Genomic DNA, 106,564 nt, shown 5'->3' with positions numbered 1-106,564 from the left:
ATACAAATATATAGAAAAGACTTGACAAATTCAAAACTCAAATATTCTTAAATTTAATTTAAAAAATATTTACCACACACACACACACTTAAAAAATCTTACTTTCCTTGCAAGGGCCAGTGCTACATATTCCCCTTTTGTAAAAACTTGGGAGAGATAGTGATTTTCAAATCCTCTTTCAACGTAGTCTAGCTATTACACTTACTACTTTTGTGCCACAATTAGTATAAAAGTATGTGTATTTTTAAAAATTTGAAAATGTACTGTACTTTAAATATGGCCACCAGTGCAACAGACTTTTCAAATTTGTAGATACTTCTTTCCATTCTTTATTCTAAAATGTGAATTACCATATATCATGTATAGGTTGGTGTCATGTATGTCAAGGGTATTTTTTGGGCTCCAAAATCAAGATGTATCTGTCACCCATGGATAAAACCTAGGGTGCTTATGAAATGGTTCAATCCTTCCCTCCCTCCTTCCCTGTTAGTCCTGTACTAGCAGCAGCAGGGTGACTTGTGAAACAACAACATTTTATCAATTAACAAGATGGATTGTTCCAGGGAGAGCTGATGAGGTTTTTTCAGCCAGTGTTTCACTTTCCTTTAAATGAGTTGTTTTTAAAGGTTTATATACAATAATTCAAGCTTAAATTAAAGCAGCTCAAAGTACTTTGGACAATTTCAATTCATTTTCCCCAAAGCATTTGAATTCAGAAGAGAAATTTATTAGTTCAAGTATAGGCTGCTAGTTTTAAGATATGTTTATAGGCTCAGATTTCCTCAGGCATCTTCCCCATTCTGGGGGCAATTTTTAACCAGAGAGTTTGCAGATTTTCACATCCGCAGACCTGAGACATGCGACAGTGCCCTTAGGGCAATGCACTTGCTTTTGCACAGGCAAAAAGTCCATATAGGAAAGTCCGCCTGGAGATTTGAGAATGAGATCTCCATAAGCAACTTTCCCTTCCCTAACCCCACCCCTTCCAGCCAGCATCTAAAAGTATGCTCGCTGTTAAATTGCGAGCTGAGGGGAGGGCAGTTCTCCCTCAGGAGGCTTTGCCTGGGTAACTCCTCTGATAACTGCACTCCCTGTTCAATCCCTCCCTCCCTCCCTCCCGACCCCCCTGACTCACATTTAAGACTAATCGGAGAAAATTCTTTTTCACTCAACGCACAATTAAGCTCTGGAATTTGTTGCCAGAGGATGTGGTTAGTGCAGTTAGTGTAGCTGGGTTCAAAAAAGGTTTGGATAGGTTCTTGGAGGAGAAGTCCATTCACTGCTTTTAGGGAATGGCCTCTGCTATTACTGGCATCAGTAGCATGGGATCTTCTTGGTGTTTTGGTGCTTGCCAGATTCTTGTGGCCTGGTTTGGCCTCTGTTGGAAACAGGATGCTGGGCTTGATGGACCCTTGGTCTGACCCAACATGGCAATTTCTTATGTTCTTAAAGTTCCTGGTGGTCCAGCAGGGGCCCAGGAGCGATCTCTTGCTCCCAGGCCATCAATAATGAAAATGGCACCGGCAGCCAGGCACTGGAAGCCCTTGTCACATGGTAAGGGCAAAGAGCTGCCGGTGCCATTTTGATTACTGACAGTGTTGGCCCAGGAGCAGGAGATCGCTCCCAGGCCCCCCGCTGGACCACCAGGAACTTTCAGTGAGTCTTGGGGGTGTAAGAAGGAAGGAATTGAACAGGGAGGGCAGCCATTAGGGGGAGGGAGGGATTTATTGACAACCGACGGCCCAGGAGCATGAGATCGCTCCCAGGTCCTCTGCTGGATGACCATGGAATTTAAGTGAGTTTTGAGAGCATCGGAAGGGTGGAGGCTATGCACAACACACGTATAGTTTGTATGTATAGTCGAGCCAGCTAATTTATGCCGATTTTTTAGCATTAATTTCTTGACTTATACACGAGTATATATGGTACTCTTTGCTAAGTAGCAAAGCCGATTTGAAAAGTCTAGGTGTAACCCCATTCTTGGAATAGATCCATATGAGAGCTGTAGGGTTCATATAGTAAATGGTCAGTTATATATTATATTGAACCAGGGGGTGAAACAACCTGATGCTTTAAGGCTGACCAGATCCCTCTGGGGGTGGTTAACTGTCTTCTGGGTGGTACAGACTACACTTAGATGAAGTGAAACTGCTATTAATCTTCTACAGGAATGCTGTGTCTACGTAATGAATTCAGAATATTCATTAAGCTGTAATTCCAAATAGGTTTATTTTATTTACAAAAAGATTATATTTACAAGTCCAATCCAAAGGTAACTTCACAGTAGATGCTTTGAGACATATGTACAAACAATAACCAGAATCTTCAACACATATGTTTTGGGTGACATATTGCCAAATAGAAGTTGACTCACAGGCCAATACATGGTAATTACAGCAGTAGCTGTGTCACTGCTTTCCTGAGCTGATGGAGTTGATCCACATTACTTATATCCCAGAACAATTTGGAGTCCCAACAAGGTTAAGGGATTTCCGTTAAGGGAAATCCCTTAACCTTGTTAAGTCCTAATGAGGGTCATTTTCAAACATCTTGCTTAGCTGTAAATTCTCTTGTGTACATTATACATGCAGACATTACTAAGTATTTCTAAAGCAAACGTATGCACATAAGTTTGCTTTGAAAGCACTTGGGTAATTGGCCGATCACAGGCACACATTCTCATACTTAGTTAATCTCTTTAGAGGTCGTAACTTACACAAGTACTTAATACACTATCAGGTGAATTTTAGAAAGAGTTACTTGGGTAGATGTAACATACTATCGTTGCAATTTAAAAAAATCATTTATGTGCATAAAGTTCACTTACATGGGAACATCCTATGGACAATTCAATGGCATATATTGTAGAAATTTTCAAAAGCTCATTTACACAGGTAGTGCATTTACATGTATAAAATCCAGCTTTCCAAAATTGTTACAATACTATGTTACATTTACATTTATCTCCCTACTTTTTAAAATCAGAAAGTATGGGCATGAGTGCTGACTTTGCCTCTCAGTGCATGTAAAAGTATGGAGGAATCTGGGTTATGCACTTTCTTTTACACTGACCCAAGATCAGTTTTTGAATAGCCATTTATGCGCATAGAACAAGGCATTGAACACGCGGATGGCTTTACAAATTATCCCCAATTCGGAAAAGTTATTACAGTGACTTGAAAGACGTTTTACTGGGTGTGCTGTATTGACCTCCTATGGACATTAATGAAACTCAGCCTAGGAATTAACCAAATGGTTGGAATTCTCCATACTGACCTAGGAACTGTCTGTTAAGAGCTCCATTCTTTAGCTCTCTTCCTGTGGTCTGATTGGTGCTATGTGATTTCGTTTCTCAGGACTTAGTTTGCAGGAGCTTCCAAATTAGAGGTTTCATGCACTCGTAGGCAAGGATTTTGTCACTAACAGCAAACAAAGGGCCTCAAATATATACATGTAGTTCTAATGCATAGGGGCTACACGGGTATAGTATATTACAGATCACAGTGAGCAGAAACAAAATAATAAGACAGGAAGATCCAGATCATAGTAGAACAGACCTGGAAAAAGAGCATGCTCCATAATTTAAAAAAAAAAGAATCAATACATTTCAGAAATAAAAATAGCTTCTTTGATAAGGAATGTCTTTTAAACAACTTTCTTGGATATGTCTGTAGGGGGCACTGCTGCTTAAAAAAATAACCTTTAGCTCTTCCATTTACATTTTGAGTTCAGTAATCTAATATATATTCTCTTTTTCAGTATTTGGTTAACAGGATGCATTTGATTTCAATGTTATTTCTAGGAAAACAATTCAAAAGAAAAAATTTAAAATTTTAATCCAGATGAAGGCATCACACACATAGTATGGAGCCATATAAAAACTCAGGATAACCAATAATCAAGAAAACAGTCAAGTTATATAAACCTACTAGTCTTGGTTGGTCTACTATATTTTTAAAGATGCCCATGATTCATTTCAAACCAGTTGAAAATGCTTTTGCATTATTAGTAGATACACTTTTGAAACAGAACCAAAGGACTGCTGAACAGAAACATGCTGTGCCTTGACTTGGCAGGCTTTGCTGGCATTAAATATCGTACATTCTTCCAGAATCTAGAGTTAGGAGGAAGAGACTTTTTTGCTTTCCACTTCACTGTCCTCTTGGATTTTAGTAGGTACAGAGATTCTGGCATGAACTTGAAATCACGCAGGGGTTTATGTTCAATTAATATCACTTGAATCTTCTTTTCAACCAATGCTTTATGCAGACCACTTTCAAGTTCATACATAGCTTTATCGGACATGTAGTTTCTGGTTAGTATTATGATTAGTCTTCTGCTTTTTTCAATAAACGAATGGATGTCATCAATAATGGCTGTAAAATATAAAGATATTTTGAAGTTAAAATCAGTGAGACATTATGTAAAAAAAATGTAATTAAGAACCAAAACTTAACATGCTGTTTATCTTACATCTATTGCCCTGAGGCAAGGTTGGGAAGTAATCAATAAATGCTAAGGTATTTTAAACTTAGGGGGATAGGGATGGCGTGGTAAGGGTGCCTTATTATTTTAAGTTAGCAGAGATACCTTGCTTCCAAATATTATTTGGGCAATTCAAGAGGGGCAAGGCAATGGATTTAAATGGCCATTTATCAGGTGTAATGTTTGTTTTCTGTGATTGCTCTGTTTTTATAATTAAGAGCTGGGAGGGAGAGTTTTATATGAAAGGGAATCTGTTTTTAAGCTGGTTAGCATAGCCTGTGGTTAGATTTCAACAAGATTGCACTTGTATAGAATATACGCAGTGCTTTACAATTTTCATGTTTTATATCATGTTTGCAAATTGCCTTGAGATCCATACATTTAAAACCAAATAAATACATGTCATCTTCCTATTAAAAGACTGCTGGGGTGTTTTAATTCTACGAATGATAGTTATGTACTTGGAAGTTTAATCACATTTTTAGAATTGTACAGGCCCTTACAGTGGCAGTGTATGAGAAAGGCTGTATAAATTAGAAGCACTCTTTTATAGAACTGTGCATTAACCTAAGTACTGGCATTTCTTTTTCATTGTATGGATGAATGCTGGTGTTTTCCTAATAACAGCTATAGAACTAGGGTAAATAGTGTTGCAGAAAATTGGCAAATGAGATGATGGTGAAATTGGAACGCAGGCAGATCCTTTTGGCTTCTTGCCCTTAGTTTGGGCCGATGTTGTCCCATATGTGTTCAGTTTGGTTTCCCTGCCTTTGTCCATCAGAAACCAGTGTCACCCAGTCAATGTTGCATGACATAAAAGGGATAAGGGTCATGCAGCATACTGTAATTAGGTTGATAATGAATTACCTAGTTCAAAGCCGCAGAAGCTCAACTTATGCTTCAACATGCATTTACCAGTGCCCAATTTGCTGCTCTTCGGACTCCTGTATAAACTGATCGAGCTTTGAACAGTGATTATTTTTAATTTGCTGGCCTTGTTGAATAACTGTTCATCATGGTCTCCTTTCAAGGTTCAAAGTGGGTGAAACAACTTCTTAATTTATAGTTCTTATAGAATCAATTATCACAGGATTCAGGTGGCCAACTTTCAGGCCGATACAGTACAGTGCGCTCCAGCGGAGCACACTGTTACCCCGTGATTGGACGCGTGTTTTCGACGTGCTAGCTTTACCCCTTATTCAGTAAGGGGTAATAGCGCGTTTTCGACGCGCTAGCTTTACCCCTTATTCAGTAAGGAGGAGTAATAGCGCGTCAAAAACGCACGTCCAACCTCCCCGAACCTAATAGCGCCTGCAACATGCAAATGCACGTTGATGGCCCTATTAGGTATTCCCGCATGATACAGTAAGTAAAATGTGCAGCCAAGCCGCACATTTTACATTAAGAAATTAGTGCCTACACAAAGATAGGCGTTAATTTCTGCCGGCGCCAGGGAAGTGCACAAAAAAGCAGTAAAAACTGCTTTTCTGTGCACCCTCTGACTTAATATCTTGGTGATATTAGGTCAGAGGCCCCAAAAGTTAAAAAAAAATAAAAAAAAAATTTAAAATGGGCCAGTGGCTCGCGGGTTGAAAACTGGATGCTCAATTTTGCCGGCGTCTGGTTTCCAAACCCTTGGCTGTCAGCGGGTTTGAGAACCGATGCCGGCAAAATTGAGCGTCGGCCTTCAAACTCGTTGACAGCTGCCGCTCCTGTCCAAAAAGAGGCGCTAGGGATGCGCTAGTGGGGAGAGCGGAGGATCTCCTCTCCCCCTGCATCCAGCCCTACACTGGAGCGTGGTGGAGGCAAAATGGCCGCCGTTCCCATGCTAGACAGGGATGGGGCAGGCCGAGACTGGCAGAGGCGCAAATTCCTCCCTGTGCCACGGGAGCGAGCTGAAAACGACCCACTGCTGCTCCCCGTTGGTCCTTCCCCTCCCGGGAGGCACCGTGTACAAAGGCCATTGTGGGAGAGCCGCACCACCGGCTCCCTGCATGCTGAACACGCCGAACCCCACGGCACACCAGTGGAGAGGGAACAAGCATGAGGTCGAAAAAATTGGTGAAAATCACCCCTCCGGAGCCCCGGGAAACCTGTGCGCACGGTAGAAAAATAACTCAATTTTTTTTTTTTTTTTTTTAAAACGCTGACACGCAGCCACCCAGGGGGGAAAAACGCCCCTGGGACCTCAATCGCGGCACAGGCAGCCCCCCCCCCCCCCCCCCCCCCCGGAAGAATTATGCCGTCTCAGGGTGCAAGGGGGAGGGACGGCCCACCGGTAAATCCCCCTACTCACCGGTAGAAGAAGCGGCTCCGGGAAAATGGATAACGGGGTATCTAACCCCAGCAGTGCCTCAACCAAGGCCACAGCCTCGGGAGGACTGAGTCTGCTCACCTCCAGAAAGAAAACTACTTTTAAACAGCTTGATTTAGCCACTGGTAGAAACAAATACCATTAGGTCTTATAATTTCTAGTTTGCTTTGTTTTCCTTCTTTTCTTTTTTTTTCAAGGATCAGGACTGCAGGTTCTGCCACCCTCATCTGCTGGAGTCAGAGAAATACTGAAGGATCGCAGGTGGCACTCCAGTGTAAGAGGGGTGCCTTTCAGCTTTTTTCTCTGACTCCATCTGCTGGAAGGGAGACACAACCCAGCGGTCTGGACTGATCCTGGTACATAGAAGGAAAGATAGATTTTTAAGTCTGATACCCTTTCGGGGCAAAAGGACTCTCACCAGGGGACCAAAGACCTGTGAGCCTACTGTAAACCCTAGGTGGGTGATGGATCCTGCTGCGAGAGACAGTGAGGGCAGAAGATGGATCCAGTTTAACTCTTGAAAAATGTTTTTGGACTTGAGCAGAGTGGGGAGGCTTTTGGATGCCCCCTTCCCATTGGGATAGCAGTGCTAAGAATGTGCCTGATCCCAATGATTTCTCCCCAAGAGGAGTCCCCCAGAAAGTAAAGTTGGGGATGCCTCCACTACGATTCCCAGACAGCCGCTGGGTGAGTTAACGCATGAAAGATCACCATGAGCTCTACCCAGACATCTGAATAAAGGACACCTACGTACAGAGTTAAAAACATGCATGTACCTTCATTCAGATATAAATTCACACTTCTGGGCAATGGTCTTTAATTTATGATTACCAATCAGGAAACTTATTTAATAACCAGGGCCTGACCATGTCTATTCATTACAGCCTCTCACCTCCTGAGAAGCACCTACAGTATTATACACACACTGGGAGCCTTTCAACATCGTCTGGGCCACAAGCGAGAGCTTACCCCTGTAAAAAGAATACCCCCCTCCCCACCTAGGGATTGAGAGTCAAGCGTGGGATGGAATTGCTAGCCGGAGCAGCCCCTGAAGATATAAATTAGTTGTGTGCCCTGAAGGGAGTAACTGCATCTAAAAAAGGGGTTGCAAATATAAGACGATAAGTCAATGAAAACAAAAATCAAAAATAATTCTCATCAGATAACAGAAAATCAAAGTAGCAAAATCAGGATACGCTATCCCCTTAACCTTCAGGAATATAGAGGTCAATATTCAAAAGCCATTTAGACAGATAACTGAAATGGCAATATTGCCATATTTAGAGACTTATCCAGTTAAATTGTAGCCGGCTAACTAGTTACCTGGCTAGAATTTAGCCTGATAAGAGACAGGGGCATTCTGGAGGTGGGCAGGAGGAGTTTCAGGAAGGAGCAGAGTTCGACAATAAATTATCCAGCTAACTCCAATATTCAGAGTTAGCCGTATTACGTATCCTGCTAACTCTGATCTGGCCGCTGACCTGGCCTAAACATAGTAGAGGCAATATTTAGCCTCTGAGCGGTCACTAACTAGTTGAACCTTTCATTCTAAATCTTTCCCCCATTATGTTTTGGCCTTCTAAAACAGGTTGCAGTAAGAAAGATCCTGCTCCATACATTGCTATGAATATGAACAAGAATGCTTTTAACAGACCTTTAAAAGTTTTTGAAGTCAATTAGTCATATATTCTCTGAAAGTAAGTTTCACAGGCCTGGAGCGACTACAGAAAAAGCCCTTTCTCAGTTTTCAGACAGTTTTTAGGGGAGGAAATGTTTAGCAAGCCTCTCTGAGAAGAATAGAGAACTTGAGTAGGGTTATATACCCTTAACACAGCATTCGCCCAAAGAAAGGATTTAAGTTGCAATAAATTATGTACCAGCAGTGTAGTTAATGATTTGGCAGCCAATATTAATATTATAGAACCGTAGTAATATGGTCTCCAGCATTCCTCCCTGAAATAAGCCGTGCTGCAGACTTCTGTAATAATTTTTAAGGTCTTTAAGGAAGAGGCTGGGAGACCAATGCAAATTGCATTACACTAGTCAGGGGGAGGATCATGGCCTGCATAACTGAGCAAAATTCATCAGGATCCAAAGATATTTCAGTCCACAGAGACCCCCAAAGTTTAAAAAATCCAGATCTAACAACTGATTTAATATGCTGCTGAAAGTCAGACCAGAATCAATTCAAACCCACAAGGCTCTTAACAGAGGGAATAAGCAATTGCCATCAAAATATTATCAATGGTAATGGATAGCAGTAAGAGACCAACATTAAGGGCTCTGAATTACAGTAACCCCTGATTTTGTGATATTCAGTAAAAGCTTATTGTGATAAAACCAAAGTTTAATAGGAGATAAACAGAGTGCTACTACATTCACAGTATCTGACCAAGTAGGCCGAACATGAACAAAGACTTTTATGTTATCCATGTAGATTCTGTAACCCACACAGGGCCTTGTCAGCACCGTATAGATGTTGAAAAGCAGGCTGATAATTCAGAGCCTAGAGGGAAGACAGAATGCTCTTCACCAATCCTCATCTGGTGTGAGCACCCCAAAAGAAAGGACCTAAACCAGTCCAAAATGGTTCCAGATATGTCGCATTCCCTTAGACGGTATAAAAGAATTTGGTGGTCTAGAGTGTCAAATGGGAATGATATGTCCATTAACACCAGCATGTATCTTTTACCACTGACAAGACCACACCTGAAGGTGTCCAAAAGAGAAACAATTAATGTTTCTGTATTCAGGGACTTTCTGAAGCTGAATTGAAAGGGATCCAGAAGATGATGTTCATTCAGGAAGTCTTTCAATTGCTGCAGCATCAGATGTTCTAGCAGTTATGCAGTAAAAGGCAGAGAAGAGGTGGACCTGTAATTTGCCAGCTCTATAGAACTCACAGATTTGTTTTAATAGAGGTCTAACTCAAGCCTTCTTAAGTGATGGTGGCACTAGGCCCTCAGTCAATAACAGATTTATAATAGTTGCTAATGATGATGTTACTTAATCCCCCAGGATTTTTAAGACTGCCACAGTGCAGATGTTTAATGGGCAGAATGAGAGATTAATAGAATTAATACTTCTCCATATTCAAAAGCCATTTAGACGGTTAACGTAATAGTTATATGTCTAAATGGATTACCCGGCTATATTAATCCCTTATCCAGCTAAATTCTAGCTGGGTAACTAGAATAGAGCCAGATAAATTTGGGGCGTTTCGGGGTGGGCGGAAGGCAGTCTGAGAAAAAGTGGAGTTAACTGGATAAATTAACCAGCTAACTCCAATATTCAGAGTTGGCTGGGCCTTAGGGCTGTCCTTTCTTTAAGCTATGGAGGCAACAATACAGAATTAGAAGCCAATTGTCCGATCTGGATTCTTTATTAGACAGAGACAAAAATCTTTAGACAAGCCTGACTCAGGCCGAGTTTCGCCCTCTTACAATGGGGCTGCATCAGGGGCTCAGCTTTTTCATTTTAGAATTTCTGAGTGTTCGGGGTGAAAATTCTAATTGTGCATCAAATGGTCTCTGGCAGATAGTATTATCCTGTGCCGCAGTGTTATTAGAAAAAACCAATGCTCGCCACTAGATCACTGCCGGCTAGCACAGCACCAACCCCCCCCCCCCCCCTGTTTCACCCCCGCCCTCTGCTACCGTGGGATTCACTATGCCTTGCGGCATTAGTGAATCCAGCCCTTAGGCTCCTATGTTTTAAATACCTTAGGATGTTTTTCAGTTAAGAGCTTATTTTCCTTAAATTTGACAGAAATGTGAAACTCAGCGGCCTATATGAAGCGCTGAGCATTTTTTTGCAAATAGAACCCCATAGTATATGGCAGCCTATAAGACAGATTGGTCCCTCCAGTCTGGATTCCTTCTTTCGATTCTCTACTTTGGGTAGATAAGTATATAAATTTGCATGCTTGAACCAACATCAGCATACCCTTCTTCTCCCACCCCTACTACCACCACGTCTTTTCACTATGACTCTCAACCTTGTTTCTACCACTGCCCTCTATCTAGGTACAGACCATGTCCAAATTCTGGCTTCTACTCTCACTGGGAGGCTGTTTCACTCATTCTCATCTTTGGCTCTTACAAGATCAGTACTTATTCCATGTCCTACTGCCAACTTTTGTAACAGTCCACCCAGCCACCCAAATTGTCTAAAAGTCATTCAACTTCCCCATTCTCATTGATATTTGATTTTAACCATGGTCATTGCTGTTTGGGTTGTAACCGCTACTCTGTGTGGGCTTACCCCAGTCTCTTTGTAACCACCACCCAAAGAAGGTTGCCCCAGCCTTCCTTCACATTCTCTTACCGCCTCCTGGAGTAACGTCTCGCTCAAATATACACAATTTGTATCCAAAATGATTTTCCAGTATACTGGGTAAAGTCTGCAAAACAAATTCTCTCTCTTCTTCTGAAGCAAGCATATATTCATTCAGGTACGATATATAAGCATCATACTCTTTCCCATCTGTAATTAGAAATGAAACAAACGTGGTCCTGTTATTGCAGAAAATTACGCTGTGCTTCAAGGTGAATTATTTGTCACATTCATACAAATTTACTGCCCAATAGTTTTATACCATACGTATTTAAATAAAATCATACATTATTTTACCATCTCTAGATAACTTCATTGGCATTGCTACCAGGAAGTCTTTCAGCAAGGTTCTCACCTAGACTCTTATTGGTTTCAGGAATTTGGATGTTCTTTTCTCATTGATACTTTTGCTTTCCTTCCTTCTTTATGATTATTATTGGTGGAGCTGGATATCCTAGAAATATATTTTAGAGGTAAATTTTCAAAGCCATTTACACGCATAAAACCCAGTGTTATGTGCTTAAATGACTCTTACGAAATAGACAGGGACTCAGTGCATGTAAATGTATGCCCATAACCCAGTTATATGTGTAACTTTATGTGAACTGTAGAGAGCTGTTCTGGGGAGCAGAGGCTGAATTTAGGTGCATACTTTTTGATTTTAAAAATATGTGCCGGTTAACTCATATAACTTGCATCCTCTGAAAAGGAGGTGGAACTTTACACAAGTTAATCTAGGCACGTAGCAGGCCAATTACCCACGTGTCCAAAGCAAAAACTGCTGGCTAACATTTGCTTGTACAAATGCAAACTTTAGCCCTAACCACGCAGTTATTAAATTACCCTGCCTTGCAGCTTCTTCCTGTTTCTTTGGGCTTCCATGCTCAATCAAAACCATCCACTATTACTAATGGGGTTACAGTACCAAGAATCTTCATTCTTAGCTACTGTTGGTTTTCCCCATTTCACAATACTCTCCTCACTCCCATCCAGCCCAGACACTGCAGTATTGATTTGTGGCCTGGGGCTAAGGAGCAGAAACTGCACGACACATCTGGTCGGTCGATGCCAACACCACGTGCCCCGATGCAGGTGCCTTGTAAAAAGAGTGAGAAGTCCATGATGCAAGGGCACTCTTCACACGCCTTACACATCCACACATAACGCACACAACACACACATGCATCGGCCCCAATGCAGACTTTTTATAAGCACAAGCTTCCCAAAAACAAAGTTTACAGGGATCAGGGGCACAAGAGCATGACCCTCAAGTAGTGTTCCTGCCCGAAGAATGTCTGAATTCTGAGATGTCTGAAGCGATAACTGTTAGGGTTTAGACTACGGAGTTAGCAATCTGTTATGAGTGAGCTCCTCTGGAGGGAGGAGCTAGCAATCTGTTATGGTTATACTCCTATGAAGGGGAGGAGTTAGCAAGCTGTTAGGAATCTGCTCCTGTGGTAAGAGGAGATAGCAATCTGTTATGAATCTCCATACGGTGTTAGCAATCTGTTATAATCTATTCCTGAGGAAGGAGAAGTTAGTAAACTGATATGCTCAGCTCCTGTAGAGGTAGTAGTAACAAGCTGTAATGAATCTGTTGCTGTAAACTCCTGTAACCAGCGGAGTGCTTGGAGAGGACACTCAGCTGTAGAGGAATGTAGATAGGTGAATCCTTGGGCCGATGGCAGATGACTGCGCCCCCAGGAGGATATCCTGAGAGGGACCACTGGCTAGGCTTGAGTACGGAGACAGACACAGATAATTCTTTTATTAGACAGGTTAGTAGAACCACCAGAGGTGGCAGTAGTGAGCTGATATGTCCGGCAGGGCTGAAGTCCATCAGGTACTGGAACAGCGATCCCAGGGTTGTTGAGCTGTAGAGAAACTATAGTGAATAGACAGGGTATGCTGTGTTCATAGCCAGAACTGGATGATAGATCTCACATAAGGTCTTTAGAAAGCTCAGTAGCTGGAAAGGGTTAGGCCCTCGAGGAGCGAGTACCTGTTTCCAGGGAAAGCTCTGAGAGAGTGTTGGTAACTCACAATTGTCTGTATCTGTGATACAGGTACCAGGGGTACCTGCTCCTCGGGGGCCCTCACTCTCTTTTCTCTATTTCAGATTGCCGACAGGAACCGGTACTCTCTCCTCGAGGGCCCATGTTCCTGAACACTCCGAAGATTCTCTACTATCTTCGGAGTGTTCAGGAACATGGGCCCTCGAGGAGAGAGTACTGGTTCCTGTCGGCAATCTGAAATAGAGAAAAGAGAGTGAGGGCCCCCGAGGAGCAGGTACCCCTGGTAAGTCCAAGGAGGCAGAGTAGCTTGGATGAATCCGTAGCGAGTTCGTATGCTTGCCCTTGCTAACTCAATTCGTTAGCAAATACTGAGACCTTTTATATTGGAAGCGGATGACGTCAGTTCATGGGGACGACCCTGAGGTTCGCGCCCTTGCTAGTACATATTTCGGAGCGCGCGCTCGCACCCTACTTCATCAGAAACATGGTGGATCCACAGCATCGTGCCACTCAGTGGATGCTGGAGGAAGACGGCAAGAAGACGCCGCAGCAGTAACCCGTCCATCAGGCCCGGAGGGAGTCACCATAGTGGTAAGGAGGGCGGAGTGAGGGCATGGAGCAGTGATGGATGCAACAATAACACTCTTCCTGGATGACCAACTGAGCATCTTAGGGTTCCTGATTCTGCCATTCTACTGGCGGCTGTATCACCAGAGAGGAAGACGGCTACAACCCATATTCCTTAGGATATGGGGTTAGCCCCTCATGCAATTTTACAGATATCAGCCATTCTTCAAACATTTTTTAAATCTTTGGATGGTGACTGGCATGCCCATCCACTTCCTAGTCCTTCCTTAGGTGATATCTCCACACAGAGTACTCCCCCGTCCCTAATCCAGGACAATAACAGTTCTCAAGATGAAGCAGAAAAATCATTCCCACAATTCTCTCCGCAGCCAGATATGGAACCCCATGACTCTCCAACAACTTCTCCAGGATCTTTGACAGGAATCCCATCAGACCCCCAGAAGACCCATCTGAACCTTCCTTGCCCCCAAAAAACCTATTCAAAGTTTATTGAAATGGTAGGATCAATTCTCAAGATTGAAACCAGATCCTAGGTCAGAGGTGTTAGGAATATTGAAAATCTTTGATGTTCCCTCTGAGCCCATAGCCTTGCCCTCTCAGTCAGTTCTCAATACTGTAATGGATAAAACCTGAGAGTCCCCCTTCTCAGGGCCATCAACACCTTGAAAAACTGACTTCATAGGGAAGTCATAAGAACATAAGAACATGCCATACTGGGTCAGACCAAGGGTCCATCAAGCCCAGCATCCTGTTTCCAACAGTGGCCAATCCAGGCCATAAGAACCTGGCAAGTACCCAAAAACTAAGTCTATTCCATGTTACCGTTGCTAGTAATACATATTTATTTCAATTAGCATTTAATATCCATCCACAACACACTACTTCAAATAATCAACACTCAGTAACCTAACAACCTCTTCCACATCCTCAACATCACTCATGTTTCCACCTTATGCCTTCCCTCCTCCCCATTCATTTTTTCCTACCTTTTCCCTCCCATAAAACATGTTTTTTGGCCCAGCTCCACTTTTTACTTTATTTAATTAGATTTTTTGTTACCATGAGGTATATACCAGTTATTGTATTTTAATTTTATTTTATTTTTATCTTTAATTTTTAACTCTATTTATTTTATTTTCATTTTACAATGTAAACCGTTTTGACAAAAAAACCTTGTTTTGAAAAACGGTATATAAATACTTTTAAATAAAATAAATAAATAAATAATAGCAGTGGCTCATTTCTAAGTCAACTTAGACCGCAACTTAGACCGCTCTTACACTTCAAGGATTTCCGTTCGGTGCTTCAAACCATACTGTTTTCAAAGATCGACTATTGTAATGCTCTATTACTTGGTCTGCCCGCTTCGTCCACCAAACCTCTTCAGATGCTGCAAAACGCAGCGGCCAGGATCCTTACAAACACTCGTCGCAAGGACCATATCACACCAATACTAAAAATTCTACACTGGCTGCCCATCCAATATAGAATACTTTTCAAGGCTCTCACCATCATCCACAAATCAGTCTACCAGCAATCCACTCTCCAACTCACCTTCCCACTTGAATTACATACTTCCGCAAGACCGATCAGAACCGCCTACAAAGGTTCGCTCAAGGCCCCCCCCAACAAATCATCGGTCCACAACACTATTCACAAGCGAGCTCTTTCAACAGCAGGTCCACTACATTGGAATTCACTTCCACAAGACTTACGCCAAGAACAATGCCATTCAACTTTCAGAAAGAAATTGAAAACCTGGCTTTTCGCAGAAGCCTACCGCTGAAGGATCTCCTCAACCATCACTGACTCTCACTCCCCCACCCCTCCCCAATCCCTTCCCCCCACCCAACCTCACCCTTTCCTTCTCCCTCTGGACATACCAGGCTAATAACTGCCTAGGATAAACCTATGTTTTTGTATCTTACAGTTTTTGTTGATTTATATATTTTTCTCTCTCTAATTGTTTCTTAGTTTAAACTCTGTACTGTCTTCCATTGCCCAGGTTTTATGCTCCCTGTTTAATGTAACTTTACTTTCTACCTTGATGTTAATTGGTTTCCCCTCAGTTACATTGTAAACCGGTACGATAAGACCTAGTCTTGAGCATCGGTATAGGAAAAGAAATTAAATAAATAAATAAATAACTTAATTAATAGCAGGTAATGGACTTCTCCAAGAACTTATGCAATCCTTTTTTAAACACAGCTATACTAACTGTACTAACCACATCCTCTGGCAACAAATTCCAGAGTTTAATTGTGTGTTGAGTGAAAAAGAACTTTCTCCAATTAGTTTTAAATGTGCCACATGCTAACTTCATAGAGTGCCCCATAGTCTTTCTATTATCCGAAAACGTAAATAACCGATTCACATCTACCCGTTCTAGACCTCTCATGATTTTAAACACCTCTATCATATCCCCCCTCAGCCGTCTCTTCTCCAAGCTGAAAAGTCCTAACCTCTTTAGTCTTTCCTCATAGGGGAACTGTCCATTCCATGAGAAGCTGGCAGATCTGCCATGTAAAGGAGATAAACTTTGTGAGACTGCATCTCAACTTAAGGCCATAATGTAATGGTCTTTTCCCTTGCTTCTCCATCAGAACAGCAGTCTTCATCAAGGAGATATTACTCTGGCTACATGAGACCTTACTACCCTGGTGTTCCTATAGCCATATACAAGCTATCAGCCAGCTGCATATCAACCTCCCAAGTTGTCACATTATGATGCCGTGCAGCGTTCCCACGTGTCGGTAGTCATTGAATCAGCAATGAAAAAGTAAAAAAAATCACGGCTACATTCTAATATCTCTTTAGATAAAGATAACAGATACCTGGATGAATTCAAATACAAGACCTTCCAAGCAGCAATGCTTAATGCAAAAATTCAACAACACCAGTTTTATGTCACACAGTATTTGTATAAGTGTTTGCAATTCCTCAAGCCACACATTTCACCTGCAGCAGGAGATCACACTATACGTCAGTCATTCACAGATTTAGAGGAAAGCTTATGCCACCTTCTTTGGATGATTTACGAGGCCTTTTAAACCTCAGCCCGTACATCGGCTATGTCCATAGTGGCCCGAAGGATAGCCTAGCTACAAGCCAGTGCAATAGGGGTGTGCATCCGTTTTCCACGTATTTGTGATCTGCAACGTATTTTGTCCTATCTGTTAAATACGTGGGGAGGCGAAACGCATTTAAATTTAAATTTAAATAAAAATGTAAACAAATCCTCCTGAACCCCCCACAAGACTTACCAAAACTCCCTGGTGGTCCAGCGGGGGGTCCGGGAACTATCCCCTGCACTCACACCTTCGGTGCTGGTTTCATCATGGCGCCAATAGCCTTTGTCACAGGGGCTACCGGTGCCATTGGTCAGCCCCTGTCACATGGCCATTGGCGCCATCTTGTGCTCCTACCATGTGACAGGGGCTGACCAATGGCACCAGTAGCCCCTGTGACATAGTATGGGCAAAGGCTATCGGCGCCTTTTTGAGTCCTGGCATCGGACGGCTGGCGTGCAGGAGGTCGCTCCGGGACCCCCGTTGGACCCACAGGGACTTTTGGCCAGCTTGGGGGGGCCTCCTGAACCCCCACAAGACTTGCCAAAAGTCCAGTGGGGGTCCGGGAGCGACCTCCTGCACGCCGGCCGGCCGATGCCAATACTCAAAATGGCGCCAATCGCCTTTGCCCTCACTATGTCACAGGTACTGATGGTCGGCCCCTGTGACATAGTGAGGGCAGAGGCGATCGGCGCCATTTTGAACACTGGCAGCAGATCGCCTTTGCCCTCACTATGTCACAGGGGCCGACCGTCGGTACCTGTGACATAGTGAGGGCAAAGGCGATCGGCGCCATTTTGAGTCCTGGAATCGGACGGCCGGCGAGCAGGAGGTCGCTCCCAGACCCCTGATGGACTTTTGGCAAGTCTTGTGGGGGTCAGGAGGCCCTCCCAAGCTGGCCAAAAGTCCCTGGGGGTCCAACGGGGGTCCCGGAGCGACCTCCTGCATTCCGGCCATCCGATGCCAGGACTCAAAATGGCGCCGATAGCCTTTGCCCATACTATGTCACAGGGGCTACCAGTGCCATTGGTCAGCCCCTGTCACATGGTAGGAGCATAAGATGGCGCTGGTGACCATGTGACAGGGGCTGACCAATGGCACCGGTAGCCCCTGTGACACAGGCTATTGGCGCCATGATGAAACCGGCAAACGAGGGTGTGAGAGTGCAGGGGATGGCTTCTGGACTCCCCGCTAGACCACCAGGGAGTTTTGGTAAGTCTTGGGGGGGGGGGGGGGTCAGGAGGATGGGGGGTTGTAGTTAATTTTAATTTTAGCTGGGACACGAATATAACTCGCCGTAGTAAAGTATTTACAGATCGACAACTTATGCAATTCTCCATACTTCCTCATGAAACGGAATTGACCCCGCACGAATACGTATGACGTCGGCCTGTATGACATAGTGAGGGCAAAGGTAGCGTCGGCGCCATTTTGAATATTGGCAATACGGCCCGCGTGCAGGAAGTCGCTCCCGGACCCCCGCTGGACTTTTGGCAAGTCTTGTGGGGGTCAGGAGGCCCCCCCTAAGCTGGCCAAAAGTCCCTGGGAGTCCAGCGGGGGTCCGGGAGCGATCTCTTGCACTCGTGACGTCGGGAGCCAGGAACCAAAATGGCTACCTTTGCCCTGTCACATGATAAGGGCAAAGGGCCACCGGCGCCATTTCTATTAATGCAACCATGGCCAGAGAGCGGGAGATCGCGCCGGGACCCCCCCCACTGGACCCCAGGTAATTTAAAACATTTTGGGGGGGGTTCGGGAGGGTGGGGGATTTGTTTTAAAGGGTCGGGGTGGGTTTTAGGGTTGTTTTGGTGTGCCGGTTTTCCCGCCCTCCCCCCTCCCCCGATAAAACGATTTTTTAACCAAAAAAACTAAGACGATCAGATTTCCCCCCCCCCCCCCCTCAGCCAAAATCGATCGTTATGACGATCGATCACACGATTCACATCCCTAGTATTTACTGAGTAATGGAGTTTAGCAAAGATAAAGTTTATCATGTTAAGGTAAGGTCTGAAGAGTCGGTTAATGGTGAGTTAAAGGTTCAGTTGGGGTCTGGGAAGGCTTTCTTAAATAGCCACGTTTTGAGTCTTTTCCTGAATGTTGGAAGGCAGGGTTCCTGTCGCAGATCCGGTGGAATGGAGTTCCATAGAGGTGGTCCTGCTGTGGAGAATGCTTTGTCTCTGAAAGTTATATGCTGAGAGGTTTTGGGGTGTGGTACCTGTAGAGATTCTCTATAGGACTCTCTGATGGGTCTTGAGGAGGTATGTTTTCTTAATGGAATTTGTAGGTTAAGCGGAGAGTGTTGATGGATGGCTTTGTAGATCAAGGTGATGGCCTTATATATGATTCTATAGTGAATTGGCAGCCAATGTAGGTCTTTGAGAATTGGGGATATGTGATCTCTTCTCCTTGTGTTTGTCAATATTCTAGCTGCCGTGTTTTGAACCATCTGAAGAGGTTTAGTGTGAGATGCGGGGAGACCTAACAATACAGAGTTGCAATAATCTAACTTATAGGTCAATACAGTAAGTGCGGCTGTGGTTACCCCGCTCCAAACCCGCTTTCTACTCACTTTCCGGCTGCGTTATCCCTTCCTGTGATACACAATCCCCTTTAACCGATTCTTACCGCCTCTTTAAATCACCGGGTAACCCCTTCCGCCCGCGGCATGTATATTAGATGTAAACGATCGAATTAGCTATTCCCTCCCATACAGTAATGCGCGCCCCGACTATCGCTATTTTACCCTGCCGTTTTGCCACGCGTTTAACCTGCTAACTTACTGCCTACCCTTACCCCTGCGTTAGAGGCAGGGGTAATGGTAGACGGCAAACTTTCCCCCAAAAGGAAACCTAAAAACCTAAAATTCCCTCCTCCCCTCCTCCCGAAGCGACTCGACATTTATTTTTTGTTGCTTTCTTACTTTTTGTTGTTTTCAGCCCCTTCCCTTCTCTGCCGTCCTCCGGAGGGGGCAGCCGGCGGCGAAAGCGGCTTGCAGCAGTCCCCCCCCCCCCGCGCAGGTCCCGGTTCTCCTGGCTCGGCCCTCATCTGCTTAAGGAAAATTGTGGTCAGGTGAGGTGTGCCCTCTCCAGTCACGGCGCGAGCGGAGCGTACTTTTATTGGCCTGAGCGCCCGTCAATTTGGGCACTCCAGCCAATGAAAGCACATAGAGGGGCATGCGTGACACACGCCGTGACGTCACGCGCGCCCATCCATTTGCGCTCAAATTGACGGGCGCTCCATCCAATGAAAGCACATAGATGGGCGTGCTTTCATTGGCTGGAGCGCCCGTCAATTTGGGCGCACATGGGCGCCCAAATTGACGTCACGCGCGCCCAAATTTGGGCGCGCGTGACGTCACGGCGTGCGTCACGCACGCCCGTCTATGTGCTTTCATTGGCTGGAGCGCCCAAATTGACGGGAGCTCAGGCCAATGAAAGTATGCATCGCTCCGCTCGCGCTGTGACTGGAGAGGGCACAGAACAGTGGGCTCTTACCTGACTTCACAATCTTCCTTAAGCAGATGAGGGCTGAGCCAGGAGAACCGGGACCTGCACGGGGGGGACCGCTGCAAGCCGCTTTCGCCGCCGGCTGCCCCCTCTGGAGGACGTCAGAGAAGGTTGAAAGGACTGAAAAGCAACAAATGGTAAGTTGGCACATGTCGAGCCGCTTCGGGAGGAAGAGATTTTAGGTTTTCATGGGTTAAAGTTGGAATCCACTTCCTGGTGCCTGTCATTTCAAATGTCATTTGAAATGACAGGTACCAGCGCACCCAGGATACTGTATAGGCGCTGTATTAAGCGCCTATACAGTAAAATGGGTTGCGCAGGCCTAACACTTCACAGACACTTCTTGGACGAGGCTTGCATTTGCAAGCTATTTAAATACAGTATCGAGCAGGACTGAGCGTGCGGCAAACGCGGGTGAGCCCGCCACTAACAGAGCTCTTCCTCCCGCTCCTTACTGTATCGGCCCGTTAGAGAAGATTATTGCTTGCAGAAATGTATGTATGCTGAAAGCACTTGCACTCTTTGTATCTGCTATTTCTGCAAGTATTTGATTGGTGGTAAAATAATGTACATATGTTTGAAAATGGAATGTACTCACATTTTCTCCCCTAGTCCCTTGAATTCCCCCCTGCCTTAGTATAAAGTATGTTCACTATGGAAGCCTGCATATATTTTTAGCCGGATAGAGAAGGACAGTTTTCAGCTAGGCCAACTTACACAGGTAAATCACTATTTATTAGAGATATGTAGAGAACCCTACTGGGTTTCTACTAGAAGGAATGTACATTACATATTTTGATCCAAGATAGCTTTAAATTTTCTTTATAATGTCTGGACAACCTATGGACAGTATGAATACATTTATAGGTTCAGCATTGATTATATTACGTGAGAATGGACAGAAACCTATATTAAAGAAACTCAGTGCAATAATAAAATAAAATATTGACCAACTGGAGAATAAACTACATTGGTTTAGACTGATTAAAAGATAAAGAAACAAGATTGCTCTGCTTTGCTAAGTAACATTAAAGGACATTAAATTTGAATCTATTTCTAGTAATTTTGGAGACCCAAGCTAATATGACACCCAAGCTCTGAACATGAAGCTGATTAAATGTGATTTGTTTTAATCAACAAACTGTCATAGTTTTGCCTGTTGTGCAGCTTCAATACTTGACTGCAATGATGCTTCCCTACCAGCAAGTCTTTAGTAGGAATGGGCAAGAAGCCGATTGGTGACCCAAGCGTCAGGCCTAGGCCTTATAGCAATGGGACCAAGCCTTGTGCTAGGCACCTATGTCTAGGCCTCAGTGATTGGACCTGCCCTTGAGCTGACATAGGCTGGAGTGATGAGACCCAGCATTAGTCCAAGGCCCAGTTTCAGGCCTAGGCTTAGGGCTAAGTACCAGGGCCTGGCCTCAGACCTAGAATTCAGCATTAGGAACTGGCTTAGAGACAGGCTCCAGCACCATGCTAGAACTAGTCACCAGGCCTAGACCATAGCGATGGAACCAGGCACTGGGCCTAGATCTCAGTACCAGGGCTACACTTTGGACCAGGCCTAACTCATGATGCTGGGACCCAGCCTCAGGCTGGGCCACGAACTGGGCCTAGACCTTGGTTCTGGGACTCGGTCTCAGGCCTCTGGGCTTGGCCCCAGACCTGGCCCATTTTTTATTTTCTATTTAAGTCAATGGGACCTAGGGATTTCTTCTTCCATTGATTTGAATGGAAAATAAGGGACAGTAATTTCAAACTGGTGTGCAAATGCACTTTGGCATGTATGCATTGGTGCGCACCAGGATACATGGATATTTTATAACTTGCACGCACATATGTTATCACATTATAAAATAGCCTGGCTATGTACTCACGCGTACCCAGTTTTAAGTGGGCACATATCCCGATTCTATCTCATAAGTCACGGTATTTTAAAACAGGCACGAATCCACACTATTGCCAGTTTCACCAGTTCATCCACCAGTTCACCCAGTTACGAGCTAGGTCCTCCACATTCCAGGTCCTACTTTGATAGCCTGCACGACCCCCAGTTACCCCAGACCCTTTAAATCCTGTAGAAATGGCTAGTTTTAAAACTTACATCTCTTCCCTAGTAGAAGCAAACTTACACGGTAGTGGACTTAAGAACATAAGAACATAGGAACTTGCCATGCTGGGTCAGACCAAGGGTCCATCAAGCCCAGCATCCTATTTCCAAAAGAGGCCAAAACCAGGCCACAAGAACCTGGCAATTACAAAACACTAAGAAGATCCCATGCTACTGATGCAATTAATAGCAGTGGCTATTCCCTAAGTAAAATTGATTAATAGCCATTAATGGATTTCTCCTCCAAGAACGTATCCAAACCTTTTCTGAACCCAGCTACACTAACTGCACTAACCATATCCTCTGGCAACAAATTCCAGAGCTTTATTGTGTGTTGAGTGAAAAAGAATTTTCTCCGATTAGTCTTAAATGTGCTACTTGCTAACATCATGGAATGCCCCCTAGTCCTTCTATTATTCGAAAGTGAAAATAACCGAGTCACATCTACTCGTTCAAGACCTCTCATGATCTTAAAGACCTCTATCGTATCCCACCTCAGCCGTCTCTTCTCCAAGCTGAAAAGCCCTAACCTCTTCAGCCTTTCCTCATAGGGAAGCTGAAGAGGTTAGGGCTGTAACAAGGGTGTGTAAGTATTTATGCGAATATCTCTTGGACATGCTCAGAAATACCCACACCACGCCTTTTTTTTTTTTTTTTTTTTAAATTAAATCAAGTGTGATATGCACATAGCTGGGGATATATATGCATCTGGGTGGCTTTTAAAATTCGGTCAGCACATGTAAAGCCACTTAAGCACGTATCTCCTAATTTATGCACATGCTGGGCTTTTAAAATTCATCTTACAATGAATGGAATGTTTATTGCAAACCAAACAAAGAGAGGCTACCTATGAAACAAATGGAGGAAACTCGATGAAAATTTGGTCTCTGCACAATCCAAATTTTTAGTTGGTATACAGCTCCCCCATGACAGCTGCTGTATTGGTTTTTCCTTTTTACTATAAAAAGGAGAAACATCTAGAGAAGGTGTGGATCTTTGTATTGACCTTTGAGGAGGCAGGTTGAAGTTTTCCTGCACTTCTTTGGTTCCGTTTTGTTTCAGAAGGGAGTAATAAGGTCTGGGTTGGAAAGAAGAAAGGATAGCTCATCTTCTCTTTTGAGAAATTGTTTAACTTCCTTTTTTGGTCTAGAGGAAGTTCATCCCCCTTTCCTTCATCTTTTTGTTATTTTTTGAAGTCTGGATTGTTATTTTTTTAACTGGCAGCTACATTTCTTAAAGTCTAAGGAATTAAGTGATTGTCCAGAAGAAAGAAGTTTTTCTAAGAGTCTTTCACCCATAGAGATCCAAGGACCCTTCAAAGGTCAACAGTAAGATTGGATTCACATCCATTCCTGGAGGAAGGAGAGACAATGAAGGAAAGAATTGTGGTACCTTTCCAGTTTTAACTACCAAATATCATCAGGTTCAAGGTAGGACAATTGGGATTGTATTGTATGCCATCTAAATTTTAAAAAGAATCCTATTCCACCAATTCTGGGAGGAAGCTCCAAAATTACTGCTGCAACTGGAAAGGGATGTGGAAACAGAGGAGTAAATTTAAACAGCATTAAAGAGTCACAGATTTATTGGAACGGAATTATGTAATGGGTTTCAGGGAACAAAAAGCAAATGTTGCTTACCTGTAACAGGTGTTCTCACAGGACAGCAGGATGTTAGTCCTCACATAAGGGTGACATCACAGGAAGGAGCCCTGTACGGAAAACTTTGACTGACACTGGCACACTGAGTGCTCTGAGCATGCTCAGCCTGCAATTATCCCTGTGACCACAGGTGTCTCCCTCACTCTCATCTTATAGCAAAAAGCGCAAGCGGAACTATATAAAACTATCGCTCCATGGTGAGACTGCACCTTGAATACTGTGTACAATACGGGTTGCCACATGTCAAAAAAGATATAATTGCGGTGGAGAAGGTACAGAGTGATAAAGGGAATGGAACAGCTCCCCTATGAAGAAAGACAAGAGATTAGGACTTTTCAGCTTGAAGAAGAGATGGCTGAGGGGGGATATGATAGAGGTGTTTAAAATCATGAGAGGACTAGAACAGGTAGATGTGAATCGGTTTTTTACTCTTTCGGATAATAGAAAGACTAGAGGGCACTCCATGAAGTTAGCATGTGGCACATTTAAAACTAATCGGAGAAAGTTCTTTTTCACTCAACGCACAATTAAACTCTGGAATTTGTTGCCAGAAGATGCGGTTAGTGCAGTTAGTATAGCTGTGTTTAAAAAAGGATTGGATAAGTTCTTGGAGGAGAAGTCCATTACCTGCTATTAAGTTCACTTAGAGAATAGCCACTGCCATTAGCAATGGTTACATGGAATAGACTTAGTTTTGGGGTACTTGCCAGGTTCTTATGGCCTGGATTGGCCACTGTTGGAAACAGGATGCTGGGCTTGATGGACTCTTGGTCTGACCCAGTATGGCATGTTCTTATGTATGCAGACCCAACTCTGCGGGGTGGTGGGTGGGTTTTGTAAGGACTAACATCCTGCTGTCCTGTGAGAACACCTGTTACAGGTAAGCAACATTTGCTTTCTCACAGGACAAGCAGGGTGGTAGTCCTCACATATGGGTGAGTACTGAGCTGAGGATGCCCGAGAGTGCACCAAATGCACCCAAGACGCGCAAAAAGCGCAATGACGGGGTGGAATTTGGAATGGAGGGCATCCTGAAACTCTTAACGGGTTGGTGGAAGGATGTTGGGTAGTTAAACTGAAAAGAATAGGGGTAGATGGACTGGCCAAATATGGAGCATGCCGGCTAGTAGTATCTAAGCAATAATGGCTGCAAAGATATGGAGAGAGCTCCAGGTCGCAGCCTGATAAATATGTATAAGCAGCACCGGCCGAAGGTAAGCTATTGAGCCTGGGATGGACAGAACAGAGTGTGGTTACACACAGTGTTGTAGTGAAATGCTTGCTTGTAGGAAAAGAGATACAGTCCGTCAATTCGGAGGAATAGGTCTGTTTGCCTACTGGAACTCGCAGTTTGGCTCTTGCCACAGAAGGAAAGAGTTAGGTGGAATTCCTATGGAGTGTAGTGCAGTCTAGATAGAATGCGTGCATTATTACAGTCCAAGGAGTGGAAAAACCCTCTTGCTTTGGTGAGAGAGAGGTGTTGGGAAAGTGGGCAGAGTATATTCTGAGTAAGGTGAGATGCAACGTCTACCTTAAGAAGGATATGAAGTTGAAAACGTAAAACCACTCAGTCACGGAGGAACGCAGGGTCGGGTGAGTATGTAACATGTTGGTAGAAGTGATGTCTATGAGGGAAAGAGTTCCCCATGGCAGACTGTTAAGTGAGAGGAATGGAAAGGCTCAAATAGAGAACGTATGAGTCTTGTAAGCACGAATTACATGTCCCATTCCGTGACTAGTGAAAACAGAGGCAGCTTGATCAGTGGATAATCCATGGTAAGCTGACTTAGAAGGGGTTGACTGTTAAACGGGTATCCCCACTCCCAATTGGAACCAAGGTGTACCCATGTGAAGGATATCTGGGGAGCAGAATCCGAGGGAGTAAGAAAAAAGAGTGGTGTAGAAAAAAGAAAAAGGGTAAAACCCTTTTGTAAGCGTCATGTGGTAAATCATGCCATTTTGAATGGTAGGATTTGGGTGTGGAAGGGTTTTTGTGATGCTACCAGTATCTGAGAACATCAGTGAGTCTATGATATGAGACTGACTTGTGAGAAGGTGAATTGGTTACTGGTATGATAGACCAAGAAGTATGGGAAGCATACTGGTCTCGGCCAAGACGTGGGTCTGAGGAACAGTGAACCCCGTCCCGTTTCAGCATTAGAAGAGTGCTGGCTATGAGAGGCAGCGGAAGAGACACATATAATAGGGCTTTGATGGAACAAAGGCGCCTATGGGAACGCATTGGAAATATGTGTAGGGAGGAGAATCCATGCACCGTATTGGTTCAATGTGGACACAGAGGGCAAGTTAGGTTGACCTCGGTGCTAGAAGATTTCTCTCGCTACACATGTAGTCCGAGACCATTCAAGAAGATGGAAACCTATATGGAGATGGTCTGTTAGTGCATTCAGTAAGTCTGTCAGATAAGTGGCCCGAGGACGCATGGAGCGAGCAAGGGCCAAGGGTAGATCTGCGGAGCTTCCTAGCAGAGCAGCTAAGAGGTTATCCATGCTTGTGTGTTGGAAAAGCACATTGTCCCCATGCTGTATGTCTGTATGCACAAAGATTTGTTGCAGAGGCAGTATTGGAAGGCATAAGGGCATAACTCATGGCTACAAACTTCAGGAAGTTCATGTGAAACTGTGACTGGAGCGGAATAGATGCATATTGGGTTGAGAAGATGTTAGGTCAAACTTTACAACCCTGAGTAAATGCGAGCATTAGCAGGAGCAGACTAGGTTTTGGTTCTAGATCGGCAATGTGGATGAGGGATGAAAGCGGTTGAACAGCTTAGACCCACTGATAATAAAATTTCACTGAACCTAACCCATAACAATTTTGGATCTATGAGGAAAGTACATAGTGAAAAGACCCCATGGCCTGACAATGAAAGAATTGAGGGGGCTGAAGGTATGGAATATGCACGCAGGGACATATAGGAATTTGTTTTAATGTCTGCGCGGTTGCTGGACAGGAAGGTTGTTGTGACTGTGATGTGCAGAAGTGTTCTATAAGGGATTTATGGCAGTGACAGCAATTCCAGGTAGTAGATTTATAGCGAGTCATGAAGAAGTTAGAGCTCCTTGCTTGGATTGACTGTGGTTATGCAGCTGTCCATGCAAGGAAAAGCGTGAATGATGTTGTAGTCTGTAGAGAAACAGCAGTCACCGATAGTGATTTAATGAAATACCCCAGTTGCCGGAGCTGGTGCAACCAGCAGAGCTTGGGAATGTAATATTGTTGACTCACCATGAAGCACATAGAAAGATTAGAGGCAATCTACTTACTGCAATATGGAAGCATGGTGACGAGGGATACCATTTTACCTGTGCCTTCTGAAGAAAGTTGGTATTTCTGAGGCCCAGGATGGGCGGAGAGTAACTACTTTCTGTTGAAAGAAAGAATAGTGAAATTAAAACTCCCCAACCCCCTCCCTCCTGTGCTTTGTAGCGTCCGGGGGAGTGTACCGTGAATCTTGGTACAGAGTGGGGTGGCCGCTCTGACATCTGGCAAGTTGAGAGGCCCGGAGGTGTCCAACTGGTGGGGCTGATGTAACCTGGATATCATGTAACCTCCCAAGGGAGCATGAGCGGTAAAGTCTTACCCGCATTTCTGTGGTCTGTACAAGAAAACGTCGAGACCTGTCACCAGGTTTCGAGGTTGACTTGCACTTGAGGCAGTATTTGCTTGATCTTGTATTTAGCAGATCAGTGAATCCATCTGGAACTTCGGTCCTGAATCAGGAACCAGAAGCCAGAGTATTAATCAGTACAGGGTCCCGTTGCTGACAACGGGAGGATGTCCTGATGCAGTCCCAAATAAATGGTAGAGAGGTTCTCTTGGTATGGTGTCTGACAAAGCTGGCAATAGCGATATGTGAAGACAGGCGACCTAGAACTTTTCGAACCATGAGGCCCAAATTAGAGAACAGATCTCAATGGGAATGCCGCTGAAGCAGGATTAGACTACTTACTATCTGACATGGATCGCCGAAGGACGAGCCGGTGAAGATTGATGGCTCCGTGGATTTCAGGAGTCATCGAGGGGAAGCCTGTCGGACGTAACATCCATCTCAACTCTGAAACCTGGTATGGTAGCACAGGTATAGAGGAGACAGGCTGAGCGTGGCTGGCGCTACCACAGTAATTTGTGGAGGGCCACAATCCCACACCGATGTTGGTGGGGCATGCCTTGGGTACAGGGGAGCCATTATGACTCGTGAACCCGGCCCTCGTTGCAGCGGCTCGATGTGTCGTGACACCAGTCCAGAATTCTTCGGAATTCATTCCAGTGTTTCTTGAGCACCAAGGACTGCCAGCACTGTGTGGAACAGTGGCAATGGCAGTGGTGATGTTGCTCGGCCCGGGCATTCTCCAGCACCAAGGATAGCATCAATGTGCTGGATGGCGTCGGTGGCAGACGGTCACCGTGCCAGTGACAATGAGTGCCACGGTGCTCGGCCCGGTCTTTCCCCAGTGCCGAGTTGGATGACATTGCTGTCTTGGATGGTGAATGTTGATGGACTGTCAGCATGCCTGCACTGCTCCTGGCACTATGTAGTGTTGTAGGCTAATACGGGGCTTTAAGAAAAAACCAAAGCATGGAGCACTGTGTTTAGGTGAGGGCATTATGTGGAGGTGCTATATCGGTATTGACAGTGTCGATGGCGGCCAAAGCAGCCTCGAGGGCATTGTCAAAAATATATATATGAAAAAACATCGATGACCCGGGCAGAGCAAGGATAACAGTGACGAAAGCACTGATGGCATCGGCATAGGTATCTATGGAAACAATGTGGCATCGAAAAATCGAAAAACATCGTTGGCATCGGAAAAAAATGATGCCGGCATCAACGGAGTCAATGATCGCATCGATAGGAATGTTGAAGACATTGATGGAAATGATGTGGGTGTTGACAGCATCGATGTATGGAGGCAGGCGCCAATGGCATTGGTGGCATGGCCACGGGTGTTGACGGCATTGATGATATTGACTTGGGCACCAATGGCATTGATGGCATCAATGGTACCAGTATGGGCATCAATGGCACCAACATGGGCACTGATGACATCGACATTGGCATCGATGCCATCAATGGAATTGACCTTGGCATCAATGGAATCATCATTGGTATCGATGCCATCGATGGAATCGACCTACCAATGGCATCGACCTGGGCATTGATGGCATTGATCCAGGCATCAATGCCGATGGAATCGACCTGGGCATCGATGTAATCGACGATGGCACTGATTGAATCGATCTGGGCATCGATGGCACCAATGGAATAGACGATGGCATCGATGGAAATTATCCTGGCATCGATGGAAGTGCCCTGGGCGACAATGGCTTCGACCCGGGTAACGATGGAATCAATGACACAAGGGTGTGCAGCGATGGCATCATTCTGAGCAATGATGGCATCAATGAAACCCAGGGAAAAATCAGTGCCATGGATGAAAAACATGGATGGCACTGATAGAATCGATGCAGGGAATGATGGCATCAATGTACCACGGGGGAGGGGTACCGATGGCATCGAAGAATGCAGGACGGTCTGGAAGGGGGATACCGACGGTAGCAAAGGGAGCATCAACTGCATGAGGGTACCGAGGAAATCGAAGGACCTGGATTCGACAGAGGCCCTGGCGGCAACGGAAACCGTGGAAGTCACTGTCCCACTAGCGCTAATAACCAGGCAGAGTGTCGCAGAGGGACACTCGCAGGCTATGTGTGGCTAACTATGAAAACATAGGGCGAGGGAAGGCCGCAGTCGGTTGGCAGGCCAGGGAGGTGACAGGAACCGACCAAAAAAACAGGGCATAGTACTCACCGAGCATTGAATAAATGTACGCGAAGGGAGACCCATGCAGACAAAAAGTGTTTGTGAAGTAAAAGTTTAAGTGTTTCCGTGTGGAAAAAGTGTTAGAATTTCTCACAGAGCTCCTAACCGCTATGCTTACTGCAGAGTGAAAAAAAGAAGACTGAGGGAGACACCTGTGGTCACAGGGATAATTGCAGGCTGAGCATGCTCAGTGCACTCAGTGTGCCAGTGTCAGTCAAAGCTTTATAGAAACTTTAACAGAAACGTTTTCCATACAGGGCTCCATCCTGTGATGTCACCCATATGTGAGGACTACCATCCTGCTTGTCCTGTGAGAAACTTGTTTACTGGCATCATTTCATATCTTCATTAATTATCAGTAATGTTACATTGGAACTGTATTCAACTTCTAATAATTACTGTGCATGTTAAAGACTTGTATACAATGCTCAGTGCTTTAGAGATCACTTTCTCCTGACAGAGAATCCTGGAAAACAGAGGGACAAGGACAGCATAAAAAGTTTGGACGTCTTATGCCCTTGGAATTTTTGATTGCCTGTGGACTCCCTCAGTGAGGATCTCAGCCCAGGGGTTAAAAATGAAACAAAAGAAAAATGAACACAATCTTGTGCCTTTTCATTTTCTTGCATTTTTACAAATTCTGTCCCAATCATAAAAAAAAAACCCCAAAAAACACTTAGGCCTTCCCATCTCCCAGAAACTGCCCTGGTAAGTCTCTTATTCTATTGTGAATTAAAAGGAGTAGAGGAATGATCTCCAATAGTTTCTTCCCCATTGGTGCCGAGTTCCAAAATGGCGCTGGCTGACCTATCATCACTATTTTGAATTACTGCTGTACTCCAAAACAGAGCCAGCTTCAGATCAGCTGGCAGCATATTGGAATACAACAGTGGCAGGGCAGAAGTGACTGGTAATTGTTCTGCTCCTCTATGGACCCTAGGCTTCACGGGTGAACTTGGGGTAAGCCTAGGGGGTCTGGGGTGATGGCAGAAAGTCTGGGGACTTTACGCTGGATATGGATGTCGTATGTGCTATTTTAAAATTGCACATACCAAAATCAAAACTGAGTGAAATAAATAAAAGGACATGAAACTGAACCCACACTGCCAATAAAACAAAATGAAATTAAAAAAATAAACGAGTGATATGAAGTTATTTTATTTTGATTCATTTCTATGTGCATGTAAAATTTTACATATATATATATATATATAAATATATATATATAAATATTCCAGTGCATAAAAATCGATTTTATGCATTAACAGGTGTAAAGTAAAAAAAATATATAAGAAAACCCACACACAAAAAAAGGCCAGTAGAAAGCACTTACCTGCAAGTGTTTCATCCTTTCCTGTTAGATCCCTGTATAATAAGATTAGGTCCACTCTGAATATCAAACACACAACTATCACAGCGACGGTTATTGCTGAAAACAGTACTGCAATCATCATTCCAGCAGTGAAGGCATGCTTGGGAATATCTGCAGTTTTCTCTGGAAAATAAAATCACCCGTAGAAATGTTGTTACTGTTAGTTCAGAGTAAAATGCACGTTTTGAAGGTGTAGAAATTCATCAGTGCAGATTCAGGTGGATGCATTATCGGCGCGTGAAAAACGGGCACTCATGATTGAGTGCCTGCTTTCCCAACGTGCGCCCACCCGCCTCTCCCGGGCGCGCGACGCAGTAGGCTAATGAGCTGCGGCACAAAAAAACGAGGCGCTAGGGAGAAATTGTGCATCCCTAGTGCCTCCTCGGAATTGGGCGCCCAGGAGATGTGGCTGTCAGTGCAGGTTAGGAAAACGGATGCTCAATACGAGCGTCAGTTTTCTCCCGCTGCCGGCACAATATATACAGCCTGGACTGTGCATATTGTGTGTGTATATTGGGCTCCCAGAATTGTTTTTTTCCCCCCAAAGACTTTTTATTTTTTTGCACAATGCTGCTTTCTGTGGTTCCTCCTACTTTGCATCATAGAAACATAGAAATGATGGCAGAAAAGGACCGATGGTCCATCCAGCCTTCCCAGCAAGCTTCCCTTGCTAGTATCTGCCATGCAGTTTACCCCCATGTATCGGTCAGTGCTGCTTGGCGCGCTTTGCTTATGGACTTGGTCGTAGAAGCAGTTCTGTGGGGTTTTTTCCCTTAATATCTGCGCATCAGTACCCCAGACTGTAAAAAAAGTCATGGCTCGTGTTGGTTGTCCCTGAATCCAAATTTCTCTTTCCCTCCACATTTGAAGCAGAGAGCGATGTTGCAGTTGCAGCAAAAGCTCCAAGGCTTATTTGTTAAGGGAAGCAATCCATGTCTTCTGTTAAGGGCAGTAACTGCTGCCCCGTTCAGGTTACTCTTTTGCTTATCAGTTTCCCAAACCGTAAAAGTCGGAGCCCTCTTTGGTTGCTGTATAAATGCAATTCCCCTTTTCCCCTGCTGTTGAAGCAGAGAGCAAATGTTGGAGTTGCATCAAAAGTATCAAGGCTTATTGGTTAAGGGTAGCAACCGCCGTACCGGCAAGTTACCCCTATGCACCCTTTCTTCGTTTCCTATAGGACTTGGCCATAGAAGCAGTCCTGTGATTTTTCCCTTATGTCTGCATATCAGTATCCCAGACCATGGAAGTCGGGGCCCTTGGTTGTCTTCTAAATCCAATCCCTCTTTTCCCCCACTAACGGGCTGATACAGTAAAGTCCGTGGGAGAGCCGGCGCGTGCACAGGCCACTATCTTGTGCGCGCGATTCACTATGCAAATTAGGCCCGGCAGTAAAAACAGGCAAAAGGAGGCGCTTGGGACACTAGAGCATCCCTAGCGCCTCCTTTTGGACCGGAGTGGCGGCTGTCAGCGGGGATGACAGCTGACGCTCAATTTTGCCGGCATCGGTTCTCGAGCCCGCTGACAGCCACGGGTTCGGAAACCGTACACCGGTAAAATTGGTTTTCGAGCCGCGGGCCAAATTTTTTTTTTTTTTTTTTTTTAACTTTTGGTAACTTTCGGAACCACCGACTTAATATCGCCATGATATTGTCAGAGGGTGCACAGAAAAGCAGTTTTTACTGCTTTTCTGTGCACTTTCCCGGTGCCCGAAGAACTTTTGCCGGCATCTGAAAGCAAAATGTGCGGCTTGGCTGCACATTTTGTTTTCTGAATCGCGTGGGAATACCTAATAGGGCCATCAATATGCATTTGCATGTTACGGGCACTATTAGGTTTTTACTTTTGGTAACTTTCGGAACCTCCGACTTAATATCGCCATGATATTGTCAGAGGGTGCACAGAAAAGCAGTTTTTACTGCTTTTCTGTGCACTTTCCCGGTGCCCGAAGAAATTAGCGCCTATCTTTGGGTAGGCGCTAATTTCTGAAAGCAAAATGTGCGGCTTGGCTGCACATTTTGTTTTCTGAATCGCGCGGGAATACCTAATAGGGCCCTCAACATGCATTTGCATGTTACGGGCACTATTAGGTTTGGGGGGTTGGACCTGCGTTTTCGGCCCCTTACTGAATAAGGGGTAATGCTAGCGCGTCGAAAATGCACATCCGATAGAGGGTTAACAGTGCGCTCCGTCGGAGCGCACTGTACTGTATCGGCCCGTAAGTGGGGAGCAATGTTGCAGTTGCATTAAACACCATGTGGAAATCTAATTCACCACAAAAAGTGGATAAACACACATTGATAACTATTTGAATAACTATCGTACAGCACGGGGTAGGCACTAATGACTTGTGCTTCTAACTTCCAACAATGTGCTTAACATCATGTAATCATCAATCATTCTTTTTTTTTTTTTTTACTAAAACACAACTAAACACCTAACACCGTCTGTCAATAAATTCTAAAAATCCTAATTCCCTTTCAGGAAAAAAACAGTCACTATAAATGTACTACAACATCAATCTTCTTGTTTAAACTTTGTATTGTAACACTTCACTGTTTCTGCATATCTTATTACACTATATTGCTATAACATTTTCTTTAATTCGAACTTTGTTCTAACACTTTTCATACCCCCAACCCACCCTCCCATAAAGAATCAACCCACATTATCCCAATGTCATTCATACCATCTACCTAAAACCACTCACATAACCTTTCACACTTATCCCAAGCACAGACCTGCCACACACTCATTCAAACCTTGCATAAAAACAAAGGCAGTGTTCAATAAATACAGCAGCAAAGAATGTGTAGATATTATCACACAAAATCACCCCTCATGTAAAACAAACACAGGGCCAGATTTTAAAAGGATTACGCGTGTAAATCGGGCAGGTTTACGTGCGCCGGGGCCTATTTTTAAAAAGGCCCGGCGACGCGCGAAAAGCCCTGGGATGCGTGTAAGTCCCGGGGCTTGCAAACAGGGGCAGGGAGGGGGGCAGGGCCAGAGGATCCAGGCACAGCGGCGGAAGTCTGGCGCGAGACCCGCGTGGCAGGGCGCATCCACCGCGGCTCCCAGTCGCCACCAGAGTCCCTGGGCCAGTCAGGACACCGGCGCGAGAGCGGCAGGTGAAGGGAGCCAGCCATGGCCCTCCGTGGCCAGTTCCCATAATACACTGGAGAACAAAGCATGAAACTGAGGCTTATTTTAAGAAAGAATATTTGGAATTGTGGGAACAAGCGGTGATTCCCACAGGCCTGGAGACAAACTAGTCTGATTCCAGCCTTGCTTAAAACAGAATATCTTTATTACAGTTTCACACATGCACAACAGTAGACTATCTTCCCTTCAGAATAGTGTACTCTTTTTATTTAAGTTCAGTACTGCTTCCCTCAGCACTCTCAGTTCATCTTCGTCTCAGCTCAGTGTTTGAAAAGTGTTACATTACTTCCTCCTGGAGATCTGGGCCTGGTCTGTTTATCTCAACCTGGATCCCAGCTTTTATTCCCCCGGATCTGGTTACACTCTAGCTCCACCTGCCCCGCAGAATCCTACCAATAGAGCATACTCTCCTTAAGGAATTTAAGGTGGACCAGGCTTCTAGCTCGGTCCTGCACAGGTAAATAAGGGAACACTAGGGGCACTGCTCACATACCCCTCCCCTTAGCTTGGACCTAATGGGTCTAAGACATACCATTCCCCTTCCTCTGGCTTTCTACCAACTATGCTTGGGAACAGGACATAATTACATGCTCACCCGATCTCTTAGGTTACCCTCGACATCATCATGACCACCACCCAATGTGCTGTTCATGCAGTGCACATCCCCAGTCCTTTAATTAAGTCCTTTGCTGGCTCCAGGTTCGAATTCCACCAGATGGAGATTTATGGACCTGTGCCGGTACCTCTATGACCAGCTGCGCCCGTTTCCTGGCATCTTGTATGTCTGATGTAGACCCCCTCCTTGGCTCCCCTGTATCCTCAGTTTCCAGAGTCTCCATGGTGCCTCCCTCTGGGCTCGCTGTGGTTTCCTCTTCTGTATCCTCTGCAGCACCTCCCTCTGGGCTCTCTGCAATTTCCACCTTTGTACACTGACCACTCACCCATGCCTGTCACTCGATCCTCCGCAGACTTACTCACTGGGGTCTCCACAACAACACCCTCTGGAATCTCCATGGCATCTTTCGCTTGCCTTTCCATGCCCCCTCTCTCTCTGAGCTTCTCATAGGAGTCATCTTTGTCCTCCCGGTAGTGCTTGGGCACCTTACAGGTTCTTCTTCGGGACCATCTGTAGCACCAACTTCAAATACTGCTCCCTCCTTGGCAGTCTGTGTTGCCCTCTCCAGGGCTCTCTGTGACCCCTCTCTCAGGGTTCTTCACTGACCCCTCAGGGCTTTTCACAGGAGCATTCTCTGGACTCCCAGTAGTGTTTTAGCATCCTACAGGGGTCTTCCTCAGGATCACCTATAGCACCAGCCTTTGGACAATTGGTGTTATAGCCCACTGGCCAATCTGTAGTGCCCCCTCAAGGCCATGAAACTCCACTCCAAATAGAAGTTGACCATGGCCAAATGTGGTTCCTGGGTTCTGTTTTTGCTCAGCCCAGGCTTGCAGACTCCTTGCAAGGCTCTCATGTAACTTCCTATCTCTCTCCTGGAGATTCTGGATCAGTGCTTGCCAGCTTCCTTCAGTCATGCTCTCAGACTGCTGCATTCTGGTGCTGCAGTACCTTAGCTGCTCCACTCCTTTCCTGCAGAGAGGCTTTTTTGCTGGAAGAGTGCCCCACCCTATTTGCATTCACTGCATTCACAGCCCATTCTGGCAGCTTTTCCAGGGCCACACCCTGCTCAGCGCAGCCTTGCTGCACCAGTGTTCCTTCCTCTTCTTTTTTCAAGGCAATAAATAAATAAATAAATAAATAAATAAATAAATACATACATACATACATACATTTGTGTAACCTGCATTGACTAAATCACATTTAATTCCCTTCTACCTCCAGCTGGGCTTCTCCCGTTAGCCGGTACAAACCTACCACTTCCTGGCTGTCTCTTCAACCAGGCCTACTCAGTTTCCTCGCTACCTGAAACTTTTAAACTTTTTTTTTTCAATGCAGCTTCTGAGCCACACATACTTTCCACAAGCTACCATGCTCTGTGCACCCCTGCACTCTGTACATTATTTTAGAGCCACAGGCCCCCTATGTTCTGTACTACATTTGGAACCACAGGTCTTTTCCACAACTCTTTCTGTACTCCAAACAGACACTTTCTTGGAGGCTGGGGTTTTTTTTCTGTGCAAAGCTTTAGAAAAAAAAATCCTAGGCATGACTCCATATGTGGGATTGAACAGTGATACCCACAGGTTGCACGCACAAATGTACGCCCACACGTAAGTATTAAAATCCGGCCCTGTGAGAATAGCCACTGCTATTACTGGCATCAGTAGCATGGGATCTACTTAGTGTTTGGGTTCTTGCCAGGTTCTTGTGGCCAGGTTTGGCAACTGTTGGAAACAGGATACTGGGCTTAATGGACCCTTGGTCTGGCCCAGTATGGCAATTTATTTTGTTCTTATATTTAATTTTACCCCTGGGTTTCACTAGTTTAAGAAGGCAGGGCCCAGAAGGGTTAGACAGGCCCAGGAAAGCAGGCAGAAAGCCAGTGTATGAGAAGACCAGTTACGTTTCGTTTGCACCCTGCACTGCAAAGTGAGCAGTTTCTATTTTGTTTTGCTCTGTAAGCACAAGTGTATATAAGGAAACAGCCAGAGTCTGCCTCCTTTTATCCTACTGGCTGTTTCCAAGCCGCAATTTCCCTAAGTTACCACAAATGTATATATTAAACAATGCATCGTGTACAACTAAGCCCTTAAGTAAAGAGTGCTGTGGTCAAATTTCATCTGGATAAGTGTCGCAATTCAGCTCTAATTGCATATTTGTGCTCCTAATTTTAATCATTTACACAAGAAGATTGGACTCGCATAGTTTTCTTAGCAAATGTGGGTTTTTACACATGTCCTTCCTTGAATTTTGTAATATGTGCGCGAGAATGAAATTAGCAGTTTTATCAATTAGTCCACCTTTTTGCTCAGTCTATCTGCAAATCATGCAGACCCTCCTGACTTGTCAGCCAAAAGTGGTCCCCAGGAGCAGATTGGCCTATCGGGGGATCGGGCTTCCCCCGGTGGGCCGGTCTAGCTGGTCATGTGGTCTCGACTGAGTGGCTCTTCCTCAGCCCATCCTCAGTGCCTCCCAGCCAGCCCACGCCGGAGACCAAGCCAACGGGGGCCGAAGAAATAAAAATTGAGGCCAGCGGAAGCTGAAGAAAAGAAGATCAGCCATCCCCCGTGAGAGACCAAGCTGGCAGGGTCCGAAAAAATGAAGATGGGCGCCGCCCAGCCAGCCTCTGCCGGAGACCAAGCCAGATGGGGCCGAAGAAATAAAAATCGAGGCTGGCGGAGGCCGAAGAAAAGAAGATCAGCCAGCTCCTGTGGGAGACCAAGCCGGCAGGGGCCGAAGAAATGAAGATGGGAGCCGCCCAGCCAGCTCCCGCCGGAGACCAAGCCGGCAGAGGCCGAATAAATTAAAATCGAGGCCACCAGCCTCGATTTTAATTTCTTCAGCCCCCGCCGGAGACCAAGCCAGCAGGGGCTGAAGAAATTAAAATCAAGGCCAGCGGGGCCGAAGAAGTGAACACCGGTGCTGCTAACCGCCGCCGGAGACCAGCTGTACAGCTGGGGGCCTTAGATCGGAGGGGTCCTTCTGTGTGTATATGAGAAAGGAATGGTGCTTCTGTGTGTGTGTGTGTGTGTGTGTGTGTGTATGTGTATATGTGAGAAAGGAATGGTGCTTCTGTGTGTGTTTGTGTGTGTGTGTTTGTATGAGAAAGGAATGGTGCTTCTGTGTGTGTGTGTGTATGTGAGAAAGGAATAGTGCTTCTGTGTGTATGTATGTGTGTATGTGAAAAAGGAATGGTGCTTCTGGGTGTGTGTGTCTGTGTGTATGTGAGAAAGGAATGGTGCTTCTGGGTGTGTGTGTATGTGAGAAAGGTGCTTCTGTGTGTGTGTGTGTGTGTATGTGTGTATGTAAGAAAGGAATGGTGCTTCTCTGTGTGTGTGTATGTGAGAAAGGAACGGTGCTTCTGTGTGTGTGTGTGTGTTTGTGTGTGTATTGTGTGTGTGTGCATGTGTTTATATGAGAAAGGAATGGTGCTTCTGTGTGTGTGTGTATGTGTATATGTGAGAAAGGAATGGTGCTTCTGTGTGTGTGTGTGTATGAGAAAGGAACGGTGCTTCTGTGTGTGTGTTTGTGTGTGTATTGTGTGTGTGTGCATGTGTTTATATGAGAAAGGAATGGTGCTTCTGTGTGTGTGTGTGTGTGTGTATGTGAGAGAGGAATGGTGCTACTGTGTGTGTGTATGTGTGTATGTGAGAAAGGAATGGTGCTTCTGTGTGTGTGTGTGTGTATGTGAGAGAGGAATGGTGCTACTGTGTGTGTGTGTGTGTGTATGTGTGTATGTGAGAAAGGAATGGTACTTCTGTGTGTTGTGTGTGTGTGTGTGTGTGTGTGCATGTGTGTATATGAGAAAGGAATGGTGCTTCTGTGTGTGTGTGTGTGTGTATGTGTTTATGTGTTTATGAGAAAGGAATGGTGCTTCTGTGTGTGTGTGTGTGTATGTGAGAGAGGAATGGTGCTACTGTGTGTGTGTGTGTGTATGTGAGAAAGGAATGGTACTTCTGTGTGTTGTGTGTGTGTGTGTGCATGTGTGTATATGAGAAAGGAATGGTGCTTCTGTGTGTGTGTGTGTGTGTGTGTGTATGTGTTTATGTGTTAATGAGAAAGGATTGGTGCTTCTGTGTGTATGTGTGAAAGGAATGGTGCTTCTGTGTGTTTGTGAGAAAGGAATGGTGCTTGTGTGTGTGTGTGTGTGTGTGTGTGTGTGTGTGTGTGTGTATGTGAGAAAGGAATGGTGCTTCTGTATGTGTGTATATGTGAGAAAGGAATGGTGCTTGTGTGTGTGTGTATGTGAGAAATGAATGGTGCTTCTGTGTGTGTGTGTGTATGTGAGAAAGGAATGGTGCTACTGTATGTGTGTATGTGAGAAAGGAATGGTTCTTCTGTGTGTGTGTATGTGAGAAAGGAATGGTGCTTCTGTGTGTGTGTGTGTGTGTGTGTGTGTGTGTCTGTATGTGTGTATTTGAGAAAGGAATGGTGCTTCTGTGTGTGTATGTGTGTATGTGAGAAAGAAATGGTGCTTCTGTGTGTGTGTGTATGTGAGAAAGGAATGGTGCTTCTGTGTGTGACAGGGAAGGTGCTTCTGTGTGTGAGGCAGGGAGGGTGCTTCTGTGTGTGTGTGGTGTATATGTGAGTCAGGGAGAGTGCTTGTGTGAGTCAATGTGTGTGTGCGAGGGAGTGATGGAGCATGTTTTTGGCTCGCTTGTGGCTATGAGAGAGAGGGCATCTGTGTGATTGAGCCTGTTTGTAAGTGAGATAGAACATGTGTGTGATTGAGAGCTTGTGTGTAAGTGAAATAGAAAGAGCATGTGTGTGATTGAAATCCTGTGTGTAAGAGGGAGCGAGAGCATTGTGTGATTGAGAGAGACTGGCCAGAGAGGTGACGTGTGTATGTATGTATGAGACTGATCAGGGAGATGACTGGTATGTGTGTGCTTTTGTGTGTGTGTGTGTGTGTGTGTGTGTATGTGTGAGAGAGAGAGAGAGAGAGAGAGAGACTGGTTGGGGAGATGATTGTTGTGTGAGAGACAGAAACTGGTCTTGAGGGTATGACTGGGGTGTGTGTGTGTGTGTGTGTGTGTGTGTGTGTGTGTGTGTGAGAGAGAGAGAAGAGATTGGTTGTGGTCCCTAAGGAAGAGGACCGTGAGGACAGCTTCAGCAGCTACTGCTGCTTCTGGTGTGGCCTGCAAGGGAAAGGAGTAGGAGAACTGCTGGAGAGGATAAGTAAAGGTGGCTTTTTAAGTTCATTTTTCTTTATTGACTACCATTTTAATTATTGGGTAGTATGTGATGTGTCTGCTGTTTGAAATATTTTATTGGTGTTTGGTTAAAATTTCAAAATTTACTTGAGGCTTTAATTATTGGATATTCTATTCATCAGCTGTTTTGAAATTATTTTATTAGTATGATTTTATAATTATGATTCATGATTTATATATCTTGATTTTATTGATTGTTTCATGAGGAATAGTGACATTTTTGTTTTTCCATTGTTGCACTGTATAGAATCTGGTGTGACACGTTTTACAGTTTAGTTTTTGTCTGCACATTTTTATTTATACTTTATGTGGCTTTATTCTGTATTTGGTGAGAGTTTGTGTTCTGCATGCAGAGACTGAAATGAAGCATTCTTTAAGCATGTGGTTTCTCTGTAGGGATCTGTAGTAGCTTGGCCTGTTCTGTTTTACTGATAGGTGTATTGATATTTTAGATTCTGGTGTAATATTTGTGGTATTCTTTTTCATTGGTGGGGTTGTTATTCTTTGAGTTTTGGCAAATAGTACTGTGTTGATATGGGAGGACCATGCCGAAATATAGGGGTGTGTACATATATATGTAAATTATATATGTACATTATATTGTATATGTAATTGGGTACCCATGGGCCAGTATGGAGAAAAATCCCTCGGGCCACTATTTTCCCACAATCCGCCCCTCGTGGTCCCACATCACTCAGACCTTTCATCCAGTCATTCACAGTCACTTATACCAGATATTGAGCAGAAGTAAATATACACATGTAAAAGATGGACCCGCGTCACTTCGGCAGCTTTTAAAATAGCAACTTATGTGTGTACATGATAGTCCCTCCCCACAATGCCCACTGGCCTGCCCCCTTTTTTTTATGTCAGTGTATGTGTGGTCCCTGTTTCTGCATATATATAGCGGATTTTAAAATAGCGCGTACTGGCGCACATGCTATTTTATGTGTACACATGCTATTTTTTTTACATGCGCATTGTTTGAAAATTCACCTTTAATAAGCTAGGCATGTGCAGAAACAAAATTTTTGTTTTGATTCATTAATTTTGTAGGTCACTTCCATTTCTTTGGTTCATTTCACACCAAAAAAATGTTTTCATTTATACATTTTATTCGTTCATTATTTATTTATTTATTTATTTTATTTATTTAATTAATTTATTTTATTTTATATACCGACAACCGTTTGCACATCGTGCCGGTTTACAGATAACTTACAACCAAGAATATATAGGCAAAAGCCTTTACACATTAGAGTTTGCATTTGCTCATTTTGGGCTCCATAACTGGGATTTCTCATCATTTCTAAAGAAACTTGTGAGAAAACATCATCAGAAGGGGAAAAGAGCTCTAAGGCTCTTAGACTATGGCAAAGTAGTACCAAATATGGCATGAAAAGCCTAATATTCCATTAAAGGAACAAAGGGATACCATCAGTGGCAGGGGTTCTCCAAGGCACTGTGAGAAGAGCAAAAAAGCAATAAGAGGTGGAAGAATAATCCTAGCATTCAAAAGAGGGCACTAATATCAGTGGCATAAACCCGCAAAGGCAGCATGAGAGGCAAAGTAGCACCAAGCGTAACATCCAGGGATATGCATTTGTTTTAACCAAATTTGCAAAACACAAAGAATAAGGGCCAATTCATTTCATTCAGGGAGCCCTGAACTGAATTAATGAAGCCCTGGATTAAAACATCTGATCAGGCCTTCGCCTATACATGAGGTCGGGGCCTCACCTAGGACATAGGCCGAGGCCCAAAGCAGAGGCTGCAGCCTACACCTGAGCATCTTGCTGATGCCTCGGGCTAGGCCTAGGTCAGAAGCCAGGGTCTCACCTAGGATATAAGCCGAGGCCCAAAGCAGGGAAAATGGACTAGGCCTGAGCACAATGCTAAGATCTCGTCCTAGGCCCAAGACAATGCCACAGCCTTGGCTGAGACCAGAGGAAAGGCCCAAATTTCACACCCCCCCCCCCTTCCCGAAAAATTACTTATCTGATATGTCAGTTATCCAAAGCCATGGCCAGACTGGGTCCTAAGGTATCTTGAATTCTTCCTGCTTCTCACGGAGAAGCTTCCCATCATTCACATATCAATAGAAATGCTCCACTATTTTTCTCCACCTCTCTATCAAGTCCTGTGATTCCTGGGCCCCAGCTCAAATACATCTCTCACTGCCAGAGACAGCAAATGTTCAAAGCAATGGATACTCTGAAAACCCCCATTTCTATTCTATTTATGCCACAGTCTGTCATAAACAACCCTGCCTCACCCTAGACCAAACCTGATGCTAGGGCCTCAACCCAGGGGAGGCCCAGGCACCAAGGCCAGAGCGCTGGCCGGTAGGTCCTCTTCTTGTCTTCTTTCTTCGCAAATGGCATTGCTGGAGATGTACCGGAGTAAATAAACTCTGGTGTATCCTCCTCAGTGGAGGGCACCATTTTGCTATAAAGCACAGTATGACATTGCCATTCCAGAAACTGGCACCCAGGTGTCAGATTCTTCCTATGGACTGGGCCTGATATTAGTAAAGGACCCCGACATCAGACTGTTGGGACCCTGTCTCTGGATCAGGGCACAGTGTTGGGCCTGGTCCAGGACTTCTGCCTAGCCCGAGGCCCAGGAGTTACTACCTGGCCAATGCCAAGGCCCCAGCCCCAGTATCCAGCTTAAGACCCAGCAACAGGCCTAGGCTGAGGCTTCAAGACCGAGCCACCAAAGCCTCGGCCTTGCAAAGAGCTCAGCCTAGATTGAGACATGGTGACCTACACAAGGGCAAGGCCTCACCAGCGGATCCCCACCAGACAAAGTATGTGTGTGGCCTGGGGGGGGATCCTTCCCTTGGTATTTTTCCAGGTGGGAGGGACTCGTGGTGGGGACTGGAGGTCTTGGGAGGCCCTGCTTCTTTTTTTTCCCCCCCATTTTCTGTTTTTTTATTGTTTGATTCATTTTTTTTAAACAAAAGAAACAAATTAAACATTAAACAAAATGAAATTTGTGGAGAAAAACTTCCCAAAATTGAAACAAAAAATTAAACACATTTTTACCCTCTGCACACTCCTAGTGACATCATAAGAACATAAGAACATAAAATGTGCCATACTGGGTCAGACCAAGGGTACATCAAGACCAGTTTTCTGTCTCCAACAGCGGCCAATCCAAGTCACAAGCACTTGGCTAGTACCCAAACATTAAATAGATTCCATGCCACTAATGCCAGCAACAAGCAGTGGCTATTCCCTATTGATTAATAGCGGTTTATGGATTTCTCCTCCAGGAACGTATCCAAAATTTTTAAACCAAGCTACACTAAGGGATAGATTTTCATACATATGCACGGACATACATGTCCGCGCGCTACCCAACGCGCACACATGTATGCCTGATTTTATAAAATGCGTACGCAGGCGCGCGCATGTTATAAAATTGAGGGTTGGTGCGTGCAAGGGGGTGCACAATTGTGCAACCTGTTCATGCCGACGCCATGGGCTTCCCCCATTCCCTCCCCCATAGCCTCACCTTCCCACTCATTCCCCTAGTCTTTCTGCCCCCTAATCCTAAACTAATCCCCCCCCCCCAAAAAAAAATTGTTGTTTCACCTTTTGCGCCTACCAGCAGCTTGCCGGCACACTATTCTCCAACACAGCGACAAATGGCCACTGTGCCGGAGGCCTCTGGCCCCGCCCCCGCCCCTGGACCACCCTGCCCCCGGACCGCCCCTTTTTTAAAGCCCCGGGACTTAGACGCGTCCCGGGGCTTTATGCGTGTTGCCGGTCCTTTATAAAATAGGCCTGGCATGTGTAACCACCCCTACGTCGTAAATCATCTGGATTTACACTCATAGGGCTTTTAAAATCAGCCCCTAACTGCCTTAACAACATCTTTTGGCAATGAATTCCAAAATTTAACTGTGTATTGAGTGAATTTTCTCAGATTCATTTTATATGTGTTACTTGCTAAATTCATGGGTTGTCCTCTAGTCCTTGTGTTATCTGAAAGAATAAATAACAGTTTCACATTTATCCATTCAAGTCCTTTCATTATTTTGTAGGCCTCTATGATATCCCCCCTAAGCCATCTCTTCTCCAAGCTGAACAGCCTTAAAATCTTTAGCCTTTTCTCATAGGGGAGCCATTCCATAAGAGCATAAGAAAATGCCATACTGGGTCGGACCAAAGGTCCATCAAGCCCAGCATCCTGTTTCCAACAGTGGCCAATCCAGGCCATAAGAACCTGGCAAGTACCTGGCAAGTACTCTTTATCATTTTGGTCTCCCTTCTCTGTACTTTCTCTAGTGCAGTGGTTCTCAACCCTGTCCTGGGGACCCCCCCAGCCAGTCGGGTTTTCAGGATATCCACAATGAATATGCATGAGAGAAAATTTGCATGTTATGGAGGCAGTGCATGCAAATTTTGTCTCATGCATATTCATTGTGGATATCTTGAAAACCCGACTGGCTGGGGGGGTCCCCAGGACAGGGTTGAGAACCACTGCTCTAGTGCAAATATATGGTTTTGGAGATGCAGCGACCAGAATTGTACACAGTATTAGAGATATGATTCAGCCGAACCTTTTGGTTCGGTCTTTATCGGCCCGCCACAAAAAATTTATTTTTCCCGCTGTTCGAGCTGATTTTTTTTGGCTGCCCCGAAACAAAAAACCCAAACCCACCCCAACCCTTCAAATGGTTAGACTGCATCTTGAATACTGTGTAGAGATGTGCATTCATTTGCAACAAAATAGGAAATAAAGATGATATTTCCTATTTTGTTGATTTCGGGGGGCTGACAAAACGATAGGAAAACCCATGAAATTTTATGTGGTTTTCTTATCTTTTTTGGGGGGGCAAAGAACATATTAAGAAAAAAAAACCCAAACCCACACCAACCCTTCAAATTAAATTAATTGCAACCCCCCACCCTCCTGACCCCCCAAGACTTGCCCAACACCCCCCCCCCCCCCCAAGACTTACCAAAAGCAGCTGGTGGTCCAGCGGGGTCCCGGGAGCGATCTCAGGCTGTCGGCTGCCAGTAATCAAAATGGCGCCGGTGGCCCTTTGCCCTTACCATGTGACAGGGGCTACCGGTGTCATTGGCCGGCCTCTGGCACATGGTAGGAGCAACGGACAGATGGCGCCATCTTAAAAAATGGTGTGGGCCATCCATTGAACCTACCATGTGACAGGGGGCCGACCAATGGCACCAGTAGCCCCTGTCACATGGTAAGGGCAAAGAGCCACGGTGCCATTTTGATTAGTGGCAGCCGATGGGCCAAGAGGGGGAGATCATCCCGGGACCCCGCTGGACCACCAGGGACTTTCGGCAAGTCTTGGGGGAGGAGGGTCGGGAATGTTTGAGGGTTCGGGAGGGTCGGGGGTTGCAATTAATTAAATTTGAAGGGTTGGTGTGGGTTTGGGGTTTTTTAATTTAATGTGTCCTTTCTCCCCCTCCAAAAAAATGATAAGAAAACCACACAAAATTGCGTGGGTTTTCCTATCATTTCATCAGCCCCCCAAAATGCAACGAAATAGGAAATATCATCTTTATTTCCTATTTTGATGCAAACAAATGCACATCCCTACACAGTATTCAAGATGCAGTCTAACCATGGAGGGATACAAAGGAATTATGACATCCTCCACTTTATTTGCCATTCCTTTCCTAATATAGAAACATAGAAACAGAAACATAGAAATGATGACAGAAGAAGACCAAACAGACCATCCAGTCTGCCCAGCAAGCTTTCACACTTATTTTTTTTCTCATACTTATCTGTTATCCTTGGCCCTTATTAGTAACTTTTTGGTTCTAGTTACCTTCCACCCCCGCCATTGATGTAGAGAGCAGCGCTGGAGCTGCATCTAAGTGAAGTATCTAGCTTAATTGGTTAGGAGTAGTAACTGCCACAATAAGCAAGCTACGTACACGCTGATTTGTTTACCCAGCCTGTGCAATTCAGTCCTTTTTGGTTGTTTGAATATAAATCTTCTTTTCTTTATTCCTCCCTGCTGTTGAAGTAGTGAGCTGTGCTTGATATATATTCCAAGTGAAGTATCAGGCTTAATTGATTCGGGGTAGTAACCACCGTAACAAGCAAGCTACACTCATACTTAGTTGTTTACCCAGACTATGTAATTCAATCCTTGTTGGTTGTTGCTTGAATATAAATCCTCTTTTCCTCTTTCCCGCCTGCCGTTGAAGCAGAGAGCTATGCTGGATATACATTGAAAGTGAAGTATAAGACTTATTTGGTTTGGGGTAGTAACCGCCGCAACAAGCAAGCTACTCTCCCGCTTTTTTGTGAATGCAAATCCTTTTTTCCACATTTCCTCTTGCCGTTGAAGCATAAAGCAATGGAGTCGCATTAACAGTGAGTATGTTTATTGAATAAGGGTATTAATCTCCAGGTAGTAGCTGTGATCCCCGAAAGCCACCCCCCATGCCTCTTCTCTTCATTCATATCCTTTAGACTTTATGGATCCACAGTATTTATCCCACGCCCCTTTGAAATCCTTCACAGTTTTGCTCTCCACCACTTCCTCCGGAAGGGCATTCCAGGCATCTACCACCCTCTCCGTGAAGAAATACTTCCTGACATTGGTTCTGAGTCTTCCTCCCTGGAGCTTCAAATCATTACCCCTGGTTCTGTTGATTTTTTTCCATCGGAAAAGGTTTGTTATTGTCCTTGGATCATTAAAACCTTTCAAGTATCTGAAATTATGTATCATATCACCTCTGCTCCTCCTTTCCTCCAGGGTGTACATATTTAGATTCTTCAATCTCTCCTCATAAGTCATTTGATGAAGACCTTCCATTTTTTTGGTCACCCTTCTCTGGACCGCCTCGATCCTGTCTCTGTCCATTTGGAGATACGGTCTCCAGAACTGAGCACAGTACTCCAGATGAGGCCTCACTAAGGACCTGTACAAGGGGATAATCACTTCCCTTTTCTTACTTGATATTCCTCTCTCTATGCAGCCCAGTATTCATCTGGCTTTAGCTATCACCTTGTCACATTGTTTCGCCGACTTCAGATCGATAGACACTATCACCCCGAGGTCTCTCTCCTGCTCCATGCACATCAGCCCTTCACCCCCCATCGAATACATTTCTTTTGGATTTTCACACCCCATATGCATGACTCTGCACTTCTTGGCATTGAATCTCAGCTGCCATATCATCGACCACTCTTCCAGCTTCCTTAAATCCTGTCTCATTGTCTCCACTCCTTCCGGCATGTCCACTCTGTTGCAGATCTTAGTGATATCCGCAAAAAGACAAATCTTACCTTCTATCCCATCCGCAATGTCACTCACATAGATATTGAACAGGATCGGTCCCAATACTGATCCTTGCGGCACTCCGCTTAACACTGCTCTCTCTTCAGAGTAAGTTCCATTTACCATCACACATTGTCTTCTGTCCATCAGCCAGTTTGTAATCCAGGCCACCACCTCAGCACTCACTTCTAAGCTTCTCATTTTATTCACCAGCTCTTGTGCAGGACCGTATCAAAAGCTTTGCTAAAATCCAAGTAGATGATATTGAGCGCTCTTCCTCAATCCAATTCCTTAATCACCCAATCAAAAAAGTCGATCAGATTTGTCTGACAGGATCTTCCCTTGGTGAAACCATGCTGCCTCTGGTCCATCAAATCTGCTGCTTGTAGATAGTTCACAATTCTTTCCTTCAGCAGCGACTCCAATACCTTTCCCACCACCGAGGTGAGGCTAACTGGCCTGTAGTTTCCAGCCTCCTGTCTGCTCTGGCTCTTGTGAAGTGGGACCATCATCGCTCTTCTCTAATCACTCGGCACCACTCCCATTTCCAGGGAACTATTGAACAGGTCACACAGTGGAGCCGTCACCACATCTCTGAGCTCCCTCAGTATCCTGGGATGAACCTCATCAGGCCCCATAGCTTTGTCCACCTTCAGTTTTCCTAGCTCTTCCCATACATTCTCTTCCGTAAATGGAGTTTTATCCATTCTGCTTCCCTCCAGTTTCTTGTTAACTAGTGTCGGTCCTTCTCCGGGGTCTTCTGTAGTGAATACCGAACTGAATTATTCGTTTAATATTTCTGCCATTTCTTCATCTGTCTCCACCCATTGATCCTTTTCACCTTTCAATTTCACTATACCACTTTGGACTTTTCTCCTTTCACTGATGTATCTGAAAAATGTTTTGTCACTTTGCTTTACCTCTTTGGCAATCCTTTCTTCCGCTTGAATTTTGCTTTCTTGATTGCTTTCTTCATCTCCCTCAGTTCCACCAGATATTCTTCCTTGTGCTCCTCTCTTTGGGATTCTTTATATTTCTTGAACATTGTTCTTTTAGCTTTTATTTTGTCAGCCACCTCCTTTGAGAACCAGATAGGTTTCATTTTTCACTTGCTTTTCTTTACTTTTCTAACATATAGATTAGTTGCCTTGGTAATTGCTCCTTTTAGTTTGGTCCACTGTTGTTCCACATCTCTCTCATTCTCCCAGCCTTCTAGTTCTTCCTCCAGGTACTTCCCCATTTCATCAAAATCCATGTTTTTGAACTGTAAAACTCGGGTCTTCGTGCTACTTTTCCGTATCCTATTTGTGATATGAAACCATACTGTATGATGATCACTGGTGCTGAGGTGGGCACCCACCTGGACATTAGAGACATTATCTCCATTAGTGAGAACTAAATCGAGTATAACTCCCTCCCTCGTGGGTTCCATTGCCCTTTCAGGGCATCCACTATCTCTCTACTAATGTTAGATTCTGCAGAAGGGATTCTCCAGTCTACATCCGGCAGATTAAAATCTCCAACAATCACCACTTCTCACTTCTCCCTTCTTTCCCATTTTTTGGATGTCTTCAACTAGATATTTCTCAAGCTCTCCCATTTGATTTGGAGGCCTGTAAACCACTCCAATAAAAATGGAAGCCCCATCATCTTTTTTTAGGTCGGCCCATAGTGCTTCTTTGCCCCATGTTCCTTGCAGCTCAGATGCTTAGATATTGTTCCTGACAATCAGGCCGATACAGTACAGTGCGCTCCGATGGAGCGCACTGTTAGCCTGCTATTGGACGTGCGTTTTCCCTTACCCCTTATTCATTAAGGGGAGGAAAACGTGCGTCCAACCCGCGGCACCTAATAGTGCCCTCAACATGCAAATGCATGTTGATGGCCCTATTAGGTATGCGCGCGGGATACAGAAAGTAAAATGTGCAGCCAAGCCGCACATTTTACTTTCAGAAATTAGCGCCGACCCAAAGGTCGGCGCTAATTTCTTCCGGCACCAGGAAAATGCACAGAAAAGCAGTAAAAACTGCTTTTCTGTGCACCCTCCGACTTAATATCATAGCGATATTAAGTCGGAGGTCCCGAAAAGTAAAAAAAGTAAAAAAAAAAAATTTTGAATTCGGCCCGGACGCTCAATTTTGCCGGCGTCCGGTTTCCGAGCCCGTGGCTGTCAGCGGGCTCGAGAACCGACGCCAGCAAACTTGAGCGTCGACTGTCAAACCCGCTGACAGCCGCCGCTCCTGTCAAAAAGGAGGTGCTAGGGACGCCCTAGTGTCTCTAGCGCCTCCATTTCCCCGTTTTTACCACGTCACCTAATTTAAATACAGAATCACGCGCACCGGCAAAGGGCCGGTGCGTGCGCCGGGAGAGCAGGCATTCGTCCGCTCTCCCGCGGACTTTACTGAATCAACCTGATAAAGAGCCACTCCTCCCCCTTTCCTGTCCTCTCTGTCCTTCCTTAATAAGTTATAGCCTGGTATTGCCGAATCCCAATCATGAGATTCCGTGAACCACGTCTCCGTGACAGCAACAATGTCCAAGTCCGCTTCCACCAATTGGGCTTGCAGATCTGGGATTTTATTGCCCAAACTACGAGCATTTGTGCTCATAGCTTTCCAGCTTTTCTCATTCAGGTTACTGATTTTCTTGGACTCCTTTTGTGAATTATTTAGTTGAGTTTTGTTATCCACTTCACCCTTTTCCATTGGATTTGTATTTGTATTTGGGAGGTGACATTCTAATTTCTTTCTGCGACCCCCGGCTTCTAGTTTCAATGCCTTATGACATAGGATTTGAATTTATCTCTTAGGATCCTTTTTCCTGCCACAGAGAGACCATCTTTGACATACAGCTTTTTGTTGTTCCATACACGGCCCCAGCCCCCAATTAATCCAAAACTTTGTTCCTTACACCAGTATTTGAGCCATACATTGACGTTATCAATATGGCTTAGTATCTCCTTCCCCTTTCCCTGAACAGGTAACACTTCTGAAAAGGCGATGGTTGTGGCCATGTGACTAATCTGCTTCTCTAGAGACTGGAAATCTCTCTGTACCGCTTGGATGCTGTTACTAGCAAGGTTGTTGGTTCCCATATGGATGATAATATCAGCTTTAGAGTCTTTGCTTTCTTCTTGAATCATTTTGACTATCTGAAAGGCATTTCTGCTGGCCGATGATCCTGGGAAGCATTTAACTGTAGTGTTTCCCTCTAGAAGAATTCCCAAATTAGTGCCTCTGATGATAGACTCACCTAGCACAATGAGCTTTCTTCTTTGGTTATTGATTGTATTTTGGAATTTATGTATGCCTTGGGTTTCTTCTTTCTTTTCAGATACCACGATAATCTCGTTCACCAGAGCTTTATACTTATGTGATACAGATAAGGCGTTTTGTATTTGTGTCACTTGAGAGAGTGTGTGTTTCTGCATCACCAGTCTTACTCTACCAGAGCCCACTGTAATCATCTTGATTTTTGGGTTCCTTGTCACCTTGTGTAGCATGGGTGTCTGTGGGTCACAGGTCTTATCCTACCTGAGCCCAATGTAAACCTCTTTTTCCTTGAATTGTTTTTTTTTTTTGATAATGAGGAATTAATTTTGGAATACTGTGAAGTGGGTGAAACTTTCTTTATTGCAGCTAATTCTCCCCAGATAGGCTAGCTAAGTTAAGCTTTATTCTTAGTTTTCCCCAAGAAGCTGTAGTTGTGATGTCTCCATGAAGATCAAAGCAGACTGAATACTAGATTGACCCCTGCAATGCACCGTGACTCACCTGCCCGGAGCTGAAGAGCCTCCTCCCCTTTTTTTGTTTTTTTGGGGTTTTTTTGCTTAAACAAACTCACAACAGTTTAATACAGCAATATCAATATCTAGGACAATATAGATAATATAAGTCTAGCACTACACCAAACACAGAAAAATATATGCAAGAAGCTTTCTGAAATAAGGATAAAATAGACTTTTAGACTAGTGGTATAGCAGCAAGGTAGAGTGGCATGAGAGATTTCTGTCTTCCTATTGAAGAACTTGCCACTTGTCAGATTTAGTACAAGACAATGATCTATCATCAGTATCATTTTTGTGACAAGCTTTCATCATATTCCCTACTTGATATTGATCTTGCTCTGGATGGAATTGTGGGTTTCTTGTGAAAATTGTCACAATCAGATCATGACAACAGTTTCTCATTTCTGGTTGCTTCATTAAGAAAATGTTTCCCATATTCTGTAGCCCCAGCTCATGCACATCCCTCACTGCCAGATGCAGCAATTGGATACCCCATTTTCTGTTCTATTTACCATATTTGCGCCACAGTCTGTCATAAACAATCTGGAGCTGGACCTGAAATGCCCCACCCCCACAATGATTAGAAAAATGGAGCAACATTTTTGCCTACCACTCTTTAGGAATGTGGGCAGAAAAAATGGGAAGCCCAAATTCTACTTACTACAATTCAAAGTCTCTACCTATGTTTCATGCATCCCTTAGCACAGCAGGAGCCTAAATTCTGATTCTCAATTAAGAATTCTACAAGGAAAAAAATATTAAGTAGTTAGTTTATATAAATCTAACAAAATAAGAGTAACATAAACAGACATGGTAAAAATAAAGTGAATCATACCTTTCTTCGTTAGGATATGGGTTCTATTTTCATTCTGAACTGTGTTGCTCAGCTTGCAGATATACTTGTACTGTAGATCTTCTTCTTTGACATTTTCAATTTGCAGTTCATTTGTGATATACATTTTCCCTTGCTCCCACCTAAAAACATATAACTTATTAACAGTCACGTCTAAATAGTTTGTTTAAAAATAAAAACTGTGCAACTTCTGTATGGTGCACTAGTCACTAGAGAAAGTTCAAAGCTGGCTAGTGGCTAATTCCCTGCTGGCTAGTTTGCTGGAGGCTAAGAGGGGGAGGGGGGGGGTTGACGTGATTAGGTGATGAGGGAATTGTGGAGGAGTTTATTTATTTATTTGTTTGTTTATTTATTTATTTAGAATCTTTTCTATACTGTCGTTTAGTAGTGTACCATCACAACGGTTTACAGAGAGGCACATAAATTTAGATTTGATTAAATTCTTACTAACAAAGTGCCAAAACATTTATCGGTAACAAGCTTTCATAATATAAGGCATATGATGTGTGATCTGGATCTTGTCCTTTTATATACCAAGTTGGTGATGGTTGTTCTGGTTGTTGGGAAGATTGGGAGTGAGGAGATGTTGATGGTGGGGGAGTGGGATAGGTTTTATTTGTATAGTTTTTGTTTTTAATTTTTGTGTTTTAATTGCTGTTCACCACTTTGGGCAGGCTACTACCTGCCAAATAATCAATGAAATGAAATGCTTGTGGCAGAATACCATCAAGATATTATGTGGTGTTTCAAGATTACAATTTGTGAGAATAGGAATGCCTAACTCATCATTCACTAGTGCAGACTAAGTAAAGAAATGCGGCAATTCTGAGAGAGATATTCAGCGCCACTTATGATGATTATTTTAAAAGATATAGCAAAATAAAATTAAAAGTATCTGAATAAAAGTAAGATGCCACATTGAGCTTTCAAAAGTTCTTGTGTCAGTTCACTGAAATGTATGAAAACAAAGATCATATCAATTTATAAATAAAGGTGATACCAATTTATTAGACTGTTTCTCGGTAAGGTTGAAAGAAGACGAGAGATCCACCAAGTCAAACCTTCATCTCCTTATCTAATAAAAAAAAGCTCTGTAGCCAGATTTTTTAGCAGTGAAAAGAAATTCCTTCCTGACCACAAAACTAGCAATAAGTTTGAAATTGCTGGAATATGACTTTTCACTAGAGTGTAACTATATTATCAGAACTATCAATATCATGTTTTCTCTAAAAATGGCTTAGGAACCTAGTTACTAAACTATAGTAATAAATTAATTAATAAGCTTGGCACTCTCTCATCATTGACAATTCAAATGAGATCTGAAGATATTATTGTCTTGTCTGTATATTGTTGGAAAGGTGAACCCTGGAGCCGAGACGAGGTTGACACTACCACCAGGAGTGGGCTCATTGTCGGGAGACTGTATGAGCATAGAAGACCCAACTGGACCTTCACCAATACCAGCCCTCGTTCCCCGCAGGTTAAGCCTTGGGTATTGGGGATGGCAGGTGAGGGACTCTCAAGGCATGGAATCAGAGGAAGAAGCTGAAGCAGTGTCAGAAGAGCAGGAGTCAAGGCAGGCAGCAGACAAGCTGAACCAGGAACGGGCCAGAGGTCAGGTCGGGCAGCGAACAAGAGGAGTCGGTGAATCAGGCAGGAAGTCAGGGCAGGCGGAGGTCAAGCAGAGTCAGGCAGGCAGGGTCAGAATTAGAAGATCAATCCGAAGGGATGAGGAGCAAGGCAGGGACTGGAGACAAGGAGCAGGAACGCTGGAACCAGGAATCAGGAACAGGAAGCAAGTCAGGAACGCTGGAAACAAGGCAGGTATCAGGAACGCAGACAACTCGCACTCATGAAGGAGCAGGACCCGTTACTGAGGCAAAGTGCTGGTGCAGAGCAGGGTATATATACCCACCCTGCCTGACATCATCTCTGTGGGCCGCGGGAACTTACCACCACTGGCCCATTAAATTTGTAGCAGAGGCGCATACACACACCTAGGAAGCCCGGAGCGGAGCTCAGCATTGGTGGCGTGTGGAGGTGCCATGTGATCAGGCCGTAGGGCTTTGAAAATCTGCACCTTAATGTTTATTTCTCTGATTTAATGCAAATTCATTCTTTATATCCACTATTATCTGAAGCTTGTATTATTGTATTTTCAAAGCGAGGCAGAAATCCAAAACAAGTTTTGAATGATAGGCCTATCTCCCTACTCAACACAGATTATAAATTGTTTGCTAAAGTTTTAACCAATAAGATAGAGAAGGTATTAGGTGATCTTTTGCATCCTTACCAAACAGGTTTCCTTAAAATTCATAATATTTCCAACAATGTTTGGCTTTTCCTTATCTTTATTATTATTGCCAAAAATAGTTCCACTTCAATGGTTGCTCTCTCTAGATGCTGAAAAGGCTTTTGACCATGTGGAGTGGGAGTATCTTTTATCTGTTTTACACTGATAACACATCTATCGGGGATCAAACTGTTATATCATCATCCTCAAGCAAGTCTCATGATGAACAGTTTGATTTCATCTAGATTCTTTCTTAGTAGGGGTACAAGATAAGGTTACCCCTTGTCCCCATATCTCTTCCAGCTAACTCTAGAGCCTCTTTTGTTGGTTATCAAATAGAATTCTAATATTCAAGGCATTTCAGTAAGAGATGTGTTCTGCAAGCTCTTCCATATGCTGATGATATTTTATTATATCAGTGTTAACCTGAATCCTCCCCTCCCTACCCTTTTCAATCTTATAGATGATTTTTCTCTTTTCTTGTGGCATCAGATTAATTGGCAAAAATCTCAAATAATGCCTTTAAACTTCACTGGACAACATGCTGACCTTGATAGTTACCAGTTCAATTGGGTGCATGATGGCCTTAAATACTGGGTATATATTTTTTGGATGATGTCATTCATACAATTTCCCATTGTGAGAATTTTCTCATTCAAATGTTGCATGATAGCTTTTTTAAATGGCCTCACTTTACCTTACATGGTGGGGTCACCTAGACACCACTAAAATAGCACTTCCTCCTCAAATTAATTATGCCTTCTCTATGTTGCCCATTTTTTTTCTCAATCATTCTATATTAAATTAAATTACTATCAGACTTCCCAAAAAAGTACTGGCCAAGCTTAAAGCCTGTAGAGAAAATGGAGGGATTAACTTGCCAGATTTTTATAACTATTGCCATGCATTTATCCTACAACAAGACTGCTATTGGATGCATAACATTTTTTATATTTCAGGTAGCTCTGACTGGCTAGATATTGAATGGTATATATTACAATCCTTTCCTTAGAATAGAAGAAATTGCCATGCTGGGTCAGACCAAGGGTCCATCAAGCCCAGCATCCTGTTTCCAACAGAAGCCAAACCAGGCCACAAGAACCTGGCAAGTACCTAAACAACAAGAAGATCCCATGCTACTGATGCAATTAATAGCAGAGGCCATTCCCTAAGTAAACTTGATTAATAGCAGTTATTGGACTTCTCCTCCAAGAACTTATCCAAACTTTTTTTAAAGCCAGCTACATTAACTGCACTAACCACATCCTCTGGCAACAAATTCCAGAGCTTAATTGTGTGTTGAGTGAAAAAGAACTTTCTCTGATTAGTTTTAAATGTGCCACATGCTAACTTCATGGAATACCCCCTAGTCCTTCTATTATTCGAAAGTGTAAATAACCGATTCACATCTACCCGTTCAAGACCTCTCATGATTTTAAAGACCTCTATCATATCCCCCCTCAGCCGTCTCTTCTCCAAGCTGAACAGTCCTAACCTCTTCAGCCTTTCCTCATAGAGGAGCTGTTCCATCCCCTTTATCATTTTGGTTGCCCTTCTCTGTACCTTCTCCATCGCAACTATATCTATTTTTAGATGTGGCGACCAGAATTAACCACAGTATTCAAGGTGCGGTCTCACCATGGAGCGAAACAGAGGCATTATGACATTTTCCGGTTTATTAACCATTCCCTTCCTAATAATTCCTAACATTCTGTTTGCTTTTTTGACTGCTGCAGCACACTGAGCCGACAATTTCACAGTATTATCCACTATGATGCCTAGATCTTTTTCCTGGGTGGTAGCTCCTAATATGGAACCTAACATAACTCTTGAATTTGTACCCAGTATGATTTTTCCATGTCTTCTCTTATTGTATCCTGAATTCCAATCCATCTACTGAGCCCCTTGTGAATTAATGTTACATGTCTCTTTCCTACATAAATGGAAATTTGCTCAATTCCTATCTCCTTGGTATCATCCATGCATTAAAATTAATTATAAAAGCTTCCATTGGAACATCTGGTAAACATGGTATTTATATCATTTGATTGCCGATGGAAAATTGGTCCCATTTGCTTCACTGGTATCCCAATTCTAATTACCCTCATCTCAATGTTATCAATGATTTCAACTACACAATTGTATTAAATCTGGTAGCCTGGCTTTAGATTCCCTATATCTTTTTCCCAAAGGGGGCGGTAACTTTTAAACAGCCACACATTTGTACACTTGTTTGCCAGCTTGCACCAATTGACGCAGCCATTGTATAACATACACACATATAAGCGCATAGTATAAAATAGGCTGTACACACGTACACATATATTGATGCATGCATGTGCATGCAAATGTGCATGCAAATTTCCCCTCTACCGCACGCAGTGCCGTATCCCTGCTCAGTGCAGGAAGTTCACAACCCTCCCGGTATCAGGGATAGGGCACTGCATGCAGGAAGATCACAACACTCCCGGTATCAGGGTTAGGGCACTGCGTGCAGGAAGATCACAACACCCCTGGTATCAGGGTTAGGGCACTGCGTGCAGGAAGATCACAACACTCCCGGTATCAGGGTTAGGGAACTGCGTGCAGGAAGATCACAACACTCCCGGTATCAGGGATAGGCAGAAGTTCTAGTCACATTGACTGATCAACCGTTTCCATTTCCCATCCCCCCAACCATCACCTCAGTGGGAACCTTGGTAACATCAATAAATAAGAGGGCAGCCAGCCAATAGGAATACATATTCATTCTTAACTGACCTGAAAAGTGTCAATTTGTATCATTTTCTGTTAGTGCGCACTAACTCCCGTTAGTGCGCACTAACCCGATTAACGATTTTTTAACGATAAATCGTTAGAATTCCTATTGTATTGTGTTCTTTAACGATTTAAGACGATTTTAAAATTATCGGACGATAATTTTAATCATTGAAAAACGATTCACATCCCTAATAGGTATGTGCAGATTATAAAATAGGTACTGGTCTACCCTCAAACATGTGTACATATGTTTCCTTATGTATGAATAGCTGCAATGCATTGAAAGTGCATACTTTCCTACCTATTTTAAAAACATATGTATGTATATTTTATGCACCAAAAACATTGTGATTTTCTCCCATAAAACCCCGTTAATTTGAGGAAGTCAGTATATTTTAAAACATGCGTGCGTAATTGACATTACTAGTTTGCCCAAACCGTCACATTCACCCTCTCCTTCTTGAGGCCATCAAGACCCTCCTAGTTCTTCATTCCTGAACTCCCCTCAGTTCAGCCAGGCCTCCCATCCAACCGAGAGTGAACAATACACAAGTCTGCGATGAATTGTGTAAGTGAAAAGTTCCGAGAAGAGGTTGCCAAATGTGCGTGCATAAGTCTTAAATAAAATGGTAATGTGCTGCATTTCTTTTGGCCATACTCCGGGATGCAACTTTTTTTTTTTTTTCTAATATAAACATATGTACAAGATTCAAAATATTCACGTACTTTGGATATTTATAAAATAGCGTGTACACGAGTACAAGCTACTTGTGTGTGAAACTGTTTTGAAAATTCACCCCTCGGAGGGTCATTTTCAAACAGCCTGCCCAATGTTAAAGTTTGCCTGTACGTTGTGCATGCAGATTTTACAGAGAATTTTCAAAGCGAACTAATGTGCATAGGTTTGCTTTGAAAACACACAGGAAATTGGCTGAGAAGATGCACACATTTGCTCCTATAAAGTTACACTTCCCCTTTAAAGGGTGCAATTTACGCATGCACATTTACGTTCATAAATTTAAAATCAAAAAGTACACCAGAGAATGCTAACACCACTTCCCCCTCCAGAGTCCCTAAACACGAGACCAGGTTACACGTATACATTACTGAGTTTTATGCCCATAAATGATTTTGCTTATTACCCACTTAAAGGGCAATTGTCAAAAAAGAGCTAAGCACCTAACTTTCACCTAGATTTATTAAGCTGTGATAAACAGCATTTAATGTGATTTAAATGCTGCTTATCATGTGATATTACATACCATGATATCATCGCATATTTTTAAAAACAGTTCCACCCGTCTATGGAAATTGCTTGTTTTGCCTGCATAAAATTAACTAATTCAATGGAAATAAAATAATGCGGCTGACTTAGAAACACCTCTGCCCCATTATTTTATTGCATTTCAGGGAGGTATAGTTCTTTTTTTCTCAGAGGCATCAGGATACTAACTTTCATCCTGATAGCCCCGGGATGAGCCTTAAAGGGCCAAGTGGCCTGAAAGTTACACCGTCCAGACATTTAAATCCCACCTGAAGATCTAGCAAGACTCCTGCCAGCTGCTTCTAGAGGCAGCATGACCCCAAAAGTGAAACAGAAATATAATAAAACTTGTGCTTCAAAGCACATGCTAGGGGCAAGAATTGGTTGGCGCCATTTTGGAAAATGCCATCGACCACCCCGGAACTAGGGAGCACAGCAGGTGGCTGCTGAGACACATGGGGTTGAGGTGGAAGCCCAGGGGTCACTCTAGGCTACCAGGATCTGTTTTTGAAGTAAAGGGGATGGAAAGGGAACGCCATCCTAGACCACTAGAGCCTTATTTATTTTGGACAGAGGATCAGGGAAAAGGGGGACTGGAAGGACTTGGGGGGGATCCTGTTACTGGGGGAGTATTTGCTTGTGCCTGGGTGGCTCTGAAAAGGGGAGGGATTTGGGAAGGGGCGTGACATTGCTGCTCTAATTTTATTCTAATATTTTTTCACTTTTGGGGTTGGGACCACCTCTAGAGGTGGCATTTTCGCTAGACATCCAGGAGGGTTTTAGGCTACTTTGCCCTTTACAATGATGGCGGCCCCATGCAAACCCAGCCACCATTGCATATTTTTGTGGCCTTTGCTGCATTGTTTTATTATCGCGGAGTTTTTCCACAATAAAAAAAGATCATGCCGATCTCACTGCAATATTTTGTCGGGGAGGGGCAAAATATCACAGAACTAAGTCACCATGATATTTCCCCCCTTCCACATTAAAATATTGCGGCTTGATAAATCTCCCAGTTAGCTTGTTAAATTTGGTGGGTTAAGTGGAGCTGATTGTTAACTGAATCTAGCCAGTTAGATTCTTAGCTGAAAATCCCTCCACCCTTCCGAACTCAACCTCTTCCCAACAGAATTCTCCAAAAGTGCCCCCAAAATCTACCCTTGTTGAACAGGGAAGAAAACTCAGGTTTACCTCTTCCAAGCTGGCATTCAGCATTACTCTGACAACTCACGAAGGGCCAGATTTTCAAAAGGTTATGAGCGTAAATCCACAGGATTACATGCGTAACTGGCCTTACGTGCGCCGGGCCTATTTTAAAAAGGCCCGGCAGCGCACATAAAGCCCCAGGACGCGTGTACCTCCCAGGGGCTTTACAAAGGGGGAGGTCCGGGGGCGGGGCAGGGGCATGGCCAGAGGCCTCTGCACGGCCGCGGGGCTGAAATAAGTTTTGAAATAAAAGTAAGAAGTCATCCAAGGCAGATTAAGCTGGATTTCAAGCTAAGTGGACATAAAACCTGTGTCAAGCTCTGGCTCTGCTGGAAATAGCTTTTGAGGAAGGGGTTTAGTGAATAATAGTTATGGTCTATTTTTTTTTTGATCAGAAGAACAGAATAAGGAGAACATCTCAGACCACTACTTTTTTTTTATTTAAGAGGTTGGACAAAAGATGGAAGATTGGAGAGACTATGTATCCCCACTCTAATTTTTATGAGCAGTGGAAGGAGGGAGGGGGGTCCTTTTGGCTCAGCTACTTTTTAAACTTGGTTTGGGTGTGGAGATCCATCATCCTTACTACATTTTTGCATCCAGAGGGAAAGAAGAAGAGGCAAAGACTGAGGATCCTTTTTGGTTCCCTGCTTTTTTGATCGAGAGGATGGGCAGGTGTCAAGATGAGCTTGTAATTGAGATGGGATGAAGGGAGAGGAGTGATGAGTGATGCCAGATTTAGGCCTGCTATTGGAGAGCCTATCTTTGGTCGGCCATGTAAGGTGACTAGCTCTAAAACTCACTGCTAGCTTTCTAACTTTCTCCCCATGGCCTAACCCTTCTCCTAGAGCTCCTAGAATTAAAATGGATACATTTATCCTCCAAGTGAAACTTAAGTGGCTAAATTTAACCACTCAGCCCAATTTCCAATGACTTTGATTTAGCTAGCAATGTCCTTATTTAACTAGAGCCCTTAGAAAATCGACCCCTTTTCTTTATTATGGGTGCCGATGCAAAACAGTGCACTCAGCCGAGCGTACCGACTAACGCGTGATTGGACGCACGTTTTGGACGTGCGTCCACAACCCCTTACTCATCCAATCCCTTGTGAAACCAATAGTGCTCATCACATGCAGATGCATGTTGATGAGGCTATTAGCTAATAGCTAGTCTCCCCAATCCCCCCCAAAAAACGAGCGACTAACCCGCACATTTTTACCCTCAGAAATTAACGCCTGTCCAGAGCAGGCATTAATTTCTGAGAAGCTCAAAAAGGTGTATAGAAAAGCAGAAAATACTACTTTTCTGGACATCCACCGACTTAATATCGTGGCGATATTAAGTCGGAGCAATCGAAAGGTTAAAAAAAAAAAAAAAAAAAGGTGTGCCGGTAGTCAAGTTAGGAAAATGGACTCTCATAAAATTGTGCGTCTGTTTTCCTAACCCGCTGACAGCCACCTCTCCTGGGTGCCCTAGTGCCTCTTTGGCAGCGCAACCCCTCATTTAAATATTCAATCTCAGGCCCAGGAGAAGTGCTGGGCGTGCGTTAGAAAAGCGGGTGCTCAGCACTGAGCGCCCATTTTCCACGCTGATTTTTTTGCATCGGCCCCTGTATGTTTTGAAGTTTGAGAACATTTTGTCTGTCCCTTCTCTTAAATGACAGATGTATTGTTAATCCAATAAAAAGACTTCACTCGAAACATGCTTGAGGATCTTTATTTTAACCTTTTTATACGAAGTATGATTTGTGTTTTAGCTGTAATTACTTACCGATCCAGATTTGAGCTCAAGAAGAGTTATAATCAGTTATAGCAGGTGATTCCCCTGCCCCAGAGGGCTTACAATGTAAGTTTTGAAAACTAGACCGATGACCCATCAAAATCTGTCAATACTCACAGTAAATAAAATACCATTTTTAAAAAGTAAAAGAAAGGAGGTTGATTATGTTATTTTAAAGACTGTAGTTGGTAAACTAATATATAGATGCATCAATTTCTTGGCATAGTTACATTACCAGTTATCATTTCTTGGATATCTTTCCAGATCAGGCAGCTCCTTTTGTAGCCAACAGAGGTTCTCTGAAATAGTAGCCATTCTTCCTGCCTCCAAGAGCCTGAGCGTATTAGTTTAATAACACAGCTGAGCCCTGCCGGACCCAGAACTTGACAGGGCATCTCTTGTGACACAGGATGTTAATATGGCCAGTCCAAAAGGCTAATCCTTGGACCTTGCCTTCTGGATGAACAGTCATCTTACAATGTGTTATTGAAAGAATACAGATTTGAAAAATTCAGCAATAAAACACTACTTACTTTTTAGAAGTATTCTCACAAGGCATTATTTGCATACTTGAGTAGTTACACTGCTCAAAAAAGTCTCCCTCATTATCACTGGAATTCACTTTTCTAAACCAGTAGATCGCATATCTGCTGCTGTTTGAGTAGCCGACAAAAGCTGTGCAGTTCAGTCTCACTTTTTTCCCTGCACAAAATAACATGCCATGAAAGTCAGCATATACTATCTGCACATGAACAAGAACCTACTGGTGTACTAGAATAACAAGAAATCTGGAATCTGGAAAAGCTTTAGGAAGATCATGAGAGGTCATGTAGTTTTTTTGAAACTCGCAGCCACTGAGTACTGCTTTCTATTACATTTTAGTGAACTAATTGACCTCATAATTGACAGGAGCTATAATCAAATGCATACATTACGGATTCAAGTAGATTAAAAAATAGCTCCAGTCAGATAGTAAGTCACACTTTCCTAAAATTAAAAAGGTTGTACTGAACAATGCAACCATTGCCCAACACAAATTTGGCCTCTGGAGATGTTAAATAGCAACTACATAAACATTTACAGAACTGGTTTCTATATTAGGAGTTATGACTCAGGAAAAGGACCCTGGTGTCATTGAGGGCAATACATTCAAATCATCAGCTCAGTGGGCAGCACTAGCCAAAAAAGCAAATAAAATGAGGAGAAATTAAGCAGAAATGTAGAAAACAAAACTAGTAGTATAACAATGCCTCTGTATTGATCCATGGTGCAACCACACCTTGAGTAATCCACTTTGAAGTGCTGCAAAAAGTGGAATATAAATCTAAATAAATATAGTATTGTGTGCAGTTCTAGTCACTACAGCTCAAAACAAAAGATAGGAGATCTACATAAGGCACAGAGAAAGGAAATGAAATAGGATAACAACATAAGAACATAAGAAATTGCCATGCTGGGTCAGACCAAGGGTCCATGAAGCCCAGCATCCTGTTTCCAACAGAGGCCAAACCAGGCCACAAGAACCTGGCAATTATCCAAACACTAAGAAGATCCCATGCTACTGATGCAATTAATAGCAGTGGCTATTCCCTAAGTAAACTTGATTAATAGCCGTTAATGGACTTCTCCTCCAAGAACTTATCCAAACCTTTTTTGAACCCAGCTACACTAACTGCACTAACCACATCCTCTGTCAACAAATTCCAGAGCTTAATTGTGCGTTGAGTGAAAAAGAATTTTCTCCGATTAGTCTTAAATATGCTACTTGCTAACTTCATGGAATGCTCCCTAGTCCTTCTATTATTCGAAAGTGTAAATAACCGAGTCACATCTACTCGTTCAAGACTTCTCATGATCTTAAAGACCTCTATCATGTCCCCCCTCAGCCGTCTCTTCTCCAAGCTGAACAGCCCTAATCTCTTCAGCCTTTCCTCATAGGGGAGCTGTTCCATCCCCTTTATCATTTTGGTAGCCCTTCTCTGTACCTTCTCCATCGCAATTATATCTTTTTTGAGATGCGGCGACCAGAATTGTACACAGTATTCAAGGTGCGGTCTCACCATGGAGCGATACAGAGGCATTATGACATTTTCCGTTTTATTCACCATTCCCTTTCTAATAATTCCCAACATTCTGTTTGCTTTTTTGACTGCCGCAGCACACTGTACCGACGATTTCAATGTGTTATCCACTATGACGCCTAGATCTCTTTCTTGGGTTGTAGCACCTAATATGGAACCCAACATTGTGTAACTATAGCATGGGTTATTTATCCCTATATGCATCACCTTGCACTTATCCACATTAAATTTCATCTGCCATTTGGATGCCCAATTTTCCAGTCTCACAAGGTCTTCCTGCAATTTATCACAATCTGCTTGTGATTTAACTACTCTGAACAATTTTGTATCATCTGCAAATTTGATTATCTCACTCGTCGTATTTCTTTCCAGATCATTTATAAATATATTGAAAAGTAAGTGTCCCAATACAGATCCCTGATAAAAAAAAAAAAAAGGATGGAGTGGCTCCCTTATAAGGAAAGGCTAGACAGGACAGGGCTCTTCAGGTTGGAGAAGAGATGGTTGAGGGGAATATTTTAGAGGTTTATAAAAGAATAAGTGGAGTGGAATAAGTGAATAAGGAATGGTTATTTACTTTTTCAAATCGTGCTAAGACTAGGGGACACTCCATGAAACTAACTGATAACAGATTTAAAACACATTGAAGAAAGTATTTTTTAATTAACAACAATTAAGCTATAAAATGTTGTTGACAGAGAATGATAGTAATATAGCTGAGTTTTAAAAAAAGAGGTGTGGAAAAGTTTCTGGAGGATAGATCCATTAATGATTATTAGTCCAGTAGACTTACATCTTTCCAGTTGAAACATTTCTCCTTTTTAAAAAATGTGTTTATCAGACCCACAAGATTGACTGACTCAGGCCTTTAATTATTAATCTGTGAGACAGGACAGAGATTGCTCCAAAATATTATTGTTTCCTTTTCTTCCTCCAGTAATGTGTATGTTTTCCAGTTTGCATTTTTTAATAAATATTTTTGGAGTTTTAAGAAATGGTCTGTCATCATATATAAAGCTGAACAAAAGTTTTGCTAGCTGTATGATCATGCAGTGTGATATGCAACAAGGAAAGCAGATTAAATACTAACTTTATTAACATTTCTCACTGGAACAAATTTCACATGGTATTCACAGAATAATACATACCTAATTCTACTTCCACATGATGAATTATGTCGTTACCCATTATCTGTGGTTTTGCAATTTCTGGAGAATCTGAGCAGCCAAAAGAAATAAAATAATTTTAAATATTTTTGCCCAAAAAAATATTTTCTCTCTCACTTACTAGAGAGAGAGAAAAGCAGATAGTTATTCAGTCTTTTGTTACTATAAAATAAGTGCTACATGCATGCCTACTTTCCATTGAACTTTTGTTTCTGAGATGAAGGGGAAGATGTTTGAAACATTTGATGCCATGTTTTGCCCAGATGTTTTTTTCCCATTGAAAACAGAAATCTGGATTCGTTTTTGCACTGGCCAAAACTTTGCTACATCTGTCTCCGGGACCATCTAGATCAAATCCTGTATGTCTAAGGTCTATATTGCTTTTACACGAGAAGGGGTATGACAATGCCATTTCTATGAATTAAAGACCATATCATCAAACCATGCAAAGACTTTTGTTTTCCATACATTGTGCAAAATAAAGGGATTATAGTCTGTAAAAATCTGATTTGAGTCAACTAGAGGTTGCCACATTAAACTTCAGTTCAAACTTTGGCTGAAGAGAACTAGTGCCCCAGCCCTCCCAGACATGCAAAGGCACACATGCCCTCTCTGTATGTTATCAAGCAGATCAAATCTAAAGCCAACTTAACACTCCGAAACACAAACTAGCATGAAGATGTGTATTCAGAATTTCCATGAGATTTACTTTCAGTCGTTCCACAGTGAAAAGGGAAAATAGGTCTGCGGCACTGCTTTAGAACTCGTTACCTTCCAGCATTAGGTATGTGGTACTACTAATATTATACTCTCTTCCTGCATGACTCAGTGGAACTACACAGGTATAATAGCCATAGTGTGTTGCTTCAAGTTCATTAAAATGAAACATCTTATCTTCTTTTAAGAATTTACAGTCCTGCAATAGAAAACAAAGATATTGTGCTATAATGTAATGCCATGCAGAGATAATGTTTGATTGAGAGCGGAACCCACCAAAACAAGAAGTGAATTAGGGGCGACTGCATAAACCTCAGCAGTGATTTCACATGCAAGGCTGGGCGATTATGTTCACTTTTATTTTGCTAGGAAAATACCGTGTCCAGACATTTAGAAACCAATATTGCATTTTTTCCAGAGAGCACTGAAAACTAGTACACTGATATGAATGGTTTCGAAAATTGGCCTCTAATTGCACCACTGGCAAGAAAGTTCTCTGGCTTTCTTGGGCATATGTACAGGCTCACCCTGTAAATAAATAGCAGCCGGAGAGAAAAGTGTGAAAAATTCATTCAGTATTTTCTGGCACACAAGTTACTGCCAGAATCTTCTGTGGAAACAATAAAATGCCTATCTGAAGAAGAGCTGCATCAGAGCTTGCACGGTGGGTTTCTGGCACAATCACGAAGACCCCAGAACACACTCATGGCCCTGCTTCCTCGCTCTCATCCTAGATTTTTCCTGCTCTCCGTGCAACCATCTACCTTTTCCATCGCCTCTCCTTTTTTTTTATTTTTTTTGTATCTTTGTCAGATCCGGTTGGTGCTCTTCTTCCTCCGTCCTCTGTGCAGGGCCCTAATTCTTCCTTCCTGCGCCCTTAGCAGTCTCTTTTTGAATCCCCTCCCCCCCCCCCCCCAACCATTTAAAGAAGGCAGCGATGCAGCATTTGAAAAGTTGCGTTGGCAATGCTGCCGTTCTTTTCCCCTCGGTAATTACAGCTTAGGCCAAAAGGGGAATTCGAAAAGCATGCTGCATGCACAGGGAGGTGGCTGCTTCCTCCCCTGCGGCGCTTTCTTTTTATAAAATTGCCATGGGCCCAAGAAAACCGGAGATCACTCCCAAATACCCAAAGTTCAACTTCAAAACACAAAGAGTTCCCAGGAGTGCTGATATTATCAAAATGTATATATATATATTTTTAATCAATGAGCTCTTAAAATATAGGAAAGTATAGAAAGAATACAATGTATAACTTGTAGTCTTTCTCTTCTTAGGGAAATCATTCAGAATCAGATAGCCATGCATGTATTAGAGAATCTTAAATGTAATCTGGACATTGGCTCTTTATCATGTAATTGTTGTCAGCTTAGTGTCCTGTTTCAAGGTGAAGTGTTAGATCTCCAGTTCCAGGGCATGCAGTCTTGAACACTGGAGAGAGCCATTTTGGTTTTGGAATCAGGATGCTATCAGGAATTATGGACAAACTAATCATAGATTTTTCTTTGTCTTTCTCACATACACATACATTCCAACCTAAAATCGGCCCGTTTGCAATTCTTTCTTCAAATAAATACCTTGTACCACTTTGGCATACCAGTTTTAATGCCATTTTCCTCGTAATTCCAAATTACTCCACATCGCATCGTGAAGGATTTCTTAATTATCCCCAATTTTTCATAAGTGCAGTTCGTGCTAAAACAGTCTTCATTTTTTCTGTTAACAAGTAAGGAGAGTTTGGAAGATCGGGCACTGTGAGTTCCATTCCTACGAGAGAACATAAGAAGGAAACATTTTTATAAGGCTACGATTGTATTTTCTGACACAAAAAGGCACCTTTTCAGTGAAGTTCAGCAAACACTGAAAAGGGGCTCTGCCAGGACTGGTAAAAGGGCAATGTCTTGTATTTGTCTACCCACGACAGTGAAAGAGCAACAATAATAGAGCTAAAATATGCAGCCCTGTTGCCTTGGATTGCAAATTATTTGCAGCAGCAACCATAGAAGAAAAGGAAGCTAACGCAGGTTAATCAAGCAAAAGTATATAAATCGATCTCCTTATAATACCAGAAATGTAAGATACTACTGAAATGATATAAAAATCACAGCACAGTGCCAAGATCCTGCTTTAAATAAATATATTCTCCAGAGTGCTGATCTTGTTCCTTCAACCAAAAAAAGTGTAAGTCATGCACATATTGTCAAAGTACATCTGATTTAATCAAACCTCAGCGGGTGGTATATCAAAACTGTGGTCCTGTTATCAATAGCTTTCATTTATCCCCGATAATTTTAAAGTTATAATGATAAAAGAGGAGAATAAGTAAAAGGGCTGAAACCTTGGCAATGAAATTGCTACTATGACTTTCAGTCTTGTGCTAATTCAAGCATTTCCCTGCCAATTTGCACTGATAGATATTTTAGATTATAGCTGCCTCTGCTTTTGTGGAGTACTGTGTGTTCTACACATATTTGTCTCTAATGCAGAGAAAAATAAGCCAATTCCCAATGTAAAATATTGGTTGCTATATGGGAGTGGGGGTCTGTGGGCAGTTTTCCAGACTCACATATATTGGTTAAGCAGTGCTCTCTTAAGCCAAGAAGGCAAGGCACTGCCTGCTCATGGGGGTCTATGGGCAGTTTTCCAGACTCACCTATATTGGTACAGCAGTAGGGGTGTGCATTCGTTTGCAAAGTATTGGCAATCCACAACATATATGCCATATTCGTTCTATTCGTGGGGGTCACGAAACGTATGGCGAACCCCCATGAATACAATGTATCACTAACGAATAAACCACCACGCTCCTGACCCCCTCCAAGACTTGCCAAAAGTCCTTGGTGGTCCAGCAGGGATCCTGGAACAATCTCCTGCACTTAGACCGTCGGCTGCCGGTATTCAAAATGGCACTGATAGCCTTTGCCCTTACTATGTCACAGGGGCTACCGGTGCCATTGGTTGGCCCCTGTCACATGGTAGGAGCACAAGATGGCGCCGGCCGTCCATTGCTCCTACTATGTGACAGGGGCCGACCAATGGCACCGATAGCCCCTGTGACATAGTAAGGGCAAAGGCTATCGGTGCCATTTTGAATACCGGCAGCCGACAGACCGAGTGCAGGAGATCGCTCCAGGACCCCCGCTGGACCACCAGGGACTTTTGGCAAGTCTGGGTGGTTCAGGAGGGTGGGGGGTTGTAGCTAATTAAATTTAAATTGTTGGGATGGGGTTTTTTTGAGAAACGAATAATATGTAACTAATGAACGGATCGGGGTCCCCTGAGAATGGATGCAATGGATTTGGGACCCAACAAATATGAATACCGAATGGGACGAATCTGTCCCTGCTGCACATCCCTATACAGCAGTGCTATTTTAAGCCAAGGAGGTACTGCCTTGTGAGGGTCTGTGGGCAGTTTTCCAGACTCACCTATATTGGTACAGCAGTGCTCTTTAAAGGTAAGGAGGCATTGCCTCGTGGGGGTCTGTGGGCAGTTTTCCAGACTCACCTATATTGGTAAAGCAGTGCTCTTTTAAGCCAAGGAGGCACTGCCTCATGGGGATCTGTGGGCAGTTTTCTAGACTCACCTATATTGGTATAGCAGTGCTCTTTTAAGCCAAAAAGGCACTGCCTCGTGGGGGTCTGTGGGCAGTTTTCCAGACTCATCTATATTGGGATAGCAGTGCTTTTTTAAGCCAAGAAGGCAAGGCACTTCCTGCTCGTGGGGGTCTGTGGGCAGTTTTTCAGACTCATCTATATTGGCACAGCAGTGCTCTTTAAGCCAAATTCCCAGTAGGCCTCTTTTGTAGTTACTAGTTTGTTGTGTGCACACACACATTACATTAGAGCACATCAAAGCACTGTGCCTGTGGGCAGGCAGTTTAACAGACTCACATATATCGGGACACCGGTGATCTGTGAAGCCAAATCCCCAGTGGGCCTCTTTTGGAAATAATTCTTCTAATTAAAATCCCTAGTAGGCAGTGACATTAAATCCTTAATGTCTGGGAAAGCTAGACATGGTCGATTGATTGGGACTGGAAGACGAGACACCTCAAAAGGGAGTACCAGTCCCCCATTAAAATTAAAAAGGGACCTGTTCCAATCTACTATCTCTGGAGGGGCAGGCAGTTCCATCTGGAAAAAAATGAAATCTAAAGATGATGCATCGCCACCACCTGTTTCTGACCCTGTAGTTTTGGAGGTGAGGGAAGGGGAGGCTAAGTCAAGCAAGACAAAATGGCGACATCCAAAAGCAGCAGTGTGACAGCAGTCTCGACTTAGCATTGACAATGTAGCGCAGACACTGTTTGCTTCTGATTCCAATGAAGAATCATCTTGTGTGGGATTCTTATCAGAAATGGAAGAAGTAATAGCTGATGAAGGTTTAGGAGGATCCGTTAGACCTGTCTTAGCCTCCACTTCAGTGCTGCAGGGGGAGAGATGAAACTGAAGATGATGAGGAGGAAGAGCAGTCAGCGCAGGCACAGAGTGTGACTGATGCCCCTGGCATTGCGTCTCAGGGTGCACCCACTACTTCAGCTCCAGTGCCAGCATCCACCCCGAAGGCTATAGAGAAGGGATAACGAAAGACATCTGCGATCTGGAGTCACTTTAAAGTGACGGAGGACCCGTGTTTTGCTCGGTGTAATTACTGTGGCACGGCTATTAGCAGAAGCAAGCAAATGGGACATCTATCTAATTTTGGCATGAAGCATCATATGAAGAGGCAACATCCAACAAGAGTATTGCCATCTGGGAATGGTGACAGTACCAGTTAGAGGACCCCTTCCAAGCAGCGTAAAGAGGTTGAAAAGGAGCAGAGTCACCCCATGCCCTCAGCCCCTTCTAGCAGTCAGGTGGCAGGCCAGGAGCCCCCTGCCATGTGGCAGAAGTGACAACCCACCATGGAGGAAATGGGGTGGAGTGCGGTAACGCTATCCCAGGATAGGAGGCAGGCAGCCTCAAAAGTTGTAACCAGGAGCATTGGGGAAATGATTGCCCTTGATGACCAGCCCTTGCAGATAGTGGAGAATGTGGGTTTCAAGCATTTTCTGAAGGTCGTAGTTCCAAATTACAGATTCCCCTCCAGAACCACATTTAGCAGAAAGGTCATCCCCAGCCTGTACAAGCAGTGTCACAGTCACATCCAAGCGCTGCTAGCTAAGGCACAGGGGAGTGTGCACTTCACCTGCGATATCTGGACCGCCATGAATGCTGCACACTCTTACCTCTCCCTGACAGCACACTGGTGGAACCTGGATGAGGCAGGGGCAGGCAGCAGCTCTATCAGGGTGGAGGTGGGTTTTACTGCACACCCACCTGATGGACCAGGCCCATACTGCTGCCAATATTCTAGCAGACAGATGCTGGAGGGCTGCCAACAACACCAGTGAGACAGGAATCCTCAGGCAGGGTTCTTTGTCACAGACAATGGTGCAAACATGGTAAAGGCAATAACAAAGGGGCGCTTTCAGAACATCCGATGTTTTGCACACACTCTGCACCTGGTAGTGAAGTCAGCTCTGGGGTTGGAGTCCAAGCACCAAGAGAATGAATACCTGCAGGACTTAATACACAAGTGCAGGGACATAGCAGATCACTTCCACAGAAGTGTGAAGGCGGGACAGGTTCTCTGACAAAAGCAGACTGATTTGGACATGCCTCATAAGCATCTCATTGAAGACATTGCCACCTGGTGGAATTCCACCTATATGATGCTGCAGAGGTTAGTGGAGCTGCAGACACCCCTTCATGAACTTTCTGGTTCAATGGACATAGATGTGCAGAATCCCCTAGGGCATCATGATTGGTTAGTCATGAGTCCGCTGGTAAAAATCCTGCAGTCATTCAAGGATGTCATGGAGGAGCTGAGTTCCAGACGAGCCACCTTGGCTGACATCATCCCTATAGTTAATTTCCTGGATGAAAATTTGGAGGGCTTTAAACAGGAAGAGGGAATGACAGCTGAGGTGCTGCATTGTCTGGACATTTTGCAGCAGCAGGTGCAAGAGAGATTAAGGCCTTTAGAAGAGCACACATACATACTCACCACAGTTTGTGATCCCCATGTGAAAGGGAATCTCGCCCTACAGTCCAATTGTCTCTCATTTGTGAAGGACCTACTGTTAGCAAAAGTCCGTGATCAGGAGCACCATAGGCAGAGACAGATTAGGCATGAAGCAGAGGAGGAAACAGTGGCGGGCACTTCAGAGAGCTGTGCTAGCCCAAGCATGAGCAGCACTCTCATCAGCTAGTACCTCCTCCTCCTCCACTTCAGTATGCCAAAGGCATGTTGCCCATAAAGATTCATCTTTTGTGCTACGGGCTAGAGAGAACGCAGCTGGCATGAGTGACTTTAAGCCAACCCAAGCAAAGGAAATACCAGCACAACTGTCAGTGACACAGTATCTCTCAGAGCCCACAGAGGACATGCAGACAGATCTGCTGGCATATTGGGCACACAAGTCCACTGTCTGGCCACACCTAGCCAATGTGGCTCAGTGATATCTGTCATGTCCACCAACCAGTGTGCCCAGTAAACGTGTATTTTCAATGACAGGGGATATCATGAGCCCTCACCGCTCAAGGCTGGTACCAGAGTTGATGGAAATGCTAGTGTTTTTGAAAATAAACCTGCCTTTCCAAATTTTCCCTGTGAATGGCAAGATGAATAAAATGGTGTGCCTGTCTGTCCACCGTCCAGGACATATGTCCCAACAAGGACCTAACCTGAAATGCTGTGTCTGTCCGTCCACTGTCCAGGCCGTACATCCCTACAAGAGCCTGACCTCAAACGCTGTGCCTGTTCATCCACTGTCCTGGCCATACGTCCCTACAAGGGCCTGACCTGAAACGCTGTGCCTATCTGAGTTTAGTTCTGGTATTTCTAATTTCAGTTTCATATATTTGTGCATCACTTCTTTCCAGAATATTCTTTTCCTGTTTTGCAACATTTGGAATGTAAGAACATAAAAAGCTGACTTCAGATGTTTGGAGCTTGCATAGTTCATTTATTTATTTATTTATTTGGCACTTTTATATACCGATATTCTTGTAAACAAGTTACAAATCACCTCAGTTTACATTCTAACAATAACCTTTGCACATTGTTCTCCTGACCTTCATATGGGATGTGAATCGTGTGCCCGATCGTCTTAACGATCGAATTCATCTGGCAGGAGAAGAAAATCGTGATTGGCATGATTTGTTTAGTAAAAAAATCGTTTTTCCGATTAGGGCGCACTAACGGGAGTTAGTGCGCACTAACACGGATGTTAGTGCACACTAACCATTGTTAGTGCGCACTAACAGAAAATGATACAATTTGACACTTTTCAGGTCAGTTAAGGTCAGTTTAGGAATGAATATGTATTCCTATTGGCTGCCCTCTTATTTACTGATGTTACCAAGGTTCCCACTGACGTGATGGTTTAATATATGGGGGATGAGAAATGGAAACTGTTGGTAGCTTGACAAAAAAAGTAATGTGATCAGTCAATGTGACTAGAACTTGTTTGTTTATTATTTTTGTTACCAGGCACTGGCACGTGAAATGCTAGTGCATGTTTTGAATTTGCCAATCCCTGTGCATTTTAGAAAGGTGATCCTGGAATTATTATACACACTTCGAATATATGTATTTATTTTTATTTATTTAAAAATGTTTGTATACCGCCTTTACAAACTGTGTTTAATCAAAACGGTTTACATAAAGCATTTCCAAAAATTAAAAATTAATTAAAAAAAAAAACGAGATCAAAAACTACAAAAATAATTATAAAATGCAAAATATCAAAAGAAAATTATTAACTATTACATAAATAAAATAAAATTTCATGAACATAAGATGAGGTACACTGTAAATACATGTAGGAATTGAGTTATTGAGCAAACTTAAAAGAAAACTAAAATTAATTATTTGGTATTTATGGATTTAAAAGCAATTTGAAATAGATAAGTTTTTGAAGATTTTTTGAATTGGGTCAGATTAGGTATGGATCTTAGGGAGTCTGGTAGTGTGTTCCATAGAATTGGTCCGGTGACTGAAAATGCTCTCTGGTAATCTCTAATCGGGCTTGTCGGGGTGATGGAATATTGAGTAAATTTTTATTCATTGATCTAAGGTGTCTGGCGGGTTTATATATACAGAGAAGTGAACATAAGGTAGTGGAATTAGGATTGTGGATAAGAGTATGTATAATGATTAGGATTTTGTATTGTATTCTGTATTTGACTGGTAGCCAGTGTAGTGATTGGAGTATTGGAGTAATGTGATTTTTGATTGAAGAATTAGTTAAGATACGAGCAGCTGTATTTTGAATTACTTGAAGTAACTGAAGTGTGTTGTCTGGGAGACCTGTATATAAAGAATTGCAATAATCGAGCCCTGAGAAGACAATAGATTGAAGAACAGTCCAGAAATCTTGAAAAAATAGTAAAGGACGTAAACGTTTCAAAAGTTGTAGTTTAAAGAAAGAGTTTTTTGTAACTAATGAAATGTGTTGTTTTAGTGATAGATCAGAATTAATGGTTATGCCTACATTTTTTGCTGCTTTAGAGATGGGAATAGAAACACCGTTAAATAGCAATTGAGATGGAGGACCTATGGAAGAATCTGTAATTGATAGGGATGTGAATCGTTTTTTGACGATTTAAAACAATCGTCAGATATATTTTAAATCGTCAAAAATCGTTAGAGCCGCGATACAATAGCAATCCCCCCGATTTATCGTCAAAAAATCATAAATCTGATTTGGTTGATAAAAAACATATGACATCCCTTGGTATTTTATAAGACATTTACATGGATATTTTATCAAAAACATAGCCCCAATTTCCATTGCTCTAGGTCTTAATAATAGAAACTGCTTCCTTCTTTTTTGAGTAGCCTTTGATAAATCTGGGAAAACATTCACCTTAAGGCCCAAAAAAAATTTCTGATCTATGTCTAAAGAACATTTTTAATGTCCACTCTTTATCTGCTTCAAGCAGGAAAGTAACCACCAATGTGGCAGGAGTGACCTGATCTTTCTGAGATGTTTCCAGGATTTCAGTTAGATTTAGCTGTAACTGGTCAGCATTAGATGTTACATTGTTGTCTTTACCATCTACCAGATTCTTTTTTATATTGGAAGGTATATAATAAATCCTTGATGTTACCGGTATAACCTGGTCAGAAATTTTTAATATTTCTATCATATATTTCTTCCACATCTCTTTGGGGGATATAAACTGACTCTTGGGGAAATTAATAAACCGAAGATTCCTTCCCCTCAATGCATTTTCCATATTTTCTAACCTAGAATTCAATATGTTACTTTCTTTCAATAAAGCACTTTGAAAGGCTGAGGTATTTCCCATTTCTATATTAACTTTAGCAATACATTATTTTTCTATTACAATTTCTTTTTCAACCTTCTCTATACGTGTTTCTAATTTCTCCACATATGAATAAACTGGGGCCATCTGGTTATATATATTTGAATTTAATGTCTGTATAGCATCCCAAATAGATTCAAGTGAAATATTTGTTGGTCTTGACAATTCCAATCTGGGGAGGGCAGGAAAACCGGCATACCAAAACAACCCTAAAACCCACCCCAACCCTTTAAAACAAATCCCCCACCCTCCCGAACCCCCCCCCCAAATGTTTTAAATTACCTGGGGTCCAGTGGGGGGGTCCCTGTCATATGGTAAGGGCATATGGTAAGGGCAAAGGGCCACCGGCACCATTTCTATTAACGCAGCCGTGACCCGAGAGCGGGAGATCTCACTGGGACACCCCCCCCCCCCCACTGGACCCCAGGTAATTTAAAACATTTTGGGGGGGTTCGGGAGGGAAGATCACAACACTCCCAGTATCAGGGATAGGGCACTGCATGCAGGAAGATCACAACACTCCCGGTATCAGGCATAGGGCACTGCGTGCAGGAAGATCACAACACGCCCGGTATCAGGGATAGGGCACTGTGTGCAGGAAGATCACAACACCCCCCGGTAACCGGGATACGGCACTGTGTGCAGGAAGATTACAACACTCCCGGTATCAGGGATAGGGCACTGCATGCAGGAAGATCACAACCCTCCCAGGTTAATTCACTGATATAATAAATCAATAAAAAATTGAGTAGGTTGATATAATAGATCTAGTAGATTGAATAAAGAGCTGAGGTTTCTCCTCTCCTCACACCAAACAAAAGCAACACACAAGAAAAAGCCCTTCTTATAAAGCTTAGCTGGTGAGTAAAAGTAGGAGGGAAAGTAAACGTACTGGCCACTTCAAAAATACACTTACCAACAATTAATTACCATATACATATATTCGAAGTGTGTATAATAATTCCAGGACCACCTTTCTAAAATGCACAGGGATTGGCAAATTCAAAACATGCACTAGCATTTCACGTGCCAGTGCCTGGTAACAAAAATAATAAACAAACAAGTTCTAGTCACATTGACTGATCACATTACTTTTTTTGTCAAGCTACCAGCCGTTTCCATTTCCCATCCCCCATATATTAAACCATCACGTCAGTGGGAACCTTGGTAACATAAATAAAAAAGAGGGCAGCCAATAGGAATACATATTCATACCTTAACTGACCTGAAAAGTGTCAAATTGTATCATTTTCTTTTAGTGCGCACCAACAATGGATAGTGCGCACTAACAAAAAAAAACGATTTTTCATGATAAATCGGGGGAATTTCTATTGTATCACATTCTTTACCGATTAATGACGATTTAAAAAATATCAGACGATATTTTAAATAGTTAAAAAATGATTCACATCCCTATTTCTTAGGTGCCAACAGTAATGTTGCTAGTACTATAGAAAACTGGTGGTAGGTGCCCTCTAGTTCATCCTGTCTTCCCATAGTTTACAGAGGCACTGTGTAAACCACAAAGTCAACATAGGTTGATATTGTAGATTTGGACTTGAGTAGTGGTTTTCTTATTTCTGAGAGCTCTTCATGTTCTTTTGTCATCAGCTGAAGTGCATAAGTACAGTTAATAGCTTCTGGGTATTCACAAATAATCTCCAGCTCAGTTCTTGCTTCACAATGGCAGTCTCTATTGCTCTAAAAGCATCCTCTGTTGAATTATCTTTCAGAAATGAAAAAGATGCCATTTTCTTCTGGCAGTGAACTAGTTCAAGAAGAAGTGACAGATCAAACCACAACGTACCTGCAGAAAGGAAATCATCTAATGCTGTGCCTGTCCATCCAGCCCTTAAGTCCCTATGAGGGTTTGACCTCTAACACGGTGTCTGTCCATCCAGGACTTATATCTCTATGAGGGATTGACCTCGAATGCTGTGCCTGTCCGTCCAGGCTTTACGTCTAGAGGGTTTGACCTCAAATGCTGTGCCTGTCTGTACAGGCTTTATGTCCCTAAAAGGGCTTGACCTTTATACTCGATTGGTGTGTCTGTCTGTCCAGGCTTTATGTCCCTACATGAGCTTGACCTCTTATCCTCAAATGCTGTGCCTGTCCATCCAGGCTTTATTTCCCTACATGGGCTTGAACTCTATCCTCAAATGCTGTGCCTGTCTGTCCAGGCTTTATGTCCCTATTCTCGATAGCTGTGCCTGTCCATCCAGGCCTTATATCCCTAAGTGGGCTTCACCTCTATCCTCGAATGCTGTGCCTGTCCATCTAGGCCTTATGTCCTTAAAAGGGCTTGACCTCTATCCTTGATTGCTGTGCCTGTCCATACAGGCCTTACGTCCCTACAAGGGCTTGACCTCTAATGCTGTGCCTTTCCATCCAGGCTTTACGTCTCTACAAGGGTTTGACCTCGAATGCTGTTCCTGTCCTTCCAGGCTTTATGTACCTAAAAGGGCTTGACCACTATCCTCGATTGCTATGCCTGTCCATCCAGGATTTATGTCCCTAAAAGGGTTTGACCTCTATCCTCAATTGCTGTGCCTGTCCGTCCAGGATTTATGTCCCTACGTGGGCTTGACCTCTATCCTCAAATGCTGTGCTTGTCCATCCAGGCTTTATGCCCCTAAAAGGGCTTGACCTCTATCCTCGATTGCTGTGCCTGTCCTTCTAGGGTTTATGTCCCTAAAACAGCTTGACCTCTATCCTTGATTGCTGTGCCTGTCCATCTAGGCTTTATATCCCTTCGTGGGCTTGACCTCTATCCTCAATTGCTGTGCCTGTCCGTCCAGGTCTTATGTCCCTACGTGGGGTTGACCTCTATCCTCGACTGCTGTGCCTGTTGTCCAGACCTTACGTCCCTAAAAGGGTTTGACCTCTAATGCTGTGCCTGACCATCCTGGAGCCCTTTCCTGCTCAAAGGTTAGGGAACTCTACCCAGGGTAGCTGGCCAGCCTATCTCCTAGTACCTGTTGACCCATGTTAAACCGCTGTTCACAGTGAGACTACTTCCATGTCACCATGCTTTGAAGGCTCGTGCTCCACTCTAGGGGGGTCAACCCATTCTAGGGAGCCCTTTCTTGCTCAAAGGAAAGAAAACTCTCCCCACGGCCAGCCTTTCTTGCCCTGATGAAAACCACAGGGACTAGACTACCTCCGCTCTGCCAGCTTGTCTTGCCCCTATCAGCATTCTGCCATTCTGCCTTGCTGCCATATACCCAGATGACTCACACAACTCCTTCTGGTGTTCTTGCCACTATCATGGTTGCTCAGTGTGTTGGTGCTAGTCTTTCTGCTTTCTATGTTCCCCCTTCATTGTGCTGTAGGATATTGATGCCACTTGTCTTGCTGCCTTCGAGGGTTCATGCATCTGTTATCGGTGTTCTCTTTTGAAGCTGGGGTGTGTTTTTGACACTGTCGCTGCTGATTTTTGCCTCTGTTAAAGCACTCTTGTCACTCTTGGTACCCCTTTGTCACTCTTGGTACCCCTTTGCCCCTTTAAAGTGCCTTAGGCTATTCATGCCACTTTGGTGCCACTTTGCCACAGTCTAAGTACTTTGGAGCTTTTTTCTCATTCTAATGATAGCTCCTCAGAAGTTTCATCAGAATTGATAAGAAAACTCAAATTCTGCAGCCAAAAATAGGCTGCAAATACTGCCCCCATTGACTTTAATGGGAAATCGGAAAACAAATAAAACATATCAATGAATAGGTTTCCCCCCTATGAAACGAATGCAATGGATACGGGTCCTGGTGAAACGAATGCCGAATAGCAATGGATTTTTTCCTTCTGCACATCCCTAGCCACATATGACTGAGATTAGAGGAGGCTGTGGGCTGCAATCACTGATTGCTAGGTTTTGGAACATCACCAATGTTTTCTTTTAGTGGAGGAAAAGTGGTTCAGCCATTTGAGGAGAACTTTAAAACTCAGAACATTCCTCATCTAAATACCAAGACTTGCTCTGTATGTCTAATTTTTATGCACAAAAGCTTGTTAACACCGTACAAACACAGCATATACCAAAAGCACTGGGATATATATCGCTCACCACTTTTTCACTTCTGGTTTACTGATGGCTGGATATAAATTTGACCTACTTTGTGATAAACCACCAGATTGCAATCAGTACTTCCTTCTAGGTTTATCATAAATATCGGAATTATCACCATAACCCTAAAACAGACTTATGTCCTACTGCCTCCTAGTTACATGTTTATTGATACTATAAGAAACCATACCTTCCCTGAACTGGGAAATATTTTATAATGTATAGAGTAACTATACTATATATTAAAACTCCTCATCAACCACAACTTTGATCAGCATGATGATGATGATGACAATTTCAGTATTTTCTATCATTTTTTGAGTAGCTCCCCTTCAGTTCCCTTGATCTGTTGGAAATAACCATATTCAGAGCACTGTGACAGATTTCTGTATATGAAATCATATCCAGTATAGTGCACACAAAGTTGGAGAATAGTGATTAGATCAGTGCTTTGTGAGTCAGGCAATAGACTAGGACACAAGAAGCCTGCCCTCTGCCACATTGTGGTGTGACCTTGGATAGGTCACTTTATTTCCCTTATGCTTATATTTACCCAACAGTGTCAAAATATGTACAATTCTGTGCAAAAAAAAAAAAAATCTGCTCACAATAGGCTTGATTTACTTCCCCCTCCCCCCCCCCACTCCAGACACAGAATAGGAAAAATCCTTAACAAATCAGATCCAGTATTTGTACATTCTGAAAAATTCTGCAAGACTGTCTTTAGCAGCACCATGCATGCAACAGAGGAGCAAGACATGAGTATGTATAATTGGGGAATGAAGATGGGGTAAATGCAGGGAGGAAGGTGAAGACCTGTGACAGAGGCTAGGAGGTAGCTGAGCACCCTGGATATGGGGTAAGTGTAGGAGGGCGATGACACCTGGGATTGGGTGGGAGGGGTTAGTATGTGGCATAGATTAAGGGACTGGGGAGGGAGCAGTATAAGGAGAGATAAGATACAGGATTCCATCACAAACATCCCTCTCCCAATTCCTGAAGCAATCAGAATCATCTCCCTCCCAACCACTATTCTCCCATGTGCAATCCTCACCTCTAGCACCTTCTATAGCGTAATCCCCTTCTGCCAACAGGAGGTGTTGGGGATTTGAAAATCTTCCTTTATCAGCATACATCTGAAGTGTGTGAAATCAATGGCAGGACTGTGAGAAGAGGCAGGCAAGATAGGTGGCCATTCAGGATGGTGCCATTTTACAACTGCTGCTACCACTACTGCCACTGTCATTATAGTGGCAGCAGAACTCAGCTTCTGCGTGGCTGCTTCTATGTGACCTAAAGTGGACCACCTGAGTCTGCATCATTAGCAGGGAAATCCTTCCCATCCACATCATTGGAGGGTAGATTCCTCTCTGCCCTCATCATTGCTCCGCCCCCAAAGGTGACCTCCACAATGCCCTGTGGCACCTCTGGCCAGAGGTCCTAATGAGATTATGGGGCCCTGTACTGTTCAAATTTCAAAGGGAAGCCAGCAGAGGAAGAGGCAACTGCTGGGATGGGGAAACGTTGCTTTCTGTATCTATCCACTGGTGGGAGGACATTGCTCTGAGTGGGCGGGGCAGGATTAGAGATAGAAGAGGTTGCTGATGGGCCTGAAGACAGAACTTATTGAGGCATGGTGGTGCGGGGCCACCCAAAGGATAGGACTGAGGCTGAGATGTAACCCATTTTTTTCTCTAAAACCGTTGTTACATATTTTATTCTACAAGGATTTGTCTTTACAGTCTTTACAGTACATCATAACATACTACTAAACAGGCTTGAAGAAATAGGACTTCAAAACAAAACAATTGAATGGTTCAGGTCCTACCTAAACAATAGATTATTTCAGGTACAGATAGAAAACACTATTTCAGACAAAATCCAGCTAAAAACCGGAGTCCCTCAAGGATCAGCACTTTCGGCGACTCTATTTAACATTTACATGCTGCCCCTATGCCACCTCTTAGCCAGTCTAGGTATCATACATTACATATATGCAGACGACATCCAGCTAATTTTACCAGTAGACGAAACAATTGAAAAAACATTGAACCTAGCAATTTTATACCTAGGCATAATTAAACAACTGCTGTGCCAAATGGAACTAGTAATTAACATTGAAAAAACAGAATTCATACGCCTTGAACAAAAAACAACTGAATTAATCCAGAATTCCATCAAACTCAGAAACAATCAGATAGTGGAACTAACTGAAAAAACTCGAAACCTAGGAGTAATAATTGACAATGAAATCAACCTCAAACAACACATATCATTGAAAGTCAGAGAGGGGTATGCAAAACTAATGGTCCTTAGAAGGCTAAAACCACTACTAACCCAAGCGCACTTTCGAACCGTTCTCCAAGCACTTATTTTCGCTAGCACAGACTATTGTAACACACTCTTCCTTGGATTACCACATTCAACACTAAGACCACTCCAAATCTTACAGAACTCTGCAGCCAGAATCCTAACTGGAAAAAGCAGAAGGGACCACATCACTCAAACTCTTGCCGAATTACACTGGCTGCCAATCGAACAAAGAGTACAATTTAAAACACTTTGCACAACCCACAAGTTAATTAATGAAGAAAATACTGATTGGTTAAACACTGCATTAAGACTACATGTTCCCCAAAGAAATCTCAGATCAGCAAATAAAGCCTTACTAACCATACCCTCTGAAAGGCAGCTAAACTGACACAAGTAAGGGAGAGAGCACTGTCATTAGCCGGCCCTATATTATGGAACTCAATGCCACCCGAAATAAGACTAACGAGGGATCAAAAACTCTTCAAAAAAAGCTTTAAAACATGGCTTTTCAAAAAGGCCTTTCAAAGTGAGAATGGGAAATAGATAGTACTAAGAAACAAGAAAAGGACTTATATGCACAAGCAAAAGTCACCTGAGAACATATGTGTGTTTTTATTTTTATTTTATCACACTTAAGTATTAAGTTAAAGAATTACAGTATACCGCATCTACGGTTAGCCCATAAAGGGAATTTTAATACACTTTACATATAGCTTATAATATTGAATCATGTATCTGAACAACTGCGGCACCCCCTGATTAAAGTACAATCCATCTCGAATTTATTTATGTGCCTATCTGTAAACCGTTGTGATGGTATATCACTAAACGACGGTATAGAAAATTTTTTAAATAAATAAAATAAATAAATAAAATGATATAAATGTTGCAAATTAATATCGTGCACTTTTTTTTATTGCACTAAGTACTTACTCTTGAACGCACACATACTCCCCGGTGTCGTTCATGTGAGCTGGCCAAAAGTGAAGTGAACTGAAGGTAAAAGTGATTCTGACGGTTGCTTCAGGGGCCAACTTCACCAGCTCGTTTGATTCATTTCTTTTGTACCAGACTATAGCAAATCCAGTCTGAGGATCAGCTGAAGTTAATTTAGGACATGCAAGCTGTAAAGGTTCATTCTCAAGAGCGCAGGTAACATGGGAAGCATTTCCTTGAAAAAATAAAGAGGAGATATGATAAGCAGAGAATATACATTTCAAATTAATGAGGCTGTTTTCATCAAATGGAACTCTCCATGGCTGAACACTAATACAGATAATCCTCTGGCACAGTACATAGATATTCACATAATTTTCTTCTTTAGAATTTTTCAATGCAGAAAAAAAAATGTATTGATCATAAACAATTTCATGTTATAGGGCTCTATAGACCCAAATTCTGACATTTGACAAAATGATGTCTTGAAACAGTAAACGTTTTCACATTCTGCCTTAAATGAAATGGATATATAACTAAGTGACTGTTTAAACTGGCAGAGAGCCAAAAGGGCATAAGCCTAGAAACAGTAGGGATGTGCAGACCAAAAGTTTAAGTTCATAAGTCCATAAGTCGAAAGGGGGTCCCATTTGCGGTCAAAATGGACATATGGAGAATTCCATAAGTTGAGTCTATGTCCATATGTGCAAATAAAAATTTAAACCCCTCACCCGCCTTAATCCCGCCCCCCCCCCCCCCCCCCCCCAAGACTTACCAAAACTCCCTGGTGGTCCAGCGGGGTCAGGACGCCATTCCTGAACTCCTTTGCAAGGAGCACGTGACGCCGACGTCACGTGATTCCCCTCGGGTTCGCTCCGGGACCCCTCATTGGGCCCAAAAGGCACTTTTGGCCAGCTTGGGGGGGGTCAGGAGGCCCCTCCAAGCTGGCCAAAAGTGCCGTTTGGGTCCAACGAGGGGTCCGGGAGCGGAACCGCGATGGACCACGTGACGTCGGCGTCACGTCGGAGTGACGCGGACGTCACGTGATTCCCCACGCGTCCGCTCCCGGACCCTCACGGAACTTTTGGCCAGCTTGGGGAGTTTTGGTAAGTCTTGGGGGGGGGGGATTAAGGAGGGTGAGGGGTTTAAATTTTTATTTAGATCAACAATCGCGATTTCCAACGTATTCAACATAGCTATGTTGAATACGTTGGAAATCCGATCGTTTACGCCTCATCATTTTTTTAAGTTAAAAAAAAAAAAAAAGTTGCGTTTTCCATTTAAGTTCAAAATGAATGCACACCCCTAAGAAACAGAGAAACATTATGGGAGAAAAAGACTATATGGCCCATCTACTCCAATTTATTTAGCCTTACCATTCCCATCACTCCCCCAGAGATTCCCTGTGTTTATTTATTTATTTTTTATTTATTTAAAGATTTTTTATATACCGGGGCACGTTAGGAAAAAACATCACCCCGGTTCACATTGTAACATAACATAGCAACAAGCTTTACAATAGTTTAATGTCAAACAAACAGGAGGTAAACTAGGTCAACTATAGAAAGAGGTTAAATATTAACTCTTTAAAATGAGAGAAGAAGGATGATTATTAAATCTCATGCTTCCTTGAATTCAGATGCCATTTTTGTCTCTACTGCCTCCACTGGGAGGCCGCTCCTTTCATCCCCATCCTCTCTGTAAAAAAACATTTCCGAAGATTACACTTGAATTTACCCCCTTTCACCCTTATCCCATGACCCCTTATGAGCCTCCTTTCTGTTAAAAGAATCTAGTCTATTGGAAACTTTGAGATTTGTATATGCCTCTGATCATATTTCCCCCATCTCACCTTTCCTCTAGAGTATGCTGTATGTATACCCTCATATGCTTTAGAATGAAGACCTTTGATCATTTTAGTAGCCATCCTCTGGATAAAATCCAACTGGATTATATCCTTTTGAAGGGGCAGCCTCCCGAGCAGTAAACAGTATTCTAGATGAGGTCTCACCAGGGACCAGTAAAGGGGCAATGACGGCATCATGTACACCACTGTGATGTCGCTGCCAACCCATAACATGCTATAAAACAGTAGAGACTATGCTCTAGCATAGCACGAGCCTTAAAAGGCTCTTTCCAAAACCAAAGTCCATGCCGCCTTTTACTGTGACACAATATGAACACTCTAGCACTTGATTATGTTGTGTCAGATGTTCCTGAATGGAAAACTACATCTGAGGTTCCTAGCAATGTGTCCATGTCACTCATAAGCAAGTTATCCCAACCCATTTCTTGCACTCCTGTAATACTGACGCAGTTCATCACAGCTGCCACATGTCAAAGCTGGAAAAACATCAACCTCATGGTATGATAGTGCATGTCCCTCGCTGTTCTGCTATAGGACCTCCAGAGAAACACATTTACCTGGCCCGATATATTGAATTTGATAGGACCTAAATGCACAGCCCCCTCAGCTTTTATAGAACCCGTGTGATGGTCAAGACAAACTCTGGCTAACATCCTGGCTGATTGATCACTAACAGGGCATACCTGACCTGGAAGTCCCTGCACTGTGCACACAAAAATGTTTGGGTTAACAAGTGACATTTCACCAGCTCCAAATGGGAGGATTTGAAAAGCCACTTGCTTAAAGTCAACCAGTAGAGTGTGTATACTGCCTGGCCACACACAGATCTTTCTGGTCTTATTTAGGAAGGCCACATTAGCAGGCTTCTCCAGCATGGAGAGAGGGAGAGAGAAAGAGAGAAAGACAGGCCTGGCTCGAAGGCTGGTAGATCTAACTGTACAAGCCACTTGTCATGTAACTGATGCTGTCACATCCTCGACAGCCCCATTTGCTGTATACATATATTTATTTATTTATTTATTTTTATTTATTTGCAGTTTTTATATACCGCTAATAAGATTTGTGACAATCCGTCTAGGTGGTTTACAATAATACATACATAATGAATGAACTAAAAAGACAATACAACAATGTAAATACAAAGTAGAATGTAAAATAATAAAATATTAAAAGGACACGTTCTTAAAACATTTTCTTAAAAAGTTAGTGGAGGGAGCAGTTAAAGATAGTTAGGCAATATTGTAAGCGATAGAACAAAGATAGGTTTTTAATGATTTTTTTGAATTCTTTGGTGTTTGATATAAGTCTAATATCTTCAAGCAGGAAGTTCCAGAGAATTGGGCCGGCAACTGAAAAAGCTCTTTTGTGGGTTATGTCAACTTTGTCAAGTCTTCCAGTTTTTATTGTTGGAACCTCAAGAATGCATTTGTCCATTGATCGAAGTTGGCGAGTTGGTTTATAAATCCTTAGCAAGGAGCAGAACCAGATTGAGGATGGGTTATAAAGTAGATTGTGAATTATGAAATAGGCAACCAGTGAAGATGTTGAAGAGTTGTAGTAATGTGGTCCTTGCATGATAAGTTGTGTTGTAGACATGCCGTAGAGTAGGGATGTGCAGAGACGCGCCATACGTTGCATTCAGAATTCATATTTGTCGGGGGGCAGATACGTTGCATTCGGCAAAGGGGGCCACCGATACGTTAATGCGGCAGCCATCCATTGCTCCTATCATGTGACAGGGGCCGACCAATGGCACCAGTAGCCCCTATGACATAGTAAGATCAAAGGCTATCGGCGCCATTTTGAATACCGGCAGCCGAGGGCGTGAGTGCAGGAGATGGCTCCCGGACCCCCCGCTGGACCACCAGGGAGTTTTGTGGGGATCAGGAGGGTGGGGGATTTGTTTAAATTCGCTCCTTTAGATGGCCGAATAATTCGGCGAAGATTCATTGTATTCGTGGGGAATCGCGATATGTTTCGCTTCCCCACGAATTCAACAAATATGGCCCTATACGTTGTGGATTACCAATACGTTAGAAACGAATGCACACCCCTACCATAGAGTTTTGAATGAGTTGAAGTGGGCGGATTGTTGAAGCTGGCAGGCCTGGATATAAAGAATTGCAATAGTCGAAACTGGATAGAATCAAAGCTTGGGTCACAGATTGAAAATCAGATGGAAACAGAAACTGTTTAACATCTGTAATTTAAAAAAGGATAATTTTACTAATGCAGATATATTGTTGGACATAGATAATTTGCAGTCAATAAGTGTGCCTAAGTTTTTGGCACAGGTTGTTATTGGAATTACATGTCCTTCAAAGGTGAAATTGTTTGGAGGCTGATGTATCGAATCTGGAATTATTGATAAGAAGATCAATTCTGTTTTTGAAGCCTTCAATTTTAATCTGTTGTATTATAACATGTTTTTATGGATTTTAAATATAGCTGTAGTAAGAAGAATATTTTTTTCCAAGAGTCTGTAAACAGAACTATAAATTGGATATCGTCAGTGTAGATCTTGAAATTCAAATTAAGACCTGATAGAAGATGACATAAAGGTAGTAAGTAATTATTAAAGAGAATTGTGGAAAGGGAAGAGCCTTGTGGGACACCTGAATTGGTAGTGTACCAGTCAGAATGAGAATTTTCAAGAGTTATTCTTTGAGGTTGATCTGATATAAAAGAGTTAAACCATTCCAGAGCTGAACCAGAGATACCTATCTGTTTGAGGTTTTGTAAAAGATTTTGTGATTTAATGTATCGAAAGCTGCTGAGATATCTAGTAGAACCATGATATAATCTGTATTGGAATCAAATCCTCTAAGGATTGTGTCAAATGAGGAAATAAGCAAGGATTCTTTACTGTGACCTTTCCTAAAACCATGTTGAGTGTTGTGTAAAATGTTGTGATCTTGTACGTAAACAGAGAGTTGCCGGAGTACTACGGATTCTATCATTTTTGCCATTGATGGAAGAGTTGCAATAGGATAATAGTTTGAGATATCATGGGAGTCCACACACCATCACATAATTTAAGATCTCTTGGGAAAGTATTGTTAACAATACCATCACCGAAAATAGCTCATTTAAGTTCAGTCAGAGAAAGGAAATTATCTTTGGCTGGACCAAAAATTTGGAATTCGTTGCCTCTCGACATTCAAACAGAGCCAAATATACACATTTAAAAAACTGTTAAAGCTTAGTTATTTGAACAGACTTTTACCAAAGCAAGTTAATCCTCAGGTCCAGAGTCCTCCCTAAAACCAAGCTTTACTAACCTTTACTAATTGTCGTTAATTAATACTAATGGTTTTAGTTAAATTAAACTAGCAGTTTTAGCTCTATTGTATTTTAAGGTCTTATGGATTGTATTTTAAGGTCTTATGGATTTTATATTTAATTAACTGTTTATTTTATTGTTTTAAACTGAAGAATTATGAGTTAATATGTTGTATTTATGTTTAAATCCTAATGTACTGTAAACCGATGTGAAATATTTATGAATGTCGGTATATAAAATCACATAAATAAATAAATACATTTTTATTCTTTGGGATCAGAAGGATAGTTGTTTTTTTCAATGATGCTGGAAAGGTTCCTTGGGATAAGGATGCATTGACTAAGTCAGAGATGGAATAAGCAATTTGTTCTTTTATATTTCTTAAGAAGCATCCGGGACATGGGTTGAATGGGCTGTTGGATGGCTTGTACTTTGCTACAATATTAACTATGTTATTTGAGTTAGTTGCACTGAACTCTGAAAATGAACTTGTGACTTGAGGAAGTGTAGATTTAGGAAGAGGAAATGATGAGAATTCAGTTGAGATATTTTCAATTTTTTGTTTGAAATATGTTGTTATTTTATTGCAAAAATCATTGTTGCTGGTGGAGTTGAATTTTGAGGCATTGTTGTTAAACCTTTTACAATGTTGAAAAGGATATGAGGGTTTCCATTGGCCACTGTGCCAGGAGCCTCTGGTCATGCCCCTGCCCTGGACCACCTTGCCCCCTCCCTGTCCCTGGACTGCCCCTTTTTGCAAGCCCCGGGATGTACACACGTCCCGGGGCTTTACGCGTGTTGCCGGGCCCTTTGAAAATAGGCCCGGCATGCGTATGACCACTTATGCTCGTAACCTTTTGAAACTCCCGTCCTTATTCTCTGTCACTGACTAGAAAATCTCTTCCTCGCTCCCAGCACACAGTGGCACCAAGAAGGCTAGGCTAAGTTATACCTATTTATACTGTCTAAAGGGTGAGCAAAGAATGAATCCTGTGGTAGAGTCCCACTAGCCAACGCATTGACTCATACCAATGAAAATGTTAAATTGAATGCAGACGTAATGTCTAATGTCAAATTTCTAAACCAATGTATTAAAATTGTTGGATTTTGTCAACGCTACATTTGGCAGATTTCTCTGCTGAATAAGGAGAAAATCTTCAAATTTAATCAAATCCAGGCTAAACTTTACCAGGTTCAAACTTGAATAATAAATACTTTTTAATGCCTAATAAAAGCACAATCCATTGCCACTGGGAATATATATATACAGTATGCATATGTATTGTGTCAAGCACCAGTCCACTCTTCAGGACTTTCTGTAGTTTCCAGAATCCCATTGGATGCTACTTGGTGATCTATTCCTTCTTCTTCTTTCCATTCTTGTAGCCTTCTGTCCACATAGCTAAACTCTTTCTCTGGCTCGAGCATGTATTACCAACAAAATGATTCTCCTAACAAATGAAAAGGGGACCCCCAGGCTTCGCCGAGGCCTCACAGAATCCACTTGTGGGAGTTTTTGGACTGGCTATTCCTTGCCTATACCAACCTTCATATACTTTTAACTTCAGCTTTCTCTTTGCATCCAGAGAGATGCTGCAGGATCCAGTGACCTCTTTCCTCTCCTGCCCTCTTTTCTACCCCATTTCCCGGGGCATGCTTCCTACAGAAAGTGGTGACGTTCAGCCTTCCCAGTGATATCCATTTTACTGCTCCCCTTTTTTTTTTTTCTTTTTCTCCTATTGCACTTTTATACCTGTGGCTGTTCCCTGGTTTAATATGTGATTTCTCCCACCTTGTCTCTCTCTCTTTTATTCATGGGCTACATTTCTATCTATTTATTTATTTAAAAAACTTTAGATGCCACATCATCTAAAATTCTGAGTGGCTCACAATAAATCATACATAATGATTACAACTTACAATATGCATAGTCGCCTCAAAAAACATTGTCATATGTAGTAAAACTATTAATAAAATAAATCATAATCAAAGGCAAGCATAAAATAACATATAAAAATGAAATAACAAAACAACTCACTTCTGCTCTCATTGATCAAGTAAACTAGTTAAAAAAATGGCAATTCAAACAAGTGTGTTTTAAGTTGTTTCTTGAAAATCTTAAACATTCCTGCTTGCATAATTTTAATGGTAATTTGTTCCACATCTCTGCTCCTGCGACAGATAGTAATTTATCTAGAGAGTCTGCAAGCCATATGGTTTTATGGTTAAGAATATCTAATAAGCATTGACCTTCAGATCTTAAGCTCCTAACAGGCTGATGAATTATTAACAAAGTATTGAGATAGACAGGAGCTTCATGGCTTAGAGCATTGTGAATGAAAACCAAGATCTTATATTGACTTCTATATTCAATTGGTAGCCAGTGCAGTGATTATAAAACCAGAGAGGTGATCAGACCTTGACGTACTAGTTAAGACCCTTGCAGCAGAGTTCTGAATCCTCTGCAAGGATCGTAGGACATATTTTGGCAATCCTAAAAATAGTGAATTGCAAAAATCTGAGAGAGAGAGAGAGAGAGAGAGAGAGAGAGAGAGTACCTAGCCATAATGCCCTCAGACTAGATAGGTATAGGGATGTGCGGAAGGAAAAGAATTGTTTCATTTCGTTTTTTGTTTCTCGGGGACCCAAATTTGTTTCATTAGTTTCGTAGGGGGGAAAACCAATTCGTTTATTAGTTTCATTTGTTTTTCATTTTGCCATTAAAGTCAATGGGGGAAGTATTTGCAGCCTGTTTTTGGCTGCAGAATTGGGGTTTTCTTATCAATTCTGATGAAACGTCTAGGGAGCAATCATCAGAACAAGAAAAGTGCTCCAAGGTACTTAGACTGTGGCAAAGTGGCACCAAAGTGGCATGAATAGCCTAAGGCACTGTAAAGGGGCAAAGGGGTACCAGGAGTAGCAAGAGTGCTTTAACAGAGGTGCAAAGCAGCAGCGAGAGTGTCAAAAAACCACCACAGCTTCAAAAGAGAGCACCGATAACAGTTGCATGAATCCTCGAAGGCAGCACGACAGGCAAAGTGGCAAACAAGTGGCATCAACATCCTACAGCACAATGAAGGGGGAACATAGCAAGCAGAAAGGATGTCAGAAAAAACCACAAGGTGCCAATAAAGGGACAAAGCAGCAGAAAGACTAGCATCAACATGTTGAGGAACCATGATAGTGGGAAGAACACCACAAGAAGTAGAGTGAGTCGTCTGGTGTATGGCAGCTAGGCAGAGTGGCAGAAAGTTGATAGGTGCAAGACAGGATGGCAGAGCGGGGGTAGTCTGGTCCCTGTGGTTTTGATAGGGGCAAGACAGGCTGGCAGAGCTGAGGTAGTCTAGCAAAGAACCTTCTCAGATAGAACCCAAGAAGAAAGTGCACTGTGTGCTATGCTTGCTTAAGGTAGAAATACAGTGGATCCTTGACTTACAAACTCAATTGATTCCAGATGGCTGGTTGTAACTCAAGTTGGTTGTAACTCAAGACTATTTTTTCCATAGGAAATAATGGAAATACTCATAATGCGTTCCAAACCTCCCAAAAGCATCCCCTTACCTAACCATCAGCTATATAATTGAGTGGTGACCAATGTGCCATGAATGCACAGTAGAGAGCAGCTCTCACTGATGTGCTGCGCTTGCACGGATGAGACAGCTCTCACCGACGTGCCGCGTCTGCGCCGGAAATACACAGAAGGGAGCAGCTCTGACTGTGCGGAGGAGAGCTCTGACCAACGTGCCACGAACATCCAGAGCTCTGAACGATGTGCCGTGAACATCTCACCCGTTTTAACGGGCCCATGAGCAGCTGTGACTGCGCGGAATAGATCGCTCTGGCCAGCACACCTTGCCCGTTTTAACGGGCTTAACAGCTTGTTTCTATAATAAAAAATGGTTGTATAATGTCTGTAATTACCAGAAACCCCAATAATTTCCTAGTGTACTCACCAAAAAGTTATAAAATGTGCCTAGCCTACCAGAAACAACAATTTCACCTCCTCCTCCACCAGGTCCTTTATGATATTTTTTATTTAGATTTATATTTCACTTTTCATAGCACTTCAAAGTGGATTACATTCAGGTACTGTAGGTATTTCCTTATCCCCAGAGGGCTTACAATCTAATTTTGTACCTGAGGCAATGGAGAGTAGAGTGACTTGCCCAAGGTCACAAGGAGCAACAACAGGACTCAAACCCTGGTCTCCTGCCCACTGCTCTATTAGACTACTCCTTCACTCTACATATGGACTCTCTACCTGGGTATCTGTATTTGGACTCTTTACCTGGGTAACATCAAGCTAGGTTGAGAGAACATTGTATGAGTTTCCTCACTCCGAGGGTCATCAAATTTTCACAAGAGAGCACTGTTCTGTTCGTACGTCTCACTTTGAATGTCAAAGTGGCTCCTAACCCCTACACCAATACCTAAACCTCACCTCGAGTTACTAGATGGGCCTCCCGTAGAGATATAAATACCTATCTAGTGTAAAGGCATTATGGCTAGTTTCTCTCTCTCCCTCCCCTCCCCCCAGTGGCTGTAGGAAGGCCCTGATAGCTAGGCTGGCTCTCCTAGAGCATTTTTTGCATGCGAAAACACCATATAGCACTTTGATAAATGACCCCCTAAATATGACAATAGCAAAACCTGTTTTATAATACGAAAGTTAGAAAAATCAAGATAAGGTTTTAACCTACCTAACAACTTCCAAAAGGATGTCTTCACTAGGGATTTAATGTGTGATGCAAACAATAATTTAGAGTCCATCAGTACTCCCAGGTTTTATACTTTGTCAACAATGGGAATTTGTGCACCTTGAAAATACAGGGAATCCAAAGATACCATTGTTGCTCCTTGTGACTTGAGCAAGTCACTTTACCTTCCATTGCTTCAGGTACAAACGTTTAGGGTCATTTTCCAACTCGTGTAATGGCGTTTTTGCACGCATTAAAGGCATTTACTCATGAGAAAAACGCCTTAACACATGTGAAAAGCATCATATCATATGGTGCGTTGCTAATTTTTAAAAAGGAAGGGATTAGGGCTGAGTCAGGGCCAGGAATTTTGTAAAAGTGGGTTGGTTTTGCAAAGCCATAATGCATGATAATGAACAGTTTTAATGCCGAAAATAATTGCACCTTTTTCATTGCTGTTGAGCTGTCCGATGTAATACAATATGCCCATAATACAAATTGTGATTTTTTCACAAATTCTGTTTTGGGCATTTTTAGGCTGGGGAAGGGCCTAGGGTGAGTGAGTGAGTGAGTGAGTTAGAGAATGAGAATGAGAGAGAGAGAACCTCTGGGGATGGTGCCATAGTAAGCATCTATTTAGGCTACTATAGGAGGCCCACCTAGTAACCCGAGGTAAAGTTTAGGTAGTAGTGTAGGGGTTAGGGGCCACTTTGACATGCAGAGTGAGACGAATGAACAGAACAGTGCACTGTTGTGAAGATTTGATGTCTTTTGGAGTGAGAAAACTCATACAATGTTCTCTCAACCAAGCTTGATGTTACCCAGATAGAGAATCCATCAAGCTAGGTTAAGAGAAAATTGTCCAAATCTTATCTTTGTGTCAGTTTCCACACTCCAAAAGACATCAAATCTTCACAAGAGTGCACTGTTCTGTTCGTACGTCTCACTCTACTTGTAAAAGTGGCCCCTAACCCCTACACTACTAACTAAACGGTTGCGTGTCCCGGCTGCGTTGGTGCCGCGACTGGGCCTGCTCACCTCGTGCTTCCCTCCACAAGCTCCAGTTCCTCTTCCCTTGCCACAGCTACCAGCTCCTGATGTCACCGACGCCCTCCTCGGGCCTCTCCAGCTTCCTCCACACCGCAGGCCTCTCAGTGGAGCTCCCGTAGGGGTTCCATGTCTTCAGCCTCTTTGGCCCCACCCGTAGGCACGTGCGCGTGGCCAACATCTCTACATTTAAAGGGCCGAGGATGGGAACCTCAGCCCGGACGCCTCCCAATGACGTCACCTAACTGAACTATATTATGTGAGGCCCTGTCCCCAGGACCTCACCTTGGCAATCGGGTCAACACCTCCAGTGTAATTGCCGTCCTACGTTCCTGTACTCCTGCTTCATTAATCCAATTTCTGTGCCAGTGTTCCTGCGTTCCTGTCTTGTTCCAGTGCTCCTGCGTTCCTGTGTTCCCGTGGTCCTCTCTGCATCCCAGCATCTGTCCTGATTCCTGCTCCACGTTCCTCCTCTAGTAGTACCTTCTTGGGCTGATACATGGTACTGACCTCTGCTTGCCTGACCATGTCTGATCGCTGCCTGGACCTGACCTCTGCTTGCCTGACCATGTTTGACCGCTACCTGGACCTGACCTCTGCTTGCCTGACCACGTCTGATCACTGCCTGGAATTGACCTTCGCTTGCCTTGACTACACTCGGACTGATCTCGGAACTGACCCTTGCTTTGGCTGACCACCCTCGGATGGATACCCTGGCTTTGACCCTTGCGCTCCACTCGGATACTCTGTTCGCTCATGTGACCACCAGATCAGCTTGCTTGGATGCTGCCCGCGACCTACCTCTGACTAGACCACTAGGTGCTGCCTATCTCACCCAGAGGACATTCATTTCCTGCTGCCTTCCTGAGGTCTCCGGTGATCCTTGTTCGGGTCTAGTCCCTCCTATCTTCACCAGCCGCGCACCTTTGCTTGTAGTGGGCACACCTCTCTGCTACCTCTCCGGGAGACCCTCTGAGGCCCACCTAAGTCCAGGCGGTCCAGGTACCCAGGGCTCAACCTGCGGAAACCCTGGATTGCTATCGGCGAAGCTCCAGCTAGCCTCTGTCTCCTTGTGTGCTCCGCCTCCTGGTGGCAGGTGCTCTTTAGGTTCGATCAGAGGGCAGTACCAATCCTGCACCAGGCCAAGGGTCCACCTCCAGTGCAACATAAACCTCACCTTGAGTTACTAGGTGGGCCTCCTATAGTAGCAAAAATAGCTAATTACTACAAGGGCCTTATATATAGGCTCTCCCTATTGCATGTGATATTTTGAGGAATCTAGCCCTTTGATTGTAAGAGCTGTGGGGAAAGGGAAATACCTACAGTACCTGAATGTAATCTGCTTTGAAATGTAAAAAAAGCAGGATATTAAAAAAAAAAAAAGATATTTCAAGGACCCCTAGAACCCATCACAATATATATCTACTGTCTACTGTCTATTAGATATCTATCAAGAGAGCTATGAACCTTGTGATCAAAGCATGACTCTCTGACAGATAGATCAAGGAAAACAAACAATGGCAAACAGAGATTAAAGGGCTTTCAAACAGTTAAAATGAATTCTCTTTACATTGAGCATATTGTATGTACCACTCTCCTTCAGGGGAGCAAATATAGGATCTATTTTCAAAGAAGTTAGATTCCTAACTTTGAGGGTTAATCACCAAAATTGGGCTTTTGGTAAATTTCCCTGGGGCAGAGTGCCTAAATTAAGGTACTCAAAAGTAGGTGGTCACGAGGGCAGGCTAAGATGGGACAGAAAAATTCAGAAACTTGGTGCTGATTTCCATTACTAGGTTCTTAACTTAGGCAGACAAATCTAGGAGCTGAAATAGCAGGCCTAAACTTGTCCAGCCAGTGCTCAGCAACCGTCCTCTGCCTCCTAATATCCCATCTGCCTCCTGGCACACCATCCAAGTAAAATTCTGCCTCCCTCTAATCCCCAATACCTCCCACCCAGCACCCCAGTCAAGCAAAAATATTGAATCCCCTGAACTTCCGATCCCCCTTCCCAGTCCTCCTACAGTATCCCAATAACCTCCATGGATTTCCCATCTAACCCACAACCCCTCTGGAGGTTCTCCTCTTGATCAGTAGGAGGCACGTGAGATCCCTCTTGCCACTACCATGGCTCACAGCTGAAAGGAGCACATAATGGAAGTAGAAAGTGCCATTCAGCTGTGAGCTGCCGTGCTAGCAGGAGGACTGTTGCATTCCTCCTGCCAGTGAAGAGAGGGTCATCTGGAATCACAAGGGCTTATTCCAGAGGAATGGGGAGTAGGAGGGTGTTAGAAAGGCATTTGGATACCAGTAGGGGGATGTGGAGAAGGAATCTAGGCTCAGATGGGCAGTTTTGGGGTAGTTTTTTTTTGCTTGCATGATGAATCAGGAGGATGGACAGGCAGGTGTGAGATAGTCTTTAGTTGAAAATGTCACCGGCTAGTGCTGATTTTCAATGCTATCTGGCTAAGTTTAGTTGTCAAAGTCTGAAACCCCTAAATTTAGAAGTCACAAGTTGACCATTTAGATCAAGGTGAATTTTCAGCTGAATTTAGATTCCTAAATTCCTATTTATTTACGTATTTATTTATTTATTTAAACATTTGATAGCCAACTGATCCCCTAGATGAGGTGCTTAGCCTTTTTTGAGAATATAGTCTTCTAGAGAATATACTCTTACTTTTTTAACTCATGCTACATCCTCCTATGCCATATAAATAGCAAATGAAAAGACTGATTTCTTGTACAATAAAGTTTGTGTGTTAAATTCTGATTACCTGTTGTGGGTCCATTGAGAAGCATGAAAATCAAAATTAGCAAACCTTGACAGTCCATTTTACTGAATCAGGTGATCTCATCCTGGAAGATAAGACAATATAATATTTTCTACATGTATTACAGCACAGAGCATGACTGTATCTTTAAAGCTTCATTAAAATTACCCAACAGATCAAGATGGAATTGAGACAAATTACCCACCCCGACATGCAGTGTATTATTTCTCTCCTTCCAAGGGTCATTACAATGTTTGCTCTAAAATCTCTTTTATATCATGATTCAACAAAAACAGTTGGGAGAGGGGGATTTCTTTACTTATCCCACTCAGATTACTAGAGTAGTCAAAAACATCTTGGTGAAGGCAATTTTCAAAGTCATTTCCATGGACAAAACCACAATTCTGCCCATGGAAATGAGATCTTTGAAAATTGCCCACCCTGTATGCAGGCAGTTCCACAACACATGTAATTTTTGCCCATGTGGTAGTGGAGGCCTTCCCAGGGTTGGGGCAAACACAATACACAGAGGCTGGGAATTTTTAAACTCTTCTGCTCAGGAAAAGTATCCAGAGAAAAAGCAGGTGGAAACCTCTGGGGTCATTTTCAAATGGAAACAGCACTCGCGGACCTCTTTGAAAATGGGTGCAAGGGCAACAGGTAAAAAATCCCTGCTGGCTTTTATAGCATGAAAATTGCCCCCCTCCCCCACCAAGTGCACAATTAAAATTGGAACATAAAGACAGGCCAATCACAACTTCAGCTAGACAGGTATTTAAAAAATGATTATGAGAATGTCATTTTCAAACTTCCTTATTCTTTTCAAACTATCACAATAAGCAGAGATTTTTTTTTTTTTTATAAACAAGTAACAACATTAATGGAGAAAAAATATCATTTGCTTTATACAAGACGGTAAAAATAACCCCCAAATGTGCGCATTCAGATTTTTCAGCAGCAATTTCACCTTCTTCTCCTGTAAATTTCTATTTCTACACGTACTAACTCTGCAATTCCTTTGCATGCCCACCTCCTGTTCGTACCCCACATTCTCCTTTCATTGCAAAAATATGTTCCCAAAGTCTTATATTTATAAAAATATTTCTTATTGCACAAACCACGTTTCCCCATATGGGCAAAAAGAGTAGTGGATAGCATGATGACTTTCTAGGGCTGATAGACAGGTAGCTGCAGGAACTGTTCATATGAAATTACTGTTGCAAACGGTAAACAGTATGCACTCAGTACCAAATGCCTTACCTTGAGTCCTTCCAGGTGTATTGGCTTTCAAGCAACATCCACTAATCTAGTTTTGAATGAATTATTTAAATAAATTCTATTTAAGAACATAAGAACATGCCATACTGGGTCAGATCAAGGGTCCATCAAGCCCAGCATCCTGTCTCCAACAGTGGCCAATCCAGGCCATAAGAAGCTGGCAAGTATCATTTAAATTAGACAGAAATGCTTCAACTGTACCATTCAAAATACCTAAGATGTCATCAGATGCAAGATACTTTGAGTTCTCTCTTTCAGTCCTTTAGCTGCTTAGAATCCCAGTGAAAGGATCGCAATCTTTTTTTTTTTTCACACCATGTAGGCATGCCACAACTTACCATTGTGAAAAATGCATCAATAAATCCATTCCATAAAAATTATGCGATCAGAGAATTCTTTAAATTAAAATAAAAAAGGCCTTGTCTCATCAGTCGAGATTATATGGGTGTAAGTGGAGGAATATGTTGGGCCCAATCACTGTTCTGTATTTCAGAAAGTAAAACTCACCGTTTTCGAAGGGAAGGTGTGCACTCAGGTCAGCACCCAAGACAAAATATTCCTATTTAGCTGTATCTGTGTGTGCTGCAATTCAAAATAGCCCACACTGGAAGGCAGCAATAATTGTGCAGAAGCTCCAATGTTATCCAAAAAAAAGGGTTAATTTTGAATTTAAAAACTCTAACTTGAGTAAAATGCTCACGTTGTCACACTCCTTGGCAGTATACTAAAATATATGAAGCCTTGAAAAAAAGGTGGTTTCACAGTAGAAAGGAAGGAAATATGACAGCAGAGAATACTATGCCCCTGAGTTCAGATCTGAGTGGTTTTCCTTCCACTAAATGTACCATACCTTAATGTGGCGAGATGTTTTATTTTTAGGATTACAGTTTCATGGTATTCGGTTCATCTTTGATTGAAAGTTTCATGGAATATATTTTTTTTAACAGCCCAGAATTTTTCATTTCTCTGAATCTTGCCTGTAAAGTGAATCCCAGAATAACACTGATTATAAATATAATCACACTACTAGCTAGAATATTTTTTTTTATTTTTGATTATTTTCTAAATAACGTTTTGTTCCATAAAATCTTTTACAGTCATACAGGGAGTCCAACTTTCAAGCATGCCTGCGGTATAGCATTTGTGCAAAAATGGACGTGTGGAGATAGATTTTAGTATTTCATAATCTACGCAATGGGAGCTGCAGAGTTTATAAAACACCGTGTAGTTCCAAATGTCTGTATGTATTAGGGATGTGAATCATTTTTTGACGATTTAAAATAATCGTCGATATTTTTTAAATAGTCAAAAATCGTTAGAGTGCGCGATACAATACAAATTCCCCCGATTTATCATCAAAAATCGTTAGATCGGGCACGGGAATTATTTGGGGGGAGGGTGGGAAAACTGGCACACCAAAACAACCCCTAAACCCACCCCGACCCTTTAAAACCAATCCCTTACCCTCCCCCACCCTCCCGAATCCCCCCAAAATGTTAAATTACCTGGTGGTCCAGTGGGGGGGGGGGTGTCCCAGCGCGATCTCCCGCTCTCGGGCCATCGGCGCCATTTTGGCTGCCACTAATATAAATGGCGCCGATGGCCCGATAAAAAAAAAAACCCACCCGACCCTTTAAACCAACCCCCACCCTCCTGACCCCCCCCCCAAAACCTTTTAAAATTACCTGGTGGTCCAGGGGGGGCGCGGGCAGCAATCTCCCGCTCTCGGGCCATCGGCTGTCACTCATAAAGATGGCGCCGATGGCACTTTGCCCTTACCATGTGACAGGGTATCAGTGCCATTGGCCGGTCCCTGTCATATGGTTGGAGCACTGGATGGCACGGATACCCTGTCACATGGTAAGGGCCATCGGCGCCATTTTCTTTTAGCGCAGCTGATGGCCTGGGAATGGGAGATCACTCCCCGCGGCCCCCCTGGACCACCAGGTATGTGTAAAAAGTTTTGGGGGGGGGGGGTCGGGAGAGTGGGGGAGGCTAAGGGGGTAATTTTAAAGGGTCGGGGTGGTTTTTTTTTTATCTGTGCTTTATATGCCAGACTCTTTAAACCCCTCAGAAATGGCTCGATCCTTTTATTTTATAACTTACACGTCATCCATAGCAGAAGTAAAGTTATGCAGCAGGGGCCCTTTTGCACGTGCTGGGGCTTGTAAGCATTTCGGTCAGACCCCGAAATGCCCAAATCCCACGCAGGCCATGCCCACGCTCCACCCCTTTTGGAAACTTTGCAGATGTGCATGCCATGGGTATTTACGTGTGCATCTGAGCCCTTTTTAAACTACGGTTGGCACCCAAGAGCCCGACTTCTTTGTGCATCTCCTAATTTCGGCGCCTGCCGGGCTTTTGAAATTCACCTTTCAGTTTAGATCCCGTCTTTGAAGGCATTTACTTTTACACAACCAGCAATGTAGCGTTGCTGGTGCTTAAAACTATCCACTGTGACAACACTCGGATCGGAGGCTGCGTCTTTGTCGTCAGCCCTAAAGAACTGTAAAATGCTAACTGCGATGGGAAAACTCGTTTAGGAGCTCCAAGATAGACACCGTGATGGCTGAAGTATCAACCAGTCTTTCAAAACCACCGTTACAATATATTCACAGGGACCTTCTGTGCAAATTGCATTTTTGTTCCAGCAAAACAAATGTGGGAACTCAGTTGAGAAATTACATCCGGTTTGGTTTGGCAGTTCATTATGTGGTGTTATGAAACTCTGAAAAGAAAAGAAACCCATGAAAGACCTGAGTTTTTTTTTTACAAGTGCTTTTCAGAGCTTCTGAAAACCAAAATACAAAACAAGAAAGTCCACGCAGAACGAATGGAGTCTATTTTTTTTTTTTCCAGAAAAACACATCCGTGCTTATGCTTGGATCCAAACAACAAAGCCCTGTCAGGATACCCTTGGAACCCCCTGATATACTAAAATTGTGATGTGGATTGGACACTAACCACAAAAATCAAGCGGACACACACAGAGCTCATATGCCTTCTTCCCTTTCGAAAAGTAGGCTAAGAAAATAGGCATTGTTTTATATGGCTAACGTTTCTAGAAACGTTTTGACAACACAGAATTAAAGATTTACGAATAGGAGATGTAGTTTATATGGAACTAGCCTAAAGCAGTCACCTGATTATTTTGACTATATCAATGAGAAGGTTGAATTTTTTCATACTTCGTAGCATATGCAAATCATTACTGCCATTGAGGTACTTTATGAGCTTTCATTAAAAATAAAGGGGTAGATTTTCAAAACTAGCGCGTGCATGTGTGCACGCTATCTGACATGCACACATGGACACGCGATTTTATAACGTGCGCGCATGTTATAAAATTGGGGGTCAGCGCGTGCAAGGGGGTGCACATTTGTGCAACCTTTCACGCGCCGACGCCCGCGGCCTTCCCCAGTTCCCTCCCAGTCCGTTCCAATTTTGGAGCAGCCTGGGAGGGAACATCCCTACCCCCTATTCTAACCTTCCTACCCCTTCCCCTAACCTTCCCGCCCCGTAGCCCTATCCTAACCCTCCCAAATCGTTGTCTTACTGTTTGCTCCTGTCTCAGGGCAGGAGCAAGTTGCGCGTGCTGGCACCCTGCCGGCACGCGATTCCCCCGGCACAGAAGCAAATGGCCACTGTGCCGGGGGCCTCTGGCCCCACCACGCTCGTCCCCCTGGACCACCCGCCCAGCCCCTTCCCCGCCCCTTTCCTGAGGTCCCGGGACTTACACGCGTAGCCAGGCCTTTGAAAATAGGCCCTGCGCGCGTACGTTTTTTAAAACCTACCCTAAAGCTTTCAGTAGTGAACAGGCCAGTGTGTCTCCTGCACTCACACTCTGCTCATTTTGCTTTCAAAATGTCCCTTTCTAGCTTTGAAAACAAACACCAATGCTTTAATCTGACCGAAAGGTTTCTTGTAAATTCTGACGATGCCGTACTTAACTCACTGTGCCTGCACCTGATGAAGGGTGCACTGCTCTGGAGAGCTAGTCACTTAAAAAGGTATCCTCTACATTTTCTCCAGTTACTTTTCTCTTATATTCAGGAGGAGAGTGGTGTTCTGTGCTAGAGCTTACAGCATTCTAGCTCTCTGTTTTTTCAAGTGGTGTTCTGATGTATAGAGAGGTAGGACAACATTGAAATTTCCATCCATCCAGAATTTTGGAAGATAGTAAGCCACAAACACCAAACATTTCAAAATGTGAATCGCTTCTGGTTTACAGAGACATGCAACAGAAGCTGCCTCTTATGGCTATTCCTGAAATGCTTCAGAAGCTCAGCAATCTGGAGCCTGTTCAGTGAAGCCTCTCCAGTCATGTTAACGCAGCAGCTGTCCGTGCACCACAGCGTTTCCCAAGCCCTTCCTATTGATCCCACAGTCAGTCAGATTTACGGGATACCCACAATGAGTATGCATGAGTGCAACTGAAATGCACAGGCTCTCCAAAGTATAAAAACATATCTCATGCATATTCATTGTAGATATTGTAAAAAAAAAAACAAAAACGGATGCATCATGAGGTCAACAGGATAGCTTTGGGAAGTCTAGGTATGCCAGAAGGGAGCAGGGAGAGGGAGGGAGGTAAAGAGACGGACAAATAGGAAATTAAATGTAACCCCTGGGTGAGACAGAACCCTGATGCTGTCCCCAAAGGCACATAGAAATATATTAGACCCTATCTGCAACCAGCTCTCCAAGGACAGCTTTTCGCTTCTGAGGACCAGGGCTCCCTGTGGGGGGAAGCATAGCTTGAAGTCCTTTTTGCATTAACCAAAGTGCACAGCACATTTTCCAGTCTCTGTAAACAGCACTGGTAATTTCCACAGTCTACAGCAGCAAAAATCGTACTGAGAAGCAATTTGGCTTCCAACGTCTTTACTGATAGATGATTGAATTGACTGAAGGTTCTTTACAACACTTGGGTTTAAATAAAATCGGTGAATAGCAATGAGAAATAAAGTTTAATAAATTTGTGACCTCACTGTTCTAGCAAAATATTTGAATTTATAGAAGCCAATTCCTCAACAATTGATCTCTTTCTCCTTTTCAGTTACTCAGACTGAAGAAAACAGAATCCTTCTTCCAAATGTATATCAATCTTCTCCTCACTGTAGAATGGTTAGAATTTAGTCCCAAAGTAATCATCAAAGCACAGGAAATCCCAATTCTCATACCTTTCCTGCAGTTTTCTTAAATATCTTAGATCTCCTTTGGAAAGCTCCACTGGACACTCTCCTCTCGGGGGCGGCAAACACAATTCTTGAACAATTATCTTCAGCTCCTTCCCTCTGGCAATGGACAGGGATCCATTTCTCTCCTGATGAAACCAATTCTCCTCAGGCTCTTCCTAGGTAAGAGACACCTCTTCTCCCCAGGGGATCGGAAACTGGGACCCTGGTACAAAAGACACTCAGTCCCAAAGGAACAAAACAGACTTAAACTTAATGGGGGGGGGAAGAGGCAGGAAGGGTGGAAAAATGTCCTTGTCTCCCAAAATGAGAGGATGGTTACTAAAGAAAAAAACAACTTGACGTGAAACTCCTCTGCATCGGGTTACTGACCGATTTAGCCACTGGTTGTGGGATAGAGAGCAGAAGAATCTTCCCTACCCCCCTGATCTAACCTTACACAGGGATGCCCCAAATCCTCTGTGAAGGGGTACCAAGGCTCTCACCGGGAAAGGTTTCCAAAAAGTGGATCAAAAGAGTACGTACATAAGCCAAAAATAGGTCAAACAAAAGACTGACCCAAAGGAGGCAAATCAGGAAACTCATCTGAACTAAGTTAGGAAAAATAATGAGCAGGAGCAGCTTAACCAAAAGTCCAATTAAGAATCCACAGCCTAAGATGATGACAGGGGTTTATATACTGCTGGAGCAGACCATTTGCAGCTTCCAGTTGGGGGGAGTCAAACCCAAACCTCTCTTCACTAAATCTCTGAACCTCTACAGCTAGTTAGTACCTTCCTTGTGGAAAAGGAAACCACCATTTCCTAAAATTAAAAAAAAAGATAAAAATTAAAAATGAGGAAAGGGAGACAAGTATTGAAAAGGATTTTAGAAAAAAAAATGACAAAAAAGAAACAAGGCAAAACTGACTTCTCAGATAATATAAAATCCAAAATATCTTGGGTGTTACATTTTCTCTGAGTGGCACAAAAGACCTAAAGAACTTTGAAAGGAGAACTCAAATATTGTTTGAATATAAAGCTGGATTCTTGCAACATCAGCAAGACCGCAAAAGAGCTATTGGGAAAGGTTTGTCTTTTCAGCAATAGGAATGACAATGTTATTTTTAGATACCAATTTTTGGATACCATCAAAACGATGTATAATAAAATATAAGAAAGGAAATTCATAGGAAAAAATGAGTTCCATTGAGAGAAAGAAAAATAGAAATTCCACTTAGTTGGTGTGGACGGGCAGAATAGATAGGCCACATGGATGATACCAAAATCTACAACAGGGGTTCTCAACCTTACTGATTAGGTGTGTCCTGAGGACTGTGTTGAGAAACTCTGAAACATAGAAACATAGAAACATAGAAATGACGGCAGAAGAAGACCAAACGGCCCATCCAGTCCGCCCAGCAAGCTATGCACTTTTTTTTTCTCTCACATACTTATCTGTTTCTCTTGGCTCTTAGTAACCTTTTTTTATTCTATTTCCCTTCCACTCCCGCCATTAATGTAGAGAGCAGTGTTGGACCTGCATCTAAGTGAAATAGCTTAATTTAGTTAGAGGTATTAACCACCGCAATAAGCAAGCTACACCCATGCTTATCTATTCAGACTGTGTAATTCAGTCCTTGTTGATTGTTGCCTGAATATAGATCCACCTTTCTTCATTCCCCCCTGCCGTTGAAGCAGAAAGCCATGCTGGCTATGCATTGAAAGTGAAGTATCAGTCTTGCTCCCCTGCCATTGAAGCAGAAGGCTATGCGTGAAGTGTCAAACTTCCTCCCCTGCCGTTGAAGCAGAGAGCTATGCTGGATTTGCGTTGAAAGTGAAGTATCAGGTATTTTTTTTGTTTGGGGTAATAACCGCCGTAACAAGCAAGCTACTCCCCTGCTTTTATGTGGTTGAAAATCCTTTTTTCCACATTTCCTCTAAAATATGCTAGATTATGCATTTGGGTTGCAAAAACCCTAGGTAGCAGTGTAGTATAGGGCAAAGGAGGCCAAGTCCAGCCCTCGAGAACCACAAACATGCTTGGGTTTCAGCATAAGCTCCAATGAATATGCATGAGATATTTGCATACAGTGGAGGCAGGGCGTGCAACGCTTTATGGAATGTTTTTCCAGAATCTGTGCGTATAATTGTGATAACACTGTCCTTTTTCATAACTAGCTCAAGACAATTATTGTTCCAGGAAGCATTTGCCATTTAATAGCATTAGAGTACCTGAAATAGGTGCACATTGTTTGTGAATTCCAGATAGTTAAAATTTTAAGTTTATGTAAATATTGTTTTCTGCTTGTATTTTAATCTGCTTAGTAAAGCCGGCCATTTATGCGCTGGAAATAAATATGTTTAAAGAAGTAAATACATCGCTCATGCATATTCAATGTGGATAAACTGAAAAGAAGATGTGTCTGTGGCTGTTGAGAAGTAGAGTTTGGCACCCCCTGCAGGGCAAGATATAAGACTGCAGTGTCCATAGGCAGAGGACTGGGGTGAGAGGTATTGTCCCATAAATCAGGCAGCAGCAGAGAGAGTCCCAAGGCATGTGCCTGTGTTGCTTATCCTTAAATCTGGCCCTGCACCCCTGGTTTAGTAGGTGAAGCTCTGAGCACAAAACAGGAGTGGGATCAAGGAGAAATAACATCTGATGATTTCATGGTGGTCAAACAGATCAATAAGGCAATGACAAAAGCCAGAAGGATGCTTGGGTGTCCAGGGAGAGGAATAGCCAGCAGGAAACATGAGGTGATATTGCTTCTGTATAAGTCTCCAGGGAGACCCTCATTTGGAGGCAGATTTTAAAAGGGTTGCGCGTGGCAAAACTGGAAGGCACGCACGTGGCTCGCATGGCTACGGTCCCGCGGCCACGCACATATCTCCCAGTACGAGGATAAAAAGGATTGCCGAAAAGGGGGTGGGGCGTGGGTGTGGTCTGGGCAGGGAATGGGTGGGGCATGGATGGGCTGGGACTACACCATGCAGTCAGTTTCATGCACTAGCGTGCGCCGGGATCCCACAACCACATAACTTCCTTCTGCTATGGGCTGGGTGTAAGTAGATACATTTAAAAAAAAAAAAAAAGGGTAGCTAGCAGGGTTTCAAGGGTTAAAGTTAGTAGGGTAAAAGGAAGACTACTTAGGTAGGGGGGTTTAGTAAGTCCTTTCTTTTACCGGGGCAAACTGGGAAGGAACTGGGAAATAGGCCTAATGCATCGCCGTGCACATCTACTAAGATTCTCCCCCCCCCCTTACCCACTAGAGACGGTATTTGCATGCACATGCACGCATCAATATAAAGTCATGCACGCATGTATGCGCGGGTTGCCAACTTTTTTAACATGCGCGCATAAGAGCGTGCATGTTATAAAACGGGTGCGTCCATGTGCGCACGCCCATCACCTTGAAAGCTACCGCTTTGGATTATTGTATACAATTCTGGAGACTGCACCTTTACAATGATATAAGCCAGGTGTAGTCAGTCCAGAGGACAGCTACTAAAATGGCCAACAGTCTTCATCATAAAGCAAATGAAAACTGACTTAAAGATTTTACTATGTGTACCCTTGAGGAAAAAAGGAAGAAGGAACATAAGCCAGAAACATTTAAATAACTCCAAGAAATAAATGCACAGGAGGAAAGTCTCAATAGATTCCCATCTAGCCCAGGAGATGGTAGGTCCTACTTTTTTTATTGCATTTCATTTCAATAAGAGTTCATTCCTTTTCCCCTCCCCAGGAGGTGGGGATTTCAGTACTTTAAAGCATATTGCAGTGCTTATGGAAAAACAAACATTGCAATAAGTACTTGAGAAGGCTGAGATCCAAGATGGCATCCCAGGGAGAGCTTCTGTATGATTTCTTACTGCTTCTTTGCATTGGACTGATATGGGGAAGAAGAGACAAGGGGAGATTCGACCGTACTTACCTCCATCAGGTTCAGCATCCCAGATGTCCATGCTGTGCTTGGTTTCAGCATCTTCATCTGGGCAGTTTCCTCTTGTCGGTGAAGAGAAGATTCCCAGACCTGAGGCTGAAGTTCCGCTTAGCTTGGATTTGAGGCAGACACTCCTCCCCCTCCCCCCCCCCCCCCCCCACACACACACACAAAAACGCATTCACCTTCCCATGATTTTGGTCAGATAGGGAGTCAAAGTACCAGGGGAAATGAGCTCGTTTGAGAGTCCCATGCTGAGGGAAGAGAGCTCCTCAGCCTCTGTGCATAAGAACATAAGAAAATGCCATACTGGGTCAGACCAAGGGTCCA

At 43.2% G+C, this 106,564-nt stretch overlaps 1 protein-coding gene across 3 annotated transcripts; it reads right to left on the bottom strand.

Moving 5' to 3' along the window:
* Positions 1–1,708: 1,708 nt before the first annotated feature.
* Positions 1,709–103,275, bottom strand: LOC115093115 (interleukin-18 receptor 1-like). Of its 3 annotated transcripts, XM_029604828.1 has the most exons (12): positions 102,295–103,275; positions 97,962–98,088; positions 95,837–95,918; positions 82,163–82,400; positions 67,056–67,245; positions 65,536–65,680; positions 64,747–64,815; positions 62,051–62,219; positions 52,198–52,337; positions 31,261–31,422; positions 11,126–11,284; positions 1,709–4,376 (listed from the first exon to the last, which is right to left on the bottom strand). In XM_029604828.1, the coding sequence occupies exons 3-12, from the start codon at positions 95,892–95,894 to the stop codon at positions 4,006–4,008; spliced, it is 1,701 nt and encodes a 566-aa protein (XP_029460688.1). In that variant the 5' UTR covers positions 95,895–95,918; positions 97,962–98,088; positions 102,295–103,275; the 3' UTR covers positions 1,709–4,005. The 3 variants fall into 3 exon arrangements, with proteins under 3 accessions (XP_029460688.1, XP_029460691.1, XP_029460689.1); XM_029604831.1 differs by lacking the exon at positions 65,536–65,680 and having other exon boundaries at positions 67,076–67,245; XM_029604829.1 differs by lacking the exon at positions 97,962–98,088.
* Positions 103,276–106,564: the final 3,289 nt, after the last annotated feature.

The sequence above is a fragment of the Rhinatrema bivittatum genome, chromosome 5 (assembly GCF_901001135.1).
Source record: "Rhinatrema bivittatum chromosome 5, aRhiBiv1.1, whole genome shotgun sequence".
Lineage (NCBI taxonomy): Eukaryota > Metazoa > Chordata > Amphibia > Gymnophiona > Rhinatrematidae > Rhinatrema > Rhinatrema bivittatum.
This window is presented reverse-complemented; position numbering and strand designations above follow the sequence as displayed.

Bases quoted from the DNA above. Each gene is read 5' to 3' on its own strand.
- LOC115093115 (XM_029604828.1), bottom strand. From the start codon at position 95,894: ATGGACTGTCAAGGTTTGCTAATTTTGATTTTCATGCTTCTCAATGGA. The intron at 67,246-82,162 runs GTAAGTACTTAG...GTTCTCTCGTAG, and splicing joins GAGTATGTGTGCGTTCAAGA to GAATGGAACTCACAGTGCCC. The intron at 62,220-64,746 runs GTATGTATTATT...TATTTTGTGCAG, and splicing joins TCATGTGGAAGTAGAATTAG to GGAAAAAAGTGAGACTGAAC.